The sequence below is a fragment of the Triticum aestivum genome, chromosome 4A (assembly GCF_018294505.1).
Source record: "Triticum aestivum cultivar Chinese Spring chromosome 4A, IWGSC CS RefSeq v2.1, whole genome shotgun sequence".
In the NCBI taxonomy this organism is placed as follows: domain Eukaryota; kingdom Viridiplantae; phylum Streptophyta; class Magnoliopsida; order Poales; family Poaceae; genus Triticum; species Triticum aestivum.
The window spans coordinates 605,253,660-605,397,838 of record NC_057803.1 but is presented as its reverse complement, the minus strand read 5'-3'; the positions used below and the strand labels follow the sequence as shown (position 1 = coordinate 605,397,838).

Sequence of the window (144,179 nt, the reverse complement as noted above, 5' to 3'; positions counted from 1 at the left end):
CTCTCCTTCCCTATTCTTAGCAATAAAATCATGTGCCACCATACTTTTATCTTCTAGATAAACACGAGGCAACACTTTTACTTCCTTCTCATAATGCCTAATAGGTATGTTAAAATGTGCAGCTAGGCGTGAAGCATAGATGCCTCCAAAGATGGGGCCCTTGGTATGGTTCAGACTTAACCGTTTAGCAATAATGCCGCCCATACTAACATTGTTATCACCGTATAAACCGTGGAGCAAAATAATAATATCAGGGATACTAAGGTTTCCATAATTTCCACGACTAATTAAACAACGGCTAGCAAATAATGCAAAATAATGTAAAACAGGAAAATGTATGCTAGTGATTCGTGCATCGGAAACCTTCCTTGTTTCCCCTACAGTGATAGTATCAATAAAACCCTCCACATCATCGTGATGTGGTTCTTATGTCTTGCCCTCAAAAGGGACTGAACAAACCCGACAAAAATCATAAAGTGACATCTCCTTATGCTCATCATATAAATAACACTCCACCGTAGGTGGTGAGCTCCTAGAATGGAAATGAAAGTTTTGCACAAAGATATTTGTGAGTAAGAGATACTGATCGCATTGGTCGTGGAGGAAAGCGGTGAGGCCTGCATTCTTAACCAATTCATGAAAATCTTCATAGATCCCGGCTGCTATCAGAAATCATCGGAAGGCCATTCACACGCCCGAACCTCCGCGGTGCGAGGCAGATTATACTTAGGCTTAGGTGCTTTTTTCCTTCGAGATTTGGCTCGATGAGCCCCTCAAAAGTCTCCTCATCATTTTCAGAAAAATTCTGAATTTTTTTAGTAACTTCAAAATAAAAGTAAACCAAACTCAATAATATTGATAGCAACTACTCTTACAAGTGCCTAGGGCCTATATCATGCATCAAAACTACTTTTGACCATATAAATTTGACATGCAAGCTCAAGAACAGGGTCACCTAAGCAGCAAAAATTTGTAATGAATAAAGCACTAGAACAAAAACTAATTGGACCAATGGAGGAGTCACATACCAAGGAACAATCTCCCCAAGCAGTTTTGTGAGAAGTGCTTTGAGCAAGGAGATCAAAAACGACAGCAAGATGAGATAGAACTCGTGCTTGAGCTGGATATTCGTGTTTGTGGGAGGAAGAAGAAGTGTGTGGGTGCATGAATAAGTGGAGGAGGGCCACCGTGGGCCCACGAGGCAGGGGGCGCGCCCAGCGGGGTAGGGCACGCCCTCCACTCTCGTGGGTAGGTGGTTGACCCCCCTGCTGTGTTCTCAGTGCCAAATATTCTCAACTATTCTAGAAAAAAAATCATATTTAAATTTCAGGGCATTTGGAGAACTTTTATTTTCGGGGTATTTTTATATTGCACGGATAATCAGATAACAGACAAAAAAATATTTATTTTTATTTTATTTAATATAAATAACAGAAAGTAAAAGTGGGGTACAACAGGTTGTGCCTTCTAGTTTCATCCATCTCATGATCATCAAAAGGAATCCACTAACAAGGTTGATCAAGTCTTGTTAAAGAACTCATTCCAAATAACATGGAACCGGAGAAATTTCAAATAACACTATGTTACCTCAATGGGGATATGCACATCCCCAATAATAAGAATATCATATTTCTTCTTGATAGTAGGAATAGGAAATTCAAAACCTCCAAATATAATCGATGGAATTTTTCCAATAGAGTTGATACCATGAACTTGAGGTTGTTTCCTCGGAAAGTGTACCGTATGATCATTACCATTAACATGAAAAGTGACAATGCCTTTAGTGCAATCAATAACAGCTCCTGCAGTATTCAAAAAGGGTCTTCCAAGAATAATAGACATACTATCGTCCTCGGGAATATCAAGAATAGCAAAGTCCGTTAAAATATTAACGTTTGCAACTACAACAGGCACACATCCTCACAAATACCGACAGGTATAGCAGTTGATTTATCAACCATTTGCAAAGATATTTCAGTAGGTGTCAACTTATTCAAATCAAGTCTACGATATAAAGAGAGAGGCATAACACTAACACCGGCTCCAAGATCACATAAAGCAGTTTTAACATATTTTCTTTTAATGGAGCATGGTATAGTGGGTACTCCTGGATCTCCAAGTTTCTTTGGTATTCCACCCTTAAAAGTATAATTAGAAAGCATGGTGGAAATTTTAGCTTCTGGTATCTTTCTCTTATTTGTAACAATTTCTTTCATATACTTAGCATAAGGATTCATTTTGAGCATATCAGTTAATCGCATACGCAAAAGGATAGGTCTAATCATTTCAGCAAAGCTATCAAAATCCTCATCATCCTTTTTCTTGGATGGTTTGGGAGGAAAAGGCATGGGTTTCTGAACCCATGGTTCTCTTTCTTTACCATGTTTCCTAGCAACAAAGTCTTTCTTATCATAACGTTGATTCTTTGATTGTGGGTTATCAAGATCAACAACAGGTTCAATCTCTATATCATTATCATTACTAGGTTGAGCATCATCATGAACATTATCATTAACCTTATCACTAGTTTCAGGTTCATTACCAGATTGTGTTTCAGCATCAGAAATAGAAATATCATTTGGGTTCTCAGGTGTTTCAACAATAGGATCACTAGAAGCATGCAAAGTCCTATCATTTTTCTTTTTCTTCCTTTTAGAAGGACTAGGTGCATCTATATTATTTCTCTGAGAATCTTGCTCAATTCTCTTAGGGTGGCCTTCAGGATACAAAGGTTCCTGAGTCATTTTGCCACCTCTAGTCATAACTCTAACATGATTATCATTATTCTTGCTATTTAATTCATTGAGCAAATCATTTTGAGCTTTAAGTATTTGTTCTACTTGAGTGGTAACCATAGAAGCATGTTTACTAATAAGTTTAAGTTCACCTTTGACATTAGCCATATAATCACCCAAGTGTTCAAGCAATTTGAATTGTATTTCAATTGCCTACCAATATAAGAATTAAAATCTTCTTGCTTAGCCATAAATCTATCAAACTCATCTAAGCATGGGCTAGCAAACTTAGTAAACGGGATTTCAGCTTTATCATATCTATAGAGAGAATTTACCCTTACTATCTGTGTCGGGTTATCAAGACCATGAGTTTCTCCAATAGGTAAAGGATTAGGATCATATGTTTCTTTAACAGCCGGTAAATTAAGACCGTGTATTTCTTCAATAGGAGGTAAATTCTTAACATCTTCGTCTTTAATACCTTTTTCTGTCATAGATTTCTTTGCCTCTTGCATATCTTCAGGACTGATAAATAGAATACCTCTCTTCTTCGGAGTTGGTTTAGGAATAGGCTCAGGAATTGGCTCCGGAGGTGTCCAATTATTTTCATTTGTCAACATATTATTTAATAGAATTTCAGCTTCATCCGGTGTTCTTTCCCTGAAAACAGAACCAGCACAACTATCCTGGTAATCTCTGGAGGCATCAGTTAGTCCATTATAAAAGATATCAAGTATTTCATTTTTCTTAAGAGGATGATCAGGCAAAACATTAAGTAATTGGAGAAGCCTCCCCCAAGCTTGTGGGAGACTCTCTTCTTCAATTTGCACAAAATTATATATATATCCCTTAAAGCAGCTTGTTTCTTATGAGCAGGGAAGTATTTAGCAGAGAAGTAATAAATCATATCCGGGGGACTACGCACACAACCAGGATCAAGAGAATTAAACCATATCTTAGCATCACCCTTTAATGAGAACGAAAATATTTTAAGGATATAAAAGTAACGAGTTCTCTCGTCTTTAGTGAACAAGGTGGCTATATCATTTAATTTAGTAAGATGTGCCACAACAGTTTCAGATTCATAGCCATGGAAAGGATCAAATCAACCAAAGTAATAATATCAGGATCAACGGAGAATTCATAATCCTTATCGGTAACACAGATAGGTGAAGTAGCAAAAGCAGGGCCAGGTTTCATTCTAGCATTTAGAGATTGCTTATTCCATTTAGCTAATAACCTCTTAAGTTCGTTTCTATCTTTGCAAGCTAAAATAGCTAAAGAAGCTTCTTGATAAAAAACATAACCCTCAGGAATAACAAGTGATTCTTCATCATCACTTTCATCGGTATTATCAGATTCAATATTTTCAATCTCTCTAGCCCTAGCAATTTGTTCATCAAGAAATTTACCAAATGGCACAGTAGTATCAAGTGTAGAAGTAGTTTCATCATAAGTATCATGCATAGCAGAAGTAGCATCATCAATAACATGTGACATATCAGAACGAATAGCAGAAGCAGGTATAGGTGTCGCAAGCTTACTCAAAACAGAAGGTGAATCAAGTGCAGAGCTAGATGGCAGTTCCTTACCTCCCCTCGTAGTTGAGGGATAAATCTTGGTTCTTGGATCTTCATAATGATAAGCAGATATAAATCCCAAGTGACTCAAAGAATAAAGCTATGCTCCCCGGCAACGACGCCAGAAAATGGTCTTGATAACCCACAAGTATAGGGGATCACAATAGTTTTCGAGGGTAGAGTATTCAACCCAAATTTCTTGATTCGACACAAGGGGAGCCAAAGAATAATCTCTAGTATTAGCAGCTGAGTTGTCAATTCAACCACACCTGGAAACTTAGTATCTGCAGCAAAGTATTTAGTAGCAAAGTAATAACCTAGGGTGACACAGAACTAGCTCCAGTTCATTGATATAATGTAGGCATGTATTCCGAACACAGTCATACGTGCTTATGGAAAGGAACTTGCATGACATCTTTTTCCTACCCTCCCGTGGCAGCGGGGTCCTTACGGAAACTAAGGGATATCAAGGCCTCCTTTTAATAGAGTACTGGAACAAAGCATTAACACATAGTGAATACATCAACTCCTCAAACTACGGTCATCACCAGTAAGTATCCCGATTATTGTCACTTCGGGGTTAACGGATCATAACACATAATAGGTAACTATAGACTTGCAAGATAGGATCAAGAACACTCATATATTGATGAAAACATAATAGGGTCAGATCTGAAATCATGTCACTCGGGTCCTAGTGACAAGCATTAAGCATAGCAAAGTCATAGCAACATCAATCTCAGAACATAGTGGATACTAGGGATCAAGCCCTAACAAAACTAACTCGATTACATGATAGATCCCATCCAACCCATCACCGTCCAGCAAGCCTACGATGGAATTACTCACGCACGGTGGTGAGCATAATGAAATTGGTGATGGAGGATGGTTGATGATGATGATGGCGACGGATTCCCCTCTCCGGAGCCCCGAACGGACTCCAGATCAGCACTCCCGAGAGGTTTTAGGGCTTGGCGGCGGCTCCATATCGTAAACCGCGATGAATTCTTCTCTCTGATTTTTTCTCCCCGAAACACAATATATGGAGTTGGCGTTGGAGTCGAAGAGGCACCAGGGGGCCCACGAGGTAGGGGGCGCGCCCTAGGGGGGCAGGCGCGCCCCCACCCTCGTGGACAGGTGGTGGGCCCCCTGGCCTTCATCTTTTGTAGGTATTTTTCATATTTTCCAAAAAGTTGCTCCGTGAAGTTTCAGGTCATTCCGAGAATGTTTGTTTCTGCACATAAATAACACCATGGTAATTCTGCTAAAAACAGCATCAGTCCGGGTTAGTTCCATTCAAATCATGCAAGTTAGAGTCCAAAATAAGAGCAAAAGTGTTTGGAAAAGTAGATACGACGAAGATGTATCAGCCCCCTGGGGCCGCCGGCAAGGGTGCTGCCACGGATGCTGAGCCTGCCCAAGAGCAACTGGCTCCGACAGGGCGTCAAGCCCTGGCCGTAGAGACAGCCGCTCTCATGGCGAAAGAAATGCCTTTGGTCCTTGCCGTCGAGCCCCAGGCTCCGGCATGGGCGCAGCTGTAACATCCCAAATTTTCAATTTGGAATGTTCTACATTAGATCATCACTGCATATCATATTTTATTTGCTTTTGGCCTGATACAGAAATTCTACGCAACTCAAGGACCCACGGAGAGAGTTGGGGATTTCGTTATTTTCATATTTGAGTTTTCTCAAATTTTGAAAATAGGATCATTTGATTTGATTTATTTTATCTTCAATTATTTCTATTATAAAAATATGAGAGAGGGAATAAAATGACTTTCCCAAAATAAAGAAATATTGAGGATTTGATAAAAAATCAAATAAGATTTTATTTCGGAGTTTTTGGCTCGTTTATTTGAATTTAGGAAAAATTGCATGTTTTTCAAAATTGCATTTTGGGGCCAAGAAAATGTTCATCTTGTTCTAAATATTTTATTTAGGCAGTGAAAATTTATTTTGGCATTATTAGAATTTTATTTTATTTTCTAGAATTTTTCTTACTTTCGGCGGAATTGGTTTAAAAAAAAGTACCGCGCGCCCGACTGGGCCGAAGGCCCAGCCGAGCCAAGCCAGGCCCGCGCCACCGCCGCCTTTCCCCGCGGGAGACCGACCTGCTACCGCCGCCGAGTCCTGCCGGGGCACGCCTCCCGAGGCCGACCCCGACCCGACACCCCCTTCCCCAAGCCAGACGCGGCACCCCCCTCTTAAATATCGCCACCGCCTCACCCCGCCACCTCGACCTGCCCCGCCTCCCGCAGCAGCCCGTCGACGCCGCCGCTTGCCGCTTGCCGCGCCGCCCGCCGCCGACACCGCCCCACCCTGCTGGAGCCCCAAGCCGCCAGATTCCGACGAGGTAGCCGCGCCGTCCGCCGCCGGTTTTCCAAAGAAAACCGATCCGGTTTTTTTGAAAACCCTAGGTTTTTTCATTAGATCGGTTTTATCGGTTCACTTATTTAGCGAGCGTTCGCTTGTTCGTTCGTTTTTACGGACGAGTTCACCGTTTAGTTTCAGATAACGAACGTTCGTTCGTTAATCTGTTCGTCAGTTTTTTTCTTTTTCTTGGATTTTCCGCGATTATTTCTGATCGCGATTTCTGATCCGATTTTCATTTTAGTTTAACTTTTCGCTCGTTTATCGGAATCAGGCAATTCAAGCGCCTAGAGTTTCGTCTCGAAACCCTCTTTCCATTTAACCAACTCAAACAAGTTTTTGCTTCTGTAAAATTTGACTTAGGTCCAGATTAGTAATCGAAGCTTGTTTCTTTCGTCGTTTGAGTTTTGTTGTTTCGTTTTATTTGTTTCTTTTTGCAAACCGGAGTTCTTAAGTTGAACTTTCTGGTTAGATCTCTTATTTGAGTTTTACCTGTGCATTAGAGTACCAGAAAGTAGCAAGCTTGTTTGTTTGTTTGTTTGCGTTAGAGTACCCGGTGTGCGTCGCTTGCTACTTCGAATCTCTAGGTTTCACGGATCATTAGCAAGGCAAGTAACACTTTGATCATACCTCTTACTACCCAGTTTTATTGCATTAGATCAATCCTCAAACAATTGCATGAATAGGATCTTCTTAATATGTGGGTTTTGGGAACTAGTTGAGGTAGTACCTATTACCTATTTTATTATCAAACCCTGGGAGTTACTTCTACGTTTGCTTATGCCATGCTATGCTTGTAGATGTGGATTGGGTTTGAGAGTATTCATGACAGATGTGAGATTGTTTAATTAATGTTTAAACTTAAGGTGGCAACTTAAATACACATCTGGGTGGATTGAGGCACCTGGGTATTCCAGCGATTGCCTGTTTTTATTTATGGACCGCCACCCAGGCTCAAAGGGATCATGAGATTATTCATGCTAGAAACTTCCGTGTGCAGCCACAAGCTACTATGGGATCTAGCATAGTGGATTAAGTCATGCGAACTCTTACAGTGGTAGACTAACAGATGTAGGGGAAAGTAGGTGTAACGGTCTACCCGATCATAAGGTGCTAGCGCTTCTGAAAGACTATGTCTCGGTCATCCGTTTCTCAAACACCATGTAGTGCGAGAATCCCAACGGAGGAGATCGAGTCTTGTGGGGAAAAGTGCACAAACCTCTGCAGAGTGTATAAACTAATCATGGTTAGCCGTGTCCCCGGTTATGGATGTCTTGAGTATCTCGTATTTGGATTATCATGTGAATCTCATCATGTGACTTTAATTAATTTTGTTGGGTTTTAATGATGATGTTTAATTGGGATTGAGAGGGTGTCTACACTCTCAATGTCTAACAACCACCATGATAGTTAAATAAAATTTATTCCTTTGCAGTAGGGAAAAATTGGCTTTACGCAAACTGTAACCATGGAGCTTTCCACCAGCCATATATGCATGTAGTATAGCCTATTTCTGTTCACTACTCTCTATGTGTTACATTGCCAGCATATTCCATGTGCTGACCCGTTTTCGGGCTGCAACGTTCATGTTGCAGACTTTTCAGACGACGAGTAAGGAGCCTTAGGTCATGGTTCTATACTCAGTGATGCCGTTGGAGTTGATGGACTCACTTATCTTCCAAGCCTTCCGCTGTTATCGTTATTAGATGGCCTTAAGCCATATTATTTGTAATAAGTTCTCTTTTGAGACACTCGATGTAATAAGTGTGTGATTGCTACTCTGTTATAAATCCTTCAATTACTGCGTGTGTCAGCATTACTGATCCAGGGATGACACTAAAGCACAGAGATCAGACTGTTTGAGGTCTGGTCGCTACAAGATGGTATCAGGGCACACGCTGACTGTAGGACACGACCACTAAGATAAAGACCTAGATCACCACTCTCTTCTCATTTCTGACTTCTCATCTTTTCTACTCTTTTAGGATGGCGGATGCAAGGAACAAGTTCACGCAACCGGATGAAGATACACCCTTTGGACGCCACCTAAAGTAAGTCACTAAGTACCTGAACATCGTAGTACCAAGCTTCACCGGGACCTACAACACCACTTTACCCGAGGAGGAGCGTTGGATGATTCAAGTTCCAGGAAGGACGTTCACGCCAGTCACCGAGCCCATAGAGTTTTCCTTTGATGCACCAACCCGGAGTCTAGGAAAGAGCATGGCAGCCCACGTCACCATGGGACGTATTGGAGAAGTTTACCGCAATGATCTCAAAGATACTATCTACCAGATTTGTGGCCGCTGAGATGAGCAATGGGAGATGATCACCACCAGGAAGGATAGATCAATCGCAGCTTTTATCTAGGAGTTTAAACCAGCACATTCGACGCCAGGAGAACCAGATGTGCGCAGGCATGATAGATCTGAAGAAGGCGATGACAAGAATCATGGAGCTAGAGGAAGAACTCAAGGCTACACACGAAGACTATATGGAGGAAATCAAAGTATTAGTGGAGAAGAATGATGACCTGACCAGGAAGCTAGGAGTTTTCATGGGAGATCCCGCGCCAGGTGGAGAAGATGACGATTCCACTTGCCTGGAGAACTACATCATCATCGACGACACCGACTCAAACCCAGACGATAGCGATGATGACTATGTTGATGAAGCTGGAGCGGATATCATGGAGTCTTCATCGGAGCAGTTTTCTTAGTAGACCACCATCACAGTAGTAGAATTCCACCATGTGTATAGCATAGTCCAAGCACTTTTGTAATGATAGTTCTAGACTGATTGTATGCCCTTGGTTGAATTGAATGAAGTGATTTTGTTTGCTTTTGCCTCATGTGCATATGGGTAGTGTTTTCTCTCTAGGCCTCAATCTATTCTATATTCTCATCTTTTCTAAACCCTCAGATGCCTCCGAGACGTGACAATGGATTTGCTTTCCCACCGGAGCTCACTCAGTTGATCCAGCAGCAGAATGCATTGATGCAGTTGCTAGTCCAGAATCAGAATCAGGGGAACAACAACAACAACCCACCACCACCACATGTTGATCACTTAACCCGTTTCCTTAGACTGAATCCGCCGGTGTTCTCCAGTAGCACCGAGCCGATGGTGGCGGATGATTGGCTCCACAAGACAGGGAGGTAATTGACCACAGCAGGATGCACAGATGCGAAAAAGGTGCGTTTTGCCACACATCAGCTTGAAGGACCCGCAGCATCATGGTGGGAGAACTTCACAGCCACTTATCCTATCGACACTGCCACATGGGATCAGTTTCAGCAGGCTTTCCATACTTCCCATGTTTCAGCAGGAGCTATGTCCATGAAGAAGCGTGAGTTTCGCAACTTGCACCAAGGAGGACGGACAGTTGGCCAATACGTGGATGACTTTAGTAAGTTAGCATGTTATGCCCTGGATTACGTTGCTACAGATGCAGCTAAGCAGGAGAAGTTTCTAGAAGGACTGAATGATGAGTTGAGCATGCAGTTGACGGTAGCAACTTTTAACAACTACCAGGAGTTGGTAGATCGTGCTCTTATGATAGAAGGGAAGCAGCAGCAGATTGAGAACCGCAAGAGGAAGTAGGGACAAGGGAAACACAATTCATGAGCTCAGCAGAAGCCACGTTTTACCCCGAAATCAGGAGGACATTTTCAGCATACCCATGGAGGAGGGAGTTCACATAATCATAATGGCCCCAAGAATTGTAATGGGAATGGGGGAAGCAATGGTCAGAACCGTACCGACCCATCAACCCCAGCCAAGAGAGACCTGAGCCAAGTCACTTGTTATAAGTGTCAGAAGACCGGACATTATGCCAATGAATGTCCTGAAGTCCAGAATGGAAATGGCAATGGAAGCTCTGGGAAGAAGCCGAACCCTTTCAACAGGGGACAGGTGAACCACGTTAACATGGAGGAGGTTGAAGCCCAGATAGATGCAGTAATAGGTAAGTTTTTGGTTAAGTCATTTACTACAATCGTTCTTTTTGACACTGGTGCATCGCATTCATACATATCAACGGGATTCGTGGATAAGTATAAACTGCACACCAAGGTTCTTAGAACACCTATGTTAGTAAGCTCACCAGGAGCAGAGTATATGGCCAGTAAAGGATGTTTTCAAGTGCCATTGAGTATAGGTAGGCATGTGTTTCCCTCGGATTTAATCATTTTGGAATCGCAAGGTTTGGATGTAATTCTGGGTATGGATTGGCTATCGATGTTTGGAGGAAACATCGATTGCGCCAGTAAGTCGATTTTGCTTACCATCATAGAGGGAAGAAGGATCAAGTATGTATGACGGCATGTGCCGAATAGGACTCAAGTAAATTCCTTATCAGGAGTTTTACAGGAGGAGGTACCGGTGGTAAAGGATTTTCTGGATGTATTTCTAGAAGAGTTGCCAGGCATGCCACCGGATAGAGACATTGAGTTTTTGATTGAGCTTTTGCCAGGCACAGGACCAATATCTAAGAGACCGTATAGAATGCCTGCAAAGGATTTGGAGGAGATTAAGAAGCAGATTAAGGAGTTACTGGATAAGGGATATATTCACCCAAGTTCGTCACCTTGGGGATCACCAGAACTTCTAGTGGAAAAGAAGGATGGATCGTTAAGGATGGTTGTTGATTATCGGGGATTGAATGAAGTGACGATCAAGAATAAGTACCCACTGCTGATGATCAATTATTTGTCTGACCAATTGCAAGGAGCTAAGGTATTTTCCACGATCGATTTGCAATCAGGATACCACCAGTTGAAGATTCAAGAGAAGGACATACCTAAGACAGCTTTAACCACAAGGTATGGGCTGTATGAGTATACCGTTATGTCATTTGGTCTGACTAATGCACCTGCCTATTTTATGAACATGATGAACACAGTTTTTATGGAGTTTTTGGATAAGTTCATCGTAGTGCTCATTGATGATATTGTGGTTTACTCGATGAATGAAGAAGAACATAAAGAACATTTGTGTTTGGTACTTGGTAAGCTCAGAGAACATCAGTTATATGCCAAGTTCAGCAAATGTGAGTTTTGGTTGAAGGAAGTTGGATTCCTCGGACATGTTATATCCGGAGAAGGAATAGCCGTAGATCCCACCAAGGTAGTCACTGTGACAAATTGGGAAGCCCCAACAACAGTTGGAGAGATCCGGAGTTTTCTTGGACTCGCGGGATACTACCGAAGGTTCATTGAAAATTTCTCGAAAGTTGCAAAACCTATGATGGAGTTGTTGAAGAAGGATACAAAGTTCAAATGGATTGAGGAATGTGAGGCCAGTTTCCGGGAGTTGAAGAAACGTTTGGTTACATCGCCAATGTTGATTCTGCCAGATCAGCGCAAGGATTATGAGGTATACTGCGACGCTTCACGTCGAGGACTTGGAGCAGTGCTTATGCAGGAGGGAAGAGTTGTTTCATATGCCTCACGACAGCTTAAGCCCCATGAGTTGAATTATGTTACACACGACTTGGAGTTAGCAGCCGTAGTGCACGCTTTGAAGACGTGGAGACATTTTCTCATCGGAAACCATTGTGAGGTGTACACGGATCACAAGAGTTTGAAGTACATCTTCACGCAGAAGGAGTTGAATCTCAGGCAAAGGAGATGGTTGGAGCTCATCAAGGATTATGATATGAGATTGCATTATCATCCCGGAAAGGCTAACGTAGTAGCTGACGCATTGAGCCGCAAGAGCCATGTCAACACACTAATGACCGGAGAATTACCAAAGGAGTTAGCCGAGGATCTTCGTGAGCTATGTTTGGAGATAGTTCCGAGAGGCTATGTAGCAGCATTGGAGATTCAGTCTACTCTGATGGATAAGATCAGAGAAGCTCAGAAGACCGACAAGGAGATTGCCACCATAAAGGAGAAGGTGAGCAAGGGAAAAGTTAAAGGATTTCGTGAGGATGAACACGATACCTTATGGTTTGAGGACCGCGTTTATGTGCCTAATGACCCGGAGATCAGGAAGCTAATTTTGCAAGAGGCCCATGATTCACCGTACTCGATTCACCTACGAAACACCAAGATGTATTTGTATTTGAAAGACACTTTCTGGTGGACCGAATGAAGAAGGATATTGCGGAATATGTAGCAGTTTATGATGTATGTCAGAGAGTGAAGGCAGAGCATCAAAAGCTAGCAGGATTGCTACAGCCATTGCCGATACTCGAATGGAAGTGGGATAAGCTAGGCATGGATTTTATCACGGGATTACCCAGGACCCGTGCAGGCTATGACTCGATATGTGTTGTAGTCGATCGCTTGACGAAGGTAGCTCATTTCATCCCAATTACACTAGTGCTAAGTTGGCAAAGATATACATGACCAGGATCGTATGTCTGCATGGAGTTCCGAGGAGCATTGTATCAGATAGAGGAACCCAGTTTACCTCAAAGTTCTAGAATCAGTTACACGAAACTTTGGGTACTAGACTAGAGTTCAGTATAGCTTTTCATTCGCAGACCGATGGATAGACCGAGAGAGTCAATCAGATTTTGGAGGATATGCTGAGAGCTTGTGCGCTAGATTATGGATCTAGTTGGGACGACAACTTGCCATATGCGGAGTTCTCTTACAACAATAGTTATCAATCCAGTTTGAAGATGGCCCCTTTTGAAACCTTGTACGGAAGAAGGTGCAGAACACCATTGTCGTGGGATGAAGTTGGAGACCGCCAGTTGTTTGGACCAGATTTGATTAAGGAGTCTGAACAGAAGGTGAAATTGATTCGCGATAGGCTCAAGGTAGCCCAGTCCAGGCAGAAGAGCTATGCAGATTCTAAACGCAAGGAGACAGTTTACGAAGCCGTAGATAGAGTTTATCTTCGTGTATCTCCACTTCGAGGAGTTAAGCGCTTTGGAGTTAAGGGAAAGTTAGCGCCACATTTTGTGGGACCATACAGAGTTTTGGAACGCATGGGAGAAGTTGCTTATAAGTTGGAATTGCCTGAGGGATTGTCAGGAGTTCACGACGTGTTCCACGTTTCCCAATTGAAGAAGTGCCACGCAGAGATGGCGGATATACAGCTGAGAGATACAGTGGCGCTGGAAGCGATTCAGTTGGATAGTGACTTGACCTATGAGGAGAAACCAGTCAAGATTCTCGAGTATGCCAGCCGAGTCACCCGCAGCAAGGTTATCAAGTTTTGCAAAGTTCAGTGGAGCCACCACACCGAGGATGACGCCACCTGGGAGCGAGAGGAAGATCTGCTGAAGGACCACCCTCACCTATTTTCTAGCCAACCCGAATCTCGAGGGCGAGATTCATGTTAAGGGGGGTAGGTTTGTAACATCCCAAATTTTCAATTTGGAATGTTATACATTAGATCATCACTGCATATCATATTTTATTTGCTTTTGGCCTGATCCAGAAATTCTACGCAACTCAAGGACCCACGGAGAGAGTTGGGGATTTCGTTATTTTCATATTTGAGTTTTCTCAAATTTTGAAAATAGGATCATTTGATTTTATTTATTTTATCTTCAATTATTTCTATTATAAAAATATGAAAGAGGGAATAAAATGACTTTTCCAAAATAAAGAAATATTGAGGATTTGATAAAAAAATCAAATAAGATTTTATTTCGGAGTTTTTGGCTAGTTTATTTGAATTTAGGAAAAATTGCATGTTTTTCAAAACTGCATTTTAGGGCCAAGAAAATGTTCATCTCGTTCTAAATATTTTATTTAGGCGGTGAAAATTTATTTTGGCATTTTTAGAATTTTATTTTATTTTCTAGAATTTTTCTTAGTTTCAGCTGAATTGGTTTAAACAAAAGGTACCGCGCGCCCGACTGGGCCGAAGGCCCAGCTGAGCCAGGCCAGGCCCGCGCCGCCGCCGCCTTTCCCCGCGGGAGACCGACCCGCTGCCGCCGCTGAGTCCGGCCGGGGCACGCCTACCGAGGCCGACCCCGACCCGGCGCCCCCTTCCCCAAGCCGGACGCCGCCTCCCCCCCTTAAATACCGCCACCGCCGCCGCCTCACCCCGCCACCCTCGACCCGCCCCACGTCCCGCAGCAGCCCGCCGCCGCCCGCTCGCCGCGCCCGTGCCGCACGCCGCTGACGCCCGCGCCGCCCACCCCGCTGGAGCCTCGAGCCGCCGGGTTCCGACGAGGTAGCCGCGCCGTCCGCCGCCGGTTTTCCGAAGAAAATCGATCCGGTTTTTTTGAGAACCCTAGGTTTTTTTATTTTATTAGATCGGTTTTATCGGTTCACTTATTTAGCGAGCGTTCGCTCGTTTGTTAGTTTTTATGGACGAGTTCACCGTTTAGTTTCAGATAACGAATGTTCGTTTATTAATCTGTTCGTCAGTTTTTTTCTTTTTCTCGGATTTTCCGCGATTATTTCTGATCGCGATTTCTGATCCGATTTTCGTTTTAGTTTAACTTTTCGCTCGTTTATTAGAATTAGGCAATTCAAGCGCCTAGAGTTTCGTATCGAAACCCTCTTTCCGTTTAACCAACTCAAACAAGTTTTTTCTTCTGTAAAATTTGACTTAGGTCCAGATTAGTAATCGAAGCTTGTTTCTTTCGTTGTTTGACTTTCATTGTTTCGTTCAATTTGTTTCTTTTTGCAAACCGGAGTTCTTAAGTTGAACTTTCTGGTTAGATCTCTTATTTGAGTTTTACCTGTGCATTAGATGAGTACTTATTGTATGCTTGTTTGTTTGTTTGCGTTAGAGTACCCGGAGTGCTTCGCTTGCTACTTCGAATCTGTAGATTTCACGGATCATCAGCAAGGCAAGTAACACTTTGATCATACCTCTTACTACCCAGTTTTATTGCATTAGATCAATCCACAAACAATTGCATGAATAGGATCTGCTTAATATGTGGGTTTTGGGAACTAGTTGAGGTAGTACCTATTACCTGTTTTATTATCAAACCCTGGGAGTTACTTCTACGTTTGCTTATGCCATGCTATGCTTGTAGACGTGGATTGGGTTTGAGAGTATTCATGACAGATGTGAGATTGTTTAATTAATGGTTAAACTTAAGGTGGCAACTTAAATACACATCTGGGTGGATTGAGGCACCTGGGTATTCCAGCGATTGCCTGTTTTTATTTATGGACCGCCACCCAGGCTCAAAGGGATCATGAGATTATTCATACTAGAAACTTCCGTGTGCAGCCACAAGCTACTATGGGCTCTAGCATAGTTGATTAAGTCATGCGAACTCTTACAGTGGTAGACTAGCAGATGTAGGGGAAAGTAGGTGTAACAGTCTACCTGATCGTAAGGTGCTAGCTCTTCTGAAAGACTATGTCTCAGTCATCCGTTTCTCAAACAACATGTAGTGCGAGAATCCCAACGGAGGAGATCGAGTCTTGTGGGGAAAAGTGCACAAACCTCTGCAGAGTGTATACACTAATCATGGTTAGCTGTGTCCCCGGTTATGGACGTCTTGAGTATCTAGTACTTGGATTATCTTATGAATCTCATCATGTGACTTTAATTAATTTTGTTGGGTTTTAATGATGATGTTTAATTGGGATTGAGAGGGTGTCTACACTCTCAATGTTTAATAACCACCATGATAGTTAAATAAAATTTATTTCTTTGCAGTAGGAAAAAATTGGCTTTACGCAAACTGTAACCATAGAGTTTTCCACCAGCCATATATGCATGTAGTATAGCCTATTTCTGTTCACTACTCTCTATGTGTTACATTGCCATCATATTCCATTTGCTGACCCATTTTCGGGCTGCAATGTTCCTATTGCAGACTTTTCAGACGACGAGTAAGGAGCCTTAGGTCATGGGTCTATACTCAGTGATGTCGTTGGAGTTGATGGACTCACCTATCTTCCGAGCCTTCCGCTGTTATCGTTATTAGATGGCCTTAAGCCATATTATTTGTAATAAGTTCTCTTTTGAAACACTCGATGTAATAAGTGTGTGATTGCTACTCTGTTATAAATCCTTCAAGTACTGTGCGTGTCAGCATTACTGATCCAGGGATGACACTGAAGCACAGAGATCAGACTGTTTGAGGTCTGGTCGCTACAGCAGCCTACCGTCCACTTCCTGCAAACAGGGGAGCTTCCTGAGGAGCAGGAAGAAGCAGAGAAAGTAGCCCGTCGGTCCACCCTGTACCAGTTCGTCGATGACGTCCTGTACCGGAGGAGGCCAAACGATGTGAAAGTCAATTGTATTCCCCGGGAGGAAGGACTGGAGCTGTTGGCGGAGATACATGGAGGCATACATGGCTCCCACATAGGGTCAAGGGCCCTTGTCGGGAAGGCGTTCCGGCAAGGTTTCTTCTAGCCCACCACCCTCCAGGATGCGACGACACTAGTAACCAAGTGTGAAGCGTGCCAGTTCCATTCAAAGAAGCTTCATCAGCCGGCTCAAGCCCTTCAAACAATCCCTCTATCCTGGCCATTCTCGGTCTAGGGGCTCGATATACTGGGCCCTTTCCCCCACATTGTCTGGGGCTTTGAGTACTTGTATGTTGCAATCGACAAGTTCACAAAGTGGTCGTCGTATCTACTTTTCCAAACACTTTTTCCCTTGTTTTGGACTCTAACTTGCATGATTTGAATGGAACTAACCCGGACCGACGCTGTTTTCAGCAGAATTACCATGGTGTTATTTATGTGCAGAAACAAACGTTCTCGAAATGACCTGAAACTTCATGGAGCAACTTTTTGGAAAATATAAAAAATACCTGCAAAAGATCAAGGTCAGGGGGCCCACCACGTGTCCACGAGGGTGGGGGTCGCGCGTGCCCCCCTAGGGCGCGCCCCCTACCTCGTGGGCCCCCTGGAGCTCCTCCGACTCCAACTCCAACTCTATATATTGTGTTTCGGGGAGAAAAAATCAGAGAGAAGAATTCATCGCGTTTTACGATACGGAGCCACCGCCAAGCCCTAAAACCTCTCGGGAGGGCTGATCTGGAGTCCATTCTGGGCTCTGGAGAGGGGAATCCGTCACCATCGTCATCATCAACCATCCTCCATCACCAATTTCATGATGCTCACCGCCGTGCGTGAGTAATTCCATCGTAGGCTTGCTGGAAGGTGATGGGTTGGATGGGATCTATCATGTAATCGAGTTAGTTTTGTTAGGGTTTGATCCCTAGTATCTACTATGTTGTGAGATTGATGTTGCTATGACTTTTCTCTGCTTAATGCTTGTCACTAGGGCCCGAGTGCCATGATTTCAAATCTGAACCTATTATGTTTTCATCAATATATGAGAGTTCTTGATCATATCTTGCAAGTCTATAGTCACCTATTATGTGTTACGATCCGTTAACCTCGAAGTGACAATAATCGGGATACTTACCGGTGATGACCATTGTTTGAGGAGTTCATGTATTCACTATGTGTTAATGCTTTGTTCCGGCACTCTATTAAAAGGAGGCCTTAATATCCCTTAGTTTCCATAAGGACCCGCTGCCACGGGAGGGTAGGACAAAAGATGTCATGCAAGTTCTTTTCCATAAGCACGTATGACTATATTCGGAATGGATACCTACATGACATTGATGAAATGGATCTAGTTCTATGTCACCCTAGGTTATGACCGTTACATGATGAACTGCATCCGGCATAATTCTCCATCACCGATCCATTGCCTACAAGCTTTCCATATATTGTTCTTCGCTTATTTACTTCCCCGTTGCTATTGCTATCATCACTACAAAATACCAAAAACATTACTTTTACTACTGTTACCTTTTGCTACCGTTACCACTACTATCATGTTACTCTGCTACTAAATACTTTGCTGCAGATACTAAGTTTCCAGGTGTGGTTGAATTGATAACTCAGCTGCTAATACTTGAGAGTATTCTTTGGCTCCCCTTGTGTCGAATCAATAAGTTTGGGTTGAATACTTCACCCTAGAAAACTGTTGTGATCCCCTAGACTTGTGGGTTATCTAGACTATTTTCTCGCGTCGTTGTCGGGGAAGCATAGCTCTATTCTTTGAGTCACTTGGGATTTATATCTGCTTATCATTATGAAGAACTTGAAAGATCCGAGAACTAAGATTTATCCCTCAACTACGAGGGGAGATAAGGAACTGCCATCTAGCTCTGCACTTGATTCACCTTCTGTTTTAAGTAAGCTTGCGACATCTAAACTTCTTCTGCTATTTGTTCTGATATGTCGCATGTTATTGATGATGCCACTTCTGCTATACATGATACTTATGATGAAACTACTTCTATGCTTGATACTACTGTGCCACTTGGTGAATTTCTTGATGAACAACTTGCTAGGGCTAGAGAGATTGAAAATATAGAATCTGATAATACTGATGAAATTGATGATGAAGACTTGCATGTTATTCCTAAGGGTTATGTTTTTGATAAAGAACCTTCTTTAGCTATTTTAGCTTGCAAAGATAGATACAAACTCAAGAGGTTATTAGCTAAATGGAACAAGCAATCTCTAAATGCTAGAATGAAAGCTGATCCTGCTTTTGCTACTTCACCTATATGTGTTACCGATAAGGATTATGAATTCTCTGTTGATCCTGATATAATTACTTTGGTTGAATTTGATCCTTTTCATGGCTATAAATCTGAAACTGTTGTGGCACATCTTACTAAATTAAATGATATAGCTACCCTGTTCACTAAAGATGAGAGAACTCGCTACTTTTATATCCTTAAAATATTTCCGTTCTCATTAAAGGGTGATGCTAAGATATGGTTTAATTCTCTTGATCCTGGTTGTGTGCGTAGTCCCCAGGATATGATTTATTACTTCTCTGCTAAATATTTCCCTGCTCATAAGAAACAAGTTGCTTTAAGGGACATATATAATTTTGTGCAAATTGAAGAAGAGAGTCTCCCACAAGCTTGGGGTAGGCTTCTCCAATTACTTAATGCTTTTCCTGATCATCCTCTTAAGAAAAATGAAGTACTTGATATCTTTTATAATGGACTAACCGATGCCTCCAGAGATTACCTGGATAGTTGTGCTGATTCTGTTTTCAGGGAAAGAACACCGGATGAAGCTGAAATTCTATTGAATAATATGTTGATAAATGAAAATAATTGGACACCTCCGTGTTGGAAATATGCCCTAGAGGCAATAATAAAAGCATTATTATTATATTTCCTTGTTCATGATAATTGTCTTTATTCATGCTACAATTGTGTTATCCGGAAATCGTAATACATGTGTGAATAAAAGACACCAACATGTCCCTAGTAAGCCTCTAGTTGACTAGCTCGTTGATCAACAGATAGTCATGGTTTCCTGACTATGGACACTGGATGTCATTGATAACGAGATCACATCATTAGGAGAATGATGTGATGGACAAGACCCAATCCTAAACATAGCATAAGATCGTATAGTTCGTTTGCTAGAGTTTTCCCATATTAAGTATCTTTTCCTTAGACCATGAGATCGTGTAACTCCCGGATACCATAGGAGTGCTTTGGCTGTGCCAAACGTCACAGCGTAACTGGGTGACTATAAAGGTATACTACGGGTATCTCCGAAAGTGTCTGTTGGGTTGACACGGATCAAGACTGGGATTTGTTACTCCGTATGAAGGAGAGGTATCACTGGGCCCACTCGGTAATGCGTCATCATAATGAGCTCAAAGTGACCAAGTGTCTGGTCACGGGATCATGCATTACGGTACGAGTAAAGTGACTTGCCGGCAACGAGATTGAACGAGGTATTGGGATACCGACGATCGAATCTCGGGCAAGTAACATACTGATTGACGAAGGGAATTATATACGGGGTTGCTTGAATCCTCGACATAGTGGTTCATCCGATGAGATCATCGAGGAGCATGTGGGAGCCAACATGGGTATCCAGATCCCGCTGTTGGTTATTGACCAGAGAGCGATCTCGGTCATGTCTACATGTCTCCCGAACCCGTAGGGTCTACACACTTAAGGTTCGGTGACGCTAGGGTTGTAGGGATATGTATGTGCAGTGACCCGAATGTTGTTCGGAGTCCCGGATGAGATCCCGGACGTCACGAGGAGTTCCGGAATGGTTCGGAGGTATAGAATTATATATAGGAAGTGCTATTTCGGCCATCAGGACAAGTTTCGGGGTCACCGGTATTGTACCGGGACCACCGGAAGGGTCCCGGGGGTCCACCGGGTGGGGCCATCTATCCCGGAGGGCCCCATGGGCTTAAGTGGGAAGGGATCCAGCCCAAAGTGGGCTGGGGCGCCACTTCCCCCTAGGGCCCATGCGCCTAGGGTGGGGGAAACCCTAAAGGAAGAGTCCTAGGAGGGGAAGGCACCTCCTAGGTGCCTTGGGGAGGAGGGATTCCTCCCTTGGCCGCCGCCCCCCAGGAGATTGCATCTCCTAGGGCCGGCGCCCCCCCTAGGCCCCCTATATATAGTGGGGGGAAGGGAGGACCTCTCACCCTTGCCTTTGGTGCCTCCATCTCCCTCTTCAACACCTCCTCCTCCTCCATAGTGCTTGGCGAAGCCCTACCGGAGTACTGCAGCTCCATCACCACCACGCCGTCGTGCTGCTGCTAGAGCCATCTTCCTCAACCTCTCCTTCCCCCTTGCTGGATCAAGAAGAAGGAGACGTTACGCTAACCGTACGTGTGTTGAACGCGGAGGTGCCGTCCGTTCGGCGCTAGGATCTCCGGTGATTTGGATCACGTCGAGTACGCCTTCCTCATCCCCGTTCTTTGAAAGCTTCCGTGCGTGATCTACACAGGTATGTAGATACAATCCGATCACTCGTTGCTAGATGAACTCCTAGATGGATCTTTGTGAAACCGTAGGAAAATTTTTGTTTTCTGCAACATTCCCCAAGAGTGGCATCATGAGCTAGGTCTATGTGTAGTTCTCTTGCACGAGTAGAACACAATTTGTTGTGGGCGTTGATGTTGTCAACTTTCTTGCCGCTACTAGTCTTATCTTGCTTCAACGGTATTGTGGGATGAAGCGGCCCGGACCAACCTTACACGTACGCTTACGTGAGACCGGTTCCACCGACTAACATGCACTAGTTGCATAAGGTGGCTGGCGGGTGTCTGTCTCTCCCACTTTAGTTGGAGCGGATTCGATGAAAAGGGTCCTTATGAAGGGTAAATAGAAGTTGACAAATCACGTTGTGGTTTTCACGTAGGTAAGAAAACGTTCTTGCTAGAATCCTTTTTCAGCCACGTAAAACTTGCAACAACAATTAGAGGACGTCTAACTTGTTTTTGCAGCAAGTGCTTTGTGATATGATATGGCCAAAGTTGTGATGAATGATGAATGATCTATATGTGATGTATGATATGTTCATGCTATTGTAATAGGAATCACGACTTGCATGTCGCTGAGTATGACAACCGGCAGGAGCCATAGGAGTTGTCTTTATTTTTTGTATGACATGCGTGTCATTGAGAAACGCCATGTAAATTACTTTACTTTATTGCTAAACGCGTTAGCCATAGTAGTAGAAGTAATAGTTGGCGAGCAACTTCATGGAGACACAATATGGAGATCATGATGATGGAGATCATGGTGTCATGCCGGTGACAAGATGATCATGGAGCCCCAAGATGGAGATCAAAGGAGCTATGTGATATTGGCCATATCATGTCACTTTTATTATTTGATTGCATGTGATGTTTATCATGTTTTTGCATCTTGTTTACTTAGAACGATGGTAGTAAATAAGATGATCCCTCATAATAATTTCAAGAAAGTGTTCCCCCTAACTGTGCACCGTTGCGACAGTTCGTTGTTTCGAAGCACCACGTGATGATCGGGTGTGATAGATTCTAACGTTCACATACAACGGGTGTAAGACAGATTTACACATGCAAAACACTTAGGTTGACTTGACGAGCCTAGCATGTACAGACATGGCCTCGGAACACAGAAGACCGAAAGGTCGAGCATGAGTCATATAGAAGATACGATCAACATGAAGATGTTCACCGACGTTGACTAGTCCGTCTCACGTGATGATCGGACACGGCCTAGTTAACTCGGATCATGTTATACTTAGATGACTGGAGGTATGTCTATCTAAGTGGGAGTTCATTGAATAATTTGATTAGATGAACTTAATTATCATGAACTTAGTCTAAATATTTTACAATATGTCTTGTAGATCAAATGGCAGCAACTACACGGACTGGGTCCGGAACCTGAGGATAATCCTCATAGCTGCCAAGAAAGATTATGTCCTACAAGCACCGCTAGGTGACGCACCTATTCTCCCTGCAGAACAAGACATTATGAACGCTTGGCAGGCACGTACCGATGACTACTCCCTCGTTCAGTGCGGCATGCTTTACAGCTTAGAGCCGGGGCTCCAAAAGCGTTTTGAGAGACACGGAGCATATGAGATGTTCGAAGAGCTGAAAATGATTTTCCAAGCTCATGCCCGGGTCGAGAGATATCAAGTCTCCGACAAAGTTCGTCAGCTGTACGATGGAGGAAAACAGTTCTGTCAGTGAGCACATACTCACTATGTCTGGGTTACATAACCGCTTGACTCAGCTGGGAGTTAATCTCCCGGATGACGCGGTCATTGATAGAATCCTTCAGTCGCTTCCACCAAGCTACAAGAGCTTTGTGATGAACTTCAATATGCAGGGGATGGAAAAGACCATTCCTGAAGTATTTGCAATGCTGAAATCAGCAGAGGTAGAAGTCAAAAAGGAACATCAAGTGTTAATGGTGAATAAAACCACTAAGTTCAAGAAGGGCAAGGGTAAGAAAGCCTTCAAGAAGGACGGCAAGGGAGTTGCCGCACCCGGCAAGCAAGCTGCCAGGAAGAAGCCAAAGAATGGACCCAAGCCCGAGACTGAGTGCTTTTATTGCAAGGAAAGTGGTCACTGGAAGCGGAACTGCCCCAAATACTTAGCGGACAAGAAGGCCGGCAAAACGAAAGGTATATGTGATATACATGTAATTGATGTGTACCTTACCAGTACTCGTAGTAGCTCCTGGGTATTTGATACCGGTGCGGTTGCTCACATTTGTAACTCAAAACAGGAGCTGTGGAATAAGCGGAGACTGGCGAAGGACGAGGTGACGATGCGCGTCGGGAATGGTTCCAAGGTCGATGTGATCGCCGTCGGCACGCTGCCTCTTCATTTACCTACGGGATTAGTTTTAAACCTCAATAATTTTTATTTAGTGCCAAGTTTTAGCATGAACATTGTATCAGGATCTCGTTTAATTCGAGATGGCTACTCATTTAAATCCGAGAATAATGGTTGTTCTATTTATATGAGAGATATGTTTTATGGTCATGCTCCGATGGTGAATGGTTTATTCTTAATGAATCTCGAGCGTAATGCTACACATGTTCATAGTGTGAGTACCAAAAGATGTAAGATTGATAATGATAGTCCCACATACTTGTGGCACTGCCGCCTTGGTCACATAGGTGTCAAACGCATGAAGAAGCTCCATGCTGATGGACTTTTAGAGTCTCTTGATTATGAATCATTTGACATGTGCGAACCATGCCTCATCGGTAAAATGACCAAGACTCCGTTCTCAGGAACAATGGAGCGAGCAACCAACTTATTGGAAATCATACATACTGATGTGTGCGGTCCAATTAGTGTTGAGGCTCACGGTGGCTATCGTTATGTTCTCACCCTCACCGATGACTTGAGTAGATATGGGTATATCTACTTAATGAAACACAAGTCTGAAACCTTTGAAAAGTTCAAGGAATTTCAGAGTGAGGTTGAGAATCAACGTGACAGGAAAATCAAGTTCCTACGATCAGATCATGGAGGAGAATACTTGAGTCACGAGTTTGGCACACACTTAAGAAAATGTGGAATAGTTTCACAACTCACGCCGCCTGGAACACCTCAGCGTAATGGTGTGTCCGAACATCGTAATCGCACTCTATTAGATATGGTGCGATCTATGATGTCTCTTACCGATTTACCGCTATCTTTTTGGGGCTATGCTTTAGAGACTGCCGCATTCACTTTAAATAGGGCTCCGTCGAAATCCGTTGAGACGACACCGTATGAATTATGGTTTGGGAAGAAACCTAAGCTGTCGTTTCTAAAAGTTTGGGGATGCGATGCTTATGTCAAGAAACTTCAACCTGAAAAGCTCAAACCCAAATCGGAAAAATGCGTCTTCATAGGATACCCTAAAGAAATTATTGGGTATACCTTCTACCTCAGATCCGAAGGCAAGATCTTTGTTGCCAAGAATGGGTCCTTTCTAGAAAAAGAGTTTCTCTCGAAAGAAGTAAGTGGGAGGAAAGTAGAACTTGATGAAGTATTACCTCTTGAACCGGAAAATGGCGCAACTCAAGAAAATGTTCCTGAGGTGCCTGCACCGACTAGAGAGGAAGTTAATGGTAATGATCAAGATACTTCTGATCAATCTCCTACTGAAATTTGTAGGTCCACAAGGACATGTTCCGCACCAGAGTGGTACGGCAACCCTGTCTTGGAAATCATGTTGTTGGACAACGGTGAACCTTCGAACTATGAAGAAGCGATGGCGGGCCCGGATTCCGACAAATGGCTAGAAGCCATGAAATCCGAGATAGGATCCATGTATGAAAACAAAGTATGGACTTTGACTGACTTGCCCGTTGAGCGGCGAGCCATAGAAAATAAATGGATCTTTAAGAAGAAGACCGACGCGGATGGTAATGTGACCATCTATAAAGCTCGGCTTGTCGCTAAGGGTTATCGACAAGTTCAAGGTGTTGACTACGAGGAGACTTTCTCACCAGTAGCGAAGCTGAAGTCCGTCCGAATCATGTTAGCAATTGCCGCATTCTATGATTATGAGATATGGCAAATGGACGTCAAAACGGCATTCCTTAATGGTTTCCTTAAGGAAGAATTGTATATGATGCAGCCAGAAGGTTTTGTCGATCCTAAGAATGCTAACAAGGTGTGCAAGCTCCAACGCTCGATTTATGGGCTGGTGCAAGCATCTCGGAGTTGGAACATTCGCTTTGATGAGATGATCAAAGCGTTTGGGTTTACACAGACTTATGGAGAAGCCTGCGTTTACAAGAAAGTGAGTGGGAGCTCTGTAGCATTTCTCATATTATATGTAGATGACATACTTTTGATGGGAAATGATATAGAACTCTTGGACAACATTAAGGCCTACTTGAATAAGAGTTTTTCAATGAAGGACCTTGGAGAAGCTGCTTATATATTAGGCATCAAGATCTATAGAGATAGATCAAGACGCCTCATAGGTCTTTCACAAAGCACATACCTTGATAAGATATTGAAGAAGTTCAATATGGATCAGTCTAAGAAGGGGTTCTTGCCTGTGTTGCAAGGTGTGAAATTGAGCTCAGCTCAATGTCCGACCACGGCAGAAGATATAGAAGAGATGAGTGTCATCCCCTATGCCTCAGCCATAGGTTCTATTATGTATGCCATGCTGTGTACCAGACCTGATGTAAACCTTGCCGTAAGTTTGGTAGGAAGGTACCAAAGTAATCCCGGCAAGGAACACTGGGCAGCGGTCAAGAATATCCTGAAGTACCTGAAAAGGACTAAGGAAATGTTTCTCGTCTATGGAGGTGACGAAGAGCTCGTTGTAAAGGGTTACGTCGACGCTAGCTTTGACACAGATCTGGATGACTCAAAGTCACAAACCGGATACGTGTATATTTTGAATGGTGGGGCAGTAAGCTGGTGCAGTTGCAAGCAGAGCGTCCTGGCGGGATCTACATGTGAAGCGGAGTACATGGCAGCCTCGGAGGCAGCGCATGAAGCAATTTGGGTGAAGGAGTTCATCACCGACCTAGGAGTCATACCCAATGCGTCGGGGCCAATCAAACTCTTCTGTGACAACACTGGAGCTATTGCACTTGCCAAGGAGCCCAGGTTTCACAAGAAGACTAGGCACATCAAGCGTCGTTTCAACTCCATTCGTGAAAATGTTCAAGATGGAGACATAGATATTTGTAAAGTACATACGGACCTGAATGTAGCAGATCCGTTGACTAAACCTCTCCCTAGAGCAAAACATGATCAACACCAGAATTCCATGGGTGTTCGATTCATCACAATGTAACTAGATTATTGACTCTAGTGCAAGTGGGAGACTGTTGGAAATATGCCCTAGAGGCAATAATAAAAGCATTATTATTATATTTCCTTGTTCATGATAATTGTCTTTATTCATGCTATAATTGTGTTATCCGGAAATCGTAATACATGTGTGAATAAAAGACACCAACATGTCCCTAGTAAGCCTCTAGTTGACTAGCTCGTTGATCAACAGATAGTCATGGTTTCCTGACTATGGACACTGGATGTCATTGATAACGAGATCACATCATTAGGAGAATGATGTGATGGACAAGACCCAATCCTAAACATAGCATAAGATCGTATAGTTCGTTTGCTAGAGGTTTCCAATGTCAAGTATCTTTTCCTTAGACCATGAGATCGTGTAACTCCCGGATACCGTAGGAGTGCTTTGGGTGTGCCAAACGTCACAACGTAACTGGGTGACTATAAAGGTATACTACGGGTATCTCCGAAAGTGTCTGTTGGGTTGACACGGATCAAGACTGGGATTTGTCACTCCGTATGACGGAGAGGTATCACTGGGCCCACTCGATAATGCATCATCATAATGAGCTCAAAGTGACCAAGTGTCTGGTCACGGGATCATGCATTACGGTATGAGTAAAGTGACTTGCCGGTAACGAGATTGAACGAGGTATTGGGATACCGACGATCGAATCTTGGGCAAGTAACATACCGATTGACGAAGGGAATTGTATACGGGGTTGCTTGAATCCTCGACATAGTGGTTCATCCGATGAGATCATCGAGGAGCATGTGGGAGCCAACATGGGTATCCAGATCCCGCTATTGGTTATTGACCAGAGAGCGATCTCGGTCATGTCTACATGTCTCCCGAACCCGTAGGGTCTACACACTTAAGGTTCAGTGACGCTAGGGTTGTAGGGATATGTATATGCAGTGACCCGAATGTTGTTCGGAGTCCCAGATGAGATCCCGGACGTCACGAGGAGTTCCGGAATGGTCCGTAGGTAAAGAATTATATATAGGAAGTGTTATTTCGGCCATCGGGACAAGTTTCGGGGTCACCGGTATTGTACCGGGACCACCGGAAGGGTCCCGGGGGTCCACCGGGTGGGGCCACCTATCCCGGAGGGCCCTATGGGCTTAAGTTGGAAGGGATCCAGCCCAAAGTGGGCTGGGGCGCCACTTCCCCCTAGGGCCCATGCGCCTAGGGTGGGGGAAACCCTAAAGGAAGAGTCCTATGAGGGGAAGGCACCTCCTAGGTGCCTTGGGGAGGAGGGATTCCTCCCTTGGCCGCCGCCCCCCTAGGAGATTGCATCTCCTAGGGCCGGCGCCCCCCTAGGCCCCCTATATATAGTGAGGGGAAGGGAGGACCTCTCACCCTTGCCTTTGGTGCCTCCCTCTCCCTCTCCAACACCTCCTCCTCCTCCATAGTGCTTGGCGAAGCCCTGCCGGAGTACTGCAGCTCCATCACCACCACGCCGTCGTGCTGCTGCTGGAGCCATCTTCCTCAACCTCTCCTTCCCCCTTGCTGGATCAAGAAGAAGGAGACGTTACGCTAACTGTACGTGTGTTGAACGCGGAGGTGTCGTCCGTTCGGCGCTAGGATCTCCGGTGATTTGGATCACGTCGAGTACGCCTTCCTCATCCCCGTTCTTTGAACGCTTCCGCGTGTGATCTACAAAGGTATGTAGATGCAATCCGATCACTCGTTGCTAGATGAACTCCTAGATGGATCTTGGTGAAACCATAGGAAAATTTATGTTTTCTGCAACGTTCCCCAACACTCCGGAGCCAATTCCTGAGCCTATTCCTAAACCCACTCCGATGAAGAGGGGTATTCTATTTCTCAGTCCCGAAGATATGCAAGAGGAAAAGAAATCTATGAAAGAAAAAGGTATTAAAGCTAAATATGTTAAGAATTTACCTCCTATTGAAGAAGTACATGGTCTTAATTTACCGCCTGTTGAAGAAACATATGATCTTAATCCTTTACCTATTGAAGAAACTCATGGTCTTGATAACCCGACACAGGTAGTAAAAGTAAATTCTCTCTATAGATATGATAAAGCTGAAATCCCATTTGCTAAGTTTGCTAGCCCATGCTTAGATGAGTTTGATAAATTTATGGTTAAGCAAGAAGATTTTAATGCTTATTTTGGTAGACAATTGAAATACAATTCAAATATGCTTGAACACTTGGGTGATTATATGGCTAATGTCAAAGGTGAACTTAAACTTATTAGTAAACATGCTTCTATGGTTACCACTCAAGTAGAACAAATACTTAAAGCTCAAAATGATTTTCTCAATGAATTAAATAGCAAGAATAATGATTATCCTGTTAGAGTTATGACTAGAGGTGGCAAAATGACTCAGGAACCTTTGTATCCTGAAGGCCACCCTAAGAGAATTGAGCAAGATTCTCAGAGAAATAATATAGATGCACCTAGTCCTTCTAAAAGGAAGAAAAAGAAAAATGATAGGACTTTGCATGCTTCTAGTGATCCTATTGTTGAAACACCTGAGAACCCAAATGATATTTCTATTTCTGATGCTGAAACACAATCTGGTAATGAACCTGAAACTAGTGATAAGGTTAACGATAATGTTCATGATGATGCTCAACCTAGTAATGATAATGATATAGAGATTGAACCTGTTGTTGATCTTGATAACCCACAATCAAAGAATCAACGTTATGATAAGAAAGACTTTGTTGCTAGGAAACATGGTAAAGAAAGAGAACCATGGGTTCAGAAACCCATGCCTTTTCCTCCCAAACCATCCAAGAAAAAGGATGATGAGGATTTTGATAGCTTTGCTGAAATGATTAGACCTATCCTTTTGCGTATGCGATTAACTGATATGCTCAAAATGAATCCTTATGCTAAGTATATGAAAGAAATTGTTACAAATAAGAGAAAGATACCAGAAGCTAAAATTTCCACCATGCTTGCTAATTATACTTTTAAGGGTGGAATACCAAAGAAACTTGGAGATCCAGGAGTACCCACTATACCATGCTCCATTAAAAGAAAATATGTTAAAACTGCTTTATGTGATCTTGGAGCCGGTGTTAGTGTTATGCCTCTCTCTTTATATCGTAGACTTGATTTGAATAAGTTGACACCTACTGAAATATCTTTGCAAATGGTTGATAAATCAACTACTATACCTGTCGGTATTTGTGAGGATGTGTGCCTGTTGTAGTTGCAAACGTTAATATTTTAACGGACTTTGTTATTCTTGATATTCCCGAGGACGATAGTATGTCTATTATTCTTGGAAGACCCTTTTTGAATACTACAGGGGCTGTTATTGATTGCACTAAAGGCAATGTCACTTTTCATGTTAGTGGTAATGAGCATACGGTACACTTTCCGAGGAAACAACCTCAAGTTCATGGTATCAACTCTATTGGAAAAATTCCATCGATTATATTTGGAGGTTTTGAATTTCCTCTTCCTACTGCCAAGAAGAAATATGATATTCTTATTATTGGGGATGTGCATATCCCTGTTGAGGTAACATAGTGCTATTCGAAATTTCTCCGGTTCCATGTTATTCGGAATGAGTTCGTTAACAAGACTTGATCAACCTTGTTAGTGGATTCCCTTTGATAATCATGAGATGGATGAAACTAGAAGGCACAACCTTCTGTACCCCACCTTTACTTTCTGTTATTTATATTAAATAAAATAAAAATAGTATTTTTCTATCTGTTATCTGATTATCCGTGGAATATAAAAATACCCCAAAAATAAAAGTTCTCCAAATGCCCTGAAATTTATATGTGATTTTTCTGGAGTATTTGAGAACATTTGGCACTGAGAACACAACAGGGGGGTCAACCACCTGCCCACGAGGGTGGAGGGCACGCCCTACCCCCCTGGGCGCGCCCCTGCCTCGTGGGTCCACGGTGGCCCTCCTCCACTTATCCTTTCACCCACACACTCCTTCTTCCTCCCCCAAACACGAATATCCAGCTCAAACCCGAGTCCAAGCTCGTTTTGCTACCATTTTCGATCTCCTTGCTCAAAGCACCTCTCATAAAACGGCTTGGGGAGATTGTTCCTTGGTATGTGACTCCTCCATTGGTCCAATTAGTTTTTGTTCTAGTGCTTTATTCATTGCAATTTTTTGCTGCCTAGGTGACCATGTTCTTGAGCTTGCATGTCAAATTTGTATGGTTCCAAGTAGTTTTGATGCATGATATAGGCTCTAGGCACTTGTAGGAGTAGTTGCTATCAATATTATTGAGTTTGGTTTACTTTTATTTTGAAGTTACTAAAAATTTCAGAATTTTTCAGAAAATGATGAAGAGACTTTTGAGGGGCTCATTGAGCCGAAGCTCGAAGGAAAAGACACCGAAGCCTAAGTATAATCTGCCTCGCACCGCGGAGGTTCGGGCGTGTGAATGGCCTTCCGATGATTTCTTGAGAGCAGCCAGGATTTATGAAGATTTTCATGAATTGGCTAAGAATGCAGGCCTCACCGCTTTCCTCCATGACCAACGTGATCAGTATCTATTACTCACAAATAGCTATGTGCAAAACTTTCATTTCCATTCTAGGAACTCACCACCTACGGTGGAGTTTCATTTATATGATGAGCATAAGGAGATGTCACTTTATGATTTTTGTCGGGTTTTGTTGGGGATATGACTATTTGTGTAAGCCATCCAGGAGGGGCCGGGTTATGCAAATAGAGGTTCATCAAAATCCCAAGACCAAGGCATGAAGATGGCGGTTCACTAAAAGGCTTAAAGGCCCACAGGCGACTCTGAGGCCTGTAAAGATAAACCGCCGTGATGGTATAACTTGTACTGTAAGGTAGAAGTAACTAGTCGCCGAGCCGGACACTGTTTATGAGCCCGCCGGGACTCTGTAGGTCGCAGGGCGTCAACCCATGTATATAAGGGGACGACCCGCCAGCGGCTTAGGGCGAAAAACAACTGATCAAGAGCCAGGCATAGCGTATCTCGCTCCCTGGTCATCAAAACCTCAAGCAATTCCAACCCAACTAGACGTAGGCCTTCCTTCACCGTAAGGGGCTGAACTAGTATAAACCTCGCGTGTCCTTGTCCCGATTAACCCCTTTAAGCTTCCTAGTTGCGATGGCTCCACGACTAAGTCCTTGCAAAAGGACATCTGCCGTGACAATTCCACGACAGGTTTGTTTAGTCCCTTTCGAGGCAAGACAGAGGAACCACATCGTGAGGATGTGGATGGGTTTATTGACACTATCACTGTAGGGGAAACAAGGAATGTTTCCAATGCACGAATCACTAGCATACATTTTCCTATTTTACGCTATTTTGCATTATTTGCTAGTCGTTGTTTAATTGGTCGCGGAAACTGTGGAAACCTTAGTGTCCCTAATATTATTATTTTGCTCCATGGTTTATACGGTGATAACTCTGTTAGTATGGGCGGCATTATTGCTAAACGGTTAAGTCTGAACCGTACAAAGGGCCCCATCTTTGGAGGCATCTATGCTTCACACCTAGCTGCACATTTTAACATACCTATTAGGCATTATGAGAAGGAAGAAAAAGTGATGCCTCGTGTTTATCTAGATTATAAAAGTATGGTTGCACATGATTTTATTGTTAAGAATAGGGAAGGAGAGCTTAAATACAAATTGTTCTTTGATAAACATCATCCTGAGACCATTACCCTGCCTGCACCTTCTTTGTTTGATTTATCTGCAGGCCAGTACCTTGTTTCGTTAAAGGCTATTCATGCCTACCGGAACCTTGCACCAGCTATGGAGCCAGAGCCGGAACCACTAGTTGATCCTTCACGACAGTCTAATTACCAGTGAGATCCGGAGATGATTGCCAGCCAGTGGCAATCGGAGTCTTCTTCTTCATCGCAGTACGACCCCAGCTATTATTATGGATATCCGCCAGGCCAGCCGTGGCCATAGACCAACTTAGGTCAAAAGCCTAAGCTTGGGGGAGTTTGTATTTCCCACCGACATTACATTTATGTTCACACACTTATTGCTAAATGTTGGTGCTCATACTTTTTCATTGTATCTCCGTGCTAGTTTAATTTCCTTTTTATGCTTTCTTCTTGTGTGTTTGATAAACCTTACGAAAACCAAAAAAATTTAGTTGTAGCTTTTAGTTAGTTTACTCTCCATGATTGTAGTAGTAATTAAAAAAGAAAACCCAAAAATATTTCTTGTTCTTCTTTTACTTGTTGGGAGCTCTCCCGTGTAAATAGTTTTATTTCTTTTCTTTTCTTTGGGGGTCGATAGGAGAAGACCATAATCAAATTATTGAAGTGGCTCTTGTATGCATACTTGTTGATCTGACGAAAGAGCCCATATTGCCTTGCCTTCTCCTGTTTATTGAATGCTTGCAGATTCCAGCTTAGTCCAATGCACGTGCACTATTATTATTCATATCGTTCGGTCGTGCAAGTGAAAGGCAATAATGATGATTATATGATGGATTGACTGAGATAAGAAAGGCTGGTATGAACTCGACCTCTTTTGTTTTTGTAAATATGATTAGTTCATCGTTCCTGATTCAGCCTATTATGAATAAACATGTTTGCAATGACAACTAGAGATCATAGTTTCTTGTGCCATGCTTGATTAGCTTTGAGTATAATGGTTTACCTTGCATGCCAACATGCTATTAAAATGGTTATGATGTGGTATGATAGGGTAGTATCCTCCTTTGAATGATTTAAGTGACTTGACTCGGCACATGTTCACGCATGTAGTTGAAACAAAATCAACATAGCCTTCATGATATTTATGTTCATGGTGGATTATATCCTACTCATGCTTGCATTCGGTGTTGATTAATTTTCATGCATGTTCATGACTGTTGTCGCTCTCTAGCTGGTCGCTTCCCAGTCTTTTGCTAGCCTTCACCTGTACTAAGCGGGAATACTGCTTATGCATCCAATCCCTTAAACCCCAAAGTTATTCCACATGAGTCCACTATACCTACCTATATACGGTATCTACCTGTCGTTCCAAGTAAATTTGTATGTGCCAAACTCTAAACCTTCAAATAAATATCCTGTTTTGTATGCTCGAATAGCTCATGTATCAACTAGGGTTGTCTGTATCTTCCATATTAGGCGGGTTATTCTCAAGAGGAGTGGACTCCGCTCCTCACTCACGAGATAAATGGCTGGTCACCGGGATGCCCAATCCCATGCTTTATGCAAACTAAATCAAAATAATTGCAAACAAAACTCCCCCTGGGACTCTTGTTAGTTGGAGGCACTCGTGGTTTCGAGCAAGCCATGGATTGATGCTTGTTGGTGGAAGGGGGAGTATAAACTTTACCATTCTGTTTGGGAACCGCCTATAATGTGTGTAGCATGGAAGATATCACCATCTCTTGCTTGTTATGTTGACAATGAAAGTATACCACTCAAAATATTATTCACCTCTATTTCAAAACCGAGCTCTGGCACCTCTACAACTCCCTGCTTCCCTCTGCGAAGGGCCTATCTATTTACTTTTATGCTGAGTCATCATCCTCTTATTAAAAAGCACCAGTTGGAGAGCACCACTGTCATTTGCATTCATTATTGTTAGTTTACATTGAGTATAACTTGACTGGATCTCTTTTACCATGAATTACAATGTCTAGTCAGTCCTTGGTCTTTAAAGGTGCTCTGCATTTATGTTTTGTGGTCTCAGAAAGGGCTAGCGAGATACCATCTTGTTATATCATATTATGATTGTTTTGAGAAAGTGTTGTCATCCGAGATTTATTATTATTGCTCGCTAGTTGATTATGCTATTGATATGAGTAAACTTGAGACCTAAGCGTTATTTTGAATGTGGTTAGTTATAATCTTTGCTGAAAACTTGAATGCTGGCTTTACATATTTACAACAACAAGAGCAAACCGAGTTTGTAAAAGTTTTTCTTTATCACTTTCAGTTTATCAAAGGACAAGCAAAGGTTTAAGCTTGGGGGAGTTGATATGTCTCCGTCGTATCTACTTTAACAAACACTTTTGCCCTTGTTTTGAACTCTAACTTGCATGATTGGAATGGAACTAACCCGGACTGACGCTGTTTTCAGCAGAATTACCATGGTGTTATTTATGTGCAGAAACAAACGTTCTCGGAATGACCTAAAACTTCACTGAGCAACTTTTTGGAAAATATAAAAAATACCTGCAAAAGATCAAGGCCAGGGGGCCCACCACCTGTCCACGAGGGTGGGGGCACGCCTGTCCCCCTAGGGCGCCCCCTACCTCGTGCCCCCCTGGAGCTCCTCCGACTCCAACTCCAACTCTATATATTATGTTTCGGGGAGAAAAAAATCAGAGAGAAGAATTCATCGCGTTTTACGATACGGAGCCGTCGCCAAGCCCTAAAACCTCTCAAGAGGGCTGATCTGGAGTCCGTTCGGGGCTCCGGAGAGGGGAATCCGTCGCCATCGTCATCATCATCATCAACCATCCTCCATGACCAATTTCATGATGCTCACCGCCGTGCGTGAGTAATTCCATCATAGGCTTGCTGGACGGTGATGGGTTGGATGGGATCTATCATGTCAATTAGTTAGTTTTGTTAGGGTTTGATCCCTAGTATCCACTATGTTCTGAGATTGATGTTGCTATGACTTTGCTATGCTTAATGCTTGTCACTAGGGCCTGAGTGCCATGATTTCAGATCTGAACCTATTATGTTTTCATCAATATATGAGAGTTCTTGATCCTATCTTGCAAGTCTATAGTCACCTATTATGTGTTATGATCCGTTAACCCCGAAGTGACAATAATCGGGATACTTACCGGTGATGACCGTTGTTTGAGGAGTTCATGTATTCACTATGTATTAATGCTTTGTTCTGGTACTCTATTAAAAGGAGGCCTTAATATCCCTTAGTTTCCATAAAGACCCCGCTGCCACGGGACGGTAGGACAAAAGATGTCATGCAAGTTCTTTTCCATAAGCACGGATGACTATATTCGGAATACATGCCTACATTACATTGATGAACTGGAGCTAGTTTTGTGTCACCCTAGGTTATGACCGTTACATGATGAACTGCATCCGGCATAATTCTCCATCACCGATCCATTGCCTACGAGCTTTCCATATATTGTTCTTTGTTTATTTACTTCCCCGTTGCTATTGCTATCATCACTACAAAATACCAAAAACATTACTTTTACTACTGTTACCTTTTGCTACCGTTACCACTACTATCATATTACTTTGCTACTAAATACTTTGCTGCAGATACTAAGTTTCCAGGTATGGTTGAATTGACAACTCAGCTGCTAATACTTGAGAGTATTCTTTGGCTCCCCTTGTGTCGAATCAATAAATTTGGGTTGAATACTTTACCCTCGAAAACTATTTTGATCCCCTATACTTGTGGGTTATCACTCAGTCAGTCGTCAAGTTCTTCAAAGGATTGGTCTGCCGTTTTGGTGTGCCAAATAGAGTCATCACCGACAACGACACGCAGTTCACAAGCCACACCTTCATGCAGTACATCCAAGACCTCGGCAGCAAGGTCTGTTTTGCTTCCGTGGCACATCCACGGAGCAACGGCCAAGCGGAGAGGGCAAATGCTAAAGTGTTGCGAGGCTTGAGAACGAAGACCTTTGACAAGCTACACAAGAGTGGAAGGCGCCGTATTGCTGAGTTGCCGGCGGTTCTTTGGTCAATCAGGATGACGCCAAATCGAGACACCGGCCAGACACCTTTTGCCCTGGTATACGGGGCAGAAGCAGTTCTCCCCACGGAACTCATATACGGGTCACCTCGAGTGCTCGCTTATGATGAGCTTGAGCAAGAGCCGTTGCGCCAAGATGACGCGACTCTCCTTGAGGAAGATCATCTTCGAGCGGCTGTGAGAGCGGCATGCTACCAGCAAGCCTTGCGCCGCTATCATATCCGCAAGGTTCATGCCCGAAGCCTTGAGGAAGAGGAACTTGTTCTTCGGTGCGTTCAGTCGGCCAAGAATTCCAACAAGTTGACACCGAAGTGGGAAGGCCCTTATCAGGTAATACGAGTCACCAGGCCTGGCGCAGTCCGCCTGGAGACCGAAGATGTCGTCCCAGTGAGCAACTCCTGGAACATCGAGCATCTTCGCAAGTTTTACCCATAAGGCGCAGCTTGCCGGGCCTCCTGACAAGCCACCTTTTGTACAAGCTTTGCCAATGAGGCATGTGACCCTTTGTACAAAGCCAGGCGCAGACCCTGAGCGAGAATAAATGAAGCGCTGGTGCCCTAAGTTATAGCATGCATGCTAGGTCGAGTCTCTTCCTTGGTTAGGGTTGATAGTGCTTAGCGGCGACTAACCCCTAGCCTAGAGGTCAAGTGCGCGTCTGTTTGTTCCTTTTCTGTCCTCCTTTGGTTTGCAGGGCACATGAGTACTTCTGCTGAGCTACTCGGAAAGAAGGAAACGGACCGGCCTCCCGACCATGAAAAGCCAGAGTTGCCGGGGGCTGCAAGCACAAGGATCCAACCACGGCAAGATGAGATTGCCAAGGGATGCAGGTCCAGATGAGTCTTTTATCCTCTGTCATGCATTTCGGAATTGGACTGGGGCATGTGAAACCTCGCTTTTATCTCTAGGTTGTTGTGCTCCCCTTTTTTCCTATACCTAGGGATTATTTCCTGGGTCTGGATTTGGTTGTAGCCACGGCGGCAAGGAGGTGGGACGAGGAGCCTAAAACCCACTTCATCCCTGCCTCCGCCAAGAGCGCGAGAACGATCGATTGGAGTGGGGAGCGGCAAGGCATGTTGCCAGGTAAAAACCGTTTATCTTAAAACAATAACAAGGATTCGCTCCTTGTCGCGGGATTTACCCGCGAACGAAAAACCCAGAAGCATCCCTTTTTCATTAAAAACATCCCATACAGGTACAGTCCGTGCGAGATGAAAAACATGGGCAAGGGGATTACAAGTTTCAAAATTAACAAAGGCTCGCAGGCTTACAAACTAAAAAAAGATAAAGATGCCAGTAATCCCTTTCTTGTCCCTCTCCTCAGGAGGCAGGTCAAGGAGGCAAAAGGGCAAAAGGGGCGCCTAGACGAGCTACGAGCAGCAGAAAGAACCAAGAGAACATCTCGGTGGCCACCCATGGGCGGGCCGGTGATGACGGTGCCGGGAAAGGAGCTAGAAGACGAGGCGGCATGACCGGAAATACGCGACGAAGGCGTCGGTGCCCGCGTACTCCGAGTTGACGGCCTTGCCGCCCGCCCTCTTCCTCTTCTGCAGCCTCCCGACGCCAGCCGCCTAAGAAGACAGCCCCGCAAGGTTCAAGGAGCTGGCCCTGCCCCCGGCCAGCTTTTGCCAGAGGAGCGGCCAGGTGCAGATGTTGCTGCTGCCACACCCGCCCAGGCGTGGGGCGTCCGACGCCTAGTTGGACTCGTCCCCGCTATCCGCCCTGCTATCCTCCTCGTCGCTCTCGCTCGAGGACGAGCTCCCATCGTCAGAATCTCCACCAGAGGAGCTCTCCATGCAGCATTTCAGACGAGTTCCAAGATCTCCAAAGAAATTGACGGAGAGCAGGCCGTCCTCCATTAACTTGAAGTAGAGGACGAGCCCCGCCGTCAGGCTGTGGATGCGGGCGAATGTCTTCCATCCACGACGGAGATACATGACTCGAGGAGCCGGGAAGTCGACATTGACCCGCGTGCCCCCGTTCCCGCAGCCTCTCATGTGCAACCTGAGGGTTTGGGGTGGGGCACGCTCCATCACCAGAGCAAACGGAGTGAGGAGACGAAGACAACGACTTGGGGGATGGCGGATCCTAATGAAGAACTCTCAAGGCAGGTCTTCAACGTGGCCCTCCATCGAGAAGGGCATCATTGGCAGGGGAAGGGCTGGCGCGCCTCCACGTCCTCCTCTTTCCCGAGCACTACGGCCTCTGCCTTGGCCTCGCCCCCTCCCCCTTCCCCTCGCGGTCGGTTCCGCCACCACGGGTTCACGAGGGGGAGGGACGCACTGTCGAGCGGCGACCCTCACCGCCACCGTCGAAGGGCCAGGATTCCCTTTCTCCATGGCAGGTGAGAGGAAAGAGCAGAAGCAGAGAAGAGATGGAAGATGGAAGAATGCGGGGTGCCGTTTCCCCCTTTCTCCTCTTTATAAAGGAATGGGGTTGAGGCTCGGCCGCCCCGCTCAGCCAATCCAGACACCGCAGGCGCGGGGAATCAGGACCGACCCGCCGATCAACCAGCGGCGGCCCAGTTTCTCGCCTCCACTGTTTGCCACCACAAGGATGTGTGGCAGACGTGCAGAACTAAAGGGACGGGTGAGGCGACCTCTCCACTCCCCGTGATCGTGGAGAAAGGACGCCTTCAAGACCAAGCCCCGACCCCGCTCAGTAAATGAGCCGCGCCTCCACGCCTCCCTCTTTTTACGGGGAAGATGCGAGCCGCCTCTTTACTGCGACGTGACGCATGCGTGCAAAAACCGTCCCACGCATGCCGCCCATGTCACGCACACCCCCCACGCCGCGCCACACGCGCGTGTCGTGGGAGGCGAAGTGCACGAAGAAACTTACCACGGTGAAAACCGCCCCACCTGCCCGCGCACCGTTTTGGGCCTGGCTCAACAACGTGTTGCGCTTATGTGTGGCCCAGGCCCGGGGCTCCTGTCGTTGTACAAAAATAGGGGCGCATCTTTGTACCCCTTTTCCTGTGCATGGGTAATCAGAGCCGCGCCCACGGCCACACCAAGCAGAACGAGGGAGGTGAGCCAAGGTAAGATCGAAGCCCAAGACAATCAAAGCAACGCCAAGGCCAAGACCACAAAGAGCAGAGGGAAGAAGAAGGTTCCCCCGGCAAGACCCTTGCTGGGTGGCCTCAACGGCCCCGGCAAGACTCTTGCCAGGACAGCTCGCCCCACACCAACAGGGCGAGCCACCCTTGAGCCCACGGCCCCCAGTGCCATCATCAGCATAGGGCCAGGGCTCGGAAAGGCACCCCTGTGGTGGCATACGGATCTTTGTGAAGACATATTCAAGATCAGATTAGAAGACGATGATCCTCGGCAGGATCCCTGCCAAGGAAGGCCACCAGACCCCCGACAAGATCCTTGCCGGGGACGACAACACGCCATGGCGAGACCCCTTGCCGGGCCACCCGGCAAGGCCCTCGCCAAAGACGCCGGCAAGGCCACCGCCAAGCCCACGTCAACCAAGCTCCCACCGCCGTTCACATGCAGATGCCAGCTCAACCAGCTGGGCGGGCACCTGCGTGGCAACATGCTGCTCCCAGGCCAACTCATCAAGTGCCTGCATGGCGGCATGCAGATCTTTGTGAAGGCTCCACCACCACGCCAACTCAGCTGCCTGCCTGCCTACATGGCACCGCACGGATCCCTGGCCAAGGCGCGTGTCGAAGCGAGGAGAAGCGGCGACGGATGGGACGGGCCTCTCCCCCGTCCCCGATAAAGCAAGAGGACACCTAAGTGGTGCATTAAATGCACCTTGTCCTGTAATACGAGGGATAACCTCGTGCCACTGTAGACCTTTCCACCTCCTGTGTGCCACTGTGGCAACCCCTTTTTCCTATAAAAGGAGGCCCGAGGTGACAAGGAGAGGGATTCAGCTCTTTGGAACCACACACTGACCACAGCTAGTTCGAGAGATCAAGAACTCTCAGAAATACACCCACCAAAGTAGGACTAGGGTTTTACGCATCCTTGCGGCCCGAACCTGAGTAAACGATCCTCGTGTTGTCTACTAGCCCCGATCTCCTCGCAACCCTGTGCCCCGACAACCGTAGTAGGGATTCTTGTGATCACATAGCCGTCGTTTCACACCGACACGAACAGACAGGCTGGCTAGGCTACTGGAGGATCTATTTACATCATACAACGGGGAGTCCCTGTAAATTAACTTGGTCCTGGGCCAAGTTCCAAGAGCCGACGTGGCAGGTTTCAACTAATTTGTATCAGTTTGTTCCTGTAAAGCAAGTCTAGGTGCTAATTTGAGTCATTTTGTAAGTTTTTGTATGAGATTGTACCCACGCTGCAAGTTTATGTACCAATAGTGTAATTAACTCGAAAACATTTCCACCGATGTTGGCTACGTGCAACTGTTGTTCAAAATCATCGCTACCCAGATTAGAATTATTTGGTTCCAAATATACTTAATTGATAGATTATAAAAAACGATTTGTTAGATTTTAAACAAATTTGCTTGTCACATTAAGAAGTAATTAGTTATGAAGTTTAAATAAGCTTAAACATCAGGTTACAAAAGTACATACTTTCCAAAATTTAAACATGCTTGAATATTAATTGCTACATTATAAAAAATATGTGTCAGATTAAAAACATGTTTGCTTACCGCACTAAAAACACTTAGTTATCAAGTTTAAATATGCTTCATGTTACAAAAGTACTTCGTTGTCAAAATTTAAACATGTTTTAACTCCTAAATTATATTTAAAAAACTATTTGTTAGATTTTAAACCTGTTTACTTTCCTCACTGAAAAGTACTCCCTTCGTTCCTAAATATGAGTCTATGTAGATATTCCAATAAGGGACTACATACGGAGCAAGATGAGTGAATCTACACTCTGAAATATGTCTACATACATCCGTATTTAGTTTGTATTGAAATATTAAAAAGACTTATATTTAGAAACAAAGGGAGTACTTAGTTGTATGTCTCGGTGTGACATCTCCAAGACGCAAAGTTAACGCTTTTCGATAGATGTGCATGTAACACCTCGGACACACCCGCCGGTTACTAGCCGTTACTTCTGGTGGGATCTTGGCTGACTCCATGGATCACCACAAGTCTTTTTTGCGCAATTTTCTCTCTCTCGTGCGCACCTGAGACCAACTTCTCAGTCGGTCACACATCCTCAAATTGCTCCAAGCTGAGCTCACTTAACTTCGAAATTCTTTCCGAATGGGCTCTCGGAAAAGAAGGAACTCCTTGATGATATGAGTAGCCTATCATCCCTATTAGAGCATCTCTAGTAGACCCCGTATAACTCCGACCCACAAAACGCATTTGCAGTTCGCGGAAAAATGGCTTTGCGGGTCGGCGCGGGCGGCCGCAGAGTCAGACTCCACAAAACGGACCCGTATAAAGGGATATTTGCGGAATATGCTCTTTTACGAGTCCGTTTTGCGGGGTCTGCTCGGCCGCTGCTCCAGCCGGCCCGCAAATCCGAAATTTTCAATTCAATTTCACACAAGAAAATACATTTCTTTGCTTATTCAATGGCATTGGATACATAGAACTTCAGCAAATCTTGAAGCAAATATGCCCTAGAGGCAATAATAAAGTTTTTATTTCATATTTCTTTATTTATGATAAAGGTTTATTATTCATGCTAGAATTGTATTGATCGGAAACCTAAATAAATGTGCAAATACATAAACAAACATCGTGTCCCTAGTAAGCCTCTACTAGACTAGCTCGTTGGTCAAAAAAGGTTAAGGTTTCCTAACCGTAGACATGAGTTGTCATTTGATAACAGGATCACATCATTAGGAGAATGATGTGATGGACAAGACTCATCCGTTAGCTTAGCATAATGATCGTTCAGTTTTGTTGTTATTGCTTTCTTCATGTCAAATACATATTCCTTCGACTATGAGATTATGCAACTCCCGGATACCAGAGGAATGCCTTGTGTGCAATCAAACGTCACAACGTAACTGGGTGATTATAAATATGCTCTATAGGTATCTCCAAAGATGTTTGTTGAGTTGGTATTGATCAAGATTATGATTTGTCACTCCGAGTATCGAAGAGGTATTTGTGGGCCCTCTCGGTAATACACATCATAAGCTTGCAAGGAAACGACTAAGGAATTAGTCACGAGGTTATGTATTACTGAACGAGTAAATATAATTGCCGGTAATGAGATTGAACTAGGTATAAAGATACCGACGATCGAATCTCGGGCAAGTAACATACCGATGGACAAAGGGAATTGTGTATGTTGTCATAACGGTACGACCGATAAAGATCTTCGTAGAATATGTAGGAGCCAATTGTTGGGGAACGCAGTAATTTCAAAAAAATTCCTACGCACACGCAAGATCATGGTGATGCATAGAAACGAGAGGGGAGACTACTACGTACCCTCGTAGACCGTAAGCAGAAGCGTTATGACAACGCGGTTGATGTAGTCGTACGTCTTCACGATCGGCCGATCTAGTACCGAAGATACGGTACCTCCGTGATCTGCACACGTTCGGCTCGGTGACATCCCGCGAACTCACGATCCAGTAGAGCTTCGAGGGAGAGCTTCGTCAGCACGACATCGTGATGACGGTGATGATGTTGCTACCGGAACAGGGCTTCGCCTAAGCACCGCTACGATATTACCGAGGTGGATTATGGTGGAGGGGGGCACCGCACACGGCTAAAGATCAATGATCAACTTGTGTGTCCATGGGGTGGAGGAGGGGGAGGGGGTCGACCTCTCTAGGCGTGCCCCAAGGGAGTCCTACTCCCACCGGGAGTAGGATTCCCCCCTTCCCTTTGTTGGTTCTAGGAGAGAAGGAAGGAGGAGGAAGAAGGAAGGGAAGGGGGGCCTTCCCAATTTGGATTGGGCTTGGCGGGGGGGGGGGCGCACCCCCTCCTTTGCTTCTTTTCCCTCTCTTCCAATAAGGCCCAATAAGGCCCATATACCTCCCGAGGGTTCCGGTAACCTCCCGGTGCTCCGGTATACTCCCGATTTCACCCGGAACCATTCCAATGTCCAAACATAGGCTTCCAATATATCGATCTTTACATCTCGACCATTTCAAGACTCCTCGTCATGCCGTGATCAAATCCGGGACTCCGAACTACCTTCAGTACATCAAAACACATAAACTCGTAATATTGATCGTCACCGAACATTAAGCGTGCAGACCCTACGGGTTCGAGAACTATGTAGACATGACCGAGACATGTCTCCGGTCAATAACCAATAGCGGAACCTAGATGCTCATATTGGTTCCTACATATCCTACGAAGATCTTTATCGGTCAAACCGCATAACGATATACGTTGTTCCCTTTGTCCTCGGTATGTTACTTGCCCGAGATTCGATCGTTGGTATCTCAATACCTAGTTCAATCTCGTTATCGGCAAATCTCTTTACTCGTTCCGTAATGCTACATCCCATAACTAACTCATTAGTCACATTGCTTGCAAGGCTTATAGTGATGTGCATTACCGAGAGGGCCCAGAGATACCTCTCCGACAATCGAAGTGACAAATCCTAATCTTGATCCATGCCAACTCAACAAACACCATCGGAGACACCTGTAGAGCACCTTTATAATCACCCAATTACGTTGTGACGTTTGGTAGCACACAAAGTGTTCCTCCGGTATTCGGGAGTTTCTTGATCTCATAGTCATAGGAACATGTATAGTTATGGACGTCACCACGCCATCGTGCTGACGAAACTCTCCCTCGGCCTCAACTAGATCAAGAGTTTGAGGGACGTCACTGATTTGAACATGTGCAGATCGCGGAGGTGTCGTATGTTCGGTACTTGGATCGGTTGGATCGCGAAGACGTTCGACTACATCAACCGCGTTACTAAACGCTTCCGTTTTCGGTGTACGAGGGTACTTGGACACACTCAGTGGAGAATCTAGAGAAAAAACGAAGGGTGGGCTCAAAGTTTAAGCCGAGAAAATCGAACGCTCTTTTGAAGAAAAAACTGCTTATCTCCTAGTCCTTTTGTACAAATAAACTGAAACTTTCCCAGATTAATACTGGAAACACGTACTATATACTAGAATTTTTCTGAATTTTTTAGAAATTATCAAATTTTGAACCAAATTTTGAATTAGGTGACTAAAATGGCCATTATCTCCTAATCCTCTTGGCCAAATAAGCTCAAATTTTCCCAGCTTACTACTGGAAGCATGTAGTATTTACTGATTTTTTTCTGGAATTTTGAAAGAAAAATGGTTTTACCAATTTATAGAGACAATATGTGCCAAACAGTGCTCAAATGGACATGATTCTCAAGACAAATACTAGTAGCATGATTGACCAACAACAAAGTTTCATACAATCCGCACACTAATACATCAAGTACTAGAGAATCAACCAAAATAAGGCAAAGACAAGATACTGGTGTTGCTTCTTACTAACAATATTGTAGTTGTAGGACTCCTCCACACCAAAATGCAAGTGACAAACTGCAAGCCATCTGTCCAAATTGGCACAAATGTTAGTGATATGGTAAAGTACCCTCAACTAACTACCAGGCACTAGTACTAAAATAGAGATATACCTCTAAGAAATAACATCATACTCAGGAGGCAAATGTCCTTTGCGATTTTTCTTTTTCTGAAATCGTATCATAATTTGATCATCTGGAATACTTTTGAATATCCTTTTCTCACAGTAGCATACCATTAAATCATTGAGATAATCATCTGATATCTTATTGCGCAAATCGGTTTTGATGACCTTCATTGCTGAAAATATTCGGTCGACCGATGAAGTTGCCACTGGAAGAATTAATACCAACTCGATAAGGTGATATACCAATTGGTGCTCTCACCAACCGAGGGATTAGTGCTCACATCAACCGAGGGATTAGTGCTCTCATTTGTTGGATCATCAGGGATTATGTTCTCTATGAGGGTAGGTTGAACAATAACATTAATTGGGGCAACATTGGATTCTGGAACAATAGGAAGTGTATTTGAACTATTTGCAAACCAACTATGCAGAGTCCTCTTTCTCTTCATTTCTATTAAAAAAATAAACAAGGACATAAATTCATTCATGACTTAATTGTTACTAGAACCAGTACTGACTAGAACCAAACTACGTACTGACTAGAATTAACTAAACTAGCAACTACTATCAACTAAACTAAGAAGAATCAAAAAGAGTCAGACAGAGACAACAGACAACCTATTTCGAACTGCTCTGGACCGGGACTCTGGTGTCTGGCATCCGGCGACCTGCAGAGAGCCCTGCAGAGAGGCGTCCGGCGTCCAGTGGGGAGTCGGCAGATCCGGCGACCTGTAGAGAGCCCTGGGCATCGTGGGCGACGAGCTCCCCGGCAGGCGCAGCCCGGCTCCCCCCGTGGCCTCGTCCCTCATGCAGGCTCGGGCGGTCGGCTGATGACGGCGTCCGACGGGGAAGCGGCGCTCGGCGAGGACGCAACGACGGCGAGGAGGCGGGGAGGCGGCGCCAGACTAGGAGGTGGCGTCTAGCGGCCAGCGTCTAGGTTATTGGGTGGCCGCTGCTCGTGCGCCTGATGTGCTTAGTGCACATGCGAGTGTGTGGGAGGCTGGGTTAGTCACCGATTCTTAGGTGGGCTGCCTGCTGGACCGTTTTTTCTGGGCCGGGCCTAAGAATTTTTTTGAAGCCTAGTAGTAAAAACAATTCCGTGAATTTGGAGGGTAGGCTCAAGCCTATCGAAGCCTGCCTGGAGAACTCACCACTGGACACACTCTGCCTGCTCGTTGCTATGCTTCTCCTAGATAGATCTTGCATGATCGTAGGAAAATTTTCAAATACTACGTTCCCAACACCTATTTCATCACTATTTCTTGCCATACATGTCATAGGTATCGGTCCCTATTTCATCACTATTTATATCTTATCAAACTTGTGCTTTTATTTTATTTTTTGCCGTCATGCCTCCTTTTAACTTTTTTTCATACATGTCCTCTTTTTCTTATTCTTATATATATATATATATGATAATAGTGCAACATCTCATCTTTATCGGATCTACTTTACATTTTTGTTGGGGATCGTTGCAGAAATTAATTTTTTTCTATGCATCACCAAGATCAATCTATGGAGAGACTAGCAACGAGAGAGAGGGGAGTGCATCTTCATACCCTTGAAGATCGCGATGCGGAAGCATTATAAGAACGCGGACGAAGGAGTCGTACTCGTAGCGATTCAGATCGCGGTTGATTCCGATCTAAGCGCCGAACAATGGCGCCTTCGCGTTCAACACACATACAGCCCGGGGACGTCTCCTCCTTCTTGATCCATCAAGGGGAGATGAGAAGTTGAGGGAGAGCTCCGGCAGCACGATGGCGTGGTGGTGGAGCTTGCAGTTCTCCGACGGGGCTTCACCAAGCACTACGGAGGAGGAGGAGTTGTTGGGGAGGGAGAGGGCTGCGCCAGGGGAAGGGGTGCGTCTCCCATGCGCCTCCCCACTATATATATAGGGGTGGAGGGGGCTGGTTTCTTGCCCTCCAAGTCCATTGGAGCGTTGGCAAAGGTGGGGGAAAGAAATCCCATTGTCGGTGTCAAAACCGGCGGATCTCGGGTAGGGGGTCCCGAACTGTGCGTCTAGGCCGGATGGTAGCAGGAGGCAAGGAACACGATGTTTTACCCAGGTTCGGGCCCTCTTGATGGAGGTAAAACCCCGCGTCCTGCTTGATTAATATTGATGATATGGGTAGTACAAGAGTAGATCTACCACGAGATCAAGGAGGCTAAACCCTAAAAGCTAGCCTATGGTACGATTGTTGTATGATGAAGTTGTCCTACGGACTAAAACCCTCCGGTTTATATAGACACCAGAGAGGGTTAGGGTTACACAAAGTCGGTTACAATGGTAGGAGATCTTGAATATCCGCATCGCCAAGCTTGCCTTCCACGCCAAGGAAAGTCCCATCCGGACACGGGACGAAGTCTTCAATCTTGTATCTTCATAGTCCTGGAGTCCGGCTGAAGTTATAGTCCGGCTATCCGAACACCCCCTAATCCAGGACTCCCTCAGTAGCCCCTGAACCAGGCTTCAATGACGACGAGTCCGGCGCGTAGATTGTCTTTGGCATTGCAAGGCGGGTTCCTCCTCCAAATTCTGCATAAAAGTTTATAAACACCAAGAGTAGTGTCCGGCTCTGCAAAATAAGTTTCCACGTATTGCCACAGAGAGAATAATATTAACACAAATCTAATCCGCTGACGTATTCCGCAGCGTGACATCACTCTACGGCCAAGCCTTTATTCGAATCGTTTTCGTTTTTCCACCTCAGTGTGTTTTGTGAGGCGGTTTCCTTGGCACGTCTTGTCAAAGCAGAGATCGTGTCCCCTTTATTTACGGGATTCTCACCAATACGGACGTGGGTAACCCAATCGTGCCCGTTAGCATGTCTTCTCGATTAAAGGCGAGTCCCAGACGGTTACGGGGAGGGCTCCTGGTATTCAACCTCTTATAAAGAGACCAAGGCCTTACTCCTTTTCTCCAATCTCAAAACAAGTTCGCCCGTCGCCTCGAGTTCCAACACCCTAGGCTCAAGATTCCAGGCGCTTCAGACCTTCGACAATGTCTGGTTCCGACCTTCAAGGTCGATGGATGCCCTCCTCCGTCATGGAGGAGGACATGCTAAAATTGAGAGAGGCTAAGTTCTTGACCACCGAAATTTTGCATAGGTTGCCTGCTCAAAGGCAGGCTATTCCCAGTCCCCAGCCCGGTGAGAGCGTAGTGTTCATGTCTCACTTCCTTCGGGGGTTAGGCTTCCCGATGGATCCCTTCGTGAGGGGGCTGATGTTCTATTATGGGATGGAATTTCATGACTTAGCTCCGGAGTCCATCCTCCACATTTCCTCATTCATCGTTGTGTGCGAAGCGTTCCTCCGTGTTACTCCTCACTTTGGATTATGGCACAAGACTTTTGGAGTGGAGCCGAAGATGATCGAGGGACGGCACGCAAAGTGCGGAGGCGCTGTCATAAGTAAGAATGCTAATGCTCCATGGCCCGAGGGCTCCTTTCAAGAGGAGCTCGGCTTGTGGCAACGAGAGTGGTTCTATATCACCGCTCCCAGGAGCGCCAAGTGGGTGGCGCCTCCTGCCTTTCGCTCGGGTCCCCCACCACGGCTAGCGTCATGGGTCAACAAAGGATTAGATTGGGGGTTATCTAAAGACGTGCCCTTGTTGCAGGGCCGCATTAGGGATCTCTTAGAAAGAGACCTCAACCTGGTCAAAGTGACGCAGGTCATGCTGATTCGCCGAACACTGCCCGGCAAACATCGCTCCCTTCGTCTGTGGGAGTTTAATCCGGAGGGACCACGAGCTCTCCAGCATTTTATGGGTGCAACGCCCGTGGAGATGTATAAAATGTTCTTCGGATCACAAGCAATGTGTCCGGATTTGACTGAGGACGCAGGTTTGAGCTGCAATCGCCCGGATACTCAAGTAAGTAACCTTGTGCCCGGACTCGCTATCCGTAAAATTGTCATAAATTCGCCCCTAAAAGAGCTGTCCTTTTAAACAGGAGTGGATAGCGAAGGCAAAGCTGATCAGCTGTCCGGCTCCCCTTCCTGAGACCAGGCCAGATCCCGTGCTAGTCAGGATGTTGAAGATCGTGCCTTTGGAGGGAAGTGAGGGGGAGGACAAGGAAACTATGGCCTCCTCGAAGGAGGCTGCTCCGAAGGGAAGAACCGACAATTCCTCTCCTAAGGGGAAGAAGAGGGCCGCCTTTGACGACCCGGAGACCATGGCCTCAAAGCGGGGGGAAAAGTCCTCATCAGAGGGTCCGACGCCGGGGAGATCCTCGGCCGAACTACGCCCTCAAAGGGATCAGCCCTCCAGCGAGCCGTAAGTAGAGAAAGATTTTCCTTTAGAGGGATGAGAGAAATCCTTGCTTTTTATCTGAGAAGATTAACCGAAATTTTACTTTGTAGCTCGGACCTCAGCCCTTCTCAGCAGAGCTCGTCTTCGGGGGATCTTCTTCCGGAGATGATGGAGAGTGGAACGCCTCCCCCTGCCGTACCTCCTGGCGAGGCGGGCGACCCTGAGGTGTCATCGCGGAGGGTTTCTCCGAATCCGGCAGGGGTGGAAGTGTTGGAAATATGCCCTAGAGGCAATAATAAAAGCATTATTATTATATTTCCTTGTTCATTATAATTGTCTTTATTCATGCTATAATTGTGTTATCCGGAAATCGTAATACATGTGTGAATAACAGACACCAACATGTCCCTAGTGAGCCTCTAGTTGACTAGCTCGTTGATCAACAGATAGTCATGGTTTCCTGACTATGGACACTGGATGTCATTGATAACAAGATCACATCATTGGGAGAATGATGTGATGGACAAGACCCAATCCTAAACATAGCACAAGATCGTATAGTTCGTTTGCTAGAGTTTTCCAATGTCAAAGTATCTTTTCCTTAGACCATGAGATCGTGTAACTCCCGGATATCGTAGAAGTGCTTTGGGTATGCCAAACGTCACAACGTAACTGGGTGACTATAAAGGTAGACTACGGGTATCTCCGAAAGTGTCTGTTGGGTGACATGGATCAAGACTGGGATTTGTCACTCCGTATGACGGAGAGGTATCACTAGGCCCACTCGGTAATGCATCATCATAATGAGCTCAGAGTGACCAAGTGTCTAGTCACGGGATCATGCATTACGATACGAGTAAAGTGACTTGCCGGTAACGAGATTGAACGAGGTATTGGGATACCGACGATCGAATCTCGGGCAAGTAACATATTGATAGACAAAGGGAATAGCGTACGGGATTGATTGAATCCTCGACATCGTGGTTCATCCGATGAGATCATCGTGGAGCATGTGGGAGCCAACATGGGTATCCAGATCCCGCTGTTGGTTATTGACCGGAGAAGTCGTCTCGGTCATGTCTGCTTGTCTCCCGAACCCGTAGGGTCTACACACTTAAGGTTCGGTGACGCTAGGGTTATGAAGATATGTATATGCAGAAACCCGAATGTTGTTCGGAGTCCCTGATGAGATCCCGGACGTCACGAGGAGTTCCAGAATGGTCCGGAGGTAAAGAATTATATATAGGAAGTGCTATTTCGGGCATCGGGACAAGTTTCGGGGTTATCGGTATTGTACCGGGACAACCGGAAGGGTCCCGGGGGTCCACCGGGTGGGGCCACCTGTCCCGAGGGGCCACATGGGCTGTAGGGGGTGCGCCTTGGCCTAGATGGGCCAAGGGCACCAGCCCCTATAGGCCCATGCGCCTAGGGTTTCCACCATGGAAGAGTCCATGTGGTGGAAGGCACCCCTAGGTGCCTTGGGGGGGAGGGAAACCTCCCCTTGGCCGCCGCCCCCCCTAGTAGATCTCATCTACTAGGGCCGGCGCCCCCCCCCCATGGCACCCCTATATATAGTGGGGGGGGAGAGGAGGGATTTCACACCAGCCCCTGGCGCCTCCATCCCCCCCCCCCGTTACGTCTCTCCCTCGTAGTCTCGGCGAAGCCCTGCTGCTGTGACATCCTGCATCCACCACCACTCCATCGTGCTGCTGGATATTCATCAACCTCTCCTCCCCCTTGCTGGATCAAGGAGGAGACGTCTCCCGTCCCGTACGTGTGTTGAACGCGGAGGTGCCGTCCGTTCGGCGCTGGTCATCGGTGATTTGGATCACGTCGAGTACGACTACATCATCACCGTTCTTTTGAACGCTTCCGTGCGCGATCTACAAAGGTATGTAGATGCATCTAATCACTCGTTGCTAGATGAACTCCTAGATGATCTTGGTGAAACGAGTAGGAAAATTTTTGTTTTCTGCAACGTTCCCCAACAGTGGCATCATGAGCTAGGTCTATGCGTAGTTCTTCTTGCGCGAGTAGAACACAATTTGTTGTGGGCGTAGATTTGTCAACTTTCTTGCCGTTACTAGTCCTTTCTTGCTTCAGCGGTATTGTGGGATGAAGCGGCCCGGACCAACCTTACACGTACGCTTACGTGAGACCGGTTCCACCGACTAACATGCACTAGTTGCATAAGGTGGCTGGCGGGTGTCTGTCTCTCTCACTTTAGTTGGAGCGGAATCGATGAACAGGGTCCTTATGAAGGGTAAATAGAAGTTGACAAATCACGTTGTGGCTTTAACGTAGGTAAGAAAACGTTCTTGCTAGAACCCTAATTCAGCCACGTAAAACTTGCAACAACTATTAGAGGACGTCTAACTTGTTTTTGCAGCAAGTGGTTTGTGATATGATATGGCCAAAGTTGTGATGAATGATGAATGATCTATATGTGATGTATGAGATGTTCATGCTATTGTAATAGGATTCACGACTTGCATGTCGATGAGTATGACAACCGGCAGGAGCCATAGGAGTTGTCTTTATTCTTTTTATGACCTGCGTGTCATCGAGAAACGCCATGTAAATTACTTTACTTTATTGCTAAACGCGTTAGCCATAGTAGTAGAAGTAATAGTTGGCGAGCAACTTCATGGAGACACGATGATGGAGATCATGATGATGGAGATCATGGTGTCAAGCCGGTGACAAGATGATCATGGAGCCCCAAGATGGAGATCAAAGGAGCTATGTGATATTGGCCATATCATGTCACGTTTATTATTTGATTGCATGTGATGTTTATCATGTTTTGCATCTTGTTTACTTAGAACGACGGTAGTAAATAAGATGACCCCTCACAATAAATTCAAGAAGTGTTCCCCCTAACTGTGCACCGTTGTGACAGTTCGCTGTTTCAAAACACCACGTGATGATCGGGTGTTTTATTCAGACGTTCACATACAACGGGTGTAAGACAGATTTACACATGCAAACACTTAGGTTAACTTGACGAGCCTAGCATGTACAGACATGGCCTCGGAACACAGAAGACCGAAAGGTCGAGCATGAGTCGTATAGAAGATACGATCAACATGAAGATGTTCACCGACGTTGACTAGTCCGTCTCACGTGATGATCGGACACGGTCTAGTTAAACTCGGATCATGTAATACTTAGATGACTGGAGGGATGTCTAATCTAAGTGGGAGTTCATTAATAATTTGATTAGTTGAACTTAATTATCATGAACTTAGTCTAAATATTTTACAATATGTCTTGTAGATTAAATGGCCAACGTAGTCCTCAACTTCAACGCGTTCCTAGAGAAAACCAAACTGAAAGACGATGGCAGCAACTATACGGACTGGGTCCGGAACCTGAGGATCATCCTCATAGCTGCCAAGAAAGATTATGTCCTACAAGCATCGCTTGGTGACGCACCCGTTCTCCCTGCAGAACAAGATGTTATGAACGCTTGGCAGACACGTTCCGATGACTACTCCCTCGTTCAGTGCGGCATGCTTTACAGCCTAGAGCCGGGGCTCCAAAAGCATTTTGAGAGACATGGAGCATATGAGATGTTCGAAGAGCTGAAAATGGTTTTCCAAGCTCATGCCCGGGTCGAGAGATATGAAGTCTCCGACAAATTCTTCAGCTGTAAGATGGAGGAAAACAGTTCTGTCAGTGAGCACATACTCACTATGTCTGGGTTGCATAACCGCTTGACTAAGCTGGGAGTTAATCTCTAGGATGATGCGGTCATTGACAGAATCCTCCAGTCGCTTCCACCAAGCTACACGAGCTTCGTGATGAACTTCAATATGCAGGGGATGGAAAAGACCATTCCTGAAGTATTTGCTATGCTGAAATCAGCAGAGGTAGAAGTCAGGAAGGAACATCAAGTGTTGATGGTCAATAAAACCACTAAGTTCAAGAAAGGCAAGGGTAAAAAGAACTTCAAGAAGGACGGCTAGGAGGTTGCCGCGCCCGGCAAGCAAGCTGCCGGGAAGAAGCCAAAGAATGGACCCAAGCCCGAGACTGGGTGCTTTTATTGCAAGGGAAGCGGTCACTGGAAGCGGAACTGCCCTAAGTACTTAGCGGATAAGAAGGCCGGCAAAACAAAAGGTATATGTGATATGTGTACCTTACTAGTGCCCGTAGTAGCTCCTGGGTATTTGATACCGGTGCAGTTGCTCACATTTGTAACTCAAAGCAGGGGCTGCGGAATAAGCGGAAACTGGCAAAGGACGAGGTGATGATGCGCGTCGGGAATGGTTCCAAGGTCAATGTGGTCGCCGTCGGCACGCTACCTCTGCATCTCCCTTCGGGATTAGTTTTAAACCTTAATAATTGTTATTTAGTGTCAGCTTTGAGCATGAACATTGTATCGGGATCTCGTTTAATTCGAGATGGCTACTCTTTTAAATCTGAGAATAATGGTTGTTCCATTTTTATGAGAGATATGTTTTATGGTCATGCTCCTATGGTGAATGGTTTATTCTTTATGAATCTCGAACGTGATGCTACACATGTTCATAATGTGAGTACCAAAAGAAGTAAGGTTGATAATGATAGTCCCACATACCTGTGGCACTGCCGCCTTGGTCACATAGGTGTCAAACGCATGAAGAAGCTCCATGCTGATGGACTTTTAGAGTCTCTTGATTATGAATCATTTGACACATGCGAATCATGCCTTATGGGTAAAATGACCAAGACTCCGTTCTCAGGAACAATGGAGCGAGCAACCGACTTATTGGAAATCATACATACTGATGTGTGCGGTCCAATGAGTGTTGAGGCTCGCGGTGGCTATCATTATGTTCTCACCCTCACTGATGATTTAAGTAGGTATGGGTATATCTACTTAATGAAACACAAGTCTGAAACCTTTGAAAAGTTCAAGGAATTTCAGAGTGAGGTTGAAAATCAACGTGACAGGAAAATCAAGTTTCTATGATCAGATCGTGGAGGAGAATACTTGAGTCACGAGTTTGGCACACACTTAAGAAAATGTGGAATAGTTTCACAACTCACGCCGCCTGGAACACCTCAGCGTAATGGTGTGTCCGAACGTCGTAATCGCACTCTATTAGATATGGTGCGATCTATGATGTCTCTTACCGATTTACCGCTATCCTTTTGGGGCTATGCTTTAGAGACTGCCGCATTCACTTTAAATAGGGCTCCGTCGAAATCCGTTGAGACGACACCGTATGAATTATGGTTTGGGAAGAAACCTAAGCTGTCGTTTCTAAAAGTTTGGGGATGCGATGCTTATGTCAAGAAACTTCAACCTGAAAAGCTCGAACCCAAGTCGGAAAAATGCGTCTTCATAGGATACCCAAAAGAAACTATTGGGTACACCTTCTACCTCAGATCCGAAGGCAAGATCTTTGTTGCCAAGAATGGGTCCTTTCTGGAGAAAGAGTTTCTCTCGAAAGAAGTAAGTGGGAGGAAAGTAGAGCTTGATGAAGTATTACCTCTTGAACCGGAAAATGGCGCAACTCAAGAAAATGTTCCTGAGGTGCCTGCACCGACTAGAGAGGAAGTTAATGACAATGATCAAGATACTTCTGATCAAGCCCCTACTGAAATTCGAAGGTCCACAAGGACACGTTCCGCACCAGAGCGGTACGGCAACCCTGTCTTGGAAATCATGTTGTTAGACAACGGTGAACCTTCGAACTATGAAGAAGCGATGGCGGGCCCGAATTCCGACAAATGGCTAGAAGCCATGAAATCCGAGATAGGATCCATGTATGAAAACAAAGTATGGACTTTGACTGACTTGCCCGTTGAGCGGCGAGCCATAGAAAATAAATGGATCTTTAAGAGGAAGACAGACGCGGATGGTAATGTGACCATCTATAAAGCTCGGCTTGTCGCTAAGGGTTATCGACAAGTTCAAGGGGTTGACTACGATGAGACTTTCTCACCGGTAGCGAAGCTGAAGTCCGTCCGAATCATGTTAGCAATTGCCGCATTCTGTGATTACGAAATATGGCAAATGGACGTCAAAACGGCATTCCTTAATGGTTTCCTTAAGGAAGAATTGTATATGATGCAGCCGGAAGGTTTTGTCGATCCTAAGAATGCTGACAAAGTGTGCAAGCTCCAACGCTCGATTTATGGGCTGGTGCAAGCATCTCGAAGTTGGAACATTCGCTTTGATGAGATGATCAAAGCATTTGGGTTTACACAGACTATTGGAGAAGCCTGCGTTTACAAGAAAGTGAGTGGGAGCTCTGTAGCATTTCTCATATTATATGTAGATGACATACTTTTGATGGGAAATGATATAGAACTCTTGGACAGCATCAAGGCCTACTTGAATAAAAGTTTTTCAATGAAGGACCTTGGAGAAGCTGCTTATATATTAGGCATCAAAATCTATAGAGATAGATCGAGACGCCTCATAGGTCTTTCACAAAGCACATACCTTGATAAGATATTGAAGAAGTTCAATATGGATCAATCCAAGAAGGGGTTCTTGCCTGTGTTACAAGGTATGAAATTGAGCTCAGCTCAATGTCCGACCACGGCAGAAGATATAGAAGAGATGAGCGTCATCCCCTATGCCTCAGCCATAGGTTCTATTATGTATGTCATGCTGTGTACCAGACCTGATGTTAACCTTGCCGTCAGTTTGGTAGGAAGGTACCAAAGTAATCCCGGCAAGGAACACTGGACAGCGGTCAAGAATATCCTGAAGTACCTGAAAAGGACTAAGGAAATGTTTCTTGTTTATGGAGGTGACGAAGAGCTCGTCGTAAAAGGTTACGTCGACGCTAGCTTCGACACAGATCTGGATGATTCTAAGTCACAAACCGGATACGTGTATATTTTGAATGGTGGGGCAGTAAGCTGGTGCAGTTGCAAGCAAAGCGTCGTGGCGGGATCTACATGTGAAGCGGAGTACATGGCAGCCTCGGAGGCAGCACATGAAGCAATATGGGTGAAGGAGTTCATCACCGACCTAGGAGTCATACCCAATGCGTCGGGGCCGATCAAGCTCTTCTGTGACAACACTGGAGCTATTGCACTTGCCAAGGAGCCCAGGTTTCACAAGAAGACAAGGCACATCAAGCGTCGCTTCAACTCCATTCGTGAAAATGTTCAAGATGGAGACATAGAGATTTGTAAAGTACATACGGACCTGAATATAGCAGATCCGTTGACTAAACCTCTCCCTAGAGCAAAACATGATCAACACCAGAATTCCATGGGTGTTCGATTCATCATAATGTAACTAGATTATTGACTCTAGTGCAAGTGGGAGACTGTTGGAAATATGCCCTAGAGGCAATAATAAAAGCATTATTATTATATTTCCTTGTTCATGATAATTGTCTTTATTCATGCTATAATTGTGTTATCCGGAAATCGTAATACATGTGTGAATAACAGACACCAACATGTCCCTAGTGAGCCTCTAGTTGACTAGCTCGTTGATCAACAGATAGTCATGGTTTCCTGACTATGGACACTGGATGTCATTGATAATGAGATCACATCATTGGGAGAATGATGTGATGGACAAGACCCAATCTTAAACATAGCACAAGATCGTATAGTTCGTTTGCTAGAGTTTTCCAATGTCAAAGTATCTTTTCCTTAGACCATGAGATCGTGTAACTCCCGGATACCATAGGAGTGCTTTGGGTATGCCAAACGTCACAACGTAACTGGGTGACTATAAAGGTAGACTACGGGTATCTCCGAAAGTGTCTGTTGGGTGACATGGATCAAGACTGGGATTTGTCACTCTGTATGACGGAGAGGTATCACTGGGCCCACTCGGTAATGCATCATCATAATGAGCTCAGAGTGACCAAGTGTCTGGTCACGGGATCATGCATTACGGTACGAGTAAAGTGACTTGCCGGTAACGAGATTGAACGAGGTATTGGGATACCGACGATCGAATCTCGGGCAAGTAACATATCGATAGACAAAGGGAATAGCGTACGGGATTGATTGAATCCTCGACATCGTGGTTCATCCGATGAGATCATCGTGGAGCATGTGGGAGCCAACATGGGTATCCAGATCCTGCTGTTGGTTATTGACCGGAGAAGTCGTCTCGGTCATGTCTGCTTGTCTCCCGAACCCGTAGGGTCTACACACTTAAGGTTCGGTGACGCTAGGGTTATGAAGATATGTATATGCAGAAACCCGAATGTTGTTCGGAGTCCCTGATGAGATCCCGGACGTCACGAGGAGTTCCAGAATGGTCCGGAGGTAAAGAATTATATATAGGAAGTGCTATTTCGGGCATCGGGACAAGTTTCGGGGTTATCGGTATTGTACCGGGACCACCGGAAGGGTCCCGGGGGTCCACCGGGTGGGGCCACCTGTCCCGAGGGGCCACATGGGCTGTAGGGGGTGCGCCTTGGCCTAGATGGGCCAAGGGCACCAGCCCCTATAGGCCCATGCGCCTAGGGTTTCCACCATGGAAGAGTCCATGTGGTGGAAGGCACCCCTAGGTGCCTTGGGGGGGAGGGAAACCTCCCCTTGGCCGCCGCCCCCCCTAGTAGATCTCATCTACTAGGGCCGGTGCCCCCCCCCCATGGCACCCCTATATATAGTGGGGGGGAGAGGAGGGATTTCACACCAGCCCCTGGCGCCTCCACCCCCCCCCCCCCCCCCGTTACGTCTCTCCCTCGTAGTCTCGGCGAAGCCCTGCTGCTGTGACGCCCTGCATCCACCACCATGCCGTCGTGCTGCTGGATCTTCATCAACCTCTCCTCCCCCTTGCTGGATCAAGAAGGAGGAGACGTCTCCCGTCCCGTACGTGTGTTGAACGCGGAGGTGCCGTCCGTTCGGCGCTGGTCATCGGTGATTTGGATCACGTCGAGTACGACTACATCATCACCGTTCTTTTGAACGCTTCCGTGCGCGATCTACAAAGGTATGTAGATGCATCTAATCACTCGTTGCTAGATGAACTCCTAGATGATCTTGGTGAAACGAGTAGGAAAATTTTTGTTTTCTGCAACGTTCCCCAACAGGAAGGTAGCCATATGTCCCCCCAAGGTTCTCCGCGTCCGGCCTTCGATGGAGGTCATTGGACGAGTCCGGCACTGTCCGATGCGCGGTCCGAGGAGCTGATGATTCTGCTGGGGCGAGCTTCTATCTCAGAGGAGCACCGTGCATTGATGGGTACGGTGATTGGAAGGATTTTGTCCGCGGAAAGCGGATTGCATGAGGCCGTCAGAAGTTTGCTGACGGGTTTTGAGGTACGTTTGATAATGTACTTCTTTGTTAGTTGCACATAAACAAGATGCGCCCTGTGTAGATAGTAGCCCCTGAGACTCTGTGCGTTGTCAAAATTGACGGCGCAGAGGATCATAATCCCAGGTCTAAAATGTCGCCTTTGTATACAGGTGGCGAAGTGTCCGGAATCGATCCGAACTGATGATTTTGCCGAACTAAAGCGACAACTTGACGTGGCAGATGCCGACATCGTGCTCGTCAACGAGTGACTTGATGAGGCTCAAGGTATGCAATTCCTCGGGCGACATCTGGTAAGAGGAGCTTTATGCCAGTATCTTACAATGTGTGTGCTTGACGCAGATGGTGCGGCCGCCGTGGAGAGTCTTCGGGCGGAACTTGCCCGAGCTAAGGAACAAGCCAGGAAAAGTGATGCGGCTGCCGAGAAGGCCCTTCAAGAGCTGAGAGCCGAACAGGCTGCTCACTGCTGAAGCAAGAAGGAGATGGCCGTGAAGTTAAAAAGTGCTACTGACCGTTGCAAGTTTCTTGAGAAAGAAGACCGGGCGAGACAGACGAACTTAGAGAAGGCCGTTGCTGATGCCAAGGATGCTCGCTCTACGATGAGAGCTGCGAAGGAGGAGCTGCGTCAGGCCGGACAGATTGCAGCTGGAAAGCCCTTTATGCTGCGAAGGAAGTTTTGCGATCCGAAGTTTGCTCCGTTGGACCAGATGTGGAGTGCGGAGGACACCTATCTGGATTTGGCAGCGAGTGCTGCTGATGCGACCGAATACTTCTGAGATCAAGAAGATCGCAAAGTGGAAAGGCTTTTCTGGTCGCAGTTCCAGAATCCAGAGCGTCCACTAGCAGTGGACGATCGTTTGGCTCAATGGGCCGAACTGAATAGATTGTCCGGACTCACCATGAAGTACGTCATGGGTCATCTGTGGCCGGGGAGATCGGAGCCGAAGAGTTATTTCAGCTTGGTGCAGCAATTCCTTAACGTGGTGCCATGTATCAATGCGATGAAGAGGTCAGCATGCATAGAGGGTGCACGGATGGCTCTTGCCCGTGTCAGGACATACTAGGCAGAGATGGAGACCACTGTTGTTGCATCCCGAGATTCGGACAAAAGCCGAGTACCCTCCGAGCACTATTTTCAGGAAGTCCTTGAAGGCGCTCGTGTAATAGAGATGCAGTGCTCAAAGGATGCTATGTTCTGATAGCATATGTAATTATAAAGCAATATTTTGATGAATTGTAGTAGCCTTTTATACTTGTGCCTTCAAGTATTTGGAACACCTCCTGTGCGGCCGTTTTAAGATATATGTACAAAATCTGAAAGATTGCAGTCGTTGGCTTCAGCCCCCATGCACATAGTGCGGGGGTGCTCGCAGAAGGCGCATTTTCACACTTAATCCAACATCTTGGTCCTACAAAGGAGGTGATAGCGTAGCGAGCTAGGCAATCGGACTATAATGCTTTAACACTTTCACTTAGCCATAGGAGCTTGACAATGGGACTATTTAGGTAGCCCCTGGTGGCGACTGCGCTCGCCCGAATTCGGGGCGTGTATGTGCCTGGCTGGGAAACGGCCCTTCGTTAATGCGGAGGAATCCTATAGATTTCGGAGAGTCATCGAGTGGTTGACCAGTCTCACGCCATATCATGACAGTCGGTTTTCGGCTTTCTCTACTGAGGTGCTCGCCTGGCCGAACCAGGGCACAATCGCAGTAGTTCTCCTCGTGCCGCCTTAGCCGATAGAGCGGAACGTAAGGCGGACGAACACAGGAGCCGGGCAACCCAACATTTGACCAAAATCATGACTCGGAGCTGATGCATATAAGGCCAAACTTACGACGCCGAACACTCCCTAAGGTATTCGGTCTTTATGAGAGCGGGCGAGGTAACGCTCTAAGGTATAAGCCCCTAGTGTCCAGGTACGCGCAAGAATTCTGATGTGGCCACATGCCAAGACGCCAGCCTCCTTCTTGGTCATAGAACCAGGGGATGTGTATCAACAAGAGATAGTAAAAAAGGTTTGCGCAGGGTCTTAATCTGAAAAGAATCCTTGGAACGGGTCCCTACTGCATGTCTGCGCCTGTGTCTCCATTGTGCTGTATCCTGAACGGGCGCAGCACGACGTTCATCTGTAAAAAGAGAGCAACTAAGTTGAAAAAGGGGCGTGCCGAACAAAAGTTATATGAAATAAACAAAGTGTAAAGTAAAATATGAAAAAATGAGCTTTATTGTCTCTTATTTTATACGTGTGAAGCCCCTAGTGCAGGGGTATATGGCCACTAAGACTTTATCAATGATACTTTTGTGCCGGACTCGTCTATCCGTGTCCGTGGTCTTAATGACCTATTCCGATGTTCTGGCTGGTGAAGCCATTGTATTGTGGGGCTGTTAAAGCGGCCGCACAATCCTCCGCTTGGGGGAGGTGTTATCACTGCTTCCCCTTTAAGGAGATGATGCCGCGTGGACCGAGCATCTTAAGCGTAAGGGATGCATAATGCGGTATTGCTTTAAAGCGGGTGAAAGCTTCGCGTCCCAGTAGTGCTTGATAGCGACTTGAGAATAGGACGATGTGGAAAGTCAGCTTTTCGCGACGGAAGTTATCGGCAGAGCCGAAAATAACCTCGAGCCGGAGAAAACCCATGCAATGGGTGTCCGGACCTAGCGTTACTCCTTGAAAGGAGGTTTTGCTATGGCGAATTCTTTTTGGGTCGATCCCCATGTGGCGGATTGAGTCCTGATATATCAGGTTGAGTCTGCTGCCACCGTCCATAAGGACATTTGAAAACTGGAGTCCGCCAATTATTGGATCGAGTACCAGGGCAGTCCAGCCTGGGTTCCTGACACTTCTAGAATAATCCAGATGATCGAAGATGATTGGTTTTGACAACCAGTGGCGGGATTCCTTTGGGATAGGCCGTGGGGCGCGTACCTTTATGGGCACCGCGCGTTTTGTTATGTGGAGTAAGTTTACTGTTTTTACTTCTTGTGGGAAATTCTTTTGTTTCCTGGTACTCTGCTTTTGGGGTTCGTCCTCGTCTTCGCTTGGTGTGTCGAGCCCCTTATGTTTGGCGTTGAGTCTGCCGGATTGTTTGAAAACCCAATAGTCTCTGTGGGTATGGTTAGCAGGCTTTCCGGGAATGCTGTGTATTTGGCATACCCTATCCAAGATTTTGTTTAGGTTGGATAGGTCGTCCCTGTTATCTTCGAGGGGCGGCTTTTTCTGATTCTGTCGTGAGCTTTTGAATCCGGCGTTGACTGCCGTGCTCTTCAGACTTTTTTCCTTAGTCCGGCGACGGTCCTTATTGCGTCGTGGTTTTCCGTTTCCATCCCTAGTTTCGGATGTACTTGGGTCACTGGTGCTGCATCTTGCCAACCAGCTGTCCTCTCCTGCGCAAAAGCGGGTCATGAGGCTTGTTAGTGCGGCCATTGTTCTTGGCTTTTCTTGGCCGAGGTGTCTGGCGAGCCATTCGTCTCGGACATTATGCCTAAAAGCCACTAAGGCTTCAGCGTCCGGACAGTCGACTATCTGATTCTTTTTAGTAAGAAATCTATTCCAGAATTGCCGAGCTGACTCTCCGGGCTGTTGAGTTATGTGACTAAGATCGTCTGCATCCGGAGGGCGGACATAGGTCCCTTGAAAATTTGCTCGGAAAGCGTCCTCGAGCTCTTCCCAACTTCCAATTGTGTTTTCAGGAAGGCTTTTGAGCCAATGCCGGGCTGGCCCTTTAAGCTTGAGGGGTAAGTATTTTATGGCATGGAGGTCATCTCCTCTAGCCATATGTATGTGGAGGATATAATCCTCGATCCAGACTCCAGGGTCTGTTGTTCCATCATATGCCTCTATGTTTACGGGTTTGAATCCCGCTGGAAATTCATAATCCAGGACCTCATCGGTGAAACATAGGGGGTGTGCGGCACCCCTGTATTTGGGTGTGCTGGATTCTGATGATGGCTTTACTGCATTGCTTACGAGAGCTTGCTTTCTTGGCCCGTAAATGGACCTAGCTGGGCCATGATGCGAATCCTTAAGTGGGTCGCATGCCGGCTTAAGTGCGGCGCTGCTTGCCGCTTTATGCTGGCCATGGGGTCGTCTATCCGACCGTGTGGCTTTCTCACTTTTGGAATGCGAGGGCTCTAAGGCCTCCTCGTCGAATTCAAGCAGTAGCTTTCTCTTCGGATAGCTTTTAGTGCGGCGACTGTCGCCGTATTTGTCTGCGGTATTGATTACTTTACTCCATCTGATCCTGAGTGCATCTTCCGCAGTTTTTAGCTTCCGCTTCTGCTTTTTCAGGCTGCGTGCGGTTGCAACGAGCCGTTTGTGGAGGTTCTTCTGCTTCGTGGGCTTGTCCGGCGTAGGGTCGTCCGGAATGCCATTTTCACCGGGGGAGGGATGTTCGGTTTCTCTATTCTGGTTGTCCTGTTGGGACGGTTGCTCTAAGGCATGCTCGTCGTCTACCGGCTCATCCTGCTCTATGGCTGGGTCTTTATCGAGGCGGGGCTTGGGTCGGTGTTTACGCCGACGCTTTGATTGTTTTTCGAGAGATCGATCCCTCTTTCCATCCCCGTTTTCCTCGTTGTTGCTTCCTTTAGGGGTATCCACCATGTACACATCGTGAGATGAGGTGGCTGTCCAATGCCCTATAGGCGTTGGTTCTTGGTTTCTCCTGCATCGTCGTCCATACCGTCGATGTCTTCAGAGTCGAAGTCGAGCATGTCGGTTAAGTCGTCGACAGTGGCTATGAAGTGGGTGGTGGGTGGGTTTTGAATTTCTTCATCATCCGAATCCCATCCTTGCTGACCGTAGTCCGGCCAGGGCTCTCCTGATAAAGAGAGAGACTTTAGCACATTCAGGACATCGCTGAAGGGCGAGTGCTGAAAGATTTCTGTGGCGGTGAACTCCATTATCGGCGCCCAATCGGATTTGATCGGCAGGGGCGCGGGGGGCTCGGAGTTCAGAAAGGAATCCGGCTCCTCGGAGTCACGGGCCATGCGGAGTGCGGGGCTGGAGTTCGGCTTAATCGCCTCTGAGATCGCAGCCCCTGAGGCAGCGTCCAACCGTTGATCCTCGATCGGCGTAGTAGGCTCCGAATCAATGGTCGGAACCAATGCGTGTGTGGCCTCCAAGGCGCTGTTCGGCGGCAGAGCTATATCATGCCCATCGAGACAGTGCGGCGCGCTTGGCTGTGGCTCGAATCCGTCGAAGATCAAGTCCCCGCGGATGTCAGCCGTGTAGTTTAGGCTTCCAAACCTGACCTGATGGCCAGGAGAGTAGCTTTCGATCTGCTCAAGGTGGCCAAGCGAATTGGCCCGCAGTGCGAAGCCGCCGAAGACGAAGATCTGTCCAGGGAGAAAAGTCTCACCCTGGACTGCATCGTTGTTAATGATCGAAGGAGCCATCGGGCCTAAAAGCGACGACACAGAGGAACTCTCAATGAAAGCACCAATGTCGGTGTCAAAACCGGCGGATCTCGGGTAGGGGGTCCCGAACTATGCGTCTAGGCCGGATGGTAACAGGAGGCAAGGAACATGATGTTTTACCCAGGTTCGGGCCCTCTTGATGGAGGTAAAACCCTACGTCCTGCTTGATTAATATTGATGATATGGGTAGTACAAGAGTAGATCTACCACGAGATCAAGGAGGCTAAACCCTAAAAGCTAGCCTATGGTACGATTGTTGTATGATGAAGTTGTCCTACGGACTAAAACCCTCCGGTTTATATAGACACCGGAGAGGGTTAGGGTTACACAAAGTCGGTTACAATGGTAGGAGATCTTGAATATCCGCATCGCCAAGCTTGCCTTCCACGCCAAGGAAAGTCCCATCCGGACACGGGACGAAGTCTTCAATCTTGTATCTTCATAGTCCTGGAGTTCGGCTGAAGGTATAGTCCGGCTATCCGAACACCCCCTAATCCAGGACTCCCTCACCCATCATTTCCCTTCCCCACCGATTGTTATCCCCCTTTTTTAGGGATCTTGATCTTATCCCATCGGGATATGATCTTATTCCTTCTAAGGGGGGATCTTGGTGCGCCTTGACTAGGGGTGTGGGGCCTTGCCCCCACTACCCACGTTCATGTGGGTCCCCCCATGCATGTGGGCCCCACTCTGGAACCTTCTAGAACCTTCCTGATACAATACCGAATAATCCCGAACATTTTCCGGTGACCAAAATAGGACTTCCCATATATAAATATTTACCTACGGACCATTCTGGAACTCCTCGTGACGTGTGGGATCTCATCCGGGACACCGAACAACATTCGATAACTGCACACTAATTGCCATAACAACTCTAGCGTCACTGAACCTTAACTGTGTAGACCCTATAGGTTCGGGAATCATGCAGACATGACCGAGACAACTCTCTCGCCAATAACCAACAGCGGGATCTAGATACCCATGTTGGCTCCCACATGTTCCACGATGATCTCATCGGATGAACCACGATGTCGAGGATTCAATCAATCGTGTATACAATTCCCTTTGTTAATCGGTATGTTACTTGCCCGAGATTCGATCATCGGTATCCCAATACCTCGTTTAATCTCGTTACCGGCAAGTCACTTTTACTCGTTCCGTAACACAGCATCCCGTGATCAACTCTTTGGTCACATTGAGCTCATTATGATGATGTCCTATCGAGTGGGCCCAGAGATACCTCTCCATCACATGGAGTGACAAATCCCAGTCTCGATTCGTGCAAATCCCAGTCTCCTAATGATGTGATCCTATTATCAACGACATCCAATGTCCATGGTCAGGAAACCGTAACCATCTATTGAGCAACGAGCTAGTCAACTAGAGGCTTACTAGGGACATATTGTGGTCTACGTATTCACACATGTATTACGGTCTTTGGTTAATACAATTATAGCATGAACAATAGACAATTATCATGAACAAGGAAATATAATAATAACCATTTTATTATTGCCTCTAGGGCATATTTCCAACAGTCTTCCACTTGCACTAGAGTCAATAATCTAGTTCACATCACTATGTGATTGTAATGAATCCAACACCCATGGGGTTTGATCATATCTTGCTTGTGAGAGAGGTTATTAGTCAACGAGTCTGAACCTTTCAGATCCGTGTGTGCTTTACAAATCTCTATGTCATCTTGTAGATGCAGCTCCCATGCGCTACTTGGAACTATTCCAAATAACTGCTCTACTATACGAATCTGGTTTACTACTCAGAGTCATCCAGATTTGTGTCAAAGTTTGCATCGACGTAACCCTTTACGACGAACTCTTTTACCACCTCCATAATCGAGAAATTTCCTTAGTCCACTAGTTACTAAGGATAAGTTTGACCGCTGTGACTCATGGCAAGGCACAATTCAGGTGTGGTACACAGCATAGCATACTGTAGAGCCTACGTCTAAAGCATAGGGGACGACCTTCGTCCTTTCTCTCTCTTCTGACGTGGTCAGATCTTGAGTCTCACTCAATGCTCACACCTTATAACACAGCTAAGAACTCCTTTGCTGATCTTATTTGAACTCCTTCAAAATCTTGTCACGGTATGTATTCATTTGAAAGTACTATTAAGCGTTTTTTTATCTATCCTTATAGATCTTGATGCTCAATGTCCAAGTAGCTTAATCCAGGTTTTCCATTGAAAAACACTTTTCAAATAACCCTATATGCTTTCTAGAAATTCTACATCATTTCTGATCAACAATATGTCAACAACATATACTCATCAGAAATTCTATAGTGCTCCCACTCCTTTGGAAATACAAGTTTCTCATAAACTTTGTATAAACCCAAAATCTTTGATCATCTCATCAAAGCGTATATTCCAACTCCGAGATGCTTACTCCAGTCCTTAGAACGATTGGTGGAGCTTTGCATACTTGTTAGCATCTTTTAGGATTGACAAAAACCTTCTGGTTGCATCACATACAACCTTTCCTCAAGAAAATTGTTGAGGAAACAATGTTTTGACATACTATCTGCAAGATTTCATAAATAATGCAGTGACTGCTAATACTATTCCAACAGACTCTTAGCATCGCTACGAGTGAGAAAGTCTCACCGCAGTCAACTCCTTGAACTTGTCGGAAAACATCTTAACGACAAGTCGAGCTTTCTTAATAGTGATACTTACCATCATTGTCCGTCTTCCTTTTAAAATCCATCTGTACCCAATAGCCTTACGACCATCAAGTAGTTCTTCCAAAGTCTATACTTTGTTTTCACACATGGATCCTCTCGGATTTTATGGCCTCGAGCCATTTGTCGAAATCCAGGCCCACCGTCGTTTCTCCATAGCTCGTAGGTTCATTGTTGTCTAGCAACATGACCTCCAAGACAGGATTACGTACCACTCTGAAATAGTACGCATCCTTGTCGACCTACGAGGTTTGGTAGTGACTTGATCCGAAGTTTCATGATCACTATCATCAGCTTCCACTTCAATTGGTGTAGGCGCTACAGGAACAACTTCCCGTGCCCTGCTACACACTGGTTGAAGTGACGGTTCAATAACCTCATCAAGTCTCCACCATCCTCCCACTCAATTCTTTCGAGAGAAACTTTTCCTCGAGAAAGGACCCGTTTCTAGAAACAATCACTTTTGCTTTCGGATCCGAAATAGGAGGTATACCCAACTGTTTTGGGTGTCCTATGAAGATGCATTTATCCGCTTTGGGTTCGAGCTTATCAGGCTAAACCCTTTTCACATAAGCGTCGCAGCCCCAAACTTTAAAGAAAGGATAGCTTAGGTTTCTCTAAACCATAGTTCATACGGTGTCATCTCAACGGAATTACGTGGTGCCCTATTTAAAGTAAATGCGGTTGTCTCTAATGCCTAACCCATAAACGATAGTGGTAATTCGATAAGAGACATCATGGTTTGCACCACATCCAATAGGGTGCAGCTATGATGTTCGGACACACCATCACACTATGGTGTTCTAGCCGGCATTAGTTGTGAAACAATTTCCACAATGTCTTAGTAGTGTACCAAACACGTAACTCAGATATTCATCTCTATGATCATATCATAGACATTTTATCCTCTTATCACGACGATCTTCAACTTCACTCTGAAATTACTTGAACCCTTCAATAATTCAGACTTGTGTTTCATCAAGTAAATATACTTAGAATCTACTCAAATCATCTGTGAAGTAAGAGCATAACGATATTCACTGCGTGCCTCAGCACTCATTGGATTGCACGCATCAAATGTATTACTTCCAACAAGTTGCTCTCTTGTTTCATCGCACTGAAAACGAGGCCTTTCAGTCATCTTGCCCATGTGGTATGATTTGCATGTCTCAAGTCATTCAAAATCAAGTGAGTCCAAACGATCCATCTGCATGGAGTTTCTTCATGCGTATAAACCAATAGACATGGTTCGCATGTCTCAAACTTTTCAAAAAATGAGTGAGTCCAAAGATCCATCAACATGGAGCTTCTTCATGCGTTTTAAACCAATATGACTCAAATGGAAGTGCCACAAGTATGTGGTACTATCATTACTATCTTATATCTTTTGGCATGAACATGTGTATCACTACGATTGAGATTCAATGAACCATTCATTTTAGGTGCAAGACCATTGAAGGTATTATTCAAATAACTAGAGTAACCATTATTCTCCTTAAATGAATAACCATATTGTGATAAACATAATCCAATCATGTCTATGCTCAACACAAATACCAAATAACAATTATTTAGGTTTAACACCAATCTCGATGGTAGAGGGAGCATGCGATGCTTGATCACATCAACCTTGGAAACACGTCCAACACATATTGTCATCTCACCTTCAGCTAGTCTCCGTTTATTCCGTAGCTTTTTATTTCGAGTTACTACCACTTAGCAACCTAACTGGTATTTAATACCCCAGTGCTACTACGAGTACTAGTAAAGTACACATTATAATGTATATCCAATATACTTCTATCGGCCTTGCCAGCCTTCTCATCTACCAAGTATCTAGGGTAGTTCTGCTTCAGTGACCGTTCCCCTCATTTCAGAAGCACTTAGTCTCGGGTTTGGGTTCAACCTTGGGTTTCTTCACTAGAGCAGCAACTGATTTGTCGTTTCATGAAGTATCCCTTTCTTGCCCTTGCCCTTCTTGAAACTAGTGGTTTTACTAACCATCAACAATTGATGCTCCTATTTGATTTCTACTTTTGCGGTGTCGCGAATAGCTCAAGGATCATCATATCTATCCCTAATATGTTATAGTTCATCACGAAGCTCTAGTAGCTTGGTGGCAGCGACTTTGGAGAACCATCACTATCTCATCTGGAAGATTAACTCCCACTCGATTCAAGCGATTGTAGTACTCATACAATCTAAGCACATTCTCAACGTTTGAGCTTTTCTCCTTAGTTTGCAGGCTTAAGAAACTTGTCAGAGGTCTCATACCTCTTGACGTGGGCACTAGCCTGAAATCCCAATTTCAGTCCTTGGAACATCTCATATGTTCTGCGATGTTTAAAAACGTCTTTGGTGCCTCAATTCTAAACCATTTAGCATTACGCACTGAACTATCATGTAGTCATCAAAACGTGTATCTCAGATGTTAGCAACATCCACAACCGACGCTCCAGGTTCAGCACATTGAGCGGTGCATTAAGGACATAATCCTTCTGCGCAGCAATGAGGACAATTCTCAGTTTACGGACCCAGTCTGCATAATTGCTATTGTCAACTCTCAACTAAATTTCTCTAGGAACAAATCTAAAACAGTAGAACCAAAGCATGAGCTACAACATAATTTGCAAAGACCTTTTGACTATGTTCATGATAATTAAGTTCATCTAATCAAATTATTTAAAGAACTCCCACTCAGATAGACATCTCTCTAGTCATCTAAGTGATACATGATCCGAGTCAACTAGGTCGTGTCCGATCATCACGTGAGACGGACTAGTCATCATCGGTGAACATCTTCATGTTGATCGTGTCCACTATACGACTCATGTTCGACCTTTCGGTCTCCTGTGTCCCGAGGCCATGTCTGTGCATTCTAGGCTCGTCAAGTCAACCTAAGTGTTTTGCATGTGTAAATCTGGCTTACACCTGTTGTATGCGAACGTTAGAATCTATCACACCCGATCATCACGTGGTGCTTCGAAACAACGAACTTTCGCAATGGTGCATAGTTAGGGGGAACACTTTCTTGAAATTTTATGAGGGATCATCTTATTTATGCTACCGTCGTTCTAAGCAAATAAGATGTAAAAACATGATAAACATCACATGCAATCAAATAGTGGCATGATATGGCCAATATCATTTTGCTCCTTTTGATCTCCATCTTCGGGGCGCCATGATCATCATCTTCACCGGCATGACACCATGATCTCCATCATCGTGTCTTCATGAAGTTGCCTCGCCAACTATTACTTCTACTAATATGGCTAACGGTTAGCAATAAAGTAAAGTAATTACATGTCGTTTTCATTGACACGCAGGTCATATAACAAATTAAGACAACTCCTATGGCTCCTGCCGGTTGTCATATTCATCGGCATGATGCAAGTCGTGATTCCTATTATAAGAACATAATCAATCTCATACATCACATATATCATTCATCACATCCTTTTGGCCATATCACATCACACGACATATGATGCAAGAACAAGTTAGACGTCCTCTAATTGTTGTTGCAAGTTTTTCCATGGCTGCTATAGGTTTCTAGCACGAACGTTTCTTACCTACGCCAAAACCACAACGTGATATGACAATTTCTATTTACCCTTCATAAGGACCCTTCTCATCGAATCCGATCCGACTAAAGTGGGAGAGACAAGCACCCGCTAGCCACCTTATGCAACTAGTGCATGTCAGTCGGTGGAACCTGTCTCATGTAAGCGTACATGTAAGGTCGGTCCAGGCCGCTTCATCGCACGATGCCGCCGAATCAAGATAAGACTAGTAATGGCAAGTAAATTGACAAAATCGACGCCCACAACAACTTGTGTTCTAATCGTGCATAGAAACTACGCATAGACCTAGCTCATGGTGCCACTGTTGGGGATCGTTGCAGAAATTAAATTTTTTCTACGCATCACCAAGATCAATCTATGGAGAGACTAGCAACGAGAGAGAGGGGAGTGCATCTTCATACCCTTGAAGATCGCAATGCGGAAGCGTTACAAGAACGTGGATGAAGGAGTCGTACTCGTAGCGATTCAGATCGCGGTTGATTCCGATCTAAGCGCCGAACAATGGTGCCTCCACGTTCAACACATGTACAGTCCGGGGACGTCTCCTCCTTCTTGATCCAGCAAGGGGAGAGGAGAAGTTGAGGGAGAGCTCCGGCAGCACGACGGCGTGGTGGTGGAGCTTGCAGTTCTCCGGCAGGGCTTCACCAAGCACTACTACTACGGAGGAGGTGTTGGGGAGGGAGAGGGTTACGCCAGGGGAAGGGGTGCGGCTCCCATGCGCCTCCCCACTATATATAGGGGTGGAGGGGGCTGGTTTCTTGCCCTCCAAGTCCATTGGGGCGTTGGCAAAGGTGGGGGAAAGAAATCCCATCATTTCCCTTCCCCACCGATTGTTATCCCCCTTTTTTAGGGATCTTGATCTTATCCCTTCGGGATATGATCTTATTCCTTCTAAGGGGGGATCTTGGTGCGCCTTGACCAGGGGTGTGGGACCTTGCCCCCACTACCCACGTTCATGTGGGTCCCACTCCGAAGCCTTCTAGAACCTTCCCGGTACAATACCGAAAAATCCCGAACATTTTCCGGTGGCCAAAATAGGACTTCCCATATATAAATATTTACCTCCGGACCATTCCGGAACTCCTCGTGACATCTGGCATCTCATCCGGGACTCCGAACAACATTCGGTAACTGCACACTAATTCCCATAACAACTCTAGCGTCACCGAACCTTAAGTGTGTAGACCATACGGGTTCAGGAATCATGCAGACATGACCGAGACAGCTCTCTGGCCAATAACCAACAGCGGGATCTGGATACCCATGTTGGCTCCCACATGTTCCACGATGATCTCATCAGATGAACCACGATGTCGGGGATTCAATCAATCATATATACAATTCCCTTTGTCAATGGTACGTTACTTGCCCGAGATTTGATCGTCGATATCCCAATACCTCGTTCAATCTCGTTACCGACAAGTCACTTTTACTCATTCCGTAACACATCATCCCGTGATCAACTCTTTGGTCACATTGAGCTCATTATGATGATGTCCTACCGAGTGGGCCCAGAGATACCTCTCCATCACACGGAGTGACAAATCCCAGTCTTGATTCGTGCCAACCCAACAAACACTTTTGGAGATAACCATAGTGTGCCTTTATAGCCACCCAGTTATGTTGTGACGTTTGGCACACCCAAAGCATTCCTACGGTATCCGGGAGTTGCACAATCTTATGGTCTAAGGAAATGATACTTGACATTAGAAAGCTTTAGCAGACGAACTACATGATCTTGTGCTATGCTTAGGATTGGGTCTTGTCCATCACATCATTCTCCTAATGATGTGATCCTATTATCAACGACATCCAATGTCCATGGTCAGGAAACCGTAACCATCTATTGATCAATGAGCTAGTCAACTAGAGGCTTACTAGGAACATATTGTGGTCTACGTATTCACACATGTATTACGGTCTCCGGTTAATACAATTATAGCATGAACAATAGACAATTATCATGAACAAGAAAATATAATAATAACCATTTTATTATTGCCTCTAGGGCATATTTCCAACAATTTTCTCTTTTATTTCTTTTATAGCGGACATCCCATCTTTATTGGGTCCTTCTTTTATTTCTTGTCATGCATGTCCTTATTTATTGGGTGTCTCTAGAAAATTTATCTTCAATTTCATGTCCAATCCTGTTTTTGCCGGGGTGTTCATCCCCAATCTAAATCAGTACCGGTATTAAAAAGATACGAATAATGCATTATTGATTAACATTGCAGCCTAGATATTATTTTTAAATTGTTAACAGGTAAAATAATATCATATTCAGATTCTACATATTCTTCTAATCAAATTTCATTATATAACATGTTAAATTTAGAGTTACGGTTTAGAAGATATAAGTATTTTAAAAAACATTTGATATGTACTGCGAGTTTAATGTCAGAAACATTAGGGGATTTTCTGTAAAATATCAAAACGGACTAAGAATACATATTTCTTTTATTAGTAGGTATAGAAAGTTAATGAATCCTGACCGAGATGCTGATCGATATTGGACGACTGTTTTCTTGCCCGAAGGAAACTAGAACTCGACGTCATCTGTAAACTGCATGGCGGAGAAACATACTGTCATCATCAATGAGTAATGTGGCAATATACACTTGCGTGAGGAAAACTATTTTGTAGAGCATAGGCTTAGGTGCACCTCCTTATCTAGCGTGCCTTGCTTGAGCATGTGGATTACAAGAGTAACAAGGTGCTCCCGAATATAGGGCTCTCGTATTCAACTCGAACATAGTCGTCTCCTTTCTCCACCACGCGAGGACTGAAGTTGTCTGGCTTTGTCTTGGTCACCTGCCAACAGGTATTACAATACAACATGTTGATATGACTTGGGTAATTTACCCTCCCACTGCGCACTATAGAAACAAGATTGAGATGTTACATATACAACTTCAATGAGCACTTTCATGGCCTCATCTTTGCTTATGGGTTTACCCCTGGGGCCATCCTTGGGATTGAAATTCCTAAAAAAGGTCATGTTCGGTACTCCACGCTACAGATAAATCTTTCAAACAACAACAACAAAGCCTTTAGTCCCAAACAAATTGGGGTAGGCTAGAGGTGAAACCCATAAGAACTCGTGACCAACAGATGAATCTTTCAAACAATTTTACAAAATCCAGATATATTAACTAGCTATCAAAGAAGAACCTGATGTTCACGACCTGGCCTGGTAAGTGCTAACCCGTCGCTGTTGTTCAGAAATATTTGTTCAAGTCCTTTCCAATCGTCTCGTTTCTTGAGCCATGTGATTAGCGATCCAGGCGACTGGATAGACAAGCCTAGGCATCCAAAATTGATTGCCTGGGCCATGCTAATCAAACTTTCTTGTTTCGCAAGCCAGGCTAACTAATTCCCCATGTTCTCCAGCCAGGCCAACTCCCTCATCACTAGGACGCCAGCCAAACGAGAGCTAGGCAGCTCCCAGGGAGGCCCTAGGCCAGGCGCCAAACGTCCCAGATGGGAACCAAACTGACCTTATATCCATGACAAGATGATAGAAAAAACAAGCCACCAATGAATTCATATAGCTCTAGGCCCGAGGATTGTAGCTTGATGATGAGTACTTCATCACTAGGTTGCCAGTTTGGATGCATGAATCCCACCTCAAAGTGTTTGCGGGCAATGAAGCATGTCTTCGGTTTAATCCCAAGCCCCCCCCCCCCCCCCCCCTCTCTCTCTCTCTCTCTCTCTCTTTCCAAAAAAACCTAGCTAATATATTTGCCATCGTTTTGATTGCTCGTGTTTCTGACAAAAAGTAGAGTTGCTAGCAAGCATATGTAATTATGTATTCTAGATCATTTGCAACCAACCAAGCAAGAGCCGGTTTACGCAGTTGCAAACATATTGGTACTTATGTTGATACTTCATACACTGAGGACGTGGGCATAGCCCAGTGGTTGGGGGCGCATGATTGTAAACCTAACGACCAGAGTTCGATCCATGTCGGGGACGAATTTCTGGAATTCTCATGAGGGATGCTTCTTCTATATCAATAAACCGTGGGTGCTAGTGCCCATGGAGTTTCATTTTTTTTTTGATACTTCATACACTTTTGAATCATGATTTAACTATATTTAAACTTGATGCTATTATACTCTAGAATCAACTTCAAGATTCTAAAACACTATCATTTTCTATACATGTCAGTGAAACAGCGTACAAGTGCACATATAAATGCACACTTCAACACAATAATGGAGATCAACTCGTTTCAAAGTATGTGACCCTTAGCATGAACCCAAACTCATTTTATTGCGAAAATATTTTCCTTAAACAGGTCAAAACTAGCTTAAAATCAACAATTATAGTTTTGATTTTGCACAAACAATTGTATACTTAATGAATAATATTAGAAATATATGACAATATGCACCTTATACACAAACGCATGGAGTTTCATTTTTTTTTTGATACTTCATACACTTTTGAATCATGATTTAACTATATTTAAACTTGATGCTATTATACTCTAGAATCAACTTCAAGATTCTAAAACACTATCATTTTCTATACATGTCAGTGAAACAGCGTACAAGTGCACATATAAATGCACACTTCAACACAATAATGGAGATCAACTCGTTTCAAAGTATGTGACCCTTAGCATGAACCCAAACTCATTTTATTGCGAAAATATTTTCCTTAAACAGGTCAAAACTAGCTTAAAATCAACAATTATAGTTTTGATTTTGCACAAACAATTGTATACTTAATGAATAATATTAGAAATATATGACAATATGCACCTTATACACAAACGTGGTTACATTGTTAGTTCTCTTAGTTATATTTGAAAATATTATTTAAAATAATATACTGAAATTATTAATAAAACCGGCATATTTTTAATGAAAAGATTAACCATGATAAGTGGAAATGTTTAGTATAAACATATAAGAAATTTAATTTGCATTAAAATATAAATGAGAGATTTTATGTTGCATCGATCTACGGGATAAAGTGGGTATATACAAGGAATTTAATATGTTTGCAATTCGAAATGTTTGATTTTATGTTGAATCATTCTATAGGATAAAATAGGTATATCCAAGGAATTTAATTTGCATGTAAATCCAAATGAGTGAGTTTACGGTTTATCGTTTTACAGGATAAGTGTATTGTGCATAATCAATCAAACAGTTGTAATGTATTGTGCTAGGTGTAGTTTTACAAGAATAACTGCTTTTTTTTGTACAAAGTCATAATTATTCTAAAAAGTTAATTGATCTTAATTACAATTCATCCATACATGGCTTATGTGTGTGTTAATTCAAATAACTTAGTGGTTCATTTGTCGCCTTCTGATAGTTCCAATCCTGAGCGAAGAACACCTCAATCGCTAATAACGAAAAAATCCAATAATTCATGATAATTTACTAAATTCATGATTTTAAAAAAACATGCAAATATTTTTTACAATATATGAACATGTTTTCAAAATTTGGGATTTAAAAAAATCATGAAGATTCTTTAGAAACCGCATACGTTGAAAAATTGTGGTGTTGGGCCAGCCGACCATAACTTGTGGCCACATTTGCTCCATTATTCTGTGCTAGAACTCTCATCAAATAAGCTTGGATGAATGACAACGGTGTAAAGTGTACTGTCAGAATGGAATAGCCCAACTCATGATAGGCTCAGACATAGTATTTCGGGATGCAGATACATGTGTCTATCTGGGCTATTGAACAAGCCCATGGTTATACATGATTATTCTATAAAGGTCCACTGCACAATGATTCTTTGTGTGTGTGTGTGTGTGTGTGTTTGCTGTTAAAAAAACTTACTTTTTATGTAAAAACATGTTTTTTCTTAAAACAGTACTAAGACTTTATTCCTCGGATGATGATAAATCGTTTACAAGGCACCAAGAAATAAAATTGTCTCAAAAGCAAGAAGATGTAGTACTGTAGCAGTTTCTGGCTAAAGTATGAGCTACTGTTGAATTTGCTCGGTGAAAGCTATGGGTGTATGTAACTTTTGCAAAATTCTTTGCTATCTCCTTCAGCTCAGGCATAGTAGCAACATCTCGACCCATTGTAATAATGGAACCCCTCAACGGAATCTACTGCGAAGCTGCAATCAGGACTCAATGTGCAGGTTGGTGCATCCAATTTGGACAGCGAGAAGCAAGCCATTTTTTTATAGCAACCGGTTCAGCTGAATCCACACTCGTCGGATGTGATAGGAGCCACGTGGCGGCTGCAATGAAAAAATGTTAGTACGCCACGAATGATGTAATGCAGCAGCATTTTCAAGCTTATATTAGCAGTTGTTCGTGTGTGATTATCCCGAGGGGAGGGGAGGATCTGCCTTGTTCTAGTGGTGCTACTGCTTGCTAGCTGAAGAACAAATAGCTCTTGTCATATATAGTAGGGCATATGTTGCTCAATTTCTTGTACTTTCTAGAATTGTATGGCTGCATTCGTCACCTCGTTTTCCTTATGGAAATTAGTTTACCGATTTCAAAACAAAACCTCCAAAGTTTCATCCCCATATATGTACATTTGACTCGTTTAATTCAGAGTATTTTATGGTTGTAGTTATGGTCAAACGTCAGCAGCCTTAGAATCATGAGAGAATTCCTTATTTAACACTGTTTTAAGATTTGTTGCCTTATTTAACACCAGAAAACGTTTTCTTCCTTATTTGACACTGAGTCTAAATTTTATGTCTTTTATGACACTTTCGTCCATTTTTAGCCTTAGTGGTGTTAAATGTCACCTGAAAAGATGTATTTGCTCCTAATGTGATATGTGACCAAGAATTTACGTGCATGTGTGTATCGGGCCAACTTGTTTTGTGTTGGCCTTGGTCCTGACCTCGACGGCGTTGTAGCAGTGTGCTTTCCGACGTACATTCATAGTACTTTCCGAGCTAATGGGTTCCGTACGAAGCTAGCACGTACACAATAAACAAGTAGGCGGGCAGGTGGATCGATTCTAGTTGGACGTATACTTATGTACGTACCAGAGGAAGCTAGCTAGCAGCCGTTATCTCGCTTGATGATTCTACTTTGGCTGGCTAGCTAACCAGCTATATGTATTGGAGGAAGCTAGCTAACACCGTAACACGAACACACGAGGCGATTGATGATGGCCACACGGTCTTTCTTTCAATCTCAACTCAGGGTTGTTATAAAGGGGCTGGGTACATACATATATACACTACGTTACACCTAGCATTTTTTGTAGCTATTCATGATCTAAACAAATTTATACTGACATCAAGAAACATTGGTCCGAAAAATTTATACTGAATTGCAAAACAACAAGGTGTATACGGGTGTAAATGGATTTGTCAGGTGTATGGGAGCTCGCCGGGGAGCATCCAAGGGAGGCTGTATGCAACATGTGCGTCCAGCCTTTTGAATAGCGGCCTGACTTAAAGTCGGTTCAATGGAGCACTTAGATCAATTGATGGCAAAACTTCCCGTACTTACTCGGCACTCTAGTATATTATGGGGTTAAGAATATAAAATGGTAGATCTACCAGGCTTGCCATCCAGACAGAGTCGCATACACTGAAGCTAAACTATCGTATACCACATGAGGGGTAAAAAATAGGTCTTTTCAAGTGGCATTTAACGCCACTAAGGCTAAAAGTGGACGAAAGTGTTATAAAGGGCATAAAAATTTAGACACGATGTTACATAGGAAAGAAAAAAAAATTGAGTGTCAAATAGGAAAACAAAATTTAAAACAGTGTTATATAAGGAATTTTCTCTAGAATCATCGGTGCCCTATAACAGTTCACGTAATCACGTTCGTCAAATTTTATGATTGCAGCATTTTGCGTTTCCATTAAATTGTTCGGAATTTCCAAAAATGTTCGTATTTTAAAAAAACGTTTTTTGCAAAAACTGATCAAATATTCGAAAAAATCACGTTTTTATAAAAATGACTAGCACTTACGTACAAAAAATTTTCATGTTTTCAAAAAATGATCTCTTTTTAAAAAATTAAAAAAATTGTTCGAAACTAAAAAGAACTGACTAAACACCGGATGCTACAGTAAATAGCGTCGCTACACTGGAACGTGAGTTGCTCTATGGAGCGCCCATGTGCGTTGTGGTGCTATTGAGCGCAATCAGCGAGTCTAGTAAACGTCAATCTGCCTGGCCTAGTGAACAAGCCCATATTAGGCAGAATCATTCTGACGGCCCGCAAGGCATAACGCTTTTTTTTGGCTATTCTGCAAAAATGGTAGCTTTATTTTTCTATGCCTAGAAAATGCTACTCCACCACCAAGGGCTCCCTTGATTCAATCCCTCTGTTCCATAATGTAGTGCCTATAGATTTTTGTAAAAGTCAAACCTTACGATCTTTGACCAAGTTTATGGAGAAAAATATTTACATTCAGAATGCCAAACATATATTATTAGATTAGTCTTAAAATGTACATTCATATTTTATATATTTGACATTGTATATATACATAGTCTTCTCTATAAACTTGATCAAAGTTTGTAAAGTTTGACTTTATAAAAAATCTATAGACACTATATTATGGAACGGAGGGAGTATGAAATTTGAAGGATTAGAATCCTTAGAAAGTGTTCCTGCGTTGCTTGTTTGATTCATAGGATCGGATCCGTTAAGATTTTTCTACTCAAACCTCTTTGAAAGTATCAGTTGTTTTGTCTATTATGCAATCAAACAAACCAAAAACCCGTGGGGTTGAAATTGGCATGACATTTCAATCATTTATTTATTTTCTATTCCTGCGTTTTTAGAATCGTGTGAATCAGAGATGCCCCAATGTTGTAATGCATAGTATTCTCTAGTACATAATTGGCCCTTTGCGAGTGATTATCCCGAGGACCTGCTTTGTTCTTGTGGTTCTAGCTAGAACAAATAGCTGTAGTACTACTGTCTTAGCAGGCAGGGCCTCTCTTGCTCAATTTTCTTTTTGCTTTCTTGTCTTGTCTTTGCCGTGCCAACATCTGTTCATGTACCTAGTGAAATTATGGTGGCATGGTAGCAAAATATTCACTTTGTTGAACGTACTCCAGCTGACACCATATTTTGCACACTATACATGTGCAAAAAAAAAAGAAAATCCCAAAAAAGGATGTACACTATACATGTGCAAACTTGTGTGATGAAATAAGCAAACAGGTGACCTAAAATCATGATATATATTTTTTGAACATGTGTAATATACATCCATGTGAACATGTAGATTATTTGAAAATTTTGGAACTTGAAAATGTGATTCTCGAACTATTCAAAATAAAGTGCTCACTCGGAGAGGAAAATGTTCAACGAGTCCACTCATCACCTTGCTAATCTTCTTGGACACAATTATAAATTTACCGTTTCCAAAACACAAAAGTTTCATCTTTACATATGTATAGTTGACTCGATTAGATTAGAGCACTGGAGAGTGAGTGAGTGAAACAATGTCGGAGAAAGCATTCGAAGGCTCCATTCATCGCCTCACCTCCCTTGTGGCAATTGGTTCTGCCGATTTCAAAACAAAATCTCCATGGGAGTTTCATCTTCATGTAGTATGTACATTGCACTCCGATTAATTCAGACTACTTAATGACTGAAGTTACGGTCAAACGTCAGCAGCATTTTGCGACGCCTCCTTGGGCTCAGCATTCCGATCATCATCGCCGCCGGCGCCGGCCCGCAGCCGCGCCTTCTCGGCCTCGACGCCCCAGCCCATGCGCGCGATCACCACGAGCAACACCATCAGGCTGGCCGCGGCGCCGATGATGAACCCGGCCAGCAGCCCGGTGATGCCCAGCCGAGCCCTGAACCCCAGCGCCACGCCCACCGGCAGCGCCACCAGGTAGAACCCGCCCAGCACGGCATACATGCCCACGGCCGGTCTCGCCGTGCCGCGCACGATGCCGCCGCACACGTTCAGCGGGAAGTTGACCACCTCCAGCGCCGCCATCACCTTCATCGCCTTCCCCACGCCGTCCCGCACCTCCGCGCCGCGCGTGTAGAGGCGAGGCCACTGCCGCCGCGACGCCAGCATCAGCAGCCCGCCCAAGGCACCGGCGAGCACGCCACCGAGGATCGAGACGGCGCCGGCCCTGCGCGCCCCCACGGCGTCGCCCGCGCCCAGTGAGTTGGACACGCGCACGGACGCGCTCACGGAGAGGGAGAGCATGCCGGCGAAGAGGAGGTAGTCGAAGTTGAGGGTGATCGCGATCACCGCCACCGCGCGCCGGGCGTCCGGCAGGCGACCCGTGAGCAGGATCAGGATCTCGTAGCACCACCACTCGAGGCACGTGTTGAGGCAGCACGGCACGGCGAGACGGATCAGCCGGAGCCAGTCGGCCGCGGCAGTCTTGGTCTCCTCCGGCCACCACCACCGCGCGCACGGCGCCGCTGTGGCCGCCGTCGTCTTGGCGCTCTTCCTCGCGAGGAGCACGTCGGACGCGAGCACGTAGGCGGAGAGGAGGACCGCGACGACGAGGTCGCTGAGCCAGACGGCGGCGGCGACGCCCTCGACGGCCCTGGTCCGCGCCAGCCACGCGGTGAGCGGGACGTGGACGGCGAGGCCCACGGCGGAGGCGAAGAGCGTGGGGAGCGTCACCTCCTGGGAGCTGAGGTACGACTTGAGCGGGGCGAGGAAGGAGGTGACGGCGAGGTCGGGGAGGAGGCACAGCACGTACCGCCGCGCCACCACTGCGATGTCGGGCTGCTGGCCGAAGACGCGGAGGAGCACGGTGTCGACGCGGAGCCAGAGGAGCGCGATGGGCAGGGAGGCGGCGAGCAGCATGGCGGTGGCCATGAGCAGCGTCCGGCGGAGCAGGGCCGCGTTCCCGGCCCCGTGCGCCTGGCCGCAGATGGGGTCCATGGCGCCGCATAGGCCCGTGAGCACCGCGAAGCCCGTGGCGTTGGCGAAGCTGAAGCCGAGCGTGCCGGCGGCGAGCTGGAGGTCGCCGAGGCGGCCGAGGAAGGCGGTGGTGACGGCCTGCTTGGCGAACCAGGTGAGGTTCATGCCGATGAGCGGCAGCGCGATGCCCCGCTGCGCCCGCGCCTCGCCGGCCACCGCGCGCGCCCACCCCCAGGGCCTCTTCTCCCTGGCCGCCGGGCACCCATCCTGATGATGCTCTTGCTCATGCCGACCGTGATCATGTGGTGGTGACGGTGGATCCATGGGAGAATGCCTGCCCAGCCCGTGCTCAGTGTGAGCAGAGCAGAATGGGTTTGCTTCGGGGAGAAGGCCGAAGAAGTGATGCAATGCAAGGAGATAGAGATATGGTGACGCCCGTTTTGATCAGGCATACTCCCTCTGTTACTTATATAAGACGTTTTAGTAAATTCAGACAGTGTACTAAACAGTTTAAACTCAGCTGTCTGAAACGTCTTATAAAAACGAACGAAGGGAGTACAAAAAGAGATATGCTGATCCAAACCGACTCCAAATTTGGCATTCCCAAATAAATGCCATACCAGCAATTTATTTACTAGCACGAATAGCTGTGGAGCAACTAGGTGGATGACACGAGGGCATGTGAAAAACAGGAAGGATAAGCTAGATTTGGCGTCGACTTAATTAATCGGGACTAGATAAGAAGATTAACATACACAACTGATGTACTTAGTGCTAATGGATTCCTGCATCCATGATTACCAAGTGGTGAAGTGGATGAAGATTACCCCGATCTGTTGGTATCATAGCTAGTGGAATGGAAAGGCAGGCACACTCCATCATTGAACAACAAAGATTGTACTTACTAAGATACATGGAAATTGGCAACACAGTAATCTATACCCCTTTATAGTGTGCGAATACCTTTGAAAGATGGTCGTTGGATGAAGCCAATCCGATGGTGCATAGATGGCAAATTCGAGCACTACTGGCCGTTGGATATCATCTACATTCCATCAGATTTTGCCACATGTACAATCTAGAAGACTCCATGGTTGAACTTAAGCATAATGCACAAACCTCAAAACACAAGCACTTCTCCTTTGTTCTAGAATCTTCCATATCTTAATTGCCCAATTTTTTTAGATGAATTGCCATTATTTGTTTTTACTTTATGCCTTACAACGCACAATTTCATGGATTTTAAAATAGATTAGCTTTTTTTATTAAAAAACTAATTGATTTTGAATGAGATGAACTATAAGAATTAAACAAACATCTACATCATGCATATATGACTCAAAGCTTACATGATATAATGTGATATTTATTCATAATTTGGTTGCCAAATCTCATGTGTGCAATGCACGTGTACCTTACTACTTCCTCCGTTCCTAAATACTCCCTCCGTTCCCAAATATAAGTCTTTCTAGAGATTCCAACAAGTGACTATATACGAAGCAAAATAAGTGAATCTACACTGTAAAATATGTCTACATACATCCGTATGTTGTAGTCCATTTAAAATGTCTAAAAAGACTTATATTTAGAAACGGATGGAGTATAAGTCTTTCTAGAGATTCCACTATGAACTACATACAAAGCAAAATGAGTGAACCCACACTCTAAAACATGTCTATATACATTTATATGTAGTTTGTAGTGAAATTTTTAAAAAGACTTATATTTAGGAACGGAGGGAGTAGTTAACAAGAGAGAATGAATTCTAGAATGTACTATTGAGGATCAAGATCAAGTAGGTTCATTCCATTCATCATCGCAAAAAAAAAGTAGGAATTCTAGGATGTACGATTGGGGATCAAGATCAACTAGGTTCATTCCATTCATCGCAAAAAAAAGTAGGTTTATTCCATGGAATCCCCTAATCAAACCTGTCCTAGATAAGGCTGAATCTTGATATGTGCATCTACATGCATGGTATGTACAGTATATCTGCATCTGATAACGGTAGCATCATATGTGCAACAAATTCAGGGAAGCTAACTGCATGCCGATCATGCGTGCTGGCTAACTTTGCTTGTGTGTGTGTGTGTGTGGGTCCGTTACAACATAGTTGAAGGTGTGGTGTCACTGAAGAAAAGAAGGCAGTTACCAAACCATATGCCTGCTAAAAGCAGGGCCGGCCCTAGCATCTTAGAGGCCCTTGTGCAAACTTCTGAACTCCACCGGCCATGGGCCCTCGCCTTGGCACGGCTCTGACTGCCACGACTATCATCAATAATGTTGTGGCAGGTGTGTAGTGGCTGCGACCCGTCGGAAGAACCAACAACGAGATTCATCCAACGAGAAAAATTATTGGTTGCATGATGCCTAATTAGTGGAGTATTGCATGCTTTTTTTAGTTTGAATCGTAGTATTGCATGATGCATGGGTCTAATTAAAGGAGTGTTGCATGCTTTTTAATTTTGTGGGAAGGAGTATTGTATGCTGCGACTCATACTTGCCAAACTAAATGGGCGACTCATACTTGCCAAACTAAATGGGATTTTTGGCTGCATGAAATGGATACACATCTCACACTGCATAGATCCGGCATTAATTGAGATCGATAATCAAGGATATTAGCAGATTGGCTGATTTCATGGCCAAAATTTTCGCCGCAGAGTTAATTCCTAGCTTGGTCGCACAGCAGGAGTAGGTGACTGGCTGAATGGTTGTCTCTTGGCTGGTCTTTTTACCTTCTCTATCTTTTCTTCTTCCTAATATGCTTATATATCTACTAGAGACATGCAAATGGATGGGCCCCTGCTTGGGCTGGGCCCTAGGCGGCCGCACTCCTCGCCATGCCCAGGGCCGGCCCTGGCTAAAAGCAGCGACAATCAACGATGATGATAAGATGAGAGCACTGGTGTAGTTAGTGCTAATGGTTGGATTCCTACATGAATGAACGATTACAAAGTGGATCGAGATTACCCCGATCTGTTGCTGCCATAGTTAGTGAGCAGCAAAGGTAGTAGTAGTAGGATCCATGGACATGGACATGGCAAAGCCAGTCAGGATGCAGAGTTCTAGAATGTGCAATTTGTGATCAAAGCTCAAGTTTATTCCATGGATTCCCTTATAATTATAAATCATATCCTAGATAAGGTCATGTTAGATAAATAACTACTGTACACTATATATAGTTCCGGGTGCAAATTAAGTTGACAGTGGTGAGTGACATGATTCAGAGCATCAGATTCACACGCATGATGGATGGATGGAGGGATCTCATCTCTCAAGTGGTGTGGATCCTAGTACTGGCTACAAGGACGGTCACATGCATGATCGATCTGCCACCTGACTCTAACTCACACGCATAGCATGCACTGGTCGACACCTACGAGCTGCTTGGCCAAGTGTACATGCATGCATAGTAGACAAGCTAACAGAAGCATGCGTGATACGTGCAACAAATTCAGGGGAAACGCATGCTAATCATGTGTGCTGGCTAGCTTCGCTCTTATGTGTATGTTTTAAAGACTTTAGATTATGTATCCGTTAGAGCAACTTCAATGGGGCGACTCATTTCGTCCGCCCGCGTCCGTTTGGTTCGGCGCGGACAAAAGCGCCGACTCAAACTCAAATCGTGTCTGCCCCGTGTCCGCGATGACCCATTTCCGACCCAAAATTGCGTCTGGAATGCGTCGGCGCGGACACGAAGCGGACGCGCCGCGCGTCTCCTCGCCGTCCGCCGCATCCCCACCTGGCGGCCGTCCAACCGCTACGGCCAACATAATTTATGACGACCGCCCACCTTGGGCCCACATGTCAGCGACGGCGGTCGTCATTTTTTAAGCCGGGCGTGCGGCGGGGCCGTCCTCATCCACTACCACTCGCCCCCCCCCCCCATCCCCATCTGGCCACCCCTGTCCCCACGCCGGCGACAACCCTAGCCACCGCCAGCATGGGTTTCTTCTCCGGCGTCGGCAGCAGCCGCAAAGAGCAAAGCCCCCACCCGCCATTCCCCCTCCCTCCCCGCCCTCCCCGCGCCGGCGCGCGCTCCCCGGCAGAGGCAGCGCATCAGCGTGCCGGTGCACCAGGCCGAGTGGCACTGGCACCACCACATGCCTCTGCCGTATCCGGACGTGACGCTGCCGCACGACTGGTATTTGGATCCGGAGAGGATCCCAGTACCGGCGGCGCCGCGGACGGCCAGGGCCCATGCAGAGGAGGTGCGGCGCCGCGGACGTTGCTGAGCGAGGAGCAGCGCGCCGACCCGCACTTTACCGTCGACTCGCTCAACTGGGCTCGATAGTTCGCCATCGAGCACGAGGAGGCGAGGCGACGCGGCGTCCGCGGCGTCGACCATAGCCTGCCGCCGCCCGCGCTCGTCGTCCGCGACGAGGACCAGGAGGCCGAGGCCGCCTACCAGGCGGCCATCAAGGAGAAGGGAGGCGGACGAGGCGGCTTTCGAGGCTGCCATGGCAGAGGCCATGGCCCTCTCCGCGGCGGGCGACTGCGTCGTGCCGCCGGTGGCCCCGCCGTCCCCGCCCAAAGCCGAGCCGGATGAGCCGGCCTACATTGAGCGCTACTCCTGGACCGGAGTAGTCCGCGAGAGGGTCAGCGCTCCGCCGATCTGGCTCGGGGCGACGGAGAAGCAGGAGGCGGCTTACCTCGACCACTTGCGCCGCGTTCGTCTTGCCGAGGACCGCCGGGAGGGCCAGCGCCTGCAGATGCTCGAGCGCGAGGCAGAAGAGGAGGCGCACCAAGCCCAGGCAGCGGCGGCGCAGGCAGCGACGGCAAAGCCCGACATCACCGCCGTCTGGAACACAGGGTTCCCCTGGGCCAGCCCTGCGCCGACGTTGATCGACCTCATCGGTCCCGACGCAGACGCCGCCGCCGACGAGGACGCCTAGGACAGCGCGTCGTCTAGTTTTTAGTATTTAATTAATGTAATGTGGACTTTCGCCGGCCTTCGTGGCCGGCTTTTATGTTTAATTAAATGCATGTATTTATTTTCAAAATGCTTGCAATACTTTTTTTGGCGCGCCGATGAAATGGGTTGGGCCAGGGTTGGGCCAGCGTTGGGCGCTCGCGCCGATTCAAACACAGCGCCGGACGTTTGTGTCCGCCGGACCGACCCAAACGGATAAAAAGCGGACAAAAGTGCCGTCCGTTTGGGTCGGCCCGTTGGAGTTGCTCTTATACTACTGCTAAGATATCAAATAAAGATGAGGCAGTTATCAAATTAAGTGCCTCCTGAAAGCAACATTAACAAAGATGATGATGATGATGATGATACAAACTTGTAGCCCACAAGAAACTCTGCTGCGACCAAAAAGAAAGAAAGAAAATACCTCTGTTTTGGAGAAGAAAAAGGGAAGGGTAAAGAATGTGTGTATGCGTCTGTTGGATGATAACCAAGCAAAGGCGGCAAATAATGGGCTCACCATCACTCCCCACTATCAGCGGAATAATTTGGCCAAAGTGACTTGCCTCCTCTTTTCGGCAAATCCAAGTGCATTGCTTTGAGGATATCCTACATTTGTTTGTGTGCCTTTCCAGGGTGCAAATGCAATATCGAGGTCTCTTTCCCTTTCTCTTTTGCTAGCAAATTTATGCTTTAATGAATTGGTGGAATTGAAGGAGCAACTTTAGTTAGTTTTCACCATCCTATCCGCCTAATTTGCCTTGCAGATTAAAACAGAGTTGCTTGCAGGAGTTTCTCACGTGCATGGCCATGCATTCCAGCTGCAAGCAAATAAATGTATAATATGTGTATGATCCTTGTCCGCCAAAATGAAAAGAAAAAAATGTGTGGTCCTTTTTGGAGGAAAGAAAGGACAAGTGTGATCTCTCTTTTAAAAGGCAAATGGAAGGTTTGGAGGCTGGAGCGGGTTCAATAGGATTTTCTTGAAGAATCACTTTGATAATTTCCACAGAAACATGAGTTTTATTCGCCTCGGTATTCAAGCGGAAATCAAAAGTGTGACTGTTCGCTTTCTAGTCTTAGGGAGTGAATAATTCCTTGACGTACATTTGAGAGAGAGAAAGAGTGGAGGGGGAGAGTGATGTAGTAGTACAATGAAGAGGGGAGATTGACCGGGCTGATCGATGGCACCCCGATCGCATGGGCTAGTCGGCATCGAATGAAACCGACACCCCTAAGTTCAGGGGTGTCGGTGAGTTAAGCGAATCAGAGAAGCAGGAAGGAGAAAAATGTCGGGGCGTATTCACACGACTGGACTAGGCAGTGAACGCGGCGATGTTGTTCGGTGAGTAAAAATAGCTTGGCTTACCTGAGTTGATATAGACTGATTTTGGTCAATAGAAGGAGTAGCTATCATGATAAGTGATGGTGGAATCCAAAATGATGTGCACTCGGATTTAAAGCGGGGGCACATTTGTTCTCACACGGCTGGACTCTCATCAGTCATGCGTCCATCCATCCAGGCGAGTCTAGCTAGCTAGCAGTGTACGTACTATGTCACATACGTAGATGTAGATGATAGGTCACTCACGTCATACACTGTGCCCTGTCATCCATCCGGCCGGGTACATGGTTTTTTGTTTGTCATCTGGATCACCTGCACAACCAAATCGAATCGAATCAAAAAAGCCAACACTGTGATCGATGTGCAGGTGTGATCGACATGTACCATGCATGATGCATGCTTCCTGTCATGTAGTTCACCTTCAATCTCTGTGCACCCCCAGTCAGAGTATACCCCATTGTTTCAAATACGAAAACATGTCTACATAATTTAGTTCCAGTGTGTTATCAAACAGCAATGTTTCAAATTTATATTTCCCGCAAAAAATAAAGTTTCGAATTTATATGTCGTGTTGTTTGGGGGAAACAGTAAAAATAGAAGTTTCTATGAAGCGAATCGTATAGTATCTTATTTGTTTGAGATCACGAATCGTATATCTTGATGCAGGGCCCTCGGAAAATTCACTCTCACGCCAATATTATGAATAATTATCACCTGGGCAATAGTTTTTACGGTAAAATTTGTATACACATAAACGAAGTATGCACACATATTAGGTAAAATTCAGACTCAAATATTCTTCTTCAATGTGGTCCAACTACGAGTAATTATCAATGGAGCATGTTCAGAGTAATAAAGAAGCATGACATATATATGTGTATGTGGCATATGAGGAGCCGGAATAAATATATGCTCGAAGGAGGAGAGGACAATTTTCCCCTATTTCACCGTGTTTTCGGGGACTAGCCCACCGACTCACCAATCACTTGCGTGATGCATAAGTGGATCTCAAAAAGTAAAAGAAAAATCTCTTGACAGGTATATATATATATATATATGTTGTGTATGTCCGTCGAACCATGGCTCTCAATTGATGTCGAGGAACTCCATCTAGGGTTGCAGGAGGTGGTCGTAGGTGTCCCACATGCTCTCGATAATGATCTTGTGTGGCCTTTGTGTGGGGTGGAAGTTGTCGAACAAAACATGCTTGCATACATCGTGCCACACCGTCATGAACCATAAGTCGCAGAGATTCCTCACCTCGATCAACGCGATCTCACAACACCTGAGAGTCGTCTTTGTAAACCCCCACCGCTCCCCACCCTCCTGCTACCATGGAGAGATGCTTTTCATATATGAAACTGATCAATACATACATGTGCAATCGCCTTAATGATGACAGCTTGAGTGACAATGTTATTTGTTAAAAGGTCACCAATGCAATGACCAAGTGGTTGAGTATTTCACTGCTCGGAGGAAGAGAATATACTAAAGGTAATTTTCAAAATTTTACAAATTTAAGTACTTTGATTTGGGAATTTTATTATGTACTACTTAAAAATTCTATTCTATTTTTTATCTTGTAGGTTACTGAACCTTGATGTGTGATGATGTGTTTTGGAATTTGGAAATGCAAGACATACTTTTCAAGTAATTTTGTTCTCTGCTTTATTATTATATTAAGCATTTTGACCGTTGCATTTTTATTTTTATACGTCGACTTCTATTATGTTTCATAATTCATGTTACTAGTTGTGAACATGCCTTTATTCAATACATTGTTACTTGAAAATTTTACACCATGGTGAAGTGTGGCATCTGGTTAACATTAGCTCCAGCTCCGCCCTAGGCGAGGAGGTTCTTGGGAGCGTAGTTGACTTTGAGCCAATGGAGCAACCAACTCCTTAACGTGAAGCTTCTAGGCTGAAATCTGGCCCGTCAATTAAAAGATTAACTCGGCCCTAGAAGTTTATTAAACTGGGCCAGCACTCACTTTGGTGACTACCCCCATTCTTCCTCATTTGGGCAGATAACCCGAACAAGAATCAAAAAGAAAAACGCTCTCTAACCGGGCTCTCTGCTCCCAGCCCAAATAATACTTGTGTACATGCTACTAGAAAAGAAAATCTTTTATTTAGGTGAGGTGTCCCATTAGAACTTCCACGCATAGAGTCCAGAAATAATAATAAATAAATGGCACACACTATTCTTTCCTTGAACAAAAAGATTATGAAAACGATGTTGATCGTGTATCAAAAAATTGCTTTCTTTCTATTAAAAACGATGTTGATAGTGCCATTGTGCGGTGTGACTGCAGGCGAGTGTGTGTTAGGATTGTCAGTATGCGGGATATAGCACTGGCGTTAAGAATACACCGGTGCGACCTGATTGGCAAGGCCTCCACATAAGAAAAAAAGATTATCACAATCATTTTAGTAATCTTCACGGGAACAACTTTATAGGAATTTATTTGTCTTGGTATCCAAACGGAAACCAAAGTGTTATTGTTCGCTTCCTAGTCTTAGGTAGCAAAGGATCATACATTCCCATCCGACTACGAGTTGAGAAGGGCAGGGGAGAGGGTGATGGCCGAGGATGAAGAAGGAGACAGAGGAGGCTAATCGGGTGGATCGACCGATGGCACCTCAATCCCATGGGCCCGTCTTATGGGTATATAAAAGTGACTCCACTAAGTTAAGGGGGGTGCCAATGAGGAAACTAAACCAGAGAAATCGGAAGGGGGAGATGACGGGGCATGTTCACGCGGTTGGACTAGGCAGCGAACGCTGCGGTGTCATCCGGTGAGTAAGAATAGCTTGGTTTACTTGAGTTGACATAGACTAATTTTGATCGATCAGGGAGTACGTAGCTCTCATCAGAATGCGTTGCGATGGTGGAATCCAAAATGATGTGCACTCCAGATTTAAAGCGGGAGCACATTTGTTCTCATCAATCATGCGTCCATCCATCCATCCATCCATCTATATGTGTACGTGACCAATACCCCGTACATAGGTCACTCAGGTACATGACTTTTGTCTGTCACCTGCACAAATCGAATCGAATAGAGAGACATCATGATCGATGTGCAGGTGCGATCGACGTATGCCATATCTGCTCCCTTTTCTTCAGCTGTATCTAGTTTATCATCAATCTCTGTGCAAAAAAAGAGAAGAAGAAAAATCACGATCAATCTCTGTGCAATTGAAATTTTTAGTTTCTATTTGTGGTGCACACAAAAATCCGGCAAACATGTCTAATGATTTTACCTCTAGTGTGTTACTGAACTGCAAAGTTTCAATTTTTTATGATCTCGGTGCGACGCTGGACTGCCTAGATACAAGGTGCACCTACATGGGTTTCCAGAAAATCCACTCTCACACGAATATTGTGAAAATTTGTCACCGGGCCCATTATTTTTTACAATGGAGTAACTATTTTTATACATAAAGGAAGTATGCGGGCAAATTACGTGAACCATAGACTCAATTTCCTTTTCCTATATATAACTCTCAAGTGAGAGTAGTTACTAGCTAACGCAGTATTTTCGGAGTAATAAAGAAGTATGACAACATATGCTTACGTGGCATAGGAGGTATCGTAATAAATATATACTCAAGGGAGTAGAGAATAATTTTCCTATATTTTGCCATGTTTTCGGACCAACCCGCCGACTTACTGATCACTGTCATGATGCATAAGTTGATCTCAAACAATAATAGCGAATCTCTTGACAACTATATATGTCATGTACAATTTCTTTGTTCGTCGATCCATGGCGCTCAATCTATGTCGAGAAACTCCACTTAGGGTTGCAGGAGGTAACCGTAGGTGTCCCAAATGTAATCAACAATAATCTTGTACGCCCTTTCCGTGGGATGGAAGCTGTCGAAGAAGACATGCTTGGATACGTCTTGGCACACCGCCATGAACCTCGAGTCGCAGAGATTCGTCACCTCAATGAGCCCAGTCCCACAACACCCGCGGGTCGTCTCCGTGAACCCCCACCGCTCCCCGCCCTCGGCGAGCTCTTGGATGATGTCATAGATCCCCAAGTAGACAATGCGGGTGTTGAACCCAGCCTCCGCATTCAACCCGTTGATGAGCACCTGCACCCTCGAGTTGTAGAGTTGTGCCGCGTAGTTGCGTTTGGGCTCGCAGCGACGGTGGAACCCGCCACCGACCGTCCGTTGCGACGGCACGCACCCGATAGGTGGAAGGCCCACGAAGCCGATAAGCTTTGCTCCACGAGCGCTCACGCTTCGGAGGAACTTGTCCACGCCGACGAGGAGGAGGTCCACGTAGGACGGGATGTCGTACTCCAGGATTCGGAACGGAGTGGTGAAGTAGGTGTTGGCCACGTCATCCGTGCCAGCGCACACAAAAAAGAAGGCGCCGTCGATGATCCTCTCGGCCTCTTCCTCGCCGGCGATGGCCACCAACTTGCCGCGGTACTCATCGAAGTAATCCAGTTGTTGTTCCAGCGTGATGACACTCTGCATTACGTGTAGAAATTAGCAAGATCAATACAACTTCATTTACTGGACCAGCTACCGGTGTGTCGTGATTCAACCTCTACATTGATCGACGCACACATCATACTATAAAATTAGTTGAGGTTGAATTTGAAGGATCCGTGAGAATACATACCACGATCTTTGGAGTGAGGGGATCATATCCTGTGGCGCCTGAGGCAAAGCTAACGCCGGTGAGGAGGTCCTCTGGAGTGTGGTCAACATTGAGCCACGGAGCAACCAGCTTCTTCACGTGAAGTTTCTGGGCTGAAATCCGGCCCATCAATTAAAGAGATTAACTTACCCATAAAGTTTAATAAACAAGTTCTAAAGCGCAAAGTAGGCCACAAACTAAGTAAAGAGATTAAATTATTCACCAAAGTTTACTAAACAGGTTTTAAAAGGCATATTGAGCATGTAGGCCTGCAGCTAACCAATGAATTAAGACTACACTTGCACCAGTGCTAAATCTCCCTTACCGTGACTCTACAAGATGCAACGTAGTCTTCGCCGTATACATCGCTTACTACAAGCGAAACTCATGCTCGACTATGATGATCGTTAAAAGTGGCCCGGCTCAGTAATTTGTACCAAGCTGTTTTTGCAAGCTTCCAAGGACCAGTTTGCGGATCCTTCCACCTGGTTTTTGGAAGATTTAACGTGTTTTTTCTTTTCTATCTTTTTTTACCAATTTTCATTCTGATTTTTTTACTTTTTCATTTTATAACATTTGATCTTATCTTATTTTTTCCTATCATTTTTGAATTACACGTTACAATTGTTAACACACGTTGAACATTTTCCGTATACAAATCAATCATTTTTTAGATACACATTGAACATTTTTTAAAATGTTCAACGTTCTATCCGAATATGTGTTGAACATTCGCAAAGTGCACATTAAACATATTTTGAATACAAATTAAACATTCTTAAACATAAATTGAACATTTTATTAGATGTCATGAACATTGTTTTTTAAATGCGTTAACATTAGTTAACTACTAGAACATTTTTTTATGTTATGAACATATGTTTAAAATTGCTCCAATTTTTCCAAAATTACATGAATTTTATTAAAATGCCACAAAATGTAACTTTCAAAAGTGTGAATATTTTGAATGTCATGATTTTTTAATGCTATGGATTTTTTACAATGTCCTTATTTTTTTAATGTCATGGATAAAACTCTTTAAACAGGTGAACCTTTTCTAAGTTTCTCAAACATTTCCTTGAATATAATGAACTATTTTAGAAACTTGCTCGGACTAATTTTTTAGACAGCATTAACATTTCCTAGCCGCGTGAAATTTTTTCAGTCACACATGAATATTTCAACCGCAAAAAACAAAGCACTGGTACATGCTCTTGAGCTGGGTAATGGCCCAGCCCATATTCTGTTTCTTTTTGTTTCGTTGGGTGTTTTGACTGGTTTTGTTCCAGTTTTCCAATTATTTCTTATTCGAATTCTACTGCGTTTTTTCACTATTTTTATTCTGTTGTTCCCTTTTTTTTCTGTTTCTTATCTGTCTGATTTCACTTTCACCGTTTTGCTTCGGTGTATTATGTTCTTTTCTTATTCCATGACCTTTCTTGAAAAATATTCATGAACATTTTCAAAGTCCGTGAGTATCCTCTTGATTTTTCGAACATTTTTAAAACTCATGCAAAATCTTTAAAATTTCAAAACATTTTTAAAATTTATGAATATTTTTACAAATTCATGAACTTTATAAAATTCTTGAAAAAATATTCGTTAAATTTCATTAGGCGTTATGAATTTTTTTGAATTTCTCGAAAAAACATAGCCGGTTTTTCCCTGAACCAGGTGATGCTAATTTTTATAGTGGCTTTTTTCTAAGATGAACATGATTGGTATCTATCGAGCCATGTAATGCCGGTTTTCTATGCGAGCGAGCAGGCACGCTGGCAGCAAGCCTGTGTGTTTTAGTGATAATTTTTCGCTCAGCGCCTAGAATAAGAGTGACCTATGTTAAGAAACTAAGAGAATCTAAGTTAATTAATTGTCGGGCCAGATATTTCCCCAGCATTCTCCGAAATAAAAAGATATCTCCTAGGGTGAAATAAAATGATCTTCTAAATATCAAATTTCTTAAAATGTTACACATGTAAATATATATGTGGTCTTTGTGTGGGTCAATTTTTCATGAAAACGACAAGTTTTTGTGCTAAAATAAATTTTGATGCTATTTTTTCATTTTACATCACTAGATTTAAATAAACATTACAAAACTTGTGGAATTTTCCACAATATTTTTTTCCATGGCATGTTTTAAAGATCTGAACACGTGCATGTTTTAAAACTTTTTTGTCATCCAGTTGTTTATCCCGGGGGCCATATGACCGCTCTCCTATATTTCCTTCAAGATTGTACTATCTCGTGGGCACATCATGCCCACTTCCAAATAAAACAGCTTGATATGCTCTACCAACAAAATACCCGTGTTTTGCCACGGATAAAAAATATATAGCCGATTGCGTTAAGTCATTGTTCTTGGTTCAGTATTCAAATTTTATATAGTATAAGTGTGATGGATACTTGGAACTGAACCAACATATGTGTGAATGTGTCTCGAATATTTATTTTTATTCTTTGCGACAAGTCTCGACTATTTGTTGACATTAACACATAACTTTTTATGGAGTTTGTACATGTATTGATACTATGCTGATGTCCAAAACAACAGTTCATGAAAAAGAAAGAATATAGTGACCCTAGACAAACCACGACCACAGTGATAAGGACAGACAGACGACGATGGACACGGACGTACCGACGAGGTCGGACGGCACGAGGCCGTTGGAGAAGCGGCCGGTGGCGACGTGGCCGTCGAAGTCCTTGCCGTAGGGGGGATGGTTGGCCTTGATCTGGGTGTGCAGGTTGTTGTTGTTCCCCGGGTCGACGATCGAGTCGCCGAACACGATCACCGCCGTCGTCCTCGGACTCCGCTTCCCCTCCCCCGCCACCGCCACTGCCGTCGTCCCATTGTTCTGCAGCTCCCGGCACAGAGCCGGCCGCACCACCGCTAGTACCGCCACGATGACGGCGACCTGCTGCAGCCGCAACCTCCTCATCGTTGCTGCTAGTGAGTAATGAGCTGTGGTGTGTGGTTGCTGGTTGGCCTCAACCGAATGCAGCTAGCTAGCTGCAATGGAGGATGTGCACTGTGTACCAAGCACTCTGCCTCTGCCACCCTATTTATACACACACATGTGTCCCTCCAACGAGTAGTGGGCTATAGTTTAAGCTAGTGTGAAGTACTGTGGTACTAACTTGCGTGCAGTTGGAGTGTCAATGGCGCCATGATAGCCCCTTAATTAAACAGTTCATGCATTATTATTTTTTGCGGGGAATTGTGAGAGTTTTATTCAAACAAAAACGCTTCTAGGGTCATTAGCCATCAGGCTACTGATAAGGAATGAGGGTGTAGAGTCTAACCAAGTCTCGGCCACCATCAGCGTGCTGGCATGCTTCGCACAAAGATGGGCCGGGAGATTAGCAGGCCTGTTTACATGCTGAAATACAAAAGAAACAAAAGGCAGAGCATGCTCGCCAATCTCTACTAGTAAAGGAGCCACAACCGAACAAGAGTCGTGACGAGTGTTCCAGAGATTCACTATCTCCAGGCAGTCGGATTCCAATGTCACATGTGAGTAGCCTCGCTGACGAGCAAAGAGAACTCCCTCTCGTAGTGACAAGGCCTCAGCAATGAGAGGATCCGTAACACCGACATGCGGTTTGCACCAGGAAGCAAGCAGCGCCGTAGCAGAACGAGCAACACCGCCCGCTCCGGCTAATCCCGCTTCTGAGTTGATTGCACCATCGACATTTATCTTGACAAGTCTCGCTTCTGGGTGACGCCAGCCATGTCCTGGTGACAAGGTAGCCTGCTTCATCGGAATCTCCAGCAAAGGCCAAATCTGCTCGAATGCGTCGAGTGGAATACACTGGATCCACATGCTCCTTCTCACGAGTCCATCGATTCCGCGAATGCCAGATAGCCCACATCACCGACACAATCTGTTCTCTCACATGATCCTAGAAACGATCATCACATAAGATGTCGCGCGCCCAGGTGGCTGGATGTAAGCGTGGGAGTCGGAGATCGAACCAGGTTTGAGCTTCATCCCAAAATCTGCGTGCATGGGAACAGGACACCAATGCATGCATACGATCCTCCTCTTTGGCCAGGCAAACATTGCATAGGCTAAGAGGTTTGATATGTTTGTGTTTAAGGGTTTCTTCGTCAGGGAGGATCCCGCGAAGAACTCTCCACCAGAAGACTCTGACCTTAGGCACAACTTTGAGCTTCCACAGAGATGTCCACATCTGTTGTTCTAATTTTAAGGCACCGGTAGCCGTCCCTTCCTCTAGAGCATGACGCTCTTTCTGATTCACGAGAGCACGGTACGCCGACTTGTCAATGTACACACCTGAGTTTTCAAAAGCCCAAGCAAAGAAATCGTTCCCCCCTCCGGTGCGCAATGGTATGTTTAACATGGCTTCTGCATCCGGAGCAAGAAAGTTTTGTCGAACAAGGTCCGTCTTCCATGTCCAATTTTCTTCATCAATGAGCTCATTGACCGTGCATGCATTAGGTTAGACGATTTTTCCACGTAAAAGATGTATATATTCGTACCAGCATGCCCGATGGCGATCGGCTTAAATTGATGGTCCTGATCGACTTGATCATATATCAAACTATATATGCATAAATTTTCTTGGCCAAATATAACTATAGATATGGCTACCACATGGCCAATGTGGCAAGCAATCTATCAACCAAAAAAAGTTTGTAATATACTAGCTAGCTAGCTGATAAGGACTGCAGAATGTGGATTGACACTGCACATGAGTAAGATACGCTAGTTGGTCACGTACAACCTCATATATCATATCATAATCATAATTATTGATTGATGTAACCATCCATGCGGCGGACCGGCGGCAGTCCTTATCCTACATGTATGTAGTTGTATATGTGTACCTCACATAGACGATTCAATAAATGTTTGCATGTGATTAGGTTTGATAGCTAGCTGGTACCGAGTACTTCCTCCGTTTCAAAATAAATATCTCAATTTTAATACTATAATTTTTTATTAAAGTTAGTACAAAGTTGAGACACTTATTTTGAGACCGAGGAAGTACAAGATTAGACGAAAAGTTAACTAAACGTGATCGATGCATGCATGGGTTAACCGGCACTGAATCGATTGAAGCAAGACAAGACAGAGTGCAACTACACATTTTGTTTTAGTTTCGATAGATGACCATCTATGTCGAATTACCGATCGATCGATGAGCTAGCTAGCTCGCTAGGGAGGTGTTAATGGCGTGTGTGACTTGACGTGGAGGGGAGGAGCAGCTAGCTCGAAGAGGAGGAGCCAGACGTGCATTATGCATTCATGCAGGTTGGTTAGCAAGCCATCCATCTGCCTGTCCCTGACCTTTACGTGCAACCGCTCGCCGTTGCTTTCACTTTGCCCAAATAGTATGTGTGTATGGACGTGAAGAATCACATGCATGCGCCGATCGACCCACTTGACAAAAATTAAGACCGTCCAACAGGGCAATAGATGTACTACTACACTGGCTTCAGTGCCTTGCATTGCCTTGTGTGTTCTCCCATCTGTCCCAACCGACAACACGTCATTATATTGCTTGTAGGGCACTCATGCATGACCAAGGATTAAAATTTTCGGAAAGAGACAAATTTCGGATCTCGAGAAATGTCTGTAATTTTTGGGAATTCTTTCGGAATTCCATTCTATTAGAATTAGTCACATTTTACTGAATTTTTACATAATTAAAGTCTTATTTGAAATTAGTTTGAATTTGCTCCAAAAAATTGAAGTTACAAATATTCCGGTCCTGCTGAAATGATCGAATTTTTTAAGAAACTATTGCTGAAATTTTGAACAGTGTTTATGAAGGTTTACGTGCTCGCTTCACTAACACTTTTGTGCCAAACTAACCTATATTGGGAAGAAAAATATTTACAAAATCAAACCTTAGAGGGTAATAAGTAAAGACTCCATGGTACCTTTTTCTATGGAATTAAAGAAACAACTTTGGGTCTCTAAAACCTAACAATCCTAATAAATAAAGGTGAGAAGACTATTTGCGATAATATATCGAGTTGCACTATCAAAGTTTTCATATTTAAACAGTCTTGTGGTTAAGAAGACAATGACCGCTAGGAAAGGGAGTGTGTCACAAAGAGTGTCAGGACCACCGAGAGTACGAGTTTGCTTCGTTAGTAGTCTCCGCACACACAAAAAATCATTAATAGTCTTGGAATGACACTAAGGGAGAGATTCCATACTTAAGTTTGATTGAAAGCAGCCTAAAGCGAGGTGTGGGATATTACATTAAAATCTTGAACTAGTTGGGTGACATTGATGGTGTGATGTTTGGGGTTTTGGGTACCTGCATGATTGCTTTTTAGCGGGAAGAGGAGGGGCGGTATGAACTATGATGATATTAATCCAAAAGTATTAGGTTTTCACCACCAACAACTTTCAATTTTCAAACATAATTCGATGGAAGTCGAGTTAACTTTTCAAATTCACAGAAAGTTTGCCAGAAATAAGAGCCCATTACTAGAACCGCATGGTACCTTTGCTTGGACAAACTTATTTCCATGTTGGTAAATAGGTTGAGAGCATCTCAAATTTTAATCTAGAATAACATGGGCAGATTCTAGCTAGATCATATTTACTTGGGTCTACGAAGCTGATGCACTGTGAGATTAGGAAAATGGCTCATAGATATTTTGCTTCCCAACAATTGGAACACAAAAATGGCTTTTCTTTTCTAGCGAGGAAGTAAACAGAAAAATGATGACTAATATGCAAACAATGCAATAAAAACATGAATGAGATTTGTATATCTCGACAGGAAATGAGCATCACTGCCTAATGAAAATAACAAAATGAGGGTTTAAAAAATTTGTAGAGCTATTGCTTTTGTACAAATTCACAAGCACATGGTAATGCAAGATTAGTGTCACATTTTCTTGAATGTTTCGACGAGGAAAACATATTATTTTCCTAATTGTGGAACAATGCATTTTTAGAAATACTAAACAATTTATCAAAAGTGATGTAAAAGTTGGATACCTTTGATGATGTGGTAGTCAAGGTTCTGGACATGTCCATAAATTTTTATGAAGAGGGCGGGGAGTATGGCCTATATTACGATGGTCATCTAACAATATGAGAACATATACCACCAGTAACTTCCACAATTCAAGCATCATTTGATAAAATAAAAGGTGTTAATTTTTCAATTCACATAAATCTTGTTATAAAATTCTAGCCAATCAGTAGAAAACTCATGGTACTTGGTTACACAATGTTATTTTTTGTCCATATAGACAACAAGAGATTCTATTTACTTGAGTTTGCAAGTACCGCACATCATGATAATTAAAGAGTGAAATGGTTGATACATTATTTCTCTTCCCCGGCAAGTGTTGGAAATATGCCCTAGAGGCAATAATAAATTAGTTATTATTATATTATATTTCATTGTTCATGATAATCGCTTATTATCCATGCTAGAATTGTATTGATAGGAAACTCAGATACATGTGTGGATACATAGACAACACCATGTCCCTAGTAAGCCTCTAGTTGACTAGCTTGTTGATCAATAGATGGTTACAGTTTCCTTACCACGGACATTGGATGTCGTTGATAACGGGATCACATCATTAGGAGAATGATGTGATGGACAAGACCCAATCCTAAGCCTAGCACAAGATCATGTAGTTCGTTTGCTAAAGCTTTTCTAATGTCAAGTATCATTTCCTTAGACCATCAGATTGTGCAACTCCCGAACATCGTAGGAGTGCTTTGGGTGTGCCAAACGTCGCAACGTAACTGGGTGGCTATAAAGGTACACTACAGGTATCTCCGAAAGTGTCTGTTGGGTTGGCACGAATCGAGACTGGGATTTGTCACTCCGTGTAACGGAGAGGTATCTCTAGGCCCACTCGGTAGGACATCATCATAATGTGCACAATGTGACCAAGGAGTTGATCACGGGATGATGTGTTACGGAACGAGTAAAGAGACTTGCCGGTAACGAGATTGAACAAGGTATCGGGATACCGACGATCGAATCTCGGGCAAGTACAATACCGCTGGACAAAGGGAATTGAATACGGGATTGATTGAATCCTCGACATCGTGGTTCATCCGATGAGATCATCGTGGAACATGTAGGAGCCAACATGGGTATCCAGATCCCGCTGTTGGTTATTGACCGGAGAGTTGTCTCGGACATGTCTGCATGACTCCTGAACCCGTAGGATCTACACACTTAAGGTTCGATGACGCTAGGGTTATATGGAAAGTATGTACGTGGTTACCGAATGTTGTTCGGAGTCCCGGATGAGATCCCGGACATCACGAGGAGTTCCGGAATGGTCCGAAGGTAAAGATTGATATATAGGAAGTATGGTTTTGGCCACCGGAAGTGTTCCGGGCATCACCGGTAGTGTACCGGGACCACCGGAGGGGTCCGGGGGTCCATCAGGTGGGGCCACCAGCCCCAGAGGCCTACATGGGCCACTAGTGGGAAGGGATCAGCCCCTAGGTGGGCTGGGGCGCCTCCCACCAAGGCCCAAGGTGCCTCCAAGAAGGGAGGGGGGCAAACCCTAGGGCACATGGGCCCTAAGGCCCACCTCAGGTGCGCCTCCCGCTCTCCCCCTTGTGGCCGCCACCCTAGATGGGATCTAGGGCTGCCGCCACCCCTAGGGTGGGAACCCTAGGTGGGGGCGCAGCCCTCCCTCTCCCCCTATATATAGTGGAGGCAAAGGGGCAGCCCAACACACGATTCGATCACCCTATTAGCGCAGCCCTACCCCTCTCCCTCCTCGTGTCTCGTAGTGCTTGGCGAAGCCCTGCTGGAGTCCCGCGCTCCTCCACCACCACCACGCCATCGTGCTGCTGCTGGACGGAGTCTTCCCCAACCTCTCCTTCTCCCCTTGCTGGATCAAGGCGTAGGAGACGTCACCGGGCTGCACGTGTGTTGAACGCGGAGGCGCCGTTGTTCGGCGCTTAGATCGGAATCAACAGCGATCTGGATCGCTGCGAGTACGACTCCTTCATCCGCGTTCTTGCAACGCTTCCGCTTAGCGATCTACAAGGGTATGTAGATGCACTCCCCTTCCCCTCATTGCTAGATTACTCCATAGATTGATCTTGGTGATGCGTAGAAAATTTTAAATTTCTGCTACGATCCCCAACAGTGGCATCATGAGCTAGGACTATGCGTAGTTTCTATGCTCGAGTAGAACACAAAGCAGTTGTGGGCGTGGATATTGTCAATTTGCTTGCCGTTACTAGTCTTATGTTGATTCGGCGGCATCGTGGGATGAAGCGGCCCGGACCGACCTTACATGTACTCTTACGTGAGACTGGTTCCACCGACTGACATGCACTAGTTGCATAAGGTGGCTAGCGGGTGTCTGTCTGTCCCACTTTAGTCGGATCGGATTTGATGAAAAGGGTCCTTATGAAGGGTAAATAGAAATTGGCATATCACGTTGTGGTTTTCGCGTAGGTAAGAAACGTTCTTGCTAGAAACCTATAGCAGCCACATAAAAACATGCAACAACAATTAGAGGACGTCTAACTTGTTTTGCAGCATATGCCTTGTCATGTGATATGGCCAAAAGGATGTGATGAATGATATATGTGATGTATGAGATTGATCATGTTCTTGTAATAGGAATCACGACTTGCATGTCGATGAGTATGACAACCGGCAGGAGCCATAGGAGTTGTCTTAATTTATTTATGACCTGCGTGTCAACATAAACGTCATGTAATTACTTTACTTTATTACTAAAGCGTTAGCCATAGTAGTAGAAGTAATAGATGACGAGACAACTTCAAGAAGACACGATGATGGAGATCATGATGATGGAGATCATGGTGTCATGCCGGTGACAACGATGATCATGGAGCCGCGAAGATGGAGATCAAAAGGTGCAAAATGATATTGGCCATATCATGTCACTATTTGATTGCATGTGATGTTTATCATGTTTTACATCTTATTTGCTTAGAACAACGGTAGCTTAAATAAGATGATCCCTCACTAAAATTTCAAGAAAAGTGTTCCCCCTAACTGTGCACCGTTGTGAAGGTTCGTTGTTTCGAAGCACCACGTGATGATCGGGTGTGATAGATTCTAACATTCGAATACAACGGGTGTTGACGAGCCTAGCATGTACAGACATGGCCTCGGGACACATGCGAAACACTTAGGTTGACTTGACGAGCCTAGCATGTACAGACATGGCCTCGGAACACGGAAGACCGAAAGGTCGAACATGAGTCGTATAGAAGATACGATCAACATGAGATGTTCACCGTTGATGACTAGTCCGTCTCACGTGATGATCGGACACGGCCTAGTCGATTCGGATCATGTTTCACTTAGATGACTAGAGGGATGTCTATCTGAGTGGGAGTTCATTAAATAATTTGATTAGATGAACTCAATTATCATGAACATAGTATAAATTGTCTTTGCAAATATGTTGTAGATAAATAGCTCACATTGTAGCTCCCTGTTTCAAAACGTTCCTAGAGAAAGACAAAGTTGAAAGATATTGTAAGCAATGATGCGGACTGGGTCCATAGTCCGAGGAGTGTCCTCACTGCTACACCGAAGGCCTACGTCTTTGATGCACCGCTCGATGTGCAAACCCTTACAACATTGTCTGTGGATGTTGTGAACACCTGACAGACACATCCTAATGACTACTTGATAGTTTAGTGCACCATACTTCACGGCTTAGAATCGGGGTTCCAATGACGTTTTGAATGCCATAAGACATATGAGATGTTCAAAGAGCTGAAATTGGGATTTCAGGCTCATGCCCGTGTTGAGAGGTATGAGACCTCTGACAAGTTCTTTTTCCAACAAGATGGAGGAGAATAGCTCAGCTAGTGAGCATGTGCTCAGAATGTCTGGGTGCTACAATCACTTAAATCAAGTGGGAGTGAAACTTTCAGATAAGATAGTGATTGATAGAGTTCTCAAGCCACTATCACTAAGCTACTAGATCTTCGTGATGAACTATGACATGCAAGGGATGGAATTGATCCCGGAGCTGTTCGCGGTGCTTAAGACCGCAAAAGGTAGAAATCAAGAAGGAGCATCAAGTGTTGATGGTTTAACAAGACCACTGGTTTCAAGAAGGGCAAGGGCTAGAAGGGAAACCTCATGGATGGCAAACCAGTTGCCGCTCCAGTGAAGGAACCCAAGGTTGGACCCAAACCCGAGACTAAGTGCTTCTATTGTAAGGGGAACGGTCACTGGTAGCGGAATTACCCCAAATGCATGGTAGATAAGAAGGCCGGCAACTTCAACAAAGTATATATGTGTTATTAATGTGTACCTCACTAGTACTCCTGGTAGCACCGGGGTATTGGATACCGGTTCAGTTGCTATTATTGGTGACTTGAAGCAAAAGCTACGGACTAAACGGAGACTGGCTAAGGGCGAGGTGACGATGTGTGTTGGAAGTGTTTCCAAAGTTGATGAGATCACCATCGCACGCTCCATCTGCCTTCGGGATTAGTATTGAACCTAGATAAATGTTATCAGGTGTCTACGTTGAGCATGAATATGATTAGATCATGTTCATTGCAATACGGTCATTCATTTAAGTTAGAGAATAATGGTTATTCTGTTTACATGAATGATATCTTTCATGGTCATGCACCCTATGTGAATGGTTCATTGAATCTTGGTCGTGGTAATACACATGTTCATGCCAAAAGATGTAGAGTTAATAATGATAGTACCACTTTCTTGTGGCACTGCCGCTTAGGTCATATTGGCGTAAGATGCATGAAAAAACTCCATGCTGATGGATGTTTGGAGTCACTTGATTTTGAATCACTTGACACATGCGAGCCATGCCTCATGGGCAGGATGACTAAGACCCCGTTTTCAGGTACAATGAAACGGGCAAGTGACTTGTTGGAAATCATGCATGCTGATGCGTGTGATCCAATGAGAATTGAAGCGTGCGGTGGATATCGCTATTTTCTCATCTTCACTGATGATTTGGGTAGATATAGGTATATCTACTTAATGAAGCACAAGTCTGAAACGTTTTAAAAGTTCAAGCGATTTCAGAGTGAAGTTAAGAATCATCATAACAATAAGATCATGTTCCTATGATCTGATCAAAAGGGGATTTTCTGAGTTATGAGTTTGGCAATCACTTAAGACATTGTGGAATTGTTTCACAGTTGAAGCCACCTGGAACACCACAAGGTAATGGTGTGTCCGGACGTCGTAATCGAACACTATGAGATATGGTGCGATCTATGATGTCTCTTATCAATCTACCATTTTCATTTTGAGGTTATGCGTTAGAGACAGTTGCATTCACTTTAGATAGGACACCATCTAAGTCCGTTGAGACGACGTCGTATGAACATTGGTTTGGCAAGAAACCAAAGTTGTCGTTTCTTAATGTTTGGGGCTGCGATGCTTAAGGCTTCAGCCGGAGAAGCTCGAACCCAAAGCGGACAAATACATCTTCATAGGATACCCAAAGGTGATAGTAGGGTATATCTTCTATCTCAGATCCGAGGGCAAATTGTTTGTCGCTAAGAACGGGTCCTTTCTCGAGAAGGAGTTTCTCTCGAAAAAATTGAGTGGGAGGAAGATAGAACTTGATGAGGTTGTCGAACCTTTACTTCAACCAGAGAGTGATGCGACACAGAAAGATGTTTTCTGTGGCGCCTACGTCTATTGAAGAGGAAGTTAATGATAGTGATCATGAAGCTTCGAATCAAGTTGCTATCGAACCTCATAGGTCGACAAGGATATGTTCTACTCCTGAGTGGTACGGTAATTGTGTCTTAAATATCATGTTGCAAGACAACAATGAACCTACGAGCTATGGAGAAGCGATGGTGGGCCCGTATTGCGACAAATGGTTAGAAGCCATGAAATCCAAGATAGGATCCATATATCAGAACAAATTATGGACTTTGGTGGACTTGCCCGATGATCGGCAAGCCATTGAGATAAATGGATCTTTAAGAAGAAGACGGACATGAGCGGTGATGTTACCGTCTATGAAGCTTGACTTGTGGGAAAGAGTCTTTTCACAAGTTCAAGGAGTTGACTACGATGAGAATTTCTCACCCGTAGCGATGCTTAAGTCCGTCGGTATCATGTTAGCATTAGCTGTATTTTTCGATTATGAAATCTGACAGATGGATGTCAAAAACAAGTTTTCTTACCAATTTTTGTAAGAAAGAGTTGTATGTGATACAATCAAAGTTTTGTCGATCCTAAGGATGCTAATGTTGGGGAACGTTGCAGAAAACAAAAATTTTCCTACGGTTTCACCAAGATCCATCTATGAGTTCATGTAGCAACGAGTGATCGGATGTATCTACATACCTTTGTAGATCGCGAGCGGAAGCGTTTAAAGAACGGGGATGAGGTAGTCGAACACGACGTGATCCAAATCACCGGAGATCCTAGCACCGAACGGACGGCACCTCCGTGTTCAACACACGTACGGTTAGCGTAACGTCTCCTTCTTCTTGATCCAGCAAGAGGGAAGAAGAGGTTGAGGAAGATGGCTCCAGCAGCAGCACGACGGCGTGGTGATGGTGGAGCTGCAGTACTCCGTCAGGGCTTCGCCAAGCACTATGGAGGAGGAGGAGGTGTTGGAGAGGGAGAAGGAGGCAACCAAAGGCGTGGATCAAAAAGCCCTCCTTCCCCACTATATATAGGAGGGCCAAGGGGGGGTGCCGGTCTAGGAGATCCAATCTCCTAGGGGGCGGCGGCCAAGGGAGGTTTCCCTCCCCCCCCAAGGCACCTAGGAGGTGCCTTCCCCTCCTAGGACTCTTCCTCCTTGAAACCCTAGGCGCATGGGCCTCTTGGGGCTGGTGCCCTTGGCCCATGTAGGCCAAGGCACAACCCCTACAGCCCATGTGCCCCCCCCCGGGACAGGTGGCCCCACCCGGTGGACCCCCGGGACCCTTCCGGTGGTCCCGGTACAATACCGATAACCCCGAAACTTGTCCCGATGGCCGAAATAGCACTTCCTATATATAGTTCTTTACCTCCGGACCATTCCGGAACTCCTCGTGACGTCCGGGATCTCATCCGGGACTCCGAACAACATTCGGGTTACTGCATATACATATCCCTACAACCCTAGTGTCACCGAACCTTAAGTGTGTAGACCCTACAGGTTCGGGAGACATGCAGACATGACCGAGACGACTCTCCGGTCAATAACCAACAGCGGGATCTGGATACCCATGTTGGCTCCCACATGCTCCACGATGATCTCATCGGATGAACCACGATGTCGAGGATTCAAGCAACCCCGTATGCAATTCCCTTTGTCAATCGATATGTTACTTGCCCGAGATCTGATCGTCGGTATCCCAATACCTCGTTCAATCTCGTTACCGGCAAGTCACTTTACTCGTACCGTAATGCATGATCCCGTGACCAGACACTTGGTCACTTTGAGCTCATTATGATGATGCATTACCGAGTGGGCCCAGTGATACCTCTCCGTTATACGGACTGACAAATCCCAGTCTTGATCCGTGTCAACCCAACAGACACTTTCGGAGATACCCGTAGTATACCTTTATAGTCACCCAGTTACGTTGTGACGTTTGGCACACCCAAAGCACTCCTACGGTATCCGGGAGTTGCACGATCTCATGGTCTAAGGAAAAGATACTTGACATTGGAAAACTCTAGCAAACGAACTATACGATCTTGTGCTATGTTTAGGATTGGGTCTTGTCCATCACATCATTCTCCTAATGATGTGATCCCGTTATCAATGACATCCAATGTCCATAGTCAGGAAACCATGACTATCTGTTGATCAACGAGCTAGTCAACTAGAGGCTTACTAGGGACATGTTGGTGTCTATTATTCACACATGTATTACGATTTCCGGATAACACAATTATAGCATAAATAAAAGACAATTATCATGAACAAGGAAATATAATAATAATGCTTTTATTATTTCCTCTAGGGCATATTTCCAACAGTCTCCCACTTGCACTAGAGTCAATAATCTAGTTACATTGTGATGAATCAAACACCCATGGAATTCTGGTGTTGATCATGTTTTGCTCTAGGGAGAGGTTTAGTCAACGGATCCGCCACATTCAGGTCCGTATGTACTTTACAAATTTCTATGTCTCCATCTTGAACATTTTCACGAATGGAGTTGAAGCGACGCTTGATGTGCCTTGTCTTCTTGTGAAACCTGGGCTCCTTGGCAAGAGCAATAGCTCCAGTGTTGTCACAGAAGAGCTTGATCGACCCCGACGCATTGGGTATGACTCCTAGGTCGGTGATGAACTCCTTCACCCAAATTGCTTCATGCGCTGCCTCTGAGGCTGCCATGTACTCCGCTTCACATGTAGATCCCGCCACGACGCTCTGCTTGCAACTGCACCAGCTTACTGCCCCACCATTCAAAATATACACGTATCCGGTCTGTGAATTAGAGTCATCCAGATCTGTGTCGAAGCTAGCGTCGACGTAACCCTTTACGACGAGCTCTTCGTCACCTCCATAAACGAGAAACATTTCCTTTGTCCTTTTCAGGTACTTCAGGATATTCTTGACCGCTGTCCAGTGTTCCTTGCCGGGATTACTTTGGTACCTTCCTACCAAACTTACGGCAAGGTTTACATCGGGTCTGGTACATAGCATGGCATACATAATGGAACCTATGGCTGAGGCATAGGGGATGACACTCATCTCTTCTATATCTTCTGCCGTGGTCGGACATTGAGCTGAGCTCAATTTTACACCTTGTAACACAGGCAAGAACCCCTTCTTAGACTGGTCCATATTGAACTTCTTCAATATCTTATCAAGGTATGTGCTTTGTGAAAGACCTATGAGGCGTCTTGATCTATCTCTGTAGATCTTGATGCCTAATATATAAGCAGCTTCTCCAAGGTCCTTCATTGAAAAACTTTTATTCAAGTAGGCCTTTATGTTGTCCAAGAGTTCTATATCATTTCCCATCAAAAGTATGTCATCTACATATAATATGAGAAATGCTACAGAGCTCCCACTCACTTTCTTGTAAACACAGGCTTCTCCATAAGTCTGTGTAAACCCAAACGCTTTGATCATCTCATCAAAGAGAATGTTCCAACTCCGAGATGCTTGCACCAGCCCATAAATCAAGCGTTGGAGCTTGCATACCTTGTCAGCATTCTTAGGATCGACAAAACGTTCCGGCTGCATCATATACAATTCTTCCTTAAGGAAACCATTAAGGAATGCCGTTTTGACGTCCATTTGCCAAATTTCATAATCATAAAATGCGGCAATTGCTAACATGATTCAGACGGACTTCAGCTTCGCTACCGGTGAGAAAGTCTCATCGTAGTCAACCCCTTGAACTTGTCGATAACCCTTAGCGACAAGCCGAGCTTTATAGATGGTCACATTACCATCCGCGTCTGTCTTCTTCTTAAAGATCCATTTATTTTCTATGGCTCGCCGCTCAACGGGCAAGTCAGTCAAAGTTCATACTTCGTTTTCATACATGGATCCTATCTCGGATTTCATGGCTTCTAGCCATTTGTCGGAATCCGGGCCCGCCATCGCTTCTTCATAGTTCGAAGGTTCACCGTTGTCTAACAACATGATTTTCAAGACAGGGTTGCCGTACCACTCTGGTGCGGAACGTGTCCTTGTGGACTTTCGAATTTCAGTAGGAGCTTGATTAGAAGTATCTTGATCATCATCATTATCTTCCTCTCTAGTCGGTGCAGGCACCTCAGGAACATTTTCTTGAGTTGTGCCATTTTCCGGTTCAAGAGGTAACACTTCATCAAGTTCTACTTTCCTCCCACTTACTTCTTTCGAGAGAAACTCCTTCTCTAGAAAGAATCCATTCTTGGCAACAAAGATCTTGCCTTCGGATCTGAGGTAGAAGGTATACCCAACAGTTTCTTTAGGGTATCCTATGAAGACGCATTTTTCCGACTTGGGTTCAAGCTTTTCAGGTTGAAGTTTCTTGACATAAGCATCGCATCCCCAAACTTTCAGAAACGACAGCTTAGGTTTCTTCCCAAACCATAATTCAAACGGTGTCGTATCAACGGATTTCGACGGAGCCCTATTTAAAGTGAATGCGGCAGTCTCTAAAGCATAGCCCCAAAAAGATAGCGGTAAATCGGTAAGAGACATCATAGATCGTACCATATCTAATAGAGTGCGATTACGATGTTCGGACACACCATTACGCTGAGGTGTTCCAGGCGGCGTGAGTTGTGAAACTATTCCACATTTTCTTAAGTGTGTGCCAAATTCGTGACTCAAGTATTCTCCTCCACGATCTGATCGTAGAAACTTGATTTTCCTGTCACGTTGATTCTCAACCTCACTCTGAAATTCCTTGAACTTTTCAAAGGTCTCAGACTTGTGTTTCATTAAGTAGATATACCCATATCTACTCAAATCATCAGTGAGGGTGAGAACATAACGATAGCCACCGCGAGCCTCAACACTCATTGGACCGCACACATCAGTATGTATGATTTCCAATAAGTTGGTTGCTCGCTCCATTGTTCCTGAGAACGGAGTCTTGGTCATCTTACCCATGAGGCATGGTTCGCACGTGTCAAATGATTCGTAATCAAGAGACTCTAAAAGTCCATCTGCATGGAGCTTCTTCATGTGTTTGACACCTATGTGACCAAGGTGGCAGTGCCACAAGTATGTGGGACTATCATTATCAACTTTACATCTTTTGGTACTCACACTATGAATATGTGTAGCATTACGCTCGAGATTCATTAAGAATAAACCATTCACCATAGGAGCATGACCATAAAACATATCTCTCATATAAATAGAACAACCATTATTCTCGGATTTAAATGAGTAGCCATCTCGAATTAAACGAGATCCCGATACAATGTTCATGCTCAAAGCCGGCACTAAATAACAATTATTAAGGTTTAAAACTAATCCCGAAGGTAAATGTAGAGGTAGCGTGCCGACGGCGATCACATTGACCTTGGAACCATTCCCGACGCGCATCGTCACCTCGTCCTTTGCCAGTCTCCGCTTATTCCGCAGCCCCTGCTTTGAGTTACAAATATGAGCAACTGCACCGGTATCAAATACCCAGGAGCTACTACGGGTACTAGTAAGGTACACATCAATTACATGTATATCATATATACCTTTTGTTTTGCCGGCCTTCTTGTCCGCTAAGTACTTGGGGCAGTTCCGCTTCCAGTGACCACTTCCCTTGCAATAAAAGCACACAGTCTCGGGCTTGGGTCCATTCTTTGGCTTCTTCCCGGCAGCTTGCTTGCCAGGCGCGGCAACTCCCTTGCCGTCCTTCTTGAAGTTCTTTTTACCTTTGCCCTTCTTGAACTTAGTGGTTTTATTGACCATCAACACTTGATGTTCCTTCTTGACTTCTACCTCTGCTGATTTCAGCATAGCAAATACTTCAGGAATGGTCTTTTCCATCCCCTGCATATTGAAGTTCATCACAAAGCTCTTGTAGCTCGGTGGAAGCGACTGAAGGATTCTGTCAATGACCCCGTCATCCGGGAGATTAACTCCTAGCTGAGTCAAGCGGTTATGTAACCCAGACATAGTGAGTATGTGCTCACTGACAGAATTATTTTCCTCCATCTTACAGCTGAAGAATTTGTCGGAGACTTCATATCTCTCGACCCGGGCATGAGCTTGGAAAACCATTTTCAGCTCTTCGAACATCTTATATGCTCCATGTCTCTCAAAACGCTTTTGGAGCCCCGGCTCTAGGCTATAAAGCATGCCACACTGAACGAGGGAGTAGTCATCGATACGTGCCTGCCAAGCGTTCATAACGTCTTGTTCTGCAGGGAGAACAGGTGCGTCACCCAGCGGTGCTTGTAGGACATAATCTTTCTTGGCAGCTATGAGGATGATCCTCAGGTTCCGGACCCAGTCCGTATAGTTGCTGCCATCGTCTTTCAGCTTGGTTTTCTCTAGGAACGCGTTGAAGTTGAGGACTACATTGGCCATTTGATCTACAAGACATATTGTAAAGATTTTAGACTAAGTTCATGATAATTAAGTTCATCTAATCAAATTATTCAATGAACTCCCACTTAGATAGACATCCCTCTTCTAGTCATCTAAGTATAACATGATCCAAATCAACTAGGCCGTGTCCGATCATCACGTGAGACGGACTAGTCAACGTCGGTGAACATCTTCATGTTGATCGTATCTTCTATACGACTCATGCTCGACCTTTCGGTCTTCTGTGTTCCGATGCCATGTCTATACACATGCTAGGCTCGTCAAGTCAACCTAAGTGTTTGCATGTGTAAATCTGTCTTACACCCGTTGTATGTGAACGTTTGAATCAAACACCCGATCATCACGTGGTGCATTGAAACAACGAACCGTCGCAACGATGCACAGTTAGGGGGAACACTTTCTTGAAATTATTATGAGGGATCATCTTATTTACTATCGTCGTTCTAAGTAAACAAGATGCAAAACATGATAAACATCAAATGCAATCAAATTATAATAGTGACATGATATGGCCAATATCACATAGCTCCTTTGATCTCCATCTTGGGGCTCCATGATCATCTTGTCACCGGCTTGACACCATGATCTCCATCATCATGATCCCCATCATTGTGTCTCCATGAAGTTGCTCGCCAACTATTACTTCTACTACTATGGCTAACGCGTTTAGCAATAAAGTAAAGTAATTTACATGGCGTTTTCTCAATGACACGCAAGTCATACAAAAAATAAAGACAACTCCTATGGCTCCTGCCGGTTGTCATACTCATCGACATGCAAGTCGTGATTCCTATTACAATAGCATGAACATCTCATACATCACATATAGATCATTCATCATTCATCACAACTTTGGCCATATCATATCACAAAGCACTTGCTGCAAAAACAAGTTAGACGTCCTCTAATTGTTGTTGCAAGTTTTACGTGGCTGAAGTAGGGTTCTAGCAAGAACGTTTTCTTACCTACGTGAAAGCCACAACGTGATTTGTCAACTTCTATTTACCCTTCATAAGAACCCTTTTCATCGAATCCGCTCCAACTAAAATAGGAGAGACAGACACCCGCCAGCCACCTTATGCAACTTGTGCATGTTAGTCGGTGGAACCGGTCTCGCGTAAGCGTACGTGTAAGGTTGGTCCGGGCCGCTTCATCCCACAATACCGTTGAAGCAAGATAAGACTAGTAGCGGCAAGAAAGTTGACAACATCTACGCCCACAATAAATTGTGTTCTACTCGCGCAAGAAGAACTACGCATAGACTTAGCTCTGATACCACTGTTGGGGAACGTTGCAGAAAACAAAAAATTTCCTACGGTTTCACCAAGATCCATCTATGAGTTCATCTAGCAACGAGTGATCGGATGTATCTACATACCTTTGTAGATCGCGAGCGGAAGCGTTCAAAGAACGGGGATGAGGTAGTCGAACACGACGTGATCCAAATCACCGGAGATCCTAGCACCGAACGGACGGCACCTCCGTGTTCAACACATGTACGGTTAGCGTAACGTCTCCTTCTTCTTGATCCAGCAAGAGGGAAGAAGAGGTTGAGGAAAATGGCTCCAGCAGCAGCACGACGGCATGGTGATGGTGGAGCTGCAGTACTCCGTCAGGGCTTCGCCAAGCACTATGGAGGAGGAGGAGGTGTTGGAGAGGGAGAAGGAGGCAACCAAAGGCGTGGATCAAAAAGCCCTCCTTCCCCACTATATATAGGAGGGCCAAGGGGGGGGGGGGCGCCGGCCTAGGAGATCCAATCTCCTAGGGGGCGGCGGCCAAGGGAGGTTTCCCTCCCCCCCCCCAAGGCACCTAGGAGGTGCCTTCCCCTCCTATGACTCTTCCTCCTTGAAACCCTAGGCGCATGGGCCTCTTGGGGCTGGTGCCCTTGGCCCATGTAGGCCAAGGCGCACCCCCTACAGCCCATGTGCCCCCCCGGGACAGGTGGCCCCACCCGGTGGACCCCCGAGACCCTTTCGGTGGTCCCGGTACAATACCGATAACCCCGAAACTTGTCCCGATGGCCGAAATAGCACTTCCTATATATAATTCTTTACCTCCGGACCATTCCGGAACTCCTTGTGATGTCCGGGATCTCATCCGGGACTCCGAACAACATTCGGGTTACTGCATATACATATCCCTACAACCCTAGCGTCACCGAACCTTAAGTGTGTAGACCCTACGGGTTCGGGAGACATGCAGACATGACCGAGACGACTCTCCGGTCAATAACCAACAGCGGGATCTGGATACCCATGTTGGCTCCCACATGCTCCACGATGATCTCATCGGATGAACCATGATGTCGAGGATTCAAGCAACCCCATATGCAATTCCCTTTGTCAATCGATATGTTACTTGCCCGAGATCTGATCGTCGGTATCCCAATACCTCGTTCAATCTCGTTACCGGCAAGTCACTTTACTCGTACCGTAATGCATGATCCCGTGACCAGACACTTGGTCACTTTGAGCTCATTATGATGATGCATTACCGAGTGGGCCCAGTGATACCTCTCCGATATACAGAGTGACAAATCCCAGTCTTGATCCGTGTCAACCCAACAGACACTTTTGGAGATACCCATAGTATACCTTTATAGTCACCCAGTTACGTTGTGATGTTTGGCACACCCAAAGCATTCCTACGGTATCCGGGAGTTACACGATCTCATGGTCTAAGGAAAAGATACTTGACATTGGAAAACTCTAGCAAACGAACTATACGATCTTGTGCTATGTTTAGGATTGGGTCTTGTCCATCACATCATTCTCCTAATGATGTGATCCCGTTATCAATGACATCCAATGTCCATAGTCAGGAAACCATGACTATATGTTGATCAACGAGCTAGTCAACTAGAGGCTTACTAGGGACATGTTGGTGTCTATTATTCACACATGTATTACGATTTCCGGATAACACAATTATAGCATAAATAAAAGACAATTATCATGAACAAGGAAATATAATAATAATGCTTTTATTATTTCCTCTAGGGCATATTTCCAACAGCTAAAAGGTATGCTGGCTCCAGCAATCCTTCTATGGACTAGAGCAAGCATCTCGGAGTCAGAATATATGCTTTGATAGAGTGATCAAAGCTTTTAGGTTTATACAATGTTTGCTAGAAACTTGTATTTACAAGAAAGTGAGTGGGAGCACTACAACATTTCTGATAAGTATATGTGGATGACATATTGTTGATTCGAAATAATGTAGAATTTCTGGAAAGCATAAATGGTTGTTTGAAGAGTGATTTTCAAAGGAAGACCTGGATAAAGCTGCTTACATATTGGGCATCAAGATCTATAGAGGTAGATCAAAACGCCTGATGATACTTTTAAAGAACGCACACCTTGACATGTTTTTGAAGGAGTTCAAAATAGATCAGTCAAAGAAGGGGTTCTTACCTGAGTTGTAAGGTGTGAAGTTGAGTAAGACTCAAAGATTGACCATGGCAGAAGAAAGAGGAAGGACGAAGGTCGTCCCCTATGCTTTTGTCATAGGCTCTATACGGTATGCCATGCTGAGTACCGCACCAGATGTGTGCCTTGCCACATGTCTGGCAAGAGGGTACAAAGGTGATCTAGGAGTAGATCACCAGATAGCGGTCAAAATTATCCTTAGAGGAATAAGGAAATGTTTCTCGGTTATGGAGGTGATAAAGAGTTTGACGTAAAGAGTTATGTCGATGCAAGCTTAACACCTATCCGGATAGCTCTGAGTAGAGATACCGGATACGTATAATGGAGCAACAATTTGGAATAGCTCCAAGTGGAACATGGTAGCAGCATCTACGATATGACATAAAGTTTTGCAAAATACATAGGGATCTGAATATGGCAAGACCCGTTGACTACAACCTCTCTCACAAGCATAACATGATCAAACCCAGAACTCTTTGAGTGTTTATCACATAGTCATGTGAACTAGATCATTGAGTCTAGTAGACTCTTGGATGCTGGTCACATGGCGATGTGACCTGTGAGTGTTAATCACATGGCGATGTGAACTAGATTATTGACTCTAGTGCAAGTGGGAGACTATTGGAAATATGCCCTAGAGGCAATAATAAATTAGTTATTATTATATTATATTTCATTGTTCATGATAATCGTTTATTATCCATGCTAGAATTGTATTGATAGGAAACTCAGATACATGTGTGGATACATAGACAACACCATGTCCCTAGTAAGCCTCTAGTTGACTAGCTCGTTGATCAATAGATGGTTAGAGTTTCCTTACCATGGACATTGGATGTCGTTGATAACGGGATCACATCATTAGGAGAATGATGTGATGGACAAGACCCAATCCTAAGCCTAGCACAAGATCGTGTAGTTCGTTTGCTAAAGCTTTTCTAATGTCAAGTATCATTTCCTTAGACCATGAGATTGTGAAACTCCCGGATACCGTAGGAGTGCTTTGGGTGTGCCAAACGTCGCAACGTAACTGGGTGGCTATAAAGGTACACTACAGGTATCTCCGAAAGTGTCTATTGGGTTGGCACGAATCGAGACTGGGATTTGTCACTCCGTGTAACGGAGAGGTATCTCTGGGCCCACTCGGTAGGACATCATCATAATGTGCACAATGTGACCAAGGAGTTGATCACGGGATGATGTGTTACGGAACGAGTAAAGAGACTTGCCGGTAACGAGATTGAACAAGGTATCGGGATACCGACGATCGAATCTCGGGCAAGTACAATACCGCTGGACAAAGGGAATTGAATACGAGATTGATTGAATCCTCGACATCGTGGTTCATCCGATGAGATCATCGTGGAACATGTAGGAGCCAACATGGGTATCCAGATCCCGCTGTTGGTTATTGACCGGAGAGTTGTCTCGGACATGTCTGCATGACTCCTAAACCCGTAGGATCTACACACTTAAGGTTCAATGACGCTAGGGTTATAGGGAAAGTATGTACGCGGTTACTGAATGTTATTCGGAGTCCCGGATGAGATCCCGGACGTCACGAGGAGTTCCGGAATGGTCCGGAGGTAAAGATTGATATATAGGAAGTATGGTTTTGGCCACCGGAAGTGTTCCGGGCATCACCGGTAGTGTACCGGGACCACCGGAGGGGTCCGGGGGTCCACCAGGTGGGGCCACCAGCCCCGGAGGCCTACATGGGCCAATAGTGGGAAGGGATCAGCCCCTAGGTGGGCCGGGGCGCCTCCCACCAAGGCCCAAGGTGCCTCCAAGAAGGGAGGGGGGCAAACCCTAGGGCAGATGGGCCCTAAGGCCCACCTCAGGTGCGCCTCCCCCTCTCCCCCTTGTGGCCGCCACCCTAGATGGGATCTAGGGATGCCGCCACCCCTAGGGTGGGAACTATAGGTGGGGGCGCAGCCCTCCCTCTCCCCCTATATATAGTGGAGGCAAAGGGGCAGCCCAACACACGATTCGATCACCCTGTTGGCGCAGCCCTACCCCTCTCCCTCCTCGTCTCTCGTAGTGCTTGGCGAAGCCCTGCTGGAGTCCCGCGCTCCTCCACCACCACCACGCCGTCGTGTTGCTGCTGGACAGAGTCTTCCCCAACCTCTCCTTCTCCCCTTGCTGGATCAAGGCGTAGGAGACGTCACCGGGCTGCACGTGTGTTGAACGCGGAGGCGCCGTTGTTCGGCGCTTAGATCGGAATCAACCGCGATCTGAATTGCTGCGAGTACGACTCCTTCATCCGCGTTCTTGCAACGCTTCCGCTTAGCGATCTACAAGGGTATTTAGATGCACTTCCCTTCCCCTCGTTGCTAGATTACTCCATAGATTGATCTTGGTGATGCGTAGAAAATTTTAAATTTCTGCTACGATCCCCAACAGCAAGTACTAGAAAAAAACAAGTTATGTGCTAAATTTTTGTAAGTTTATTTAAAATGGACAAGCATTATTGCTTCCTTGGAAAATAACAAATTATGTGCTAAAATGAATTGCCCTAAAAACATCTACAAAAGCAATATATTGCAGCTCTTGCCTTTCTCTATATAGGAGCAAACCAAAGGATGTTCTATTCAAATTTACAAGCATATAAAGCTATGGAATGTTAGAGCAACAAACGGTATTTTCTCGAATATTTGGACATTGAAACATTATCATTAGTTCAACTAGGATGCAATTTTTTTATTAGAGTGTATTCCAAAATTTGACTTTGCCCGATGCTTACTTTTCGGGTAACAAAATAATGGAATGTTCACCACGCAACGTAACACAAGAAAATGCAAGTTTCACTTAATTTTCATTAAAAATTGAATTCAATGAAATTGTATCAAATTATGTCAAATCAGTGCGGCTAGCCATACCACATTGCTTGTGCCATGTCAGATATAGACATGGGCATAGCCAAGCCAGGTCGGGTTTTGGGCCGATCTCTACAAAGCTCGTCCTAAAATTGCCAAGCTCAAGCCTCATGTGGTGCGATAACATGCTAAACGGCTCTTTTCGTATTGAATAATGACTATATTAGTTGTGGGATAAAACAAAAGTAGTATGCTTATTTTACCTAAAAAATAGCTAAGCCCACTCGTTTTGGGCTTTTGGCTTATTGGCCGGGCTGCTGGCTGAAAAGTGAGGCCCAAGCCCAGTTTTGGTTCTTGAGCTTTTGGGTCAACCTGACAGTTCTCTGTTTTTAGTCGGATATATCCCTAACGAATATGGGCCTGAGTTGTTAATCAAGTTAAATGCCATGTCATTCTGGCATGTGTTTGGTATGCCAATAATAAATATTACTACCTCCGTTCCAAATTAGTTGTGTTAGATTTGTCTAGATACGGATGTCCGTAGCACTAAAACATGTCTAGATATATATGTATCTAGACAAATCTATTACTGCTAATTCGGGATGGAGGAAGTAGTATATAACTCAAGGTTTTTTCAGCTTCACACAGCTAAAACATACTCCCTCGTTTTTTGACACTACACTAGAGTCAGCAAACGTCTTACATTATGCGACGGAGGGAGTAAAAAGTAGCAATATTTTCTAACGGAATCACAGTTAAAATGTAAAAAGGAGAATGCAGGTACCCTTCGAATCATTCATTATCGTCTTCGACAGCATCTTAAATCCGTAAAAGCTAATTAATATAAGGAAGTATCACTGCATTCCACTGGTAGTACAACACTATCATGCATCGTCCACAATCAAATTAACAAGAATGGATGGGCCAATCAATCAGAGATGCATGAGGGGCACGTAGTTCTTGAAGATGTGGTCGACGATGATCTCATACGCCCTCTGCGTGGGGTGGTAGCTGTCGAAGAACACGTGCTTGTCCACGTCGTCGCAGACCCCCATGTACCTCGTGTCACAGAGCATGGTGACCTCGATGAGCCCGGAGCCGCAGCAGCCGTGCGTGAGCTCCGTGAACCCCCACCGGTCGCCGTGCACGGCGAGCTCCTCGATGATGTCGTAGATGTCGAAGTAGACGACGAGGGTGTGGAACGTGGGGTCGGCGTTGAGCCTGTCGATGAGCTGCTGCAGCGCCTTGTTGTACATGAGCGCCGCGTAGTTCCGGCGAGCCTCGCAGCGCCGCCGCGGCCCGCCGCCGATGGTGCGCTGCGAGGGGACGCACCCGATGGGCGGCATCCCCGTGAAGCCCATCTTCCGGGCGCCGCGCGCGCTGGTGTTGCGGAGGAAGGCCTCGGCGCCGACCAGGAGGAGGTCCACGTACGCCGGGATGTCGTAGTCGCCGGCGCGGTAGGGCGTCATGAAATAGGTATTGGCGAAGTCGTCGGTCCCGGTGACCACGAAGAAGAAGGCGCCGGCGATGATGCGGCGCGTCTCGGCCTCCCCCACGATGCCCACCAGCCTGCGCCGGTACTCGTCGAAGAACTCCAGCTCCTGGTCCATGGTGAACACGTTCACGATCTGCGGGGTCAGCGGGTCGAACCCGGTGGCGCCCGACGCGAAGCTGACGCCGGTGAGGAGGTCCTCCGGCGTGTGCTCCACGTTCAGCCATGGACCAAGAAGAGGCTTCAAGTTAAGCCTCCGAGCTGAAATGCATTAAACCAGAAATTAACATGCTAGTCAAGCAGGCACACTACAACCACGATGAACAGTAAAATAACATGTGGCTTGCAGTGGTGCTCAAATTTTTGTCCACTGTTGAGCAGAATTTTCTTTGTTTACATGGAGATCTGCGAATGTTTTTTTGCACCTAATGTTTCAAGCACATACACCATTTGGTCATAATCTAAGCCACAAAGTTTCAGAACCTGTTGATTTTTTTTGCTGTTTTATTTTATTTTATTGTTCACCATGGGTCATGGATGCAGTGTGTCTCGGTGTAGCCAGAACTTTCCCAAGTAATTGATCATCGAAAAAATGTTAAGTAGTTAATGGATCACTTCTAAAACAAGTTGAGAACTACTCCAAAGTGAAACGGTTGAGTAGTTTGGGTCATAAAGATGAACAAAGGTATAAATTCATGGGGTATGCATCACTGATTGGACTGACTGCTGGGGTCCTGCAGATCTAGACAGGAAGCATATATCCGGGAAATACACATTGGTTCCTGGTTGTATATGCACCCTATATGGGGATTTCTTTTAATATTTTAATAAAAAGTCAAAACAGGAAAGAACTATTTTGACAAAACACTTGACTTACTTTTGCACTGATATATAAATGTCGACGAAAAAAAAGGTTGACCTCACAGCAAAAAAGACAAAATTTATTTGCTATTATAGGTCACTATTCACACCATTTTAGCCAAAAATTTGTCTTTTTTGAAAAGAAGTCAAAAGGATATTTTTTTTGTGGATTTTATTTCTCACAAGTACAATAGAAGGTCAAGTTTATTTCAAAAATATTTTCAGGAATTTTTGACTTTTTGTTGAATTACTAATTTTTTCCCATATAGGGTGCATATGTCCCCATAGACCAAAAGTTCCCCTCCGCATATATCCTCTCTACTGCACTGGTCATGCTTAACTACACACACACTCTCTCTACTCAAATGGCACAAGGCCATTTTTTTATTGAAGTTTTGGTCTTTTTTTTATTGAACAATTACCATTGTCTCATGCTTAATTACACACTCTATCTTTCTACTCATGCTTAAAAGTAAAGGAGCGCCTCTTTTTTTATTGAAGTTTTAGTCTTTTTTTTATTATACTTGTATGGATTTAGCCACTCGTGTGAAGTTGAGTCACTTGTAAAATTCCAGTAATTGTTTTGTTACTTGTAATTTGTTTATTTCTTTTAGTTTTGTATTGATGCAATTGCACTTTGTTTTAAATATAACTGCGCTTTCACTTTTTTTATGTTTGTTTTGTTTTTATTTGTAATTTTCAGTCACTTTGTTGTAAGTAGCCGGGTCATAAAGGTGATGAGCAAAGGTACAAATCCATGGAGTATGCAGCACTGATTGGAGTTGGACGGACTGGTCCTGCACAGACAGGAAGAATATATCCTCTCCACTGAACTGCTCATGCTTAATTACACCACACTCTCAACTACAGTGTTTTCCTTTTGAAGTTTCGGTCATTTTTCTAAAAGAGTGATTCAGTCACTTTTTGTGAAGTTTGGGCCGCTTTTTTGAGAAATTCTGCTTATTTTTGTTAACTGTAATTTTTTTATTTCTATTAGTTCTGTATGCACTTTTTTTGTCAACTGCAAATTCTGGTTATTTTGTTAACTGTGATTTGTTTATTTCTATTAGTTTTGTATGGCTTCTATTTGTGGAATTGCATTTTCTATATGATTACAATGTAACATTTTGATATTCCGCAACACAAACATTGGCAACATAGGCTCAAGTTTAGACCAGAAGAGGGAAGGTGTGACCGAAGTGCACACTTGGCATAGTTGCATGACAGCTGTGAATTGACAAGGCCAATGGATATAAGGAGGAAGAAGGTGGAAAAGGACCATATTCCTACTAGCTTAAACCCAAGACCTGGACGATATTTTTAACTGAGCACTAGGGAGAGGACAATACTCACACAAGGCAGGTCCTCTAAAGGAACATTACCAATATACGAAAGTAGTGTAAGACCCTTCCTCTTTTTGCGGGGAAGTGTAATACCCTTCTCATCAGTATCTCTGGTCGGTGGGCCACTCGAGAATGTCGATAGGAAGATCGGAAAGAAGGCAAGAGAAGATGTGTAAAAGTATATATTTGGAAATCATATGTCTGAATTTATCTTACTTCCATAGTGCATAGAGATTAGTTCTTTAATGAATTTATGCATATGCTTCTTCGGTAGAAAGAATGGTCAACCCATAAAAAGGCTGGACTTTTTTATTACTTGTGTAAAACGATCTTTTATTTTCTCTTGTGTTGGTTGTGTACATCGTGCTATGTAGAGACCGGCATTCCTTCGATGCGGTTGTATCACCTCGATATATCAACTAAACTTCATTAAGAAATAGAAAGAATTGTCAAGGAATAAGGTTATATAAAGACCGTGTCACCATAAAAAATAGAGAGAAAATTATCAAAGAATAAGGTTATATATTTGGAATACTAAATTTTCGCCCTATGCATCCGCAGGGAGTATCTATTTTTTGAAAGACATCCGGAGGGAGTATCACTTTTCTTTGCATGCAGGAAGTGACGTACGCATGCATGCATGCATGCTACTGATGTTACTCGAGCTAGACAGAGGGGAGGAGGTAAGCAGGTAGGTACCGATGAGGTCGGGGGGCAGGAGCGCGTTGGAGAATCGGCCGGTGGCGACATGGCCGGCGAAGTCCTTGCCGTAGGGCGCGTGGTTGGCCTTCATCCTCGTCGCCGGCAGGTTGTTGTTATTGCCGGGGTCCACGATCGAGTCGCCGAACACGATCAGCGCCGTCACCAGCGGCTTCTTATTACTACTCCCCTGCTGCTGCTGCACCGCCTGCGCCGTCATCGTCTGGTTCAGGTCCCTCCCGCACACTATCGCCGGCGCTGCCATCGCCATTGCCACCGCCGCCGCCACGAGCAGCCGCCACCGGCTGGTGATCATCATCTTGCTCCCCAACGTGATCATCATCAACTGGCCTCAACGCAGGGCGGCCACAGCTCGATCTGATCTATTTATACACGTCGTTCTGTCCATGGGTACACAGATCGTGAGCTAAGCCAGATAATGGAGAGAATGTACGCGCGCACAGTGCCGGCCGTCCCCGGGAACTGTTCTCGCATGTTGGGTTCCATGACTTTACAACCTAGCAGCAATCCATATCCGAGACAAGTAATTCCGAACGGAGGGAGTAGCAGCAATGGTGCATGCCATGCATGCACGGTGCAAGATCGATCGATCGATTAGTCGAAGATCAACGCGTTGCATTTACGAGGAGCACTGTTGCGTGCATCAAATGGGTATATTTATGTGTGCATCGACAGCAAGCTGAACACTGGACAGGTTGCATGTTCTTCCTGCCGGACAGACAGATCGAATAATCCATCCATCTCTTCACCAACTTTGGTGGGCATTCATTACTGATCCATTATGTATGTATATGTGTACGTGTTCTCCATTGATAAAGTAGAGTACGTTGACGACTTGTTTAGATGGATCTGTGTACATGATGCATGAAAGCAAGTCACTGAGACTGAGAAACATTCGTTGTTGCAGCCCATGCATGCATGCATGTGCATTCATTCATTGGCTATACATACATAGTGTGCCCCCAACAGACTCCTTAACGTGGCACCATTAATGTACTACTCTGAAAAGAAGGGCAGGTGCGTCTACCACTCTGAGAATGCAACGTGTACTCCGAAGAATATATGTCGGGACGCATCTCCTATCCTATGTCGATCCAGGGAAACATGGAACGTGCAAAATTGCTTCTGCGAAGGCAATGTGATGACATTATGAGCCCATGTATATCACCGTTGCTCCTCGTTCTAAGGCAGCCGAAACTCGATTCTGATTTACATGCTACTTCTTGCTTAATTAGGAGCTGTGCAAGATGAAAGGCCATGTATGATAAGAAACTAGTAGTTAAGAGGCTAGCCAGGAATTCTTTTTCGACAGTGACTCCCCCAATTGGTTGTTAAATCGTTCCTAAATTAAGCAGCTGATTCAACGCCATACATGTACATTATCAATAGTTTTGCTTCAAAATGGAACACACACAATCTAAGAACCCTACACTAGTTTATAAGGCTTCATGCATTGTTTCATGGAGTCGTTGGTCATACAAACGAGTACTCCCTCGATCCAAGTTAGTAATTGCCAATTGTCTGCGACAATTAATTTGGATCGGATTGAGTACATGGATTGGCTCACTATGCATCTATCCCCTAATACACCTAACATTAACGAGAAAACATAAAACGCTAGTAATACAATCGACGCTACACAAAGGGAGAATATTGAATGGCATGTAAAGAGGACAAACAAGCATGTTCTAGAATGGATTATCTCTTGGCGTTGTGTAGCAATCAATGATTGTATGGCCCTAAAATTATGGGTGATTAAATTGAATCCGGAAAATATGTAACTAAGAGAAGATATATTATACAATGAAGAAAAATGTTGTGTACTGTATTTCTTATTAGGCAAATTTTAACATGGTCCCTCTTACCTTCTTTTTTTACATGTGAGGTAAGAAGGTAAGAGTCAATCAAGCCATTCATTGATGAGATCAACGGCTAAGATCTATTTTATACTCTTACCTCTCATGTGAAAAGAGGGGGTAAGAGGGACCATGTTAAAACTGCTCTTCTTATTAAGAGATCACCTACTAGCTAAGAGAAGACAAAACTATTATGTTGATTCTTCTCTCTTCCAACTTTAACAATTATTCTACGTGGTATTGCTAAGTTAGCACCACTATATGTGTCCTAACCACGAAGAGGCCCGACACACCTAAAAAATAGGGACTAATTAGTCCATTGATTTCCAAAAATCATACAATTTTTATTAGATGAAATTACCCTTCTCAAAGCTTATGGAGGGAGGGGGGTACCATACGAAGACTCGATTCTCAATATTTCTTTCTATTCTCTTCAAACAAATATGACATTTTTCTGAAAATTCTACCAATTGCTAGCATATTTTTTGGGAATCTTCTTGGACAAGGGAGATGAGAGAGAACTAATTCATTAATGACCACGAAACCTACCTAAACATGATCGAAACCTACCTATGTATAGCTGGTCTTTGTGAAGAAACTAGACCTATGCACCGCGGGCGGGGGGGGGGGGGGGGGGGGGGGGGGGGGGGCATGTCCCGTAGCCTATGCCAAATTACATCTGACTAGAAGTCGAAAACGTCTAAACGGTAGTGCATGAGAATTTGCATATGATGGGACAAAACTTTGGACAAGAAAGTAACACATCAATGTTTTCACCTACACAATCTTCAGGCCTGCAGTGTGATGCCCTCACTCAATCACCACATCTCTTTCTTCTCTGAAACCTCATCTATGTGATACCCAACCTAACTACCTCATCGTCCATCTATTTCCTAGCTAGACACGGTCAAATTCTTCCTGGATGCCCGAATTTTTCCTGGATGGTCCTTTGCGGAAGTGTCTTTTTTGTGGATGAACAGTGAAATGCTAAAAAAATAGCAAAATAATTGAAAAATAAGATCATATTTTTTGGGGGATAAACATTGCTGAATGTTTTAACTGCATGCAAATTTTTGTGATGGAATGACATTGATTTTTTTTTTAAAAAACAGTGCTCCAAAATATAATGGTTTCGAAATTACCTTTTCTCTTTTTTTTAGCATCAGTTGTGTCTATTTTTCATAGAGCATTAGGAAATATATTTTTGTTCCCGGACTATGCGCATGCAGGCGAAACATTCAGCTATATTTGTTACAAAACAAAATCAGATTTTAAAAATATATTTACTATTTTTTCGCATTTTACTGTGTAGGAGTATATATGCACCTGGGAGGCTGGGAGTAGAAACTCCACTTCCGGCTCCTTTTTGCTGGACTTTTCTGCAGATCTTTTTCCCGTAAAGCATATACCTCAGGTGCCTTGTTTACATTCTCTTGTCTACAGATACAGAGGAAGAGACAATGTGCACAATGTCACCCATGTTAGTGTTAAGCAACATTTGGTTGAACATCAGAAATTGGCGTTCAACCGTCAGCTGCAATTGTTGATCAGTATGGCCTGTAGCTAGATTCTAGTAACTCTATACTGTTAGGTGTAGCTGCTTCAGCTTGTCACCACTGTATGCTCATCCCAATCGCCGAAATTCCTCTCTTTTACAGTATTATTATAATGAATTTGTTACTGCATATATCTCAAAATAACTTTTTTAGGGGTATATATAAAAATAACTGAACAGAGTAGAAAAAAGAAAAACATGGTCTGCATATAGATGGCATACATATTGCCAGCATTGCAACGCTCATCCTAAATGCACGATGCCTCCATCAGAATATTCAGCATTAGCACACAGATGGTGGCATTGCCCATGGTGTACCTCACGGTTTAAACTGTTGGTGGATCGTGTATTGGTAGCTCCAGCTTCTCGCCACTGCATGCTCATCCTAATTGCTGGAATTCCATTGGGATTGCATACATCATACTTCCAGCATAGCGCCACCCAATGACACGCAGATGCAGAACAAAAGCATCTGCACACCGTAAGCAATTGTAAACCAAAAACTAGAGCAACAATGCATCAACAGGAGAAGCAAGCAATAACACAACACGACCAACAACGTCTCCCAGAGCCACATGGGAGGGTGCAACCAAACACAGCACACGAGAGGAAATGTCTGTAAAATAGTACACCAAGGAGTTGTACAACATTCTCGTTTGGCGAAACAGCTGACAAGAGAGTTCATCACATCATCATCCTCCGTCAAAAAATGGAGGTTTACATCCAATCCAAATGGGGGGAAGAAACCGACAGAGTTTTGGACTTCAATAACCCACATAGCCAAAATAACCGACAGCGGTCGGGAACCGCACACTAAGCAACTAGCCCTAATCAGCAGCGTCTTTCCATCCTCTTCTTCAGCTTCTCCCCCTCATCGCATTTGATGCCCCCCTACACGATAAACCTTTTTGTTTGGCCGCCTATCGTTTCAGCTAGTAGGCCGATTTTCACCAATAACCAGAAAGCCACATCAACCCCGCAAAACGAACCCGCTTGTCAGTCTAATGCAACCCCGCAAGCATACCACCTTCCAAAAATCGCAAAGTATCATCATCATTTCTACTCTCGTCACTCGCGCTCGGACAAAAACCCTTGCAGTCATGGTGTGATAATGAGACGGTGTGTGGCTAGCGCTGACCAGCGCTTTCTTCAGCTGCCGGTGCTGGGTTATTGCTGGAAGCCGATCCATTCTGGACTACCTCATGATGGTTCTGGTCCACCGTGCTACTAGGGCCAGCTGGTTCTTGCAGGCCCACACCTCCAAGCTGTGCTGTCAGATCATTCACATTGGTGCTGGGGCTTGGCACAGCTGCTGCAGAGCTTGACGGAATATTAGGGTTGCTCTCTTTCGGAATTAACCATTTGTCCCAGTCATCTTTCCTCCTAACTTTGTCGCCCTGCATCAACACAGAAACCGAGGCCCTGCATTAGTGGAAAAAACTATTCTATGTCTCAAAAGTTTGAATACTCGGTCATTAGAGAAGGGAATGGATTATTCTAGCCCAGTGTCTATCAATGCCAGAAATATTCCTAGTCCAATGGTCATGAATGCTATTAACTATTGGTCGAGTCCCAAACCAACTCTAGTTGAATGTTTATGAATGCGGAAACTATTCTAGTGCGGTTTAAATGGAAATTAAATGCTTTATTTGTGGGCATTGAAGGAACCCCCATATCATACAGATGCGATAGTTCACACCACTTGCCCTCAAATAGCTGAAACAGGAGTGAAGTAATAGTATGTACCTTCACTTCCAGTATAGACGAGGACTGAATTGTTTCTATTATATACTGCAAATTGGCGTTAGGAATATCGGCAGTGATTCCCCGGACCTGCAAAAAACGATATTTCAGCACGGTTCGCAGACTTCTTAAACATATTCAGCTTGAACCTCCTTTTTACATCCACAGAATAGGTGTATATACATATGGTGTCATCATAAAACAAAAGGACCAAGTACCTTGCCATTTTTTGTGGATGCACAAGCGCGCAAATAAAAATAGTGAATGGGAAAAATTGGCAACAACAGGGAAAGCAAAGCAACAAGGTTGACTAGATTCATCGATAATCTAGTGCATGATCAACTAAAGGAGAAAACTAAAAGCCTGCAGTGTCACGTATGCAGAAAAATTACAGCAAGGGTTGCACATCTGATTTAACTAAAAAACACAGAACACTTGTGAAATTAGATACTGGATGGCCTTGCCACAACAACCTAGAATGAAGGACCGCTAACCTACAAACTATCCACACAGCACATCCTTTGTCTTTGTACTCCCTATTTTACTGCCAGTCCATTGGAGTCGCACAAGAATATTGCAGTATGAAAAAAATTTGAGTGTACTTGAGCACAGTGATACCTCAGAGAGAAATAAACAACAAAGGAAATGATATGTTTCAACACTTTACAGGCTCTTATCAATGAGAAGTGGTGTAGGGAGCAATAGTACGTTAATCACATGCTACTTTTATTTAGCACAAAATAGATGAGTCTACTATGTCTGGTTATTGTCACAAAACTGCAATGTTCTTTAAATACTCCCTCCGTAAACAAACATAAGACGTCTTATACAGTACTCCCTCCGTTCCGAATTACTTGTCTTGGATTTGTCTAGATACGGATGTATCTAGACTCATTTTAGTGCTAGATACCTCCGTATCTAGACAAATCTACGACAAGTAATTCGGAACGGAGGGAGTATTTGTTTACAGAGGGAGTATTCAATACTGCTATACTTAAACTCCTACCTTACAGCCAACCAGAATTCAGATAGAGATCAGATACCTGTCCCCAGGTAAAGACTTGACTCCTACCTTACAGCCAACCAGAATTCAGATAGAGATCAGATACCTGTCCCCAGGTAAAGACTTCGATTTTTTAAAATCAATATCTAAAGAAAAGTTGCCAAAAATAGAACACACACAAGTGCCCTGATACTTGATTGGCATTCATAATCAATGCATGATAACATGGTAATGCACTCCTGACATAAATACTTAAGTTCAATCACAATATAGCTTGCTACTCGCTACCTCTTCTCTTGTCAATCAATGTAATATACTCAACCTGCAGCAAAACTGTATGCAGGCATCCATTCTATATATAATAGGTGTAAAGCAATAAGCATCCCAACAAACAACGAAGGCATGTTAAACTGACTTCAAGCATGCACACGCACAATGCCACTACCACTCATACAATCTAACAAAAAAGGAGATGTATTCATGCTAAAACACAATCTAAGAGCAGCCAGTAGAACGTAGCTCCCGCTTTCGCAGGGTCCAGGGAGGAGTCCAACCACTTTGTCTATAAAACACTATCTTCCAACTCAAAAACACTTTGTCTATAAAACACTATCTTCCAACTCAAAAACAACCAGATGACACAGAGAAGAACACACCACATCTGGGATGGGCAGAAAATATTCCGTCATACTACTTCGAGCATGCACACGCACAAGGCACTACCACTCACACAATCTACCAGAAAAGGACATGAAGATGATAGGCATATTCATGCTGGTCCAGGAAGAATAAAGCAATTTCCTATAAAGCACCATCTCCCAACACAACTGATGGCACAGAGAGGAACACACCAAGCCTGGGATGAGCAGGAAATATTCCGTCGTTCTAAAAACCAGATGCAAAATCGCAAATATCCAACCAAAAAATCACTACTTTAACATCAAGCCAGAGAATTTATTTTGAAGAGAATAAGCATCTATAGTGCCTGAAAGAAAGCTTAACAGAAAATCCAGCAGCCAATAGTTACTAGCATCTCATATAACCTAGTCAGAACAGAATGCAATTACAAACAGAAGTCGACATTCATGTGCATAATAAAGATCAAAAGATCAACAATCTAGTGTATTTAATATGATGCAACGCAAAGGCATGGTGACTGAAAAAGTACATACACATATGTTAATCGGCGGTCTCGAAAGGCAAGTTAAGGAAAAACGGTAAACATGATGACCTTATTGAAAGTTGACATAAAAGGGACCGATACAAAGCCCTCCTCATCCATATGTTGCCGCAAGTAAACATCTCCACATAAGTTATCCTTGCTGTGGATCAAAGAACATGGGTATCAGCAACACAGAAGTACAGCCACAGACCCACTGCGACAGTTAACTCAATGATGCAAAAAATCAGTGTAACAACCTGAAGTAGAACTCAAACTGCTTCTGCAGCTTCTGGCGGGGATTAGCCTCAGAATCCGGATCAGCCTTGGGCTCAGGCTCAGGCTCAGGTTCAGGCTCAGGCTCAGGTTCAGGCTCAAGCTCAGCCTGGGGCTGGAAGTAGGGATAAGCAGGTGGCCCGACCATATGAGGTGCGAACATTCCCCTGAGAGCCTCCGGAAGCGGCGGAGGCCCAACAAAGTACATTGGGGAAACAGGAGACACGGGCGATGGCATATCTGGACATGGCACACCATAGTGACAATCGATCAATACCAGCAGATTATGGAGTACATCACTACATCAGCAGCACTAAAAGCAGATGCAATGCGATATCTGCAATACGAGAGAAGTAAAACCTCACCATGGAACGCCATCATCGGTCCAGCAAAGGCTCGCACATGCGAGCCGGGAGGAGGGGGGCCCATGAATTGAGGAGCGACGGTCAGCGGAGGGGGCGGCGGCGGTGCCCCCCGCATGTACGGCCCCATGCCCATTGCTGCTGGGCCACGGTAGAAGCCACCATCAAACCCGCCTCTCCGGCGGCCCCCAAACCCTCCGTGGTGAGGAACTCCACCACCTCCTGGGCCGCCCGGGCCACCGTTGCCACCGCCCCTCCTGCCGCCGTTGTTGTGGTGGCTTCTCTGGCCACCCCTCCCGCCGCCGCCATGGTCCCAGCCGCCTGCGCCCCTCTCCTGTTGATCCCGCGGGGAGTGGTCCCCACCGCCGCCGCTGCCGCCGGAGCCCCCGCGCCTAGCCGTCTTGTGGCGGCCGTGGTGCGTCCCGGAGCCGCCGTGCCGGGGCGAGTTGGACTGGTTCGCCATGGCCTGGAAAGAGCAAGATACCACACAGCTACCGAATCAATCGCGCAAACAAAGGAAGGAACGAACGGCGGGAAAGGCACCATCTTGATCATCGGCGGGGGGGAGAGGGAGGGGGAGGGGGAGGGGAAAGAGAGATCTGACCGATGAGGCGGCGGCGGCGTTGGCGGGGTCCGGGGGAGGCTTGGGGGAGTCGGAGGGGGGCGCGGGGGCCGGGAGCAGGGTCTTGGTCCTGGCGGCGTCGGCGAGCGCGGGCCAGTGGTCGGCGTCCATGACGGCCGGCGGCGGCGGCGCGTCGGCGTGCGGGGCGCCGTTGGCTGCGGCGGCGGAGGGGGAGGGCTGCTTCCAGGCGGACCTCTTGGCCGGCGACGGCGCCGGGGAGCGGGGCGCCGGATCGGGCGACGCGGGGGCGGGCTCCATGGCGGCGGCGGCGGGGGGAGGGAGGGGGAGAGGAGTTGGTGATCCCAGGGATGGGGAGGGGGGACGGCTCTGGGCTCTGGCGATGATGCCACCGATTAGGGCTTCGTCTCTATGACACCCGGACCCCACCTCTCCTTTAGCCCTGCGTTTGGGCCGAGCAGGCTAGGGGTTTGCTTGGGGTTCAGTCAAGCTTTTCTCATGGATGGATTCCTTCCTTCTTTCTTCTTTCTTCTTTCTTTCTTTCTTCTCCCTCAAGAATTTCCACACATCTTTTTCTCCTCTTTGATTTTGATCTTGATGGGTGAGTGCCTCATGTTGATCCTTTCTTTTGAGATTTGAGAGGACCATATGGAGATACTCGGGAACATTTATGTATTTGATGACCAGTATGATCTTTCGCATGCACTCAAGGATCCTAATCATGTCGTTTTATAGCATACGCCCGCACCCGCCGAGCGACAGCGTACGGGTTTTTTGGCGCGAGCATTTGAATCCTTGTCTATGTATGAGGTGACAGGCCGCGCGTGGTGGGATTAGCCGCAAGCACTGTGTCAATAGAGATGACGCGGGCACGTCACTAGGTTATCACGCGAGTCACGACACACGTTTATAAAGAAGGTGCGTTGACACTTCCTTCACTATACCTTATCTGACGGTCTAGATTTTTTTTGATTGCCTTTTATTATGCCTTGCAACAGGCTCTACGATCACATCATTTCAAAAAAATTCATGGTCTTGTCCTAACTTATTCGGTTACCTGATCTTGATTGGCCAACCGAACATATGTGTAAAGAAGCCACCTTAACACTTTCTATGCTCTATACTTTACCTGGTGGTCTAGAATTTTGGATTGTCTTTATTATGACTTGCAGCAGTCTCTTTGCTCCACATCAACTTGGACCGTCATTTTCACTTTTTTCATGATAGTTTCCTTATTTTATTTGATGACCAGGTCTTGATTGGCCTACCACAAAATATATGTAATATTGCTGGTATTCATTTTTCATTAGAAGAGCTTAGGTTGTGGTAGTTGGGTCCTACCCTTACATGTTGTTCCATTTCCGAGCTGGGGTTGCAAAATCCATTTATTGGATCTTTGTGTCGGATTATTATTAACGTATTTTCCGTATAAAAAAGGATCAAGAATATTCTGTTGCGCTTTATTATATTCGTGGTTGGAAGGAAAGTTGTCTTCTTTATAGATCGGTGAGGTACAGTCATATAATATCATGCCAGTATAAGTCATATAAATGGGTGAAGCCTATTTTTCATATAAAAAAGGAGCAAGAATATTCTGTTGCGCTTTATTATATACGTGGCTGGAAGGAAAGTTGTCTTCTTTATAGATCGGTGAAGTACAGTCATATAATATCATGTCGGTATGAGTCATATAAATGGGTGAAGCCCCTCCTCCAAGTCTCATCCCTCCCATGCACCTCTATATATAGAGGAGGGGTGCACCCCCTCATCCCCTCTTTGGCACACAATTCTCTGTGCCCCTTCTCGTTCTCTACGAAACAAGTTCCTAACGTCGTGAGGCCGCTCCACCCTCTAGTTCTCCGGCAACGCTAAGTTCTGGATAGTGAAGTGTTGTCAGATCACTAACTTCATACGCGTGCAACCCACTGGAGAGATCATGCTTTCGATCTTCATTCAAGGGATAAAAATTCTCGCGTTCAGAGATTGTAAATCCTACCCGTGGGAATCTACACCAATGCTTCTTCGCTGCAAATTCCGAGATGGTATTGGTAACGATCCGATCTATCTCATATGTATCTTCATACTGATCCTAGAAACTTGTTATGTAGGGTGATTTTTTTTTGTTTTCCATTACGTTTCCCAACAACAACATGGGCTACTATATTGTTGATAACATATATTCCATGGTCTTTTGTGAAGACAATATCAAACCCTCAAGCTAACAAAATTATTCACTTTGTGAGGCGTCAAGAAGCATATAGAAAGGATGTTGAGCAGTCATTTGTGGTTATACCAACTCACCTTGCTAGGTCCTCTGCAATTATGGCAGCAAAAGATTTTGTGGCACACCATGACCACGTGGGTGATTTTGAGGCACACCATGACCACGTGGAGTATGATCATAGAGGATGAGCGGGAACATCCGTCAGACAATCACTATCAGAATGAGGGGAGCAAGATTTATATACCACCTGTTCAGCCACATATCAAGAACCACGCGGGTCATGAACAACTTCGTGATGAGCATCTGTGGTCGCTTCATGGTCAATAAACTTGTTCGTATTATGTTCTATTTCACATTGTTTGGACCATCTGTTATGCTTGAATTTGAATTTTGAATCAAATTTCACAAACTTTGGGTTTCAAATCATTATCACGTATGCGTGTCTAATATAACATTATTCAGGTGGTATTTCGATGCATGTGTCATTTGTATGCTTGTTTAACGGGAAATAGAGAAAAATGGATTTCAGGGGAAGATGTTTACGAGAAAAGAAAAAACTAATCTCTCCAGACAACTTCCCCTGAATTATACAGGTTTTTGTTTTTAAACTTTACAGGGAAACTTGGAGCTGTTAGAGATATTTCTTTTGAGAACAATCTGTTGGAGATGCTTAATACAGAAACTTTTTTTTTTGAGAAACTAGAGAAAATATTTTTTTGTCTGACAGAAAATGTTTTTTTTAGAAATTACAGAAATGAATAAGATTGAGAGGCGAGTTACTTTTTTTTAGCCAAGAGAGGCGAGTTACTTAGTCTACACAAGGGGGTGGAGGCCCATCCAGTTTCTGGCCGCTGGACGGACGGCCCAGTATGCACTCATTGCTGCATTACCACGTCCTGTCCTGACCGGCCCATAGACCCACCATGAAGGGATAAGAAAAAACAGAGGCTAGGGTGTTGCTAAAAAAAAAGAAACCGAGGCCGGAGAGAGAGAGAGATGACGACGGCGGCGGAGCGAGCTCGCCGCCCACACCTCCCTCAAGCCCAAGCCCAAGCCCAAGCCCAAGCCCCGGTAAACTCCAATTCCATGCCCTCCCTCTTGGTTAGAGATCTCGTCGTCGTTGGAATTCAGGGTGGGGGAAAAGAGGGTTCTATGGTTCGTCTTGGTCGGCCTCATTTAGAATTCGGAAGCATTCGCCTGTCAATGAAAAACCAAACCAGAAAAACGAGTAAAAAAATCAGAAAAGGGAAAAACCTATAAAAATGAAAATAACAAAAAAAACAGCAACACAGAAAGAGAATTGAAAATGTAAAAAAAACAAGAAAAAAATGAAAGGAAATGCTGCATCTGACACCTTGCTGCATGCTTGTACTAGTTATGAGCCTGGACCGGCATTTCAGGAGAGCCAGAGTGGAGAGCAGGGTAAACCTGAAATCCCGTTGTCTGACTCGACAGAACTTTGGCTAATACAGTGGCCTCTAAACCATGTATGTAACTTGGAAGTTTGATTTTTTTCCCCCACCCGTCTGGCATGTTACTCGTATGCTGCATTTGGGCTCCAAGGTAACATTTTTCTGTATTATTACACAGGTAAAATGCTTCTGATTTTCACGGTGAAGAGGTTTCTCTTACGCTTCATCACAATGGAAACTTGGGAAATTTGGAAAGTCCTTCGGGTAAATAACTTCGATTTATTATTTCGAAATGGTTTTTTTCTGGACAGTCTTCTTTATTATTAAAGATAGCTGTGCTAATTATATAAATGGAACTACTTGCTTGCCACTTGTCTTTCATTTTGTTAACTGTTAAGAAGATTCAGACAATGCTGGGTCTTTGATTGTCACTAATGTTACGCAGGCCCACAAGTGCGTCCTGAGTTCTTAGTTCAATCTCAGCTTCCTCTTATTCAAATTTGCTTGTTTATTAGTCCCTCTTGAATCCTTGGAATGGAAATAGAAATTAACAAGATGTTACGCTTCAGTCTACAAAAAGATGATGTTATTCTTTTGTGGATGTTCTGCCAGAAGTTTGGTGTGTCACGTGATATATACTTGTAAACTTTTTCAGTAATACTTTGTAGTACTAGCTGACTTGTATAGTCCCTTCTCCATTCTCACAGGCTGAAAATACCATTGTTTAATTAAAATAGCTATGAATGCTTCTCCACAAACATTCAGGTATATCTAATGTACGTTATTTGGCAGGGACATCGTATGAACCCGTCAGCTTTGCTGCTCAACAGCCGGATGCTACTGTCTTCATTCCATCAGGATCTCAAATGAAAGCTGGTACGTACTTGAAATGTCAACTTTAGTGAGTAGTAATTTAATTGTACAGTATTTTGCAAATGTAGTACTTTAATTATATTTCCATTATATTGAAGTAATGTGAAATTTGCTGAAGCATTCTGACCGTCTTGGTTTAGTATTTCCATGTCGTATTGATGACACAATCGATGGGTTGGTAAACCCTAATTAAATTCGCACTATGTAGCACCATGTTTTGCTTCGTTGCCAGAATTTTAATTCACTGGATACTAGTCAGTGATAGTTTGTAGCACCACGTTTGATTTCAGAAAATGTGCATCTTACTCTTCAAGGGAAATACTCCCTCCTTCCCAAAATACTTGTCGTGGTTTTAGTTTAATTAACTAAAATCATGACATGTATTTTCCAACGGAAGGAGTAACAAATAAAAGAAGAAACAGCACATGACACTTCATCGCTGGAAGTTTATCTCCAAATGTCTAACTCTTATGAGTTACGGTACATGCTTATTCCTCTTGAAGCAATGAAGGGAACAAATCTCAACACGGTAAAGAGGGTATACCATGAATGTAAATCTTAGAGTTTAACGGGCATACAAGGAGTTGGATCATATGTGTGGTATAATTTTTTTATCAGTTGGCACGGATACTTTTTTTCTGATAGAAAAAAAGTATCCGTGCCAACTGATAAAAAAATTATCTTGTAGAAATAAAGCTCCCATTGTTGTGAGTTTCAGGAGAAGCAGTGCTATTTGCATGACATATACTTGTATTATGAAAAGAAGTTGGTGCAATAGCTGTGCTCCAACTTTGTAAATATAAGTAACATGAGTCTAAGAATATACTCCCTCCGTCCGGAAAAAGTTGTCTCCGACGACATTTTGCGAAAATCACCTCCCCTTTCCTCCGACAAACAACACACTCCCCGCGCCAGAGCCAGAGCTCCCTTGCTCGTCTCCCCCTCGCCGGAGCTCCCCCGCGCCAGAGCTCACCTCCTCTGCTCCCCCGCATAGCTCTCCCGCGCGTCGCCGGAGCTCCCTCTCCCCACGCCACTGCCGCGTTGCTTCCCCCCTCCTCGTTCCTCTCATCGTCCCCCCATGGCGAATCACGGCGAGGAAGGCTCGACTTTTTTCGATCTGCTATCCGACGGCGTCCTTCCCCGAGGGCGGCGAGCCGGAGCTTCCCCTGCGCGTCGTCGACCACCTCCTCATTGGCTGGACGCCGTCGACCACGAACCCAGTATTCTCCAAGCGCACGCCGCTGTGTGGGTCGCCGAGACGCCGAGGCCGAGGCGGAGCTCCAGGCCATCGAGGTCGCGTACGCCGCCGAGTCCGGCAAGCGCCGCCAACTCCCAGACTGGTCCAAGGCACCCGCCCCCGCCTCCGTCTGCCCATAGCCCAACCCAGTCCCCTCGCCCCCCTCCTGCCAAGGTGCGGCTCCCCCCTCTTCTTGCCTCCCGCTTTCCCCTTCTTGTACTCCAAAATGCTTCTTTTGAGTACATTAGCTGTCAATTTAGTCTATCTTGAAGCTTGGGAGCTTCTTTAGCAAGTTCACTGTAAAATTGAGTACAAGATCACGGAAAATTTTCTGGAGTGTATGTTCTGCAGTCACTGAATTTTCTCGAGTGCATGTTTACTGAATTTTCTGAAGTGTATGTTCACTGAATTTGGTTTTCAGTAGTGTTAAGAGTTCAAATCAATAGTGCAGGTTCGTGTACATGGCCACCCCCCATGGATATGCATTGGGGCGCTCCTGGGAGAGAGGATTCATGGCCATCCTAGCTAGCTGCTAGGTGGAGAACGTGTTAGGTTCTTGCTGTCCGTGGCAAAAGCTGGGGCGATCGAGTAGGAGTAGCTAGCAGTGTTGATGGTGTGTGGTGTAGAGAACCATGCAGATGTCATGGGCAGGCACTCATAGTCTAAATTTCATTGATGTCAAATTTTATTTATGTGTCAAGTTTGAAATCAACTTGACTGAACATCAACTTGTTCTGGTTTAGTGTAGAATCACTTAAGTAGATGGAGTAGTTATTTTTTATACTCTCACTGAAGACTGTGTTGCTAAATCGACATCAAGTTTAGGAACAAGTGTGTGTTCCTAAATAATCTTCAGTTTCCACTATATTTACTGTCAAGTCTGAAATTTTGATCTTTACTGTCAAGTCTGATTTGTCTCTGAACATTGGTTACAGTAAATTAGTGGTTAACTGGACATAAGGATTAGATCTTAGCTAGTGCTCTTTTCAGATGGCTTGTTCTCAAAATTTGGTACTCCATTAGAGTAACTTAATTCTCAATATTAACCGTTTCAGTTTCTAACAAGTTTCTTCCATGTGTTCTGAATTAAGTACAGTCAATGATCAAGTGATCTCTTCTCCAAGTTGCCTGAAATTGAATCAGTCATTTAGTTAACTTGGATTTTTTTTTCCAAAATCTGTACATTTAGTCAAGTTTCTTCCATGTGTTCTGAATTAAGTACACTATGGGATCATTTTATTTTACTGTAGATTTGCTTGCAACTGGTTTTAGAAGTATTGCTCGTTTTCCAATTTATGCTGTTTTTTGATCTTTTATGCATAGTTTTATTAGAAGTATTGCTTGTCAAAAGAGTGTTTAGAGATTTTAGGGCTATGTCTAGAAAATCATACCAAGAGTACAAAAGATGAAAGGAGATCTTTCTTGTTGTGGCCAAAAGAAAATGGATGGATATACGTAATGTAGGAGGAGGATCATGTTTTCAGTGCCTTAGTACACAAAAGTAGGCAAAGTTTCTGTAAGAATATACTTAAATCAAGTTTATTCAGTTAACTAAATCAAGTTTATTCAGTTAAGGACAGAATTATTTTGATCAAGTAATTACTGTGACAACATTGCAACATTTCTTCAGAGTACATGATCAGTTTTGCCCCTTTTTAGTAAAGAGGTGCAGCAACTTTCTGGGATTTCTGAAACTTTAGTCACCGGGACAATATACAGTCACCTGGGAGTCACCTGGGATTTCTGAAACAATACCGCCACTTGGACAATTCAAAACAGTTAACTGAAAGTGTCTAAAACAGTTAAGTGTTTCTGGGATTTCTTTTTTCTTCTGCAAGGCATGATTTCTTTTTTCTTCTTCTTTTTTCTCTGGTGTGTCATGTCTTTTTTTAGACTAAAAGTGAATCAGAGCAAAAATCTTCTATGTCAGTGTGCTAGAAATAAGAAGACAAAATTGGACTAAAATGAATGACTGAAATTGGACAATTGGAAACTTTAGGCATGTTTGCAATTGGACAAATGGTGTATAAATCCAAATAAATCAAATAAATTCAAATGATTCAAATAATCTTAGTTTGCAATTGGAAACTTTAGGCATGTTTGCAATTGGATAAATGGTGCACACTTGTTTATTTCCTCTCTAGTGGCCTAATTCTAGTGGAACTTTGGTTGGTTAGTGCTCTTCTGTTGCTTTTGACTAATCTTAGTTTGACGGACCTGACTTGTGCTCATTTCCAGTGGACTTCACATTCCAAAGGAGGGACAGAATCTGGAGTAATTGATTATTTCCAAAATCTGGAGTAATCTTCTCAAGTTACATGATCAGTTGTGCTTGACTGAAAATTTTCACAGGAAAATTTTGACTGGAGTAACAGAGGCATAACAGTACAAATTACAGGTATAGATTGCTCTGTTCAACAAACTTCCTATCAGTCCAACAATGTTTCTGAATCTAAACTTTTTCAGTTAACAGAACCTGAACCTGAACATGTTCAGTTAACAGAACCTGAACTTTTTAACCTTCCCTCTCCCTTTCAGGCGAATGTGGATGTTGCACACTATTGTGAAGGTGTAGCACTGCCCAATTAAATTTCCACTTCACATATCTACTTCAATTTCTACTACAAATTCACCTTTTCAACAGCAGACGCGGGGCAGAGAAGTCAGACGGCGAGGATGAGCAGAAGCATCAGACGGCGAGGAGGAGCAGAAGCATCAGACGGCGAGGACTCGATCTGGGGGCGTTGGCTTCGCCCAACAGCTGCAGCATCAGAGGCTGGAGGGAATCGCGGCGGCAGCAGAAGGAAGCGGCGGCCGGCGACTTGCCCAAATCCCGCACCGGCGGCCGCGGGCGCGAGGAAGCGGGCAGAGGATGAGGGCGCGGGCCGCACCGGCTAGGGACGCGAGCAGGGCGACGAGGGAGGTGCCTTCAGCCGTGGAGGAGGCGGGCGTCCAGTTGGTCGCCGCGGAGGAGCAGTCACCTCCGTGTGGGCGGCGGCGCAGCTCGCCTTCGTGCAGGCGGCGCAGGCGGGCAGGGGCGCCGCGGATTGGCAGCGGCGGCGCAGCGGCGACGCAGGTGGACGGCAGCGCGCTGGGCTCTACGGTGGCTGCCGACGGCGCGCTGGGCTTGTTCCTGCCGCGGGCGTCCGGAGGAGGAAGAAGCAAAGGGGTAATTAGCAGGAGATTTAAAATCCTAAGGGTTTATTTGCAAAAATCATAATGAACTACGCCGTGGACAACTTTTCCCGGACGGAGGGTTCTGCATTCAACTGTCGACGTGTGTAACCTGCAGTGGTTATGTTCTGTTTTTTATTTTTAACACAAGCTTGCAAACAATGCGGGGAAAGAAAGCAAACTATGTAATGCTTATTTCACATTGGTTTAACAAAAACTACTCCCTCCGTCCACTTTTGTAAGTCGTTTCAGACAGCTCAAAATGGGCTGTTTTGCACATTGTCTGAAATGTCTTCAAGGTCTTATAAAAGTGAATAGAGGGAGTAAAAGTAATATACCAGCTCTCCCTGGCTGTGTTGTTTCCATTTTGTTATGAGCCCAAGCAGTCCATTTTAACCTATATTTATGTCATGTGCTCTCTGTATGCCAATTGGCCTTTTGACTAACATGTACTCCCTCCGTTCCAAAATAGATGACCCAACTTTGTACTAATCTTGTAGTAGTACAAAATTGAGTCATCTATTTTGGAACGGAGGGAGTAGATGAATAAATTCCGGTGGGGAAGATTTCACGCAGAGTTTGCTTGGTGCGTTACCCTGAACCTGAGGAATTGGAGAAAGAGAAACCAAGTTTTGGGAGTCTTCTTACACCTGGCAGTAGGAGATCTGCAGGTATGTCTTTTTGAAGATGGTTTTTCTTCAGTAATCCCTCTTTTCAGCTGTCAATACGTTAGATGAGTTAGGCAGAGATTTTGCTAGATTTGCTGAATGAGATAGTACATGAAGAAGGCTTGATCCATGAATGCAAGTTTAATTTACCTCTGTTTAACTAAGCCAGACATCACTACTAGAAAAAACGCACTGATTGTGTTAACGTTGCTGTTTTATGCAAGACATGAAATTCATCTGTACTAGAATGCTATGAGGCAGACAATATCTTTCATCACTGATGAAATGCTGCCTACCGGTAGTATGTTAGCATGCATGTCCTTTGATCATAAATACAGGAGCAGCAAAATACATATTGGAGATAACCCTTACTGTCACTCAACGATCATCAGCTTTGTATGTGTCCAGCCAGCCAACCAGCCAGTTATTGCTTGTTCCTCGCCAGTCCTGCTGCGTTTGTCGGTTTTGCTTACTGAAGTTGTTAGCCCTTGATGCAGCAAACAGCGCGGTCTGAACCTAGCGTACGTATTGCCTTGTGCAGGTTTGAACATCCTGAAGAAGGAATTGTACATCCTGAAGGAAGGAAGGAAGGAAAGGAATTGTAGGTGATCAATCCACCACATGATCTTTGTTGTGCTGTGTGTGCCCTAATCTTTCTTGATAAATTTTTCTAGAAACTCGGTCAAACTTCACATCATTCGACTTGAGAGAAAATTCACACCCCTTGTTTTCAGAGACGGATGGAGAGTAGAATCAAGCGATCTGCAACAAAGTACGTACAAAGAAAACAAGAGAAAAAGCATGAGACAGGGGAACTTCAAAAGGGGAATGTTATGTATGGTAAGGGTTGTGTGGGACGAAACGATGCATATATACATGCCACTAACATGGGTAAGCATGAGCTAGCTAATCTGAAAAAGCTTGGGATCTTCCTGTTTCGTTTTGCTTCAAATCCTGGAATGTTGCCACCTCCTTCATCGTGGCGCATGCTCATCCCAAGCAAATTATTCCTGTAGGTACTATGGCCATGTACATCAAGGTTGCTAGGTACTCCATATTATGATGTTAACCATGCATGTTGCTGACTGACTGGGAGATTGGGGCCCTTTCCACCACTTTGTAGATATGTGGAGGTTGCACCTGTCGGTCTTCTTGAGCAGCTGCACGCCCCTTTCGCCGGATGGCATGTTGAACATCTTCGCCGATCCTGTTCTTGTACCTGAATGGTTCGTCTTCATCACAAATTCACAATGAACTCGATAAGCTCATATGGCATAGAGAATAGCCTGATATTGAGCAAATCTCCAAAACCACCACATTGGATTATGGTCTTCTTTGGCTCGCTGACCGGCTTCGTAGCGACCTTGTGCAACCGCTTTGCTGCAAATCGCAGACTGAATCCACAGCAATGCTGTTGCGCCATGGTTGTTTGTTGCAGCCGCAGAAAAAGGTTGGAAGAAGAAAAGCATCAGTACAGGTTGCCTTATCATACCCAAAACAGTGTTAAATAGACCCACTAACAATGCTGATGATCGTACCATCCAACAAGAAAGATGCGACGCCGGCGATGGCTGCAAGGTCGCTGCCCGTGGCCTTTGATCCGAGCCTGACGGCAAGGCACAGGCAGGCGTTCATAGTCCAGGGTGGCGGTGGTTTCTGAGATTTGCTCACCATGTCTCTGACTCTCTGTTGTCTGCTCGCACTACCTCGTGCAATTATTTCGGCTAGTAGCGCTGGGCCATCCTCGGCGACCCCGGTGCCGGCACCGTGGACCTCCAGTCCGTCGCCGCCACGCTCAAGATCGCCCAGCCTGCGGCGCGGCGGCAGAGGGTGGCCGCTCGGTCCACCAGGGGGAAAAGGAGAGGGCTACAATCATGAAAAAATAGGGATAGGCTAGGGTCAGTCCACTGAAAAATGTTTTTGGGCCAGACGATTCATTTTGGGCCGTCTGCTCATCTTCCTTCCCTAGCCACCGCACAGACCACCTCCCAAACCGTCAGCTTCCACCGCTCCGCAGCCGCTGGCGCCAGCCACGTCGCTCCGCCCTCCCCTCAACTGCCGCCCACCTCGCGCTGATCATCCCTCTAACCCCGGCAATGAACAGATTTTTCTGGTGAACCTGCACCCACTGCCCCCACCCCTAAGATAGATATCCTAAGATAGACCAGCGGCTGCTACTTCTCCGGCTGCTCCTTCCTTCCATCCGGCGGCTGCTGCTTCCTTCATCCAAAATCAACCGACTTAAATACTATATTCAGGCGGACGTTCACGTAAACTGAGAAAATACACAAGTTATTTTTTGGAAAGGGAACATCACACGTGTCAAACCAAGGGCGATCGATTTTGTACCCGCTATGAACCCGAAAGCCAAGTTCATGTACCTGCAGTGAACATATTTTAACAGAAACGCTAAGAACCCGACGTCAGATTTTTAGGTAGGGCAAATATGACATTCTTCACGGCAATGTACTATATTGGTGTGATTAGGGATGTAAATGGTACAGATATTTTCCGTTCTGAATTCGCATTCACATCCATTTTTATGAATATGGTATGCACTTGCACAAATACGCCGGATATGGAGGCAGATAGGGATTTTTGTCAACCGGATATCCGGCAGATATGGTATAGGTAACATCCGACGGATGTGGATTATCCGGTATTTTCTGTGGATTATCTGAGAATATCAAATAAGATTATCTGATTAATTTAGACCTTAAAGAGCCCAAATACCAAACCCGCCCACTAATAAGAATCACCGCATGCAAATTGTTACCATATGCTTTTCTTCCCAGCGACGCGAGGGTTTCATCTAGGGTTGCCATGGCCGCCAGGGAATTCTTGGTCCCTTCATCTTCGGCTGTCATCTTGGCGCTGAGAGGTGGGGGGGGGGGGGGGGGGGGGGGACCTCGCATTTTCAAGAGTTTTATGTTTTTTTTGTCACCGTCTGGTGATCATCATTTTTTGTGAGAATAAATTTAGTATCGTTCTTTTGGCGGTGCCATGAGATTAGAGAGCTTTATGTCCTCGTGGATCCAATTATTCGGATTTGATGAGTTTATGTTGGTGTGTCAAACTTTTTTTTTGTTGGTTTGATTCTTTGTGGAGTTGAAATTTGTCATCGTCATCATGGTGAACATATTGTGATCCGACGGCCTGCACTTCTAGGGATCATCCCCGGTCCAAGTATGTTCACTGATCAAGACTTCCCATCTTTATGGATGGGCGACACAAGGCGCTCTCAAAAATCATTATTGGTAATTGTGCGGGGTGAAAGAGTGATAACATCGTTGCTCCAGTCCAATTGCAGTCACTTTACCGAAGTCTTTGGAGTATTTTTCCTAGCAGAAATTGATACCACGAAGAAGGTGTTTCCAAGAGATTTCATTGTAATTCTTAGTCATATGAGTCACTTTGTATTTTCTTTGATATTAGATCCAAATAGGTGTACCTGTAATTCTTATGAGCATGAATAAAATTACAAGCCTTTGTAAAAAAATTGTTATCATATTGGTCTGTGTCATGAATTCAAACACTTGGCCACTCTCTTGTGTTATGTGGTTGGATAAATAAATTGTATTAATATTATTTGCATACTAGAAATAAAATCATGTCTCATTGTAGGTTTGACTTGATTGTTTTTTTTTTTCGTTTCCTGTCCGAGTCCACTCTATTTCTGCTCTGAATCCGTAATCTGATAAAATCCACGTTCAAAACCGCATCCGGTCATTATCTGCTCAGCTTCGAATCCGACAAAAAAAATATGGCAAAGGATATGGGAAAAGCATTATCCGATCCGATCCATCTACATCCCTTGGCGTGATGACGACAAATTTAGTTTGCAAGCACGGCAATTTTTGATATAAAATGAACTAAGACGGATTTGCCATGCTCGCCAAATAAACTTGACATCCTTGAAGAACATAATTTGCCATGGTAAAAAACGAAACGTCAGATTTGTAGTGGAGTCCAAAGGGTTTTTAACCAATTTGTTTCAACCAGCCAATTTTATGTATGTGGAGTGCAATCAGCACTGGTTATAAACTTATAATTTGTAACAAACAAATGAAGAGCGGAGTAGAAAGATTCGGGCGTATGCATGCATGCATGGAACGGACTGGTAATGTACAGGAGAAGCGGTCTCAGCTGAGCTGAGCTGAGCAGAGCAGAGCAGCTACTACGACAACCAAGTCCCGTAGCTCCTATTTATGCGCCCTCCTCTTCTCTCCTCGCCAGCCCAACCCAACCTCCGTCCATCTCTCCCTTTCTTCTTCCTCTCGCAACACACAACACAGACAGAACAACCACTAGTACGTCCATCTCGAGTGAGCGAGCGAGCCGGCCATGGCGGAGGGTGCCGACGCCAAGGAGAAAGAGGGGGAGAATGGCACCGGCGACGACGGGAACGAGAGGGCAAACAAGAAGCAGCAGAAGAAGAAAGAAGGCGGCGACGCTGGGAAGAAGAAGGCGGCGCCCGTGGTGCTGGGGGTGGACCTGCACTGCGACGGCTGCGCGCGCAAGGTCGTCAAGGCCGTCAAGGC

The 144,179-nt window shown here is 44.8% G+C and overlaps 5 protein-coding genes and 1 long non-coding RNA gene across 6 annotated transcripts in view; 2 read left to right on the top strand and 4 right to left on the bottom strand.

Annotated features, from left to right (window-relative positions):
* Positions 1 to 79,444: 79,444 nt before the first annotated feature.
* Positions 79,445 to 81,403, bottom strand: LOC123087468 (protein DETOXIFICATION 56). The gene has a single exon (XM_044509485.1). The coding sequence runs from the start codon at positions 81,268 to 81,270 to the stop codon at positions 79,711 to 79,713; it is 1,560 nt and encodes a 519-aa protein (XP_044365420.1). The 5' UTR covers positions 81,271 to 81,403; the 3' UTR covers positions 79,445 to 79,710.
* Positions 81,404 to 90,782: 9,379 nt separating this feature from the next.
* On the bottom strand, positions 90,783 to 94,899 carry LOC123087467 (GDSL esterase/lipase At5g42170-like). Its single transcript, XM_044509484.1, has 3 exons — positions 94,513 to 94,899; positions 91,854 to 91,984; positions 90,783 to 91,699 (listed from the first exon to the last, which is right to left on the bottom strand). Exons 1-3 carry the CDS (start codon positions 94,811 to 94,813, stop codon positions 91,010 to 91,012), a joined length of 1,122 nt encoding a protein of 373 aa, XP_044365419.1. The 5' UTR covers positions 94,814 to 94,899; the 3' UTR covers positions 90,783 to 91,009.
* Positions 94,900 to 117,855: 22,956 nt separating this feature from the next.
* On the bottom strand, positions 117,856 to 121,872 carry LOC123087466 (GDSL esterase/lipase At1g59030). Its single transcript, XM_044509483.1, has 2 exons — positions 121,496 to 121,872; positions 117,856 to 118,853 (listed from the first exon to the last, which is right to left on the bottom strand). The coding sequence occupies exons 1-2, from the start codon at positions 121,836 to 121,838 to the stop codon at positions 118,033 to 118,035; spliced, it is 1,164 nt and encodes a 387-aa protein (XP_044365418.1). The 5' UTR covers positions 121,839 to 121,872; the 3' UTR covers positions 117,856 to 118,032.
* Positions 121,873 to 125,532: 3,660 nt separating this feature from the next.
* On the bottom strand, positions 125,533 to 130,412 carry LOC123087464 (la-related protein 1B). The gene is made up of 6 exons (XM_044509482.1): positions 130,075 to 130,412; positions 129,474 to 129,936; positions 129,093 to 129,348; positions 128,905 to 128,995; positions 126,674 to 126,760; positions 125,533 to 126,324 (listed from the first exon to the last, which is right to left on the bottom strand). The coding sequence occupies exons 1-6, from the start codon at positions 130,348 to 130,350 to the stop codon at positions 126,055 to 126,057; spliced, it is 1,443 nt and encodes a 480-aa protein (XP_044365417.1). The 5' UTR covers positions 130,351 to 130,412; the 3' UTR covers positions 125,533 to 126,054.
* Positions 130,413 to 135,408: 4,996 nt separating this feature from the next.
* On the top strand, positions 135,409 to 139,305 carry LOC123087463 (uncharacterized). The gene is made up of 3 exons (XR_006441389.1): positions 135,409 to 135,970; positions 138,035 to 138,194; positions 138,335 to 139,305. It is a non-coding gene; the product is annotated as an uncharacterized lncRNA (long non-coding RNA).
* A 4,552-nt stretch (positions 139,306 to 143,857) lies between these two features.
* LOC123082556 (heavy metal-associated isoprenylated plant protein 3) overlaps positions 143,858 to 144,179 on the top strand; it is a 1,669-nt gene continuing 1,347 nt past the window's right edge. The window contains exon 1 of the mRNA XM_044504869.1: positions 143,858 to 144,179. This exon is cut by the window's right edge and continues 271 nt beyond it. Within this exon, the coding sequence (XP_044360804.1) occupies positions 143,983 to 144,179 (197 nt within the window). The 5' untranslated portion in view covers positions 143,858 to 143,982.

Coding starts and splice junctions, on each gene's coding strand:
- LOC123087466 (XM_044509483.1), bottom strand. CDS start 121,838: ATGATGATCACGTTGGGGAGCAAGATGATGATCACCAGCCGGTGGCGG. Junction 118,854..121,495: donor CCTGCCCCCCGACCTCATCG/GTACCTACCTGC, acceptor AATGCATTTCAG/CTCGGAGGCTTAACTTGAAG.
- LOC123087468 (XM_044509485.1), bottom strand. CDS start 81,270: ATGGATCCACCGTCACCACCACATGATCACGGTCGGCATGAGCAAGAG.
- LOC123087464 (XM_044509482.1), bottom strand. CDS start 130,350: ATGGAGCCCGCCCCCGCGTCGCCCGATCCGGCGCCCCGCTCCCCGGCG. Junction 129,937..130,074: donor ACGCCGCCGCCGCCTCATCG/GTCAGATCTCTC, acceptor TGCTCTTTCCAG/GCCATGGCGAACCAGTCCAA. Junction 128,996..129,092: donor CAGTTTGAGTTCTACTTCAG/GTTGTTACACTG, acceptor TTTGATCCACAG/CAAGGATAACTTATGTGGAG.
- LOC123087467 (XM_044509484.1), bottom strand. CDS start 94,813: ATGAGGAGGTTGCGGCTGCAGCAGGTCGCCGTCATCGTGGCGGTACTA. Junction 91,985..94,512: donor CGTGCCGTCCGACCTCGTCG/GTACGTCCGTGT, acceptor GCCGGATTTCAG/CCCAGAAACTTCACGTGAAG. Junction 91,700..91,853: donor CCCTCACTCCAAAGATCGTG/GTATGTATTCTC, acceptor CACGTAATGCAG/AGTGTCATCACGCTGGAACA.